The sequence below is a fragment of the Vulpes lagopus genome, chromosome 10, assembly GCF_018345385.1.
Source record: "Vulpes lagopus strain Blue_001 chromosome 10, ASM1834538v1, whole genome shotgun sequence".
Lineage (NCBI taxonomy): Eukaryota > Metazoa > Chordata > Mammalia > Carnivora > Canidae > Vulpes > Vulpes lagopus.
This window is the reverse complement of record NC_054833.1, coordinates 12,787,434-12,931,612: the sequence shown is the minus strand read 5'-3', so window position 1 is coordinate 12,931,612 and position 144,179 is coordinate 12,787,434. Positions and strand designations below refer to the sequence as shown.

Genomic DNA, 144,179 nt, shown 5'->3' with positions numbered 1-144,179 from the left:
GTCTTATTTCAGCTGTGACTACTTCACCAGTCTTTGAAAGAAAATAATTCTTTTTTTTTAAAACCCTCACATACAGGCAGCCCTGGTGGCTCAGCGGTTTAGTGGCGCCTTCAGCCCAGGGTCTGATCCTGGAGTTCCGGGATCAAGACCCACATCAGGCTCTCTGCATGGAGCCTGCTTCTCCCTCTGCCTGTGTCTCTGTCTCTGTCTCTGTCTCTGTCTCTCTCTCTCTCTGTGTCTCCCATGAATAAATAAATAAAATCTTTAAAATAAAATAAAACCCCTCACATAACACTCTTACTGTACATTATTAAATTAGAATGAATTCTTTGGTATCATCAATTATCCAGTTAGCATGTTCTCAATTGCCTCACATTTTTCAAAGTTTGTTGGTTCATGTGAGTGTACCATTAGGGTTCAAACATTGCACTTGACTGATAAATTACTTAGTTTTTCGGTTAATTCTAATTGTCTTCGTTAGTGGTGTTACAGTAGCAACATAGAAGAGATATGAGTTGGGACAACTGGGTGGCTCAGTGGTTGAGCATCTGCCTTTGGTTCAGATTGTGATCCTGGGGTCCTGGGGTGGAGTCTCACATTGGGCTCCCTGCAGGGAGCCTGTGTCTCTGCCTCTCTCTCTCTGTGTCTCTCACGAATAAATTTTTTAAATCTTAAAAAAAGAAAAGATAAGACTCAATTTTTGGCTTAGGAGTTTCACAATACATCTTTAAGTCAGAGACAGTGGTTGAAAGTGTCTTGAGCTTCTGAAGAGTGTCTTTTAAGCACTCAGAGCATAGCACACACGGAGGAATGCTTGCTGCACTATTTTTGCCCCTTGCCCCAGGGGAACACTGCAAATATCTGGAAGCTGGAAGAAGAGTCAAAGTTGGGTGAGCTTGGAGCACGCTCTGGTTGCTCTCTGCCATGCCTCCCAGTGGAGATTGTGTGGAGATAGAAGTCCTGCATATGTTTGGGGATCAGAGATAGGGAAATAAAGACCAGCCACATGAGAAAACGGAAGGTGATTTATTCAGGGCTTGCTATGGCAAAAGAGTTAGCCACCATGGCTTGCATTTTGGCAGACTCAAAGGCAGGTGGAGGCATGAGAAAGGTTGATGGTGGGAGAAAGGGAGTGCTTCTGGTATGGCCTCATTGGAAGTTCTTGGAGTGGGGAGAGCTGGAGGCAGGTGAGCTACGAGTGGGGCTTCCTCTGTGATTGGAAGGGGATGCATATTCAATTTCCTCTGATTGGTCCTGAGTTGGAAGCAGAGACAAGAATTAGGGAAGCTGTCAGTTATTGATCAAGTCCTGGCCTTTTGGGGTTGATTGTTAGGATTCCCGGATTGTTGCTAGAGATTGCTGGCTGACTTCCTGCGTTGTAGCTTTGCTTTCTGGCAGGCTGACTCTCCTGGGCTGATTACTGTAGATAAAGGGTTGGTTTCCTGGGCAGGTTGCTGTAGGTCGTGGGTTAGAGGTCTCATTTTATCACTAGTTAGGTCATTGGCTGTCTATTCAGTCTCTTAGAGGACAGAAAGGACACCTGTGTGTACTCTCCACATGAGACTTGTGGAGATCTACCCCTGCCAATTGGCTGTGGCAGTGATGGAGCAGATGCAGCAGAGGACCAGGGTAGACTTTCTGAGTGAGAGGCATTCCATGTTCCCCAGGTCCCCCTCAGAGTGCCCAGAAATAGTTGAGAAGATGTGGTCTGACAGGAGAAGAGAGAAGAGTGAACCTGTGTGGTTTAAGGATCAGAGACCAGGTAGAAACCCAGGACTTTCTCCCTTAGTGCTCAGGCGTTGGTCTCTGACCATCTTAAAATGTGTTCTTGGGGTGCCTGGGTGGCTCAGTCGGTTAAGTGTCTACCTTTGGCTCAGGTCATGATCTCAGTCAGGGTCCTGGGATTAAGCTTCACATTGGGCTCCCTGTTCAGCAGAGTCTGCTTCTCCCTCTCCCTCTGTGCTCCCCCCTTAAAAAAAAAAAGAAAATGTATTCTTCTTTACCATTACAAACATTGAATCATTTCAATCTGACAGTAGCCCTGTGTTTTGACAATGTGTTCTCGTTTTCTATATTCTTGGTGCTCTGGCATATAGGGACTGCAACCTGGAGAGCCTGCCCCTCCCAGGGCTAGCTAATGGCTAGAGATAGCAAAGAAGCCCCCTGTAAGCTCGCCTTTGATATACAAGCGAACCAATCCCACACTCTGACCATCTCTTTCATCAAATTCTCAAAAACCAAGCCAATATTCCCCTGCCCTAAATCACCCCAGGGCTGGAGATGAGACACCTGGGTACCACTCCTAAAAGCTAGAGCCTGCTGAAATTATTCAAACTATCCAGTCCCAAACGTCCTCAGCATATGTACCCAGTGAAAACCCCAGTAAGGGCCTGAAGCACTGCTCTTCCTTCTCATCCCTCTTTGGTCACCTGTCTGTCCCTATGTGACATGCCTGTTCTTTCTAGGGCTCTATGTGTATAAATTTCTTTCTTCGTCACAATAATTTCTAGGCATGACTTACCATATCTGATTGAAACAAATGAGAGTAGATTTCAATGCACCCTGTCAGGGTTTCACTGTATTTATTTATTTATTTAAATTTATTTATTTATTTATTTATTTATTTATTTATTTATTCATGAGAGACACACAGAGAAAGGCAGAGATATAGGCAGAGGGAGGAGGAGGCTCCCTCTGTGGGGAGCCTGATGTAGGACTTAATCCCAGGACCCCAGGATCATGCCCTGAGCCAAAGGCAGATGCTCAACCACTGAGCCACCCAGGTGCACCCCACTATCCCCATTTAAAGATGAGCGAACTGAGAGGTGGAGCGGTTTACTGTCTGCTAAGCTGGCGCCTTGTGGAACTGGAATCCAAATCCAGATTCTTCTCTCAATTTCCCTGCATGTGTCACAGAGAGGATGGTCACCACCATGCTTTCCACGGAGGTGGGCACTTGCTCTCAACTCTTCTATATCTCACAGCTCTGGTGAAGGTCTTGTCCTCTAGGTATGCAGAGTGCCACTGGCGGGGTGGGTGAATCAGTCATAAATCGTTTGCCTATTCCTATCTCCCCGAGTCCTTGGTTCCTTCCTCTACATTCTATGATGGAATTTCATAGAATGACATGGCAACTTCATTGGGTCAAGTCTGCCCCTGGGTTCAGGTTTTAGTTGGGTCAGGGGGCAGGCAGTGAGACTCCCCCCTAGCTGCAGGAATCTCAGGGAAGGATGGTCATCATAGAGATGATGTCAGCTCTGTCTAATTCTGCTCTTCCCTCCTGAGGCAAGCCTCTTCAGAATCCAAGTCCACACCCACTCTCCGAGGGTTCAGAACCTCCACAAACCAGGCCTTCCTTCTGACGAGAAACTAACTTTTTCCTGGAACTGTCTTTCTAATTGGCTCCCAAGGGGAATAGTGGGCTCTGACTTCATGGAAGTGTAGGGGTGTGATGGAGGAGAGGGGCATGAAGCAGCTCCCAGAAGAGTTTCTCAAAAGAGGCTATGACAAGGTCTTTAGGCAAGGTAGGGCCAGCCTCATTAGGCAGAGGAGGATGGTTGGGTTCTTCTGGAAAGGGAGACTCAGAATTTTTGAAGGTTCAAATATTCAGAATTTGAAACATTCAGAATCCAAATGTTCAACATCCATATTTTAAATTTGTTTTGTTTTTGTTTTAGTAAATCTGATTTTTGGGCGAGGGCCCTTTTTTTTTTTTTGGTCAGATCTGATTATTATTATTTTTTTTTTTTAATTTTTATTTATTTATGATAGTCACACAGAGAGAGAGAGAGGCAGAGACACAGGCAGAGGGAGAAGCAGGCTCCATGCACCGGGAGCCCGATGTGGGATTCGATCCCAAGTCTCCAGGATCACGCCCTGGGCCAAAGACAAACGCCAAACCGCTGCGCCACCCAGGGATCCCTGATTATTATTTTTATCTTGAATTTTAACTAATAAAGAACTCATAAGGGGAAAACAGCAACTCTGTCATTTTCTTGGTCTATGCCCTGAAGTTTATTCACGGACAGGTGTTTTAGTTTGCTAAAGCTTTTCTAACAAAATACTACAGGCTAAGTAGCTTAAGTAACAGAAATTCATTGTCTCACTGTCTGGAGGCTAATATGATCAAGATGTCAGTAGGGTTGATTCCTTCTTTTTTAAAAAATTTTTTTAAAAAGATTTTATTTATTTATTCATGAGAGACACACAGAAAGAGGCAGAGACATAGGCAGAGGGAGAAGCAGGCTCCCCAGGGGGATCCTGGTGTAGGATTCAATCCCAGGACCTCGGGATCAGGAACTGAGCCAAAGGGAGATGCTAAACCACCGAATCACTCAGGTGTTCCTGAAAAATATTGCTTTTGATTAATTTTACATGAAGCCATAATTATATTGGTAATAGCTTTAAGTTGCAATATTTAAAAAAAATATCACTCTATATTCCTTACATTGGACTTTCCACCTGTTTTTTTGGAGTAAACGATATATATGTCATCATTACTATCTTGAGTATGGTTTAGGGAATTATGGACAGTATTAACTATAATATACATTTCTGCACTGCTAGCTTGTCAAAAGAGGATTTACAATTGTTCCTTGTTTATTTAAAAACTACATTTTATGCCCCATTTCAGTGTAGAAGTTGTTGCTTCCTTAATAGGTATTTTAAAATTTATTTCTCATTTAAAAACATGATTATATGATCTATATCTACCTATATCTACCTGTATCTCTAGGGAGCATAAAGTCTATTAAGTATCAGTTACAATTTCTAAAAAAGATTTGTTTATTTATTTGAGAAAGAGACAGAGACAGAGATAGTGAGAGTGAGAAGGAGAAGGAGAAGTAGACTCCCCAATGAGCAGGGAGCCTGTGAGGGGATCCATCCCAGGATCCTGGGATCATGACCTAAGCTGAAGGCAGACACTTAACACTTAACCACCCAGGTCCCATCAGTTACAATTTCTGAGGTAAAATCATTGCTATTGCATTTATGCTTAGTAAGATTTTTCCATTAATACTGTATATAATAAAATAAATTTTTTGAGAATTGGTGTTAATCCAAACTGAGACAACTCCAAATTCAGAGATTTTTTATAATGATTTTAAAGCAATTATAGGTGTAACAGGACCACTGATTTGTTCAGCATTTAATTAATTTATTTTTTTAATATTTTAGGTATTTGAGACAGAGCGAGAGAGACCAAGCATGAGCTGGGAGGGGGGCAGAGGGAAAGGGAGAAGTAGACTCCTCACAGAGTAGAAAGCCACACGACGGGCTTGATCTCAGGACCTCAGGATCAAGACCTGAACCAGAGGCAGACACTTAACTGACTGAGCCACTCAGGTGCCCCCAGCATTTACTTTTTTTTTTTTTTTTTTTTTTTAATTTTTATTTATTTATTTATGATAGTCATACAGAGAGAGAGAGAGAGAGGCAGAGACACAGGCAGAGGGAGAAGCAGGCTCCATGCACTGGGAGCCTGATGTGGGATTCAATCCCGGGTCTCCAGGATCGCGCCCTGGGCCAAAGGCAGGCGCCAAACCGCTGCGCCACCCAGGGATCCCAACATTTACTTTTTTTTAAAAAAGATTTTATTTATTTATTTGAGAGACAGAGGGCAGAAGTGGGGGAGACTCAGAGGGAGAAGCAGAGTCCCTGCTGAGTGGGGAGCCCAATACGGGGCTCAATCCCAGGACCCTGAGTTCATGACCTGAGCTGAAGTTAGATGTTTAACTGGCTGAGTCACCCACAAAACCCTTAATTTTTTAAATATGGGGAAAATCTCAGAATTGCTCAGAATTTGAGGCAAGTCTCAAAATCGACAACGTAGGAAAAATACATATTTTTTGAAAATGCCAAAATAATTAGATACTTCTGATACTTGCCTACTGCCTTGTTAGCAAAGAAATTGAGATTCTAGACCAGCTAGTGCGTGCTGTCATTCTCGTATGTCTGCTTCTATGCCTGAATATACTCCATTTATTTTATTTATTCTACCAGAGTCTTACCTATGACATTTTGAAAGCTTCAGATCGTTAAAGTCAACAGTATCTGAAATTAATGTAATTCCAACAAGTCAAACCATCCTCCATAGCAACAAAACCAAGAATAGTTCCTTACTATCAGTTAATTTTCTTCTTCTTCAAAAAGATGGAACTTTTGCAATTTGGATATATTTACACACTAAACTTAGTTGAACTATTTGGAAATATTTTGAGTTATATAAGCAATACAAGGAAAATATAGAGTTTCTTTAATCGATCTAGTTAGTAATTTTCCTAATTGGCTTTAGGATTTTTTTTTTTGGCTTTAGGATTTAATATCAATTTTGCATCTTAATACTATGTCATTAATCCAAACCTGTTTAATGTGCACTTATATTCCATAAAAAGCCTTGTGTTCAATAAACAATTTTCCTTTTTTAAAAAAAATATTTTTATTTTTTATTATATTTTTTATTGGAGTTCAATTTGCCAACATATAGCATCTCACCCAATAAACAATATTCCACATAAAACTGAAGTCTCAGGGCAACTGGATGGCTCAGTGGTTGAGCATCTTCCTTCTCCCTCTGCTTATGTCTCTACCTCTCTCTCTATGTCTCTCATGAATAAATAAATAAAATCTTTTAAAAAATGACTTTGAAGACTTATTGGTCAAATAAAATTATGGCAACATTAACTTATTTCAACATTGATTATTTCAGTGAGGTAAGCAATATAGAGATTTTTTTTTTTTTTTTTTTTTTAAATATAGAGATTTTTAACTCAGGTTTGAGATTTCCTACTTCACTTCTACCTTTTTGAATTTATGTTCTCTATAGCCAAAAAGAATATATTTATATACTGTAGTAATCGAAACTTTCCAAAAATTATGTGATGCTGGCCTCATTACTTTGTGATGAGGCATTATACTGTGGACGGACCTACAGATTAATATATATTGTTGTAATTCATTATTTTTCATTATGATGTATTTTATTATTCCATTTTTATAGCCAATTTTTGGACAAGTTTAGAATGAGTTTAATGAGTTTTCAGAGATTTTTCTCCAAAAATTGTATCTTACTAATCATGACATATTTCCCTAGTTACATACACATCCCCTTTTATTGGCTTAGAGTAATTTTTAATTTTTCTCTGTGTTATTAGGAAAACATGCCATTTATCCATTCATCCATTTGTCCATTCTTTCAACAACTAATTATTGATCAGTCAGAAGGTGTTTTAGACCTTAATGATTCATCAGTGAACAAAATAGATAACACGCCTGTCTTCAATGATCTTACATTTAATTGAGAGAGAGGCAATAGACAAATAAATATGAGAGGCAATGACTGATTTGTGCAGAAAAAGAACGAAAAACAAAAGGAACAGTCAATACCAGGAGGTGTGGAGGAGGTTTTATATAAAAAAAATCAAAGAAGGCCACATGGATAAGGTAATTTTTTTACAACATTTATTTATTTATTTGAGAGAGAGAGAGAACACACACATGAGTGGGGGGAAGGGCAGAGAGAGAAGGAGAAGCAGATTCCTTGCTGAGCAGGGAGCCCAACACAGAACTGGATCCCAGGACCTTGGGTTCAGGACCTGAGCTGAAAGCAGACATTTAACGGACTGAGTCACCCAGGCACCCCTGGATGAGGTAACTTTTAAGCAGGACTCCTAAGTTAGTGTTGAAAAGAATCTAGCAAATATCTGAAGAGAATTTCAAGTTGCAAGAGTAGCAAGTGCAAAGGCCCTGAAGTAGGAGCGTGCTTGGTTTATGTGAGGAACAGTAAGGAGACCAGTGTGAATGGAATAGAGTGAGGGGGAGAGTTAGCAGAAGATGAGATTTAGAGAAGCTTTTGTGGGATCTTACAAAGATCCTACATCTGAGTGAGAGGGGACATTTCTGGATGGCTTTGAGCAGAATGCCATGATTTGACTCACCTTTATTTATTTATTTTTAAAATATTTTCTTTATTTATTAATGAGAGACACAGAGAGTGAGAGGCAGACACAGGCAGAGGGAGAAGCAGGCTCCATGCAGGGAGCCCAAAGTGGGACTTGATCTCTGAACTCCAGGATCATGCCCTGAGCCAAAGGCAGGCGCTCAACCGCGGAGCCACCCAGGCATCCCATGACTCACCTTTAAAAGTAGCTTCTTGGGACGCCTGGGTGGCTTAGTGGTTGAGCACCTGCCTTTGGCCCAGGGCGTGATCCCGGGATCCAGGATCGAGTCCCACGTCGGGCTCCCTGCATGGAGCCTGCTTCTCGCTCTGCCAGTGTCTCTGCCTCTCTGTCTCTCTGTGTCTCTCATGAATAAATAAATAAAATCTTAAGAAAAAATAAAAGTAGCTTCTTATCTGGTGTGTGGTAGACTGAAGCGAGAAGCAGGGAGACCAGCTTGAGGCTGTGTCTGAAGTTAGACAAACCAGGATGGAGTTACTTTTTATCGAGGCAGGGCTGATGGTGAGAGGAGCAGGTTTGGAGGAGGGTTAGGGGTAGCAGCCTGTTTCTGGATATGCTGGGTTGGTGATGAATTCAGTGGGGATGCTGAGTAACCAGGTGGATGGGATTCTGGTTTTCAAGGGAAAGTCCTGGACTGGCCTCTGTCTATTACAGCTGTGAACTGTAGGGGGAGGGAGTGAATGCAGACAGAGAGTAGAAGAGGTTCAAGGGGCACCTGGGTGACTCAGTGGTTAAGCGTCTGCCTTTGGTTTAGGTCGTGATCCCAGGGTCAAGTCCTGCATCGGGCTCCCCACAGGAAGCCTGCTTCTCCCTCTGCCTGTGTCTCTGCCTCTCTTACTGTGTCTCTCATGAATGAATACATGAAAAATCTTAAAAAAAAAAAAAAAAAAGAAAAAGAAGAAGAAGAAGAAGAATTTTGAGGTCTGAGCTCTGAAACACTCCAGTGAGCAAAGGACACTAAGAAGGAGCAGCCCCTGAGCACACAGAGAGCCCAGCGGGAGTGACGCACACAGTGCCAAGGAGGGAGAGGTTAGCTGGGTCAAATGATTCTGGCCCATCAGCCAGGATGAAGACTGAGCATAATATTGACTTCAGCGGCATGAATGTCACTAGTAGGATTGACAAGGACTCTTCCTGGCAGAGTGGCAGACGAAAGCCAGATTGGCGCAGGTTTCAGCAGAACGGGAGAAGAGAAATTGGAGACAGCAATTATAGTAACACTTTCTGAGTCTTACTCTAAAGAGCATGGAGAAATGAGATGGAAGCTGAAGGGTAAGTGAGATCAAGAGAGGCTTAAAAGAAATTTTTTTTTTTTAATGTGAATAGGGACACCTGGGTGGCTCAGCGGTTGAGCATCTGCCTTTGGCTCAGAGTGTGATCCTGGAGTCCTGGGATCGAGTCTCACATCAGGCTCCTCGCATGGAGCCTACTTCTCTCACTGCCTATGTCTCTGCCTCTCTCTCTCTCTCTCTCTCTCTCTCTCACTCTCTCTGTGTGTCTGTATTTCTCATGAATAAATAAATAAAATCTTAAAAAATAAAAATTAAAATTAAAAAATGTGAATAATCACAGTAGGTTTGAATGTTCTAGCATGTTGTAGGTGCAGGAGTGAGATGGGAGAAATGATGGACCGATGCTCTCAAGGGAGGGCTCAGATCTCACCCTCACTTTCAAATGTGACTATGTTTTGTCCTGATAAAAATGTCATTTTTGGCAGTGGCTCATCAGAGGAGACCTCTGTGAAACAGCCTTTGCGGGCATCAGACAGTCTGTATTGAATGAAGCATCTCTTCTAGTGAACTTGAGGAATTTTGGAGTTTGCAGGAAGAAGAAGGAAGAAAGAGCACCAGCCCTATCCCCAGATGGAGGGTGTGACTTTGGGCAGAATCGCCCGGCTGGCGGTAAGAAAAGGTACCATCTGTCCTGGCAGTTCAGCTCTGGCCTTTCCCCAAGAAAGTGGCATTGGTACCATGGTCCCCTGTGCAGCCAGAAAATATAATTAGACTTTAAAACTCCTTTCTAAAACAAAAACAAAAACAAAAAAAACTCCTTTCTGGGGGTGCCTGGGTGGCTCAGTCGGTGACTCCGGGGTCCTGGGATCAAGCCCACATCGGGCTCCCTGCTTCCCCCTCTCCCTCTGTCTGCCACTCTACCTACTTATGTTCTCTTTTTCTCTCTGTCAAATAAATAAAGTCTAAAAAAACAAAACAAAACAAAACAAAACAAAACAAAACTCCTTTCTGCTTTCTCCAAGGTGATGACTTTGATTCTATACAAAAAAATGAACATTCTAAAAACTGAAATCAGGGTGAAGAAAGATATGATGAGTTTTCACTTGAGCATAAGGGTTAAAAGTCTGAATTCTAGAGCCAGGCTGCCTGAGTTTGAGGCCTGTTTCTATCACTTACTAACCTTAGGTAGGTTGCCCTAATCCTTCTGTGTCTTGGTTTTCCCATCTGCAAACTGGGGAAGACAACAGTTCATATCTCAGGCTGTACAAACCAAATGAAATTGTGTAGGTAAAGCATGTAAAGTGAACAGTAAGCATACAGTAAATGCTATTACTGTCGTTGTTGTTTATAAAACGGGCTCCTTTTTGTAATGTTTGATATGTTTTATTATGGGGAATAAATGAAGGATCGTTGGACTTGGATTCAGAATCAGTGGGTTTTGATCCCAGTTTACCATGATTCCTTCGGGAGGCCCTGCACAAGATGCTGAACCTTTCTGAGACTGAGCTTCTTCACCTATACAATGGGATAAGATGACATCTAAGTGTTTTTATTTTTTTTAGATTTTATTTATTAATTTGAGAGTGCACCAGCAGGGATAGGGGCAGAGGGAGAGGAAGAAGCAGACTTCCTGCCAAATGGGGCTGGATCCCAGGACCCTGGGATCATGACCTGAGTTCTAGGATGACCATTAATGGATTGAACCACTGAGGTGCCCCTTCAGTGCTCTTTCAATACAAATATTATTTGTCTCTTTTTATGACTTTTGCTAAAGTAGCTTAGAGCTACCTTGAAATTGTATAGCCTCTTTTTTCAGATCACAGTGATACTGCCCTGCAGAAAATAACTTGGGCCGCATGGCTTAAAACACAGACAGAACAAACAATTTGGATGCAATTATTGAGGTGTGTGGGTAAGGGAATGAGAAAGACTCAGAGACAGGTGAGGCTCAGGGTCGGTTGACAGATTTTGCTTAAAATTTTACTAAGTAATGAAAATCATGTTTTTGGGAAAAGTTTTGACCCAATTGACAAACGGCCAAACATTTTCCCCTCACTATGTTACAATGGCCTGTTCTGATCCACAGTGTATGCACCTCCCATCTAGCAGGGCGAATAAGAACTGGAATGTAAGTGGATTTGGATAAGGTAAGATTTATGCTAATGGGTATTCTAAAAAGGCAAAGATATGAGGAGGGGCAAATTTGGGTGATGGATGTTCTTGCCCTAGTACTATGAAAGGGTCAATTGATATTTTGATATTCCCATTTTTAAAAAATGTATTTTTTAAATTTTATTTTAAGTAGGCTCCATCCCCAATGTGGGGGTTGCATTCACAACCTTGAGATTAAGAGTTGCATGTTCTACTGACTGAGCCAGCCAGGTGCCTCTTGATAAAACCACTTTGACAATGACAATTTGTGACGTGCTAATATTCCATTATAGGTATATATCACATTTTGCTAATCAATTCTGTTGCTGGACAATTGGTTTTCTTTCATCTTGGTTATAGTGAATAACACTGCTATGAACACGGGCACACAACTGTCTCTTTGAGACCTTGCTTTCAGTTCTTTTGGGTATATACCTAGAAGTAGAATTCCTGGATCATCTTGTAATTCCTTTTTTAAATTTTTTAAAATCTACTTTTATTTTTTATTTATATATATATATTTTTTTTTTTGACCATTTTTTAAATTTTTTGAGGAGCTGCCATATTGTTTTCCATTGTGGTTGTGCCATTTTGCATTCCCACCAACAACGTACGTGAGTTCCACTTTCTCCACATCCTTACCAGCACCGGTTCTTTCCCGTGTTTTTGGAGTAGCCATCCTAATAGGTGTGAAGCATCCCTTCCCTTTTCACTGGCACAAAGATGTGAGGATTCCAATAACCTGGGATCTGTTGCCTGGGAGAGCTTCTGGGTAAAAGAAGCCAGTGGTTCTTGGCAGTGGTTAAAGAAACAGAGCACAAAATAGATGGAGCTTGAAAATGCGTCACCATGCAGAAGTAAACTGGCATCGAGGCCATTTTTGTGCTTTAAGAGACTCAATTAAGATAAAGGGGAAAAAATCCTATTCAGCTATGGTGTTGTGATGGGTGTGAAGAGAAGTTGATACCTTTGTCTGGCTCCAGAAGTTCAGCAAGAAGCAAAAAGTAGTTTTATTTTGGTGAAATGCTTCCTGAAACAAATCCACCTCTAGCTCTCATTAATGCTTATCAGGGAGACTTGGACAATGAAGGAAAAATGTGCAGTGAGCTGGTGTAGTCCAAGGTGAGGTTTTTGGGGCCCAGCCAGCTCCAGCACCTCGGCTTTTGCTTTCATTTTTTCCCCTTCACTTCCCCTGACAATGATACCAGGGACTTTAAGTCTCCTGTCTATACTTGTAGCTCACTCTCTTTGCACCAGAGGAGTTATCCTGATGTCAGAGAAGGGCTTGGCTCCCTCTCCCCAACTCCCACATTTGGTTTTACCGGTGCTGGATCACTGGAAATGAGTTTATGGATCCCATCTGAAGTGGCTGAGAAGGAGCTTCACACTAATATTTGTGAATGAGGGCGCTTAGATATGGGCCACACCGGCAGGCGAGGTGTTTAATGCGACAACAGCCTAAAGGGGTGGACCTTGAGAGAACCCAAGGAGAAGGCAGCCATCTGTGGGCCAAGGAGAGAGGCCTCAAAGGAACCAAACCTGCTGACACCTTGATCTGGGACTTTCAGCCTCCAGAACAGTGGGGACATGCGTTGTTGGCGTGTACATCTCCTGGGTCTGTGCGCTGCGCTGGGAAGCCAGAGCCCGCCTCTAGAGAGACTTTGTCCTAATGGGAAAAAGTCGAGAAAAGGAGGAAAACTGGTTTGTCTTCTTTCTCCTCTGTGTGTGTGTGTGTGTGTGGTGTGTGTGTGTGTGTGTGTGTGTGAGAGAGAGAGAGAGAGAGATAAAGAGACGGGGGCAGCCTGGGTGGTCCAGTGGTTTAGCTCCTGCCTTCAGCCCAGGGCCTGATTCTGGAGATCCAGGATCGAGTCCCACGTCAGGCACTCTGCATGGAGCCTGCTTCTCCCTCTGCCTGTGTCTCTGCCTCTCTCTCTCTCTCTCTGTGTGTGTGTGTGTCTCTCATGAATAAATAAATAAAATATTTAAAAAGAGAGAGAGAGAGAGAGAGAGAGAGAGAGAGAGAGAGAGTGGGCAGCCCGGGTGGCTCAGCGGTTTAAGCAATGCCTTCAGCCCAGGGCCTGATCCTGGAGATCCAGGATCGAGTCCCACATCAGGCTCCCTGCATGGAGCCTGCTTCTCCCTCTACCTGTGTCTCTGCCTCTCTCTGTCTCTCATGAATAAATAAATAAATCTTTAAAAAAAATTAAAAAGAGAGAGAGAGACGGGTGGGGGAGAGAAAAAAGAAGGAAGGGAGGGAGGAGAGAGGGAGAGGTAGGGGAGAGAGCAGGTGCCTTTTCTCTTGGAGACAGAGTTGATTGACGGTGGCGACAATTCCCTCCCCTGCCCTTCCAGTGAAGAGGGGAGCGGTCGCCTGTCTCCCCATCTCCTGCAAGCGTTCCTGATCGCCCCCCTTCGGGCTCCAGGGCCCGAGGGAGGCTGTGCGCTCAGCTGCCGGGCACTGCGGCGGCCGAGGTCCCCGCCCCGTCCTGTGGGGCCCACGGCCCCCCCGGGCACCTGCAGGCCGCCCAGGGCTCCCAGGACCAGGCCAGCAGAGCTCCCCCGGGGGGGGACCTGCAGGGATGGGGACCGTGGGGCCGGGTGAGGACCGGCGCAGGTGCAGCGCAGGTGCAGCGCAGGTGCAGCGGCAGGCGGGGCCGGAGGGACCAAGCAGGCCCCTGAGGCCCAAGTGGCACGTGTTCAGGGCTGGCTGGAAAACGATTTATTGGAATCCCTTGAAGAGTCCGAAACACTGTCAGCGACCTTTCCGTTGTCTTTCCCTCCCGCCCCCAGGGCACCGAGGGGGACAGCCGGTGGGCTCCTCCGAGCAAAGTCATCATCAGTTACCGAGGAGAATAAAACCGCCTCCACCTTGGTGCAGTGAGCTGAGAGCGCTGGATCCCGAGTTCCTCGAAGAGCTGCTTCCAGGCCCGCGGTTGGACAGTGCCTATTGTGTGGCCGTGCGTCCAGAGGCTGGACCCCAGGACTAACACCAGGAGAGCGACTGTAGCTACACGGACACCAGGAAAACTAGACCTTAAGGTAGAAAGAATTACTAGGCGTAATGAAGATCTCTCTGTCATGACACAACATTAAATTTACCAGAAAGAAATAACAATGCTTGTGTGCATCTAGTTTCCTTTAGGACACAAAGGAAGCAACCGTTAGGACAAGTAGACACACTCACCTTCATGATGAGATATGTTCACATACACTTTTCACTTTTTTTTTTTTTTAAGATTTTATTTATTTATGTGAGAGAGAGAGAGAGATAAAGAGACGGGGGCAGCCTGGGTGGTCCAGTGGTTTAGCTCCTGCCTTCAGCCAGGGCCTGATTCTGGAGATCCAGGATCGAGTCCCACGTCAGGCACTCTGCATGGAGCCTGCTTCTCCCTCTGCCTGTGTCTCTGCCTCTCTCTCTCTCTCTGTGTGTGTGTGAGAGTGGGTGTGTGTGCATGGCAGGTGTCTGTGTGCACCTATGGGGTGTTTGTATGAGTTTGTGTGGAGGGTGTGTGTGTGTGTATGTGGTGTGCGTGTGGAGAGAGACTTTGGGATGCCTTATGATGCCTCTCCCTCCTGGCCCCAGACTGTCTCTGCTCTGCCCCCCCTCTGTAGCCAGGGCTGCCAAGTGTCACACAACACTGCTCTGGAGGGTCTGCTTGCTGATCAGAGGCAGGAAGCACTGTGTTTCCCTAACTTTGGGTTGCCCACCTTCCGCCTCCTCCTCCTTCTGTCGTTCCCTTTAGTTTTTGCCTCTTAAGAAAGATGTTCTGTGCCATTGCTACTGGTCTCTTCCTCTCTATTTTGGAGTTTGATATAATCACATCTTTCCAAAAACACATCTAATCCACAGAATAATGTACAAGTAGTCCCCTTAACACAATAGTTATACTTCCATTTTACGGATTATATTTTCATGACTGACATAAATATTTCCCTCTTTTGTGACTTCAAACTTAAGCTAATTAAAACAAGAAGAAGCCTATACTTGGTGATGGAAACACTTTTCTCCCCCAGAACATTTCTTTTTGGCTTTTATAACTCCCCCTTTGGACATTTCATTTTTCCCCCTATCATTATGGAGTAGAGTATGTTCAGCTTTTGGAAATAATACTTACTGATTTTATAATTTTGCTAGCTCTTTTTTCTTCTTAATTGCTCTTTGAATCTTCTCCAAAATGTTAACATTTATCTCCAATTAAATGGTGCCAAAAGCACGGCCGTATTTCTTCTCCTAGCTTGGAGCTCCGCTAACTTGCTTCATCACTGTGTCCTCATCTCGCTCTGAATCCAGCCACTCTGTGCTTTCCTCCTTTCTCTCTGGGGAGGATGCCCCCCTCACCTGGTTTCTCAAATGACTCTTCCTTTGACTTCACCATTGGCTGCCAGTCAATCACAAAGTCTTCTTGATTTCTACTCAGGTATGGCTCAGATTGGGAGGGCTTGCTATGTCCTCACAGCAGTTTCCCTCTGAGAAGCTACCATGCTTTCTCACCTGATTTCCCAAAAGTGCCCAGAGATTGGTTTCACTTCCTCATACCATCCCTAATCGATGCTCATCTGCAGCCCATCTTCCATCAAATCCACTCTATAGCCTGGCAGTTCTCTGCAAAACCAATTTTATTTCATCCTTTCACTTTAGATCTTGCAAATGCCTCCCCATCACTCTGTATAAGGTCAAAACTCCTTGGATGGTCCAGTCACGCTACTCCTCAGCTTCCTCTCTTACCACTGTGTCCCTTCCCACCCTTTTGCATTATACGTCATCAATTCTCACTTCCTGGCCTTTATTCCTGGATTATTCCATCCCCCACTCAGCCTAAAATCTCTTCTTCCAAAGCCCTTTTGACCAGCCAGGTCTAATTAAGCACCCCCCAGCTGCACTTCCATGATCATGTTCATCCTATATCATTGCACCTACCACGTTATTATACTTATCTTTTGGTCTATATCCTTCAAGAGGGCAGGAGCTGGGTGGCATGCTTCTCATTGTATTGCTAGTGTATAGCATTGTGCCTGACAGATACAAGGTGATTAATAGTATTATTATTATTATTACTATTTTCGGTGAACGAATGAAATAAGTTGCTAGTGATATAATTGATCTTAGCCAAAAGGCCGAAAAGTGATAGTTGCTGGTGATATAAAGGAATTATGATGATGGAATTTCAGGCAGAATGATTCTGTTTGATAGAAAGAAGCCTGGCTCTCTGTATTAGTTAGCTCAGGCTGCCATAACAAAATACCATAGACTGGTGTCTCAAACTACAGAATTTTGTTTTTTCACAGTTGTGAAAGCTCAAAGTCCAAGATCAAGGTGTTAGAAGGTTTGGTTTCTTGTGAGGTGCCTCTTCTGGGCTTGCAGATGACTGCCTGCCTTCTCACTGTATCCTCATATGGCCTTTCTCCTGTGTGTATATCTCTGATATCTCTCCCTCTTCTGATAAGGACACCAGTCTTACTGGATTAAGATCCACTCATATGACCTCATTTAACAGTAATTACCTCGTTAAAGCTCCTAGCTCCAATTACAGTCAGAATCTAAGGTACTGAGGGTTAGGACATTAACATGTGGATGTGGGGGGTGGGGAGCACAGGTTAGTCTATAACACTGTCTTGCCTCAATCTGGGCAATCTGAAGGGTAACCCAAACTCCAGAGCTCCTCGAAGGGTGGGCTGAGGCCTCTGTCACAATTGCATTGCATTGCAAAGTAGCTTCTCCCTCCCTTCATTGCCTGTCTTCCCCATCTGTATCCCCTGAGAGCATCTGCAAATGAACCTACTTCATGCCCCTCTGCTTGAGAGTCTGTTTCCGGAGAGCCTTCCTCAGACCCTCAAATTACAGGGCATGTACCTATTTATTTCATCTGCATGTACTGCAAATTCACGCCTCTGCTTTGGCATTGATCAAACTAAGTGTGATGGCAGAGTTCATCCTCCGATGATAAGCACCGCTGATAAAGAAAGAGGTGGTAATATTACCAATCTGAAGAATAATATTTGTATAATTCTTAGTAGTTGAAAAACTGCAGAACAAAGAGTATCAGACGAAGTTTCAACCATGGTCAACCACGGTGACCTATTTTATAAACCCATTTTCTATTTCTTTAGGTTCATTTTGGAGTTATGACATTGCTAACAACATGTGGGAGCCATTTTAGCTTTTGAGCTTCCTTTCCATGTTGACTCTTTGACTACAGACCATTCACCCAATGAAAACACAAATACTTACCATTGTGCATGTATGGTACTGTTGGTATGTTTTTATATCTCAGATTTTGAAATCTCAGGTTATTTGGTAACGCTTTCACGAAAAGAGGGATTATGTCTGACTAGCACTTGCATTATAGATGATAAAATAGCTCAGAGTACCTAGGAAGTGATTTAATGGATTCAAAACCCACATTTTTGCCTCTCTTTGAGGATTTTCCTGAAAAATATTCCTGGAATAATGTAACAATCAGTAAGTTTGAAAACATTAAAATTCTTACTATGTTCCCAGGGGGTCTATGGATCCAGTGTTTGTTTGGATAGTCATGGAAGCCCCTAGCATCTGTAGCACCTGCCCTCCTGCTTTCTTTCCAGGTGGTTATTTGGTTTTTGGAGGGCTGTTAGCTATCTTGTGATGAAGTGTTAGCTATTCACAGCTGGTCCTATATGCATTGTGCCAGGAATTTGTGTAGCCCTGTAGACATTTAAATTATGAATTCAGTTTTGGATTGACAAACCGTGCTAAATAGGACTTTGGCCAAACTATACTTATGGAAGTAAAAACTGCGAAACGTAGGAATTGCTAAAGTAGTCTGAATCATATAATCACCTAGCATCTAAATAATAGAGCTGTCCTTCTCCCAGTGAAAAATAGCCTAGGACCAGCTGGTTTCATTGGTGAATTCTACCAAACATTTAAGGAAAAATTAACCTCAATCCTTCTCAAACTCTTCCAAAATATTGAAGAGGAGGAAATACTCTCAAACTCATTTTATGGGGCCAGCATTATGCTGATAACAAAGCCAGATAAGGATACTATAAGAAACAAAAACTAGAGGCCATATATCCCTGAAGAATATAGATTCCCAACGAAGTCCAACTAGCAAACTAACTCTAGTAGTAAAGGATCATGTACCATTATCAAGTGGGACTCATCCCTGCAATTCAAGGATGGCTTAAAATATGCAAATCAACAGATATGATTCATTAAATTAAGAGTACAAATGATACACAACATATAATTATCTCAATAGCTATAGAAAAAGCCTTTGACAAAATTCAATATTCTTTCACAAATAAAAAACTCAACAAATTGGGTGTAGAAGAAATACACCTCAACATAATAAAGTTCACATATGACAAGCTCATAGCTAACATTATGCTTAATAATGAAAGGTTGAGAACTCTTACTCAAAGAATAGGACAAGGATGCCCACTCTTACCTCCTACTCAACATAGTCCTGGAAAGTCCTAGCCAGGGCAATCAGCAAGAAAGAATAAAAGTTATCCAAATCAGGGGGATCCCTGAGTGGCTCAGCGGTTTCGCGCCTGCCTTTGGCCCAGGGCGCGATCCTGGAGTCCCGGGATCGAGTCCCGCATCGGGCTCCTGGCATGGAGCCTGCTTCTCCCTCTGCCTGTGTCTCTGCCTCTCTCTCTCTTGCTCTCTATGTCTATCATAAATAAATAAAAATAAATCTTAAAAAAAGAATAAAAATAAAAAACCAAATAGTTTTAAAAAAAAAAAAGTTATCCAAATCAGGAAGGAAGAAGTAAAGTTGTCTCTGTTTGAAGATGACATGATTTTATATATAGAATATCCAAAAGATTCCAACAAAAAACTGTGGTCTCTGTTTTTCTGACTGCCACAGTCTGGCTTTTGAGGCCGGCCAAGTGGCAGCATCCAAATGCTGGCTTCGCTTAGGTTATGTGAATTCTTAACTATTTTTTGTTTGTTTTTGAGAGCTTGGGGATCTCTCCACTGAACAATTCTCTGATACTGGAGAGTTAGCTCCAGTTTGATTGACTGAACCCCTGTTTAGCTCCTGCCACTACCTGAACACCCAGGCTTTTGCTGTTGGGGTTCTTTGCTTTAGTGGATCATAATAGAAAATGGAGCACAGATGACTTCCTTGCAGAGAAGGGCATTCCTGTGTTCTTGTGCCAAATGATGGGAGACAGGCTGGCCCTCAGCTGCTCTTTCTGCTTTACCTTCTCACTCTTGTCATTATTATAGTTATTTTAACAATATGCAATTGGAGCTTTATTTAGAATACTCAAGAATTGGAAATGGATCAAATTTCAATGATAAGGAAAAGGTTGAATGAAATGCAATTCAATTTTAGAGTGAAATACTTTACAATCATTAAATACAAGAGTCATGTTTTTAAGGAATAGTTACGTGCATGGGAAAATGTTCAGAATATAATAATAAAAGGAAAAAATAGTTAACAGTTTATAGTAAATCCCAATTTTACTTAATACACACATGTGCCTGCATATACACACACACCAACACTCACACTAAAAAATCCTATAAGAAAATAAATCCTATAGGAAAAATAAGACAATGTTAATAATGGTTTCACCTGGTGGGATTTAAGTGATGTAATATAATTTATTACAGACTCTTATTTGTTTTTCTTTCCTTCAATTTTCTGTAATCAATATATATACTTTTATAAACAAGGGAAAGAATTTTTTTAAAAGATTTTATTTATTTATTTGACAGAGAGAGAGCACAAACAGGGGAGCAGCAGAGGGAGAGGGAGAAGCTGAGCAGGGAGCCCGACACGGTGCTTGATCCCATTACTGATCCGAACTGAAGGAAGGTGCCTAACCAACTGAGCCACCTGGGGGCCCCTAAGCAAGGGAAAAATTTTTAATCCTGTCTGAGTTTTTAGCAATTTTATCATGAGGTGGATAATTTTCTGCCACTTATAATAAGGGCCATGATCTAAGAGACTTTCCCATTGGAGATAGTGAGAAATCAGTGTGCCAATAAAAAGGGATGAGGATGAGCAAAGAATTGTCTTCCTATGCATTTTATCAAATGCTAAAAAGAGGGATCTGTGGTTAAGATCCGGCACTGCTCTGTTATTTATACCTGTGATATATAATAGTGATTAAATTAACTATAGTAAACTGAATACAGTTCTCATTCTACAGTGTACAGTTATTCTCACTGAATAACTGTCTTTAAAAGGTTTGGTGTTAAAAAAAATCTTTCTGTTGTCACTATGGGTTCCAGTTATTATTTTTCTTTAAGATTTTATTTATTTATTTGAGAGAGAGAGTGTGTGTGGGAGCACAAGTGGTGGGGAGAGGCAGGGGGAGAGAGAGAAGCAGCCTTCCCACTGAGCAGGGAGCCTGATGTGGGACTTGATCCCAGGACCCCGGGATCATGACCTGAGCTGAAGGCAGACGCTTAACTGACCTAGCCACCCAAGCACCCCTCCAGTTATTTTTTTAACCAATGAATTTGTTCTCTATGCAGATGTTGGGCTCTCCAATGAGATAGTCTTTCCTACCCTTTCTAGCAGGCACCGTCAATCCCAGTGAAAGAGTATCTTGAGGAACCTCCCACTTTGCTTCAGGGCAATGGCGAAGAAGAAAGTTTTTTTCCCCTGACACTACTTTCGCCAGTACTCTAAAGATTCCTTCTCCCTGTCCTCTTGGGAAGGAGACTGGGGCGTAGTGGAGAGTGGTGGGGGCCAGTTCTGCATCCTTAATAGACTAGAAAGACATCTAGTTGTTGGCAGGTCTCTTAGAAACTGGAGGTCTTCTGGGTGTTATACTATATGTTGGCAAATTGAATTTAAATTTTTTTTAAAAAGTGAAAGCCTTAACTCTTGCTTGTCCTACCTTTGGATCCTGATTGTCAATGTAGGGTCAACAGGGAAAAGACCTGAACACTCTGTTGCACTCTTAGTCACTATCCTTCATAGACTCTTGGCTATTTTCCTCTCCTCACATCATATTTTATCAGAGTCACTATTAAAATATATTGCTTCCCAGAGCAACTTTCTTCTCACTAAGCTTTTGTAGTTCTCTGAGTCAGATGCTCTTCAGTGTTGTGAGGCAAGCCACCAAAAGAAATTGTAGGTAGGTAATGCACATGAAGGGTCTGGCACAGTGCCTGGCTTGTTGACCATCTAAAAACCCTGATCATGAATCTCTTTATATTTTGAAGACAAAAGGATTGCAGTACAGTTCATGCCTATTGAACTCCTTTTATCAGGTTACAGAGATTCAGAATTATTCCTTTTGATAATGACAGCTCCCTTTTAGGGGGCACGTGTTAGGCATAGTTTTGGTCACAAGTAAAATAATACCGATGAATAGTTGCTCAAGCTATGATGCATCTAATTATCTTACTTCACAAGAAGTTTGGAGGGCAAGCATTTCCAAATTTGGTGAAGCAGCTCAATGGTGCCTTTAAGGACACTTTAAGAAGACTTCCTAATAGGGATGCCTGGGTGGCTCAGTGGTTGAGCATCTGCATTCACCTCAGGTCATGATCCAGGGGTCCTCAGATCAAGTCCCACACCGGGCTCCCTGTGAGGAGCCTGCTTCTCCCTCTGCTTATGTCTCTGCTTCTTTCTCTGTGTCGCTCTTGAATAAATAAATAAATAAATCTTTAAAAAAAAAAAAAAAAGACTTCTTACTATCATTCTGCTCTGCCTTCCCTATCATGTTGCTTTTTCTTGCTAAGCTGTGCTGCTTGCCAGGTAATGCAACAGGTCCAGATGTGGTGACTGCATCTGAAGGCAGGAAACAAGTGGAAGAATGGGGAGGGCATTCTTAGGAGTGGTCAGTTATCAGGTTTATAATCCTTGCTCCCGCAGGGAGATCTCTCTTACAAACCTTTGGCCAAAACTGGCTTGTTAAGCCACACTGGCTGCAAGGTAGATTGGCAAAGCAAATTTCTGAGGTTTTCATTCCCTATCGTTTGAAATACGTAAGGGACCAATAAGCAGGGGGTGAGTTTGAACTGGGCAACCAGTAGCATCTGTTACAGTGGGGATTTGGGCCGAAGAAAGAAAAAAGTAATTTGACCTTTCCATTTTTCCAATTACGTGTTGTGATTCAATTACATGGTTGGAGAAACCAGACTTTCTTTTTATCTGTAGTTTAGGTGATACTTTTGGGACTGGAGTGCTTATATTGATTTTATTTTAGGCATATGTCATAAGCAAATCATACATACCTTCCCTGATAACAAAAATTGCTGACAGCAATACGTCATTTGTTTGCTTCCCGGTGTCTAATTATATTCATAAAACTCAACTTCCAGGCAGGGTGCAAACTAGGAAATCAACTCACCTCATGATTATTGTGTCTGACCTCCTGTCCCATTCTCCTAAACTGTTCAAATTTGAACAACAGCTTGAGAAAAGGTTGGGGGGGAGGGGCACTGAGTTTAGGCTTCCTCTAAGAATGTTAAAATCCACTTAGGTGTGGCTACATTCATTGGAGCTGCACATTTTATGAGAAGTGGTTCCCTCTTCACATCGCATTACTATAGGAATTGGAAATAATTGAATAGATCAACAATTCCAAATAGATAAAGAGGCTCAAAGAGATAAGAGAATGCCTATGACATGATGCAAGGACAAGACGGTACATAGGAGAATATTTAAGTCAAGTTATCATATTTTTAATGCTCACTCTGTGCCAGTACTATGCACCCTTATTGCAAGATGGGAAAAAAAGGAAGTCCAGAGTTCTCTGGAAAAGCTCATTATCTTAGAGATCTTATCAATTTCAGGAGGCATTAGAAATGCTGCAGTAGAAATGCCTTGGACTCTGGAGCCTGATAAAACAGGGACCTAGGACAGGCCTCTGCTCCTTCCCCGAACCCAGCCTATCTCTGAAGGTGCCAGAGAAATGAAAACAGTATGTGAATCTGAGAAACAAAGAGCAGGAAACCCCTAGGGAGAGAAAGAGGTTGTGAGAGCTGCTGGGGAAGAAATGGAATAGGGGCAGAGGACAAAAGTTTGGGACAAATTGAGCACACCTTCCCCATGGATCCCCCCAACCCCTATCTGTTGGCCTTGGATAATCACAGCCTGCCTCTTTGTGGATAAACATCAGCTTCTGTCCAGTGCTGCAGACATGGGGCAGAGACAATGTCAGGGAGGCAGTGGAGCCAGCCTACCTGTCCACTACTGAGCGGTCCTTCCTTCCTTTCCCTCCAGACCTTGAATAGTAGGTGAGTACACTCAGGAAAACACCTTGAAGAACAATGCCTGGGGCAGAGAATTAAAAGTATACCTGAGGGACAAGATCATGGTGAGAGAGGGTAGTTGCCTGTGAGTGAGAAACAAAGCTTTGAGATAGCCACCGAACTCTCCAGGAATACTTGTTACTGCAGTATATCCTATCCTGTCTTGACTATTGCATTACTTATAGGAATTGGAAATAATTGAATAGATCAAGAGTTCCAAATAGATAAAGATCCTCAAAGAGATAAGAGAATGCCCGTGACATGATGTAAGGACAAGACAGTACATAGAAGGATATACTGATTATAGATTAAAATATGGTTACAATATCAAACTCAAGAGATAGGGTACAGAGCAGAAAGCATGTAGTTGAACCATTAATTAGTGAACTGAAATATCAGGTCCACAAACACTCCCAGGAGGCAAATTAGTGAAGAGAGGAAATGAAAGGGAAACCTAAAATAAAATGAGAAGGGAAAATACTGATAATTGATGATAATGAACTTGTAAAAATATAGAAAGAGGAAAATGTGAAGTGAATGTATGAGTGGTGTCAAGAGATCTGGGTCGGCCTCCTGCTAACTGGCAGTGTACCTTGGACAAATCATTCATCCCTCTGCAACCTCACTTCTCACCCCTACAAAATCTTAGTGGGATTCACGCACCCTGGACTGAACCCCAGCTTAGTCATGACCTTGGGCAACTCTCTCAGCCCCTTTGTATGTTCGTTTCTTTGTATGTCAAACAAGGTAATAGCTATCTAATAGGCACACAGCCTATTAGCCTATATCTATTCCCTTTATTTTAGGAAAATTCTAAGACTAAAATTTAGATTCTAGCTCAACATAGTAAATTCACAATATCTAAATTGTGATGTCTGAATTGTGATGAACCCAACTCTTCTGATGTTGGCCTATGGATCTCTGTGATAACCCCTGGGTGCTTAGCCATTAGAAAAATAGGGCTCCTTTTGTGGGAACTCCATTTTTCATAAATTGTTTGATTTCTCACTTAGCCTAATGAAATAGTCTAATTTTACAGCTATTGAGTGGAGAATTTGGTGGTGCACTCCAAAGCACTGGGAAAGTTAGGGGCAGACGTAGGATTAGAAATCATTTTTTTAGAAAAAATGAACCCAAAGGTAGAGTGAAAGAAAAATGTGAATAAATTTGTATGGCATGCCAGTAAGAAGAATGTTGCTATTTACAATATCCCATCGATAGGAGTGATTGCATTATTTTCCATTATAAATGTAGTAAGTGGTTACTTAGAAAATTGGAAAACATGGAAAGGTATAAGGAAGGAAAATAATCAAGGGGACCACCATCTAAACAATGTTATTCTTAGCCCTGGAAAAATTTCTTTTTGCTATATTTTCCATTCAGAGATCCTACTGCACGCATTTGAATAGACACTTCTGTGTCTTGCCATTTACTCTTCACATTATGATCATTATCATTACCGTCACCCTTAACGTGGGCATTTCATAGTGTTTCATAGTCTTCTTAATCTTCTTATTAAATGGCTGCATAACAGTTTATTGGGAGTGGCCGTTTATTTAACTATTCCTCTGTCAAGCACTTGGGCGTTTCTAGTTTTCTGCTGTCACAATAGAATTATGAATAAAGGCTCTCTATGTTAACCATCAGTAGACTGAAGAATATAAACAATGCAGTGTTTATAGCACACAGTAACTGTTTGAAAGGAGCATATTCCATTTTCGTGTAAACTTTCATTTGAAATTTTCAATTTATTAGTGCGAAATGTATTTATTACACCTCATATTTAAAAGGAGATAGAAGTCTTTTTCAATGAAGGAAGCAATATGTGATGATTTTGAATAAGGTTGAAAATGAAATTGCCCCCTCATGTTATTTCCTAGAGAATTTACTGTCTTTATTTTGTATACACTTCCAGATTTTTTGATATGTACATACTGACATTTATTACTGTAACTGCCAACATTAGAAACATGCATAGTGTTTTGCATCTTGCTTTTTCTTCCACTTATTTATAGATGTTAAATATCTTGTCACTGGCACATGTAGGCCTCCTTCTTTCTTTTTAATAGCTGCACGGTATGAACACAGCACAATTTCTTTGTGTCATCTCCTTTGACAGACATTTGGGTTGGTTTCAAGTCTTCTCCTCTTACAAATACTGCTGCAGTGAGCGCTCTTGTATATATGGTTTATTTTTAATGAGCATTTACTGCTGTGAAAATGGGACTTTGAAAATAATTGCTGGCAAGATCATTCTCTCAGTGCGCTGAGACATGCAATATTTAAACATCATTTAAATTTTAAGGTTTGGATTGAGTCATTTCCATTAAAACCAGGTTAAAATCACAATGATCTTTTTCTCTTATATAGGAATGAATCCTCTTGCTCCAGATGGGACATAAAGCTCCTTAAATTGAAATTCATTGCACGGGGGCTCTGATGGCCCTTAACAGATGGAAGAACAATCTCATTTGGATGGTTATGTAATTCAGTGATGATCATGGAACCCTTCAGATAGTCTCAGACAGAAGGTGGACAGTAAGGAAGGCAGGTGAAGAAGCTGTGGATTCATTATATTTGCTGCTTTGTGTGTATTTATTTGCTGGTGTCAAGAAGACTGGAATCCGAGATCTGAGCATATGACACGGTCTGGTCTGATGACATACATACCCTGGGATCTCAGAAATCAAGCATTTGGATACCAGTTGGAATTCCAAAAGTTTCTTGTTAAATAACCTTGGGAGGATCATTCCATCTCTCTGAAGGCCTCATTTTCACAACTGTGCCGCATAAAGCCTCTAATGGGAAAGTATAATAATAATGTTCATTCTTAGATATTTATTGAACCCTGTGTCCTGAGAACTGTTCCAAGTGCTAAAGATACAGCTGTAAACAAAATAGATGAGAACTGATTCCACACCCCCCCCCCCCACCACCAAAGGTGAAGTTGTTACCCTTCCTCAGCTGGAAGTAATCACCTGCTGTACTCCAACATAGTTGACATATCCCACCAAAATTTAGCTTTTCTGCATTACATCTTAGTAATGCAGGCTACACCATGGCCAACTTATCAGTCACATTAAGTGACCTATCTGAACTTATTCATTCAGCAAGCTAGTGTTTCTCCTGCCTTATATTATGCCTGCATTGCTGAAGTTAACACTCAGTTTTTAACACACACTAAAATCCATCCATCTTTCTTTCCCTTTACCTATGACGATACCTGGAATAAGTATCTAGAAAATACATTTTTGTTGACTAAATACTCACAAATATTTATTGTTAAAACTTCAGGCACTAGGAATAGCTTCAGAATATACAAGGACAATATACAATATATAATACCACTGCTGCTTTCAAAGACCTCACATCTAGTTAGGAGAGAAGACTATCAACCAGGAATATGATGAATGCTTTAAGAATTGTGTGCACAGTTTGTCTGCCTCAATCTCTCTAAATAAAGTTGCCATTTCCTATTTTCCTGTTCTATTCACCTACCTCGGATTTTTTTTTTTTTAAATTTTTTCTACCTCGGATTTTTTAATTTGCCTAAAATTAGCAGACCAGATAAGTCAAAACAAGTTTTTTTTTTTTTTTTTTGGTGAATCAGAGATAACAGTTTCAATCTTTTTCAAGGATGTGTTTGGAGGCAGAACTGGTAAATGTTTTATACCTAATTGCAAAGCTGGTATAAATATTTCAGGACACAATTGAGTTTTTCTCATTAAAACTGGTTCTCCTGTCTCCGTATGCAGAAGTTTCTAGCTGTGGGGAGAAAGTACTATTTTAAAATAATTGCAAAGATTCTAATTCCATGGTAACCATGACAAATAGACCTCTGTTATAATAGGTTTTGATGGGCTTATTTTTAGTTAGAACAAAGACAATTTTGGTTATTAAAAAATACCCTAACCTAACTTGATCTCTGTTTTTTAACTTGCTCCTACTTAAAGGCTATGGTGGGCCAGACAAATCAGAAATGATTAGTTTTTCAAGCCAATAGCATTATCTGTGAATCACTTGTCTCAGGCAGATTTGAAGGTATTTGTTGTAGGGTTGCTAGAAATCCTAAATCTTTTTTTCTCATATTTCCGCATTTAGGAAAATCAGTGCAAAAGCAAACGACGTTCTTTGGTACTCTCCATAGAGTTACATTTGAACGTGCACTAATGGAGAGGAGAAATTTTCATTTTCCCTTTGGTCACTTTTCATGTCTTACCCATAGATGGCAGCAAGTGATCACTCTGCTAACCCACCTGGCCCAGCCAGTCCGGGTCAGCCTGTGTTGTAAAACCATGGTAAAAGGGAGGAAAGTGGAAGACAGCCTACCACATCCTTGGAGGATGCTTCGTTTAGTTGTCTGAGATATGGCTCTTCTTTTCAGAGCTGGAGAACTTTGCTCTCTTTAGATTCTTCTTCTGAGGCTTGAAAGAACCCTAGCAACATTGAAGGAGCAGTCAAGGCCGGGCAGGGAGGGCAAGTGGCCTGGGGCTTCCTGGATCGCTCAGTGTCTTCTGTGGTCTCATTCAACTCAACTCATGCAACTCAAGTGTTGTAAAATGGAAGTTCTTCTGGAAATTCAGTCTTGTCCCTTTGGTCTCTATAGGTCTGCAGTCTCTGTCTCTCTCTTATTTCCCAACCTCCCAGCAAATTGTATTTTGGGGTGCCCTCCCCCGCTGCATCCTGATGTATACCAGCAACCCCACGAGGCTGGAGAGTCAACGTGCAGGTGATTTTCGACAGAATAATTTAAAATAGGCATAAACTGATTGACGGGTATACATATACTTTTCATTTTATTTTGTATTTATTATGTGTCTAGCACAAATGCTTTATATACATCTCATTTAATACTCACAAGTACTCCATAAATTAGAGATTATGAATCTTATTTGACCAGTGAGGAAATTAAGTTGTTCACATTTATAAATTCAGTTTAAACTGCTTTGGCTTGTGTAAGGAGGCTCCTTCTTGAGAAGTGGTAAGACTTTGACCTTCTTAGTCAATATGTATAGATTACTTCCGTGTGTATTATGAAAGATATAAATGTTCCATACTTTTTAATGGTTGGGCTCACACACAGGAAAAAGATGTCAAGGGAGCAGAATTTATAATTATGGTAATTAGAGCCTTTGGAAGACCCTGAAATAAGAATTTTTCATAGAAATAAAAGAGGCCTGGGTGGCAAAATAGAAGCTAAACAGGAGCCTGGTGAACTTAAGAGGTACTATCCTATTTTTCTAGTTTTCCTTGATTGGTATAACATTAAGAACATGGCCAGTACCCTCATCTTGCAAGGGCCAAGTTGTATGAAGAGGATCTTTTCAAACTCTCATGGGAACCTAGGATCTATATCTGCTCTCAAGGTATCTCTGGTGGTATAAGGTCTCCTGAGGCATCGACACAAGGTATTTTATAAGAATCCATAGCTTACAAATAGGTGCTAAGCACATGCAAATATGTTTAACATCATTAGATATTAGGAAGATACAAATCAAACCCACAATGAGATACTACTTTATACCCATAAGGATGGCTGGAATCAAAACGTCAGAAAACCACAAATATTGGTGAGGATATGTAGAAATTCCCTACAACCTGGTAATGAAAAATATGCAGCTGCTTTGGAAAACAGTTTGGTGGTTCCTTGAATAATTAAACATAGAGTCACCATAGATCCTAGCAGTCCTACTCCTAGATTTATCCTCAAGGGAAATGCCAATGTTTGTTCACACAACAACTTGTATATGGATGTTTATAGCAGCATTGTTCATAATAGCTCTAATGTGGAAACAACCCAAATGTCCATCAACTGATGAACAGATACACCATGGAGTGATATTCAGCAATAATAAGGAGTGAAGTACTGATACGTGTCACAACATAGGTACCTCTTGAAAACACTACGCCAAGTGAGAGAAGCTAGTCACGAATAAACCACTTATTTTATGATTCCATTTATATGAGATGTCTATAACAGACAAATCTATAGACACAGAAAGTAGATTAGGGGTTGCCTAGGGCTGGAGGTGGAATGAGGGAGGTTGGGAGGCTGATAGCTAAAGAATATGGGGTTTCTTTTGGAGGTCATAAGAATGTTCTAAAACTGATTCTAGTGAAGGTTGCACAACTCTGTAAATATATGGAATTATATGTTTGAAATGGGTGAATTATATCTCAACAAAGCTGTTAAAGAAAAGAATCCAAGGGCACCTGGGTGGCTCAGTGGGTTAAGCATCTGCCTTTGGCTCAGGTCATGATCACAGGGTTCTGGGATAGAGCTTCGGAGTTAGGCTCCCTGCTCAGTGGGGAACCTGTTTCTCCCTCTCCATCTGCCCCTCTCCCTTTCTTATGCCTGGCTCATTCTCTCTCTCTCTCTCTCTCTCAAATGAATAAATACAAAATCGTTAAAAAAAAAAAAAAAGGAATCCATAATATGCTACAGTTAGTTTTGTAGAATTTATTTGCCAGGTACTCTTCTAAGCACTTTGCATATGTTAATTCTTGTCATCTTCACCACAATCTCATGAAGTAGGTATTTTAATCTTTTTTATTTTACAGTTAGGGGGATTTAACTGTAGACATACAGGGGATGAAGGATCTTGGCCAAGGTCGCCTAGCTTGTGAGAGGCTGCATTAGAATCTCTTCGGTAGAACTATGAAGGTCCCAAATCTACTCTGAGTCATAGGAATTCTGCTTCTGAGAGAGAAATCTGTGTGTGTGATCACCTAGCTAATCTTTTCCTCATTTTATATAGAAGAAAAAAGGGCACGCTTACAGGGAACTGGCACAGAAGCTCTGTCTACTGCTCCCTATCTGGGACCCTCCATTGCATCATATCAACCAGGTGCAGCAGGGTTAGCAAGGACACAATCCAAGCCATCGCCGTACACGGGAAGACAGTTTTTTCTAACCTTTATTATTTTTGAATCTGGAAGGAGAGGTAGGTCAGAACGCAGAGTTGGTGGAAGAATGTTACAGAGAAGAAAATGAAGGCGCAGGCAATGAAATTGGTTGGGGATTTGGGAATTTGTGAGAAGTAAAGTGAAATAATATGCAACCGTGCCCACGAAATAGGGCCTGTTTCATTTTTCATTATGTATTACAAGAAGATTTCAAGGGGACTAAATTTGCAGAAAGCTTTTGCCTGAAGTTAGAATGATTCTCATATGAGAAACGATTAGGTACTCCATATTCCATTCCTGCTTCGCTGTTACATCTAGAGAGACAGTGGGTGGACGGTGGCAGGCAGTGGGGAATAAGGAGAAACCAGAAGGAAACTGCCATTCTATTAAAGTGACTTAAAGTCATTGAGTATCAAAGAAAGCCTTTGGTAGTAGCGGATGATCAAATTGCCCATCATCGCTCCTCCTCAGAGCCATCTCGCAGGCATCATCCCCTTGTTTACCTAAGTCAGCCTTCTGGAACAGACTTCCGACAGCTTCTGCGCTCCTCCTGTCTCTTTACGATGTTGGCAGCCAGTTTGGCCCACGGTCTTCAGAGTTTTCCTTGAGCCTGGCACTTCAGTCATCCTTTGGAAATTGCTCAATTGCTCTGTTCATTCCCACTGCTGTCTCTTGAATGGCTCCAAGTAGAGCCCTGCTTCAAAGAGCACTCTGATATTTGTAGTCTTGCACTGGATTGGTAATCTTGCAGGTTCCCCTCAGGGGAATTCATATGTCTGTGGGCAAGGGTAGATGGCAATGACATTCACAAGGACATTGACAGCAAACGTGTGAATGCCAGACGCGAGGGGAAGAGCAACCCCTGAAAAAGTAGATAGAGTGAATTTGGGGTGAGAAAGAACAACAATACAAAGGAGGAATGCAAGGGAAGCGTCCTTGTGAAGCAGTGATAAAAGGTGAATGACAGCTGTCCTCTGGCTAGCAGGAAGTGACAAAGGTTGGTGACTCAGTTTGAGTGACAGCTCTGGGTTATGGACAGATTGGTAGGAATTTCCCCAGAAGGCAGGATAAGCCTCTAGGCCCAAGCCACTATACATAAGCCACTATTCACTTTGCGATCCACCCGAAAAGAATGAATAGTGAGAGCCTTTCAGCTTAATGGAAGTAAACGTAAGATAAACACTTTCAGTAACAGTATGTGAAAATATTCAGGACCATAAAACAATAAATCAGGCAGACTGTCTTGCTTTTATTTTATTTTATTTTATTTTTTGACTGTCTAGCTTTTATAGATTCAGCTCTTCTTCATCATCCTTTTCATGATGATGATGATAATGATGATGATGGAAATAATAGCAATAACAGTTATTACCATTATTTGATTGTGTTTGGGTGGATCTTTGTGGAAAGTCCTTCATTCACTCCTATCAGTACTGATTTCCTGCCTATAAAGCACCTTATGCGTATTGAACCAGTCGGAGAGTACGACGCAGCCCTTGGCAGGTGCAGTAGGTTGCTGGCCCAACAACCTGCTCGTTGGTCTCATCTGGCCATGTGCCCGCCTCCAGGGCATGACGTCATTGGCCTACACCAAGCATGGCTTCAGAATTTCTCTCCAGCTGTGATTGGCCCGGGCATGAACCTGTGACCCCGATCAGTCCACTAAGACTCAAGCTGCTGAGGAATTCTGGCAAAGGTGTTCTTCCCTGATCAAAGGGAGCATGAGAAAGCCCTTCTGAGCCATCCCACTTCTTCCTGTTCGGAGGCACTTGAGTGGAGATGTGAAGTTTGCAGCCACGATGACCATTCTGTGACTATAAGAGCTGCCGCTGCCAGCTTCCTAGGAGAGGAGAGCAGAGAGATGACAAGAGCTCATCCTTTGTTGGTGTTATGAGGCTTCTCTTCTTGCGGAATTGTCTTCCTCTAGATGTCTTGTTTTATGAAATAAACACCTGTTATCTGAACTACTTTTACTTGGTTATTTCCTTCCTTGCCATGGAAAGCCTCCTACCATATACAAGGTGCTATGCTCTGAATGTGTCCCCCTAACATTCATATATTGGAGCCTCATCCCCAGGATGATGGTATTAGGAGGCGGGGCCTTTGGGAGGTGCTGAGGTCATGACAGTGGAACCTTCATGAATGGGATTGATGCTCTTATGAAAGAGACCAAGGAGAGATCCCTTCCCCGTCTGCCATCTGAGGCTGTAGCAAAAAGACCACTGTCTGTGCACTAGCAAGTGAGCCCTCACCAAGATGCATTTGCCATCCCCTCCACCTTGGACTTCATAGCCTCTAGAACTGTGAGGAAGGGATGTTTGTTGTTGGAACCACCCAGTATAAGGTCTTTTTGTTATAGCAGCCCAAATGGATGAAGACACAGGTATTTGAATAATTTAACGGTCTGCTGCCACAAATGTGAAAACAGTCAAGACAACCATCTGGGGTATATGCCATTATTTTGTACCCGTGTCCCCTGAGGCTGAGCTATCTTTCTGCTCCCTGGCATTTCAATCACTTTAATCATCCGATTCTGTGCGCACACATCCCAGTTTTACAAATAAAGTCCCTGAAGAGAAAACAAAACCAAATTAAAAGTTTGCTTAAACAAATTGATCCTATAAAGTCCTTTCGGAGTAAAAGCTGATGGAACAAATGTGTTTCTAGCGCTAGGGTGTTCAGGACTGTTAAACAGGGCAAAAGTCCAAGAAAGGAAAAAAAAAACCTCCAACAAAAGAAGCCCATGTGAGTAATTAGGGACACAGGAAAGGAAGCTCAGATTGCAACTCCAAAGCTGTGCTTTTGTGCCAGTAAGAGCGCTGTCAGAGCAACGGGATGAGTTAATTTCCAGGCCACATTTTACAAACTGGCACCTCTTCAGGTTGCCTTCACCCAAAACCCAGAACAATCAAGCACCACCTCCCGTACAGGGCAGAATGACAAAACAAACTCTTCACTGGCATTTGATGGCTAAGCACAATGCCATGGCAATGACCCAAATGCAAGTTCTACCTGGGATGAAATGCTTAACTGATTAATTCAACAAACTCCCAGTGGAGGGCACGATACCATGTCCGGAGGAAAGATGCGTGCTATGGATGGCATGGGATTCAAAGATAAGACACCCAGCTTATGCGGCTTGGGAGTTTTTATTCCTGACACATGCAAATACCACTCTAGCACAAAATGTAAGGTAGTAAGTTTTACAAGAGAGATATTAGGTCATGTGCTATGGGAGGTACCAGGTGGGAGAGATTCTATCCCACCAAGAGGGTGGGAGATTGGGGTGCCTGGGTGGCTCAGTCAGTTAAGCACCCAATTCCAGGTTTTGGTTCAGGTCAGGTCACGATCTCAGGGTCCTGGGATCGATTCCCATGTTGGGCTCTCTGCTCGGAGGGGAGTCTGCTTGAAGATTCTCTCCCTCTGACCCTCCCCTCACTCCTGTGCTCTCCCTCTCTCTCAAATAAATAAATACATAAATCAATCTTAAAAAGAAAAAAAAAAAGAATAGGAGATTGCTTCATGGAGATGGGGGCTGGCATTTCAAGTGAACTTTGAAAGGTGGGTAATATTTGAACCTGAGCAGAGTCAGAGAAAAGGGCAATCCAAGCAGAATAAACTTGCCATTCCAGAAAAGAAGCTCTATTTTAGTTTAGCTGTGGCAATGAAGGCAATGTAGCAGGCATAACCATGGGAAAAATAAGTTAGTGCCAGCTTATGGAGAGCAAAAGACTTGGAAAGGCTGTTATCCTATAGGCAATGGGGAGTTACGGAGTGTTGAAGAAGCTCAAGCCAGCAACAATGGGAGAATGAGTAAAGGTTGGGGAGCCTGGGGTCACATGACCCGTTAAGAAGCTATCATGACATTTCACATACAATATAGTAAAGCCCTTAGTAGGGTTATGGAAATGAAAGTGAGGAGGAGGGGGGGGTTTGAAACTTAAGTAGTTTAAAAATTGAGTTGATAGAATATGGCAAATGGCCAGTACAAACGGCAGAGGAAAAAGTTCACCCAAGCTTTCCCCTATAAAGTGAGTTTCTGAAAGGACCGAGTACCCTGCCAGCGCACAGGTTTTGTTTTTATTAAAGTCAAACTGTTCTCATGAATGTCTTTCCTGTTAGATGAGTTAACCGAAGCCCCCTGTGATTCCACAGTCTCCAGCAGCCTACACAACAGGCCGCCTTGGAGGATTCCTGGCTCCCTGCCTGTCTCAGGCAAGCTGTCATTGATGAGGCTAACAATCGCGCTGGTCTTGGCGACACTAGATATCCATCCATGGGAACCTGGCCTGGGACCAGCCGGCCTCTTAACTTCCAATACACTTCATTATTAATCCTGGTCAGCTGTGAGGTCCTTTGAAGGCAATCTCATAGAGGACATAAGAGAGCATTTAAAGAAGGGTGTGTGTGTGTTTGTGGTCACCTAGGGGATGAAGTCTCAGCTTCTCGGCTGGAAGGACAAGGGATCTCTAGGACTGTTAATAATATTGAGTTAATACTGCAGGGGGGGGGCAGGAAAATCCAGGAGGGGACAGAGTTAGGCTCTGTGAGGTCCTATTCACCAGGAAAGTATTTTTCCAGAGCTTATAGATTTTACTATCCTGGGTTTTAATTTTACTAAAGAGAATGACTTTTCCTTACACAATTCCATCCAATCTGCACTTTGCTACTACTGTCCCAATATCATTTCCTGCCACGAGCCCATAAACACCCTGAATTCTGGCCACACCGAATCAAGGTCTCCGAACTTGATATGCTAGCTCAGCACCTTAGAGCCTCGCATCTGTTGTTACCTCTACCTGGAATGTTGTTGCTTCGAGAGGCAGTGGGAAAATTGCCTCCTTGGTGGCCTGAAGCATGATCAGTGGATTGCCACAGAGTGCTTACCACCTGGGCTGCCACCGACACACTCACCCTTCTCTGCCCGCTTCAGACTGCTCTTCCCGATGGCTAGGCTGCCCCCTGCTTTATCTCTAGGTCTCTAGCCCAGCCCAGAGATTGTACGTGGAAGGGAGGCAGCACAAAAGAATAAAATCTTTGAATCGGCTGATGTTCATCAACAGGTAGTACATTAATATCTTAGTGGGTTCTTTTTCTCTTGACTATCTGTTCTAATTTTTTTAAATCTGTGGCTTTTCTCCTTATTAGAGGTTGACATATCTGGCTCATTCCCCAGCCTTCCTCCAGCCCCTCTGCTGATTTAGATTTCTGCGTGTGTCCTGGTATAGCCCCTTTGTTGGTGAGGAAAAGAAGCCAGTCAAAGAAGATGAAGGAAAAGAAAAGGTTATTATAAGGAGCTGGCTAGGAAACAAAGTATGGCCGGCTCCCTGTCAACCAGAACTTGGAACTAGGAAGCCATCTGCTGAGAAACCCTTTACCAGGTGTTTACTGGGTTCCCACCATCAGGTGGAAGGCAAGTCCTGCGGTCTGGGAGCTTGCATTCTAGAGAGTGGGGTGGTGGCCAGTACATAACGTTAACCGGTAACAGTGTAGAAGATGGCATTTGGAAAACAATAGAAGAGGGCCATGTGATAATGAGAAAGTCGGTGCTGTTTTAGACTGGGTGGTCGTCGGGAAAGTTCTCTTTGAGTGGGTGACATTGAATGAGTAGCTGAAAGACACAAAGGAGATAGATCTGCGGGAAGAGCATTCCAAGTTAGGGAAGAGCAGGGCTGGGGACTCAGATGGGAATGTACTTGTTGGGTTCAAAGAACAGAAAAGAGCTTGTGAGACACCCTCATAGGCCTTTTGGGGGCCACAGAACTCTTGTCTCTGCTTCTCTCTTTGCATTCCTTATCTTCCTTTTGTCCCAGGATGGGCAGCACAGTTGACGCTAGTTGTGCAGCATGACATCTCAGCTGTATCCACTTCCACCTGCTTCTGCTTTTTTTTTTTGCCAGAAGAGATCATCTAATTGCTGGGGACTTCTCCCTCAACACGGAATCCTTCATGGCAGGCCAGATACCTAGGATGTGTTCTTGGCACTGTCCTCTTCCTGATGCCCTAGAGGAGACCCCTTAAAGGAGACCCCCTTCTCTGTTCTTCCTCCAGAATGCTTCTTGAGTTTTTCCTTCTCTCCATTTCGGCTGCCACCACTTGTCTACTCCAACTCACAATCCTCTCTCGCCTCGTCTACCCCTCTAGTGTATTGTGGGCCTCCCTGCTTTCATCTTGGTCATGGCAAATCCATTCTCCCTAAACTAGAATCATCTTCCAAAAACTGCTGATTGCTAATTGCTCATTTGTGAGGCTTTGGGGTGGGTTTTTCAGACTCTCTCCTTGTTGGGCAATTTGATATACCTCTGGGAAATCTGAAGTATGCCCAGTTAGAGGATTTGGTTTTGTGAATGGTCTGGAGGCAGGAGCATTGAGACCCACACCTGTGGCCCAATGATTGGGAGTCAGCACCAGCTTTGCTCTTCGTGTGGTCTTGATCTGTGCCCAGTTCTAATAACTGTGCTCTTTCTCTCCCCAGTCTCCCTACATCTATCCTCATTTCCTTGGCCAAGCACTTAGCTGCACTGCCATTATTAGCCATCACTATGATCGTGTTGACTAGAGCTGTTGTTCTGCCCCCTAGAAGAGGAGCTGCATCTGCCCCTGTTGAAATCTTCCCTGTGCCCTGCCTCAGGTTGCCTGACTTTGCCAATGAAAACGCAGGGTGTCTAGTTAAATTTGGATTTCAGAAATGCACAAAGAACACATTTTAGTATCCGTATGTCCCAAATATTGCTCATCTGTATTTTATCTGGCAACTCTAACCTGCCCTTTGCCTAGAGTCCACCCTGCCCCGCTAAAGAGCTTGTTCAAGATCTCTCTGCCACATCTGGCTACAGTTAACAAGCCTGCGTCTGGTTATTTTCGGTGATCTCTGCCAATTTAGCAAATCAAGGTATGCTCTCAAAGTGATGGTGAGGCGTCCATGGAAATGGCGCCATGCGTCCTTCCTTTGACATGTTGCGTAGCTCAGCCACAAGGAGTCTGTCTGGTCATAACACCCTTGGCTTGCCTTTGATGGGGTCAAATTCCTCATTTATAATGTTCAAAAGATCTAGTCACAAAGAGGGCCTTTAAAATAATTTTACTATTAGAATGATGTGTACGATGCATAGTTTCCCTTTGATACCTCTTCTAGGCTCTCGCTCCAATGGTATTATGGCATTAGAGTCACAGAGAACCTTTGATCAATGAGCTTTACTAAATGATCTAATTCAAACTTATGAAATCCATTACTGGGGACAAGGGCAGGCTTCAATACCCTCATTTTATAGATGAGGAAACTAGAAACAAATCATTTCCATTTTGCTAAGAGCTAATTTGCAGCTGTGTCAGGGATCAATAAGTAAATGAACTATGAATTCAAAACAGATAATATTGGATCTGATTGATATGCCGACACATTTTTCTTTTTTTTTTTTTGGGCACCGAAACAAGATAAGCTGAGTGTGGAGAAGGTCTGATGCCAGAGACTTCTGAAAAGACATGTGAGCCTCTACTTCAGGACTCAAGAAAAGGAAGCAACATCTTTACACCATCTCCATGAATACAGAATTTTTGAACAAAGCTGGGAGTTCACTTATTTCAAACAAAATTTATTTAAACCAGATCAAAAAGGACAGCAAAAGTTTACTTTAATGTGATTTGATCAATATCAAATTATACTTTTGGCAGAGATATTATGTTGGATCTCTCCATAGGGAGCTCTTGGCAAAGAACTGTGATGTATTCGTGTCTCTAATTTTGTTTACCTGCCATTTTCCCCATTGGCAAATAATCTGTATATATTTTTCAATGAACTTGCACAATAAACGCAAGGGGATAATAATTGATGTCTAAGACAGTGCTTCTCAATCCCATCTCCTTTTGGCTGTGTTCTTTGGAATTCTTAGAGGATGTTTCTTTAATTAGCAACAACTTTCTCATGCTGGTATTACGTCTGTGAGCCCAGTGGTTAAATATATCACCACTACCAACATTGACAATATTTTTCACAATACCTGGTTAAGTAGCAATGTAATTTCAAAATTCATCTTATCTCTGTGGAATGAATTGCAGGGAGAAGTTAGTCTCCTTCAGTTCTATAAGCAGTTATGGAAGTGTTTGGCACTGATAAGAAGGCTGGATGTCTTTTTATTTCTTTACTTTCTGAAGCCATTAGGGTAGTCTAAAATCTTTGGCAACCAACACGTACAGGGGCCTCATTTCAAGTTAGGTGAAATGCTTGCGATTTGGCTGCATCTTTTATTTCTCTAAGAGATTCACTATGATGGAGGAATTGACAATGTAAATTGGGCATCTCCTGGAGCCTTTGAAACAAATATGACTTAAAGGCTCCAGTATGGCCACAGGTGTTTTTTTAATTCAAGGCACCAATACACCTTCTTTGAGCAAGGATATTCATACTGCTCAGGAGCAGTGTATAAAGGAGTGCATTTTTCCCTCCTTGCAGGGATATTGCAAATATGTCAATATTTGCCTTTTAGAGCAGATTTGTCTGGTGTCCTGGTGGGGCTATTGGAAGAAAGGAATTTGTGAGTTCTGGATTTTTCAGCTTCTATAGACTTGACAGGGTGTTTGTTTTTCTTTCTTTCTTTCTTTCCTTTTTTTTTTTTTTAACTCTCTGAATGGTTAGAGCCAATCAAATTTTAAAACTATTCAAGAAGACTAATTTTAAGGCATAGACAACAGAAGCATTTTTTTCTACGTGTTTTGAATGCATTCATATCACCTCATTAAACAATGTCAGAACAGGCCCAGAAGGCAGGGGCTGAAGAGTAGTGGCTTAATGAGGTTGTAATGAGGACACATTGAAATTTGCTTTTTCTCTCTGCCTATTCCAAAACCCATGGCTTAATGTAATAAAACATGTTTGAGCTCAAGCTCTCAAATAATTTAAAGATATTTCTTAGTGTGTGGTTAAAGAGTCTAGTCATTCTCCTACTAAACACCTAAATGACCTTGTACCCAGTGTGTAATGAATATTACTCTTATTATGACTTATAACTGAGAAAGAAGGACTTGGGAAGACAGATTCCAAATTATTAGAACAGGAACATTTTTATACAAATGTTTCATGAGCGATATCTTATTTATTTTACAAATCAGGAATTTGATGATCATAAACAGAATATAAACCACTTGAGGATATTTGTTATATTTTGTTAAACCTGGAATTTTTAATATTTATTAAAATGATCATGGAATGCTGATCTGGTCATTGAAACTTCTTACTTATTTTGCTAACTTAAAATAGATTAAAATATCTCTTTGATTTTGATAGTAATTTTATAACCAGTTCTGGGTTGAGGAGAATTAAATTTTGATGGCTCAGCCACAGTTCCAATCAGCTTATTTAAAGGAAGATGAAAGATTCGTTATAAATATAGACTAACCTGAATTGAAGGTTAATAGACTAGGTATAACAGAGCTACAGCATCAGAAAACAGCGTAGAGGCAAAATATAAGGAAAAAAACTAAAATTTACTCAGCATTTATATGATCAGGCATTATAATTAAAGTCTTTCATGCATTTATTTATTGCATTCTTATAACAACTCAGTGAGGTAAGTACCATTATTACCTCCATGTTACAGATATGGAAACTGAAGACTGGATGTATCAAACTGCTTGCTCATGTCATGTAGCTGATAAACAGCAGAGCTAGGATTCAGGCCCAGGTCATCTAGCTTTACTGTCTGCGGTAAAGTTTTTATAAAATATAAACAAATGAGCTAATGTCAGTATATAACTTTTTTTTCTAATAAGTTGACATTATATAACATAAAATGCTATATTACGGCATATCTATGGGTTGGGAAGCACTAGTGAGGTAATTATATTTTGTTTTAACTGAAAATTAAGAAGAACAGTTAACTTTGGCCTCTTTTTTTTTTATTTTTTTTATTTTTTTATTTTTATTTTATTTTTTTAATTTTTTTTTAAAATTTTTTATTTATTTATTTATGATAGTCACAGAGAGAGAGAGAGAGGCAGAGACACAGGCGGAGGGAGAAGCAGGCTCCATGCACCAGGAGCCTGATGTGGGATTCGATCCCGGGTCTCCAGGATCGCGCCCTGGGCCAAAGGCAGGCGCCAAACCGCTGCGCCACCCAGGGATCCCTTTTTTTTTTTTTTTTTTAAGATTTTATCTATTTATTTATGAGAGACACAGAGAGAGAGGCAGAGACATAGGCAGAGGGAGAAGCAGGCTTCCCGCGGGGAGCCTGATACAGGACTCAAACCCAGGGCCCTGGGATCACGACCTGAGCCAAAGGCAGGCACTCAACCACTGAGCCACTCAGGTGCCCCAACTTTGGACTTTTTGATGCTATTTTAGCAGAAACACTCATTCTAAAACAGAACTAGCCAATACACCACATACTTAATCTTTAACCTTCTAGGAACCATGTTATAGTGAAAAGAAACAAATGCAATAATTTGAATAATAGATTTTATTTAAACCAACATATTAAAGCCATTATAATACATACTATAAATACTCTTAATGAGATATTTTGGGGTTATTGTTCCAACTCTGTGAAATCTGGTGTGTATTTTGTGCCTACTGAATATGTCAACTTGGACTCGCCCCATTTTAAGTGCTCAACAGCCTCATGTGGCTTCTAGTGGCCCCTGAATTGGATCATGCAGCTATGGAAAATCTTTTTAGGAAAGTAAGTTTATCATTTAACAGAATTTCAGAAAGGCTGAGAATTAGAAAGGCTAGTCAGGCATCCACAGAAACATTTTTCAGCTTGAGTACCTTCATTTCTAACTTAACTACATTGGATTAATGGCTGCCACATAACCTGTTCTAATGATATATATCCACTGGCAGGTAAGGTGACAAATTTTAGAAGGATGGTTTCCTGACAATTTTGTCATTTTGTCTAAAAGCTAGAATAGAGCAGACCTTAAGATAAAACTAAATCTCCTTGAGGAAAGTGAATGTCTGTCTGTAAGAATAACTCAGAATAAGGCATAACCAGGTCACTAAGGAATTCACACACTGGAGGCCCAATATGGGCTTTTTCAAGCTTTTGGCATCTGAGGGCAGGGCTGGCCAACTTAGTAGGCCTTCACTGTTCTGTATTCTGTTCCCAGCCAAGCAGTAATGTATCCGTCAACAAGCATTCAGTAGGGCTCTTTTTTTAAATTCTTCATTGAAAAATTGCTAATACCTGTTCATCGAGAAAAAAAAGAATAAAAACCAAACAGACCAAATAATTCTGAGCTGTATGTAGTAACAAGTAAGAGTTCCTTCAGTTCTTACCCCAGTTTCAGGGCTAACCACTGTTAATAATTAGGTATGTATTCTTCTAGATCTTTATCTATATGACCAAGTTTATGTGTCTACCTATTTATCTATCTAGAAAATCTCTTGTGCAGAAATGGATCACCCCATATACATTGTTTTGCAGCCCCTCTTTTTAAAATAAGAAACCAATATCTTTCTATGTATCTTATATATATATATATATATAATTTAAAGATTTTGTTTATTTATTCATGAGACACACACACATACACACACAGAGCCAGAGACAGAGGCAGAGGGAGAAGCAGGCTCCCTGCGGGGACCTTGATGCAGGACTCGATCCCAGGACCCTGGGATCACGACCTGAGCCAAAGGCAGTTGCTCAACTACTGAGCCACCCAGGCGCCCCTATATTTTATTATTTGTAATGGCTGTGTAGTATTATACGGTATAAATGTGCCAAAGTTATTTAGCAATGTGACTATTGATGGATATTAATAGCTGTTTCAAATTTCTATTACAAAACTGCTGCATGGCACATCCCTGTCCATCTGTAATTGCACACTTGTGTATTTGTGCACAACAGATTTCTAAGAATTGAGATCGCAGGGTGAAAGGTATGTACATCTCAAAATTTTTTTTCTTAAGGAATTTATTTTTGAGCGAGAGAGAGAGAGAGAGAGAGAGAGAGGGAGAGGAGGGCTGTGGGGTGGGGAGGGACAAGCCGACTCCACATTGAGCTCAGAGCCTGTCTTGGGGCTTGATCTTATGACCCTGAGATCACGACCCTAAGATCACAACCTAAGTGGAAACCAAGAATCCCACGTGCAACCGACTGAGCCACCCTGGCGCCCCTGTGCATTAAATTTTGACAAATACTGCCAAACTGCTTAACAGTCTGTCGGGAAGACCTTGTCTCTTGACTTCATCTGGAAGTACCAATGTTCCTGTTACAGGAAACTGGCCAGCCTTCCTGAGGAGCAAGCTGTTTCTATTCTCCACCATAAAATGGATGTTATATTTTCCTTGATTAATATGTATGGCTTCAGTTGGTAATAACAGTGTTCTGCTTTATGGCTTACAGGTAGCGAACCCAGAAAATGTCAGTTCCTGTGGATTTTTTTTTTTTAAGTTATTGACATTCCTTTGGTGATTCACAAATGCCAGAAAATAAATGCCATGCTCCCCAGGGTCTACACGAAGACACTGTGGGTTCTGGATTCTGTAGCTCATCTTTTAAGAAGACCTAGGATGGGGTGATGACTCACTCACCCCACGGTAGCTGTCCTGTAGCTCTGTTCTTTAGAGGCAGCCTGACGGTGGGTCCGCTAGTATTTTTCCTCCCTCTCCAAGAATTTCCTTAAGAAGGGACGCCTAGCCGTGTGCCAAGGTCAGCTTCACCACTCTCTTCTGGGAAGGGCCGTGCACGGTCTGTAGCGCCTGGCAGGCTGCTGGCACAGAGTAGGCTCACGGGGAGATGCGGAGCCACGGCAGCCGCTGGGATTCACAACGCAGCCTGAAAGTTGAGTTTTACCTTGTAGGGTTACAAGTGCATCCTGGTGTTTATCATAAAAACACAAAGCCCCCCTCCTCCACCCCCCCAAGTCTCTCCTACTGGTGCCCCGCGTGGGACCGTGGGACCGAGGCGTGGTTTGGCCGGAGGGAAAGCAGACCCAGGTGGAGCGATGCTGGGGAGAGGAGGAGGAGGGGAGGAGGAGGAGGAGGAGGGCCAGGAGGAAGAGGAGGAGGAGGGGAGGAGGAGGAGGGCCAGGAGGAAGAGGAGGAGGAGGAGGGGAGGGGAGGAGGAGGAGGGGAGGAGGAGCAGGAGGAGGAGGGCCAGGAGGAAGAGGAGGAGGAGGAGGAGGAGGGGAGGGGAGGAGGAGGAGGGGAGGAGGAGCAGGAGGAGGAGGAGGAGGGGAGGAGGAGCAGGAGGAGGAGGAGGAGGAGGAGGAGGGCTAGGAGGAGGAGGGCCAGGAGGAAGAGGAGGGGAGGAGGGGAGGAGGAGGGGAGGAGGAGGAGGAGGAGGGCCAGGAGGAAGAGGAGGAGGAGGGGAGGAGGAGGAGGGCCAGGAGGAAGAGGAGGAGGAGGAGGGGAGGAGGAGGAGGGGAGGAGGAGCAGGAGGAGGAGGAGGAGGAGGGCCAGGAGGAAGAGGAGGAGGAGGAGGAGGAGGGGAGGGGAGGAGGAGGAGGGGAGGAGGAGCAGGAGGAGGAGGAGGAGGGGAGGAGGAGCAGGAGGAGGAGGAGGAGGAGGGCTAGGAGGAGGAGGGCCAGGAGGAAGAGGAGGAGGAGGAGGAGGGGAGGAGGAGGAGGGGAGGAGGAGGGGAGGAGGAGGGCCAGCAGGAGGAGGAGGTATGGTGTCCCTTGGCAGCTCCGTGCGCGCTGCGGCGGGGGCACGGGGTACCAGTTGCTCAACACTTCACCAGTTTGCACTGCTCTTTCTTCTCTCTCCGGTGAATTTCCATTTTGAGGGAACAGCTCCGTAGAGGAAAGGTGTGGTGGGGTGGGGGGGCGGGGGGTGCTGGAAGGTCCAGGGCGGGAAATCCAGGGCGGGGCGGGGGGTGCCTGCCGGGGTGGAAATAAGAACCGGCCCCGGCTTGCGGCCCGGCCGCTGCCCCCTGCTGGGGCGAGCCCGACGCGCGGGTGCGGAGCCGGCGAGGGGGCGTGTGCGCGGCCGCTCCTGGGGCGGGGGGCTGGTCCCCTCGGAGCCCCGCGCGCCCGGGCCCCTGCGCACCGGGGAGGGGGGTCCCCGCCCCCGCCCCCGCCCCCGCCCCCGCCCGCCGGGCCCGGCCGTTGCCATGGTGACGCAGGGTCGGCGGCTCCGCGCAGTGGAAACAAAGCGGCCCGCCCGCTCCGGGCCGAGCTCCTCCCCCGCGGCGCCTCCCTCCCTCGCTCCCTCCCTCGCTCCCTCCCTCGCTCCCTCCCTCGCTCCCTCCCTCGCCCGGTCCCTCCGGGTCCCGCCGCCGCCGCCGCGGGCCAGGTAAGGCGAGCGCGCCTGCGGCCGGGAGGGCTGGGGCCGCGCCCCCGACGCCCCGGGGCCTCCCCGCGCCTCCCGCGCCCCGACGGCCGCCGAGCATCCCGGGCGCTGCGCGGGGCCCGCGGCTCCCACCCTGGGGACGCGCCTGCCTCCCAGCCGGTCCTGTTTGAGGACGGGGCGGGACGGGGAGGCTCGCAGGGCTAGAAGCCACACGTTTCTTCTTTTTTCTGCAGTTTCTGGAAAGTGAGCCCATACTTCGGTGCCCACGACCCGAAGCCCTCGGGTGCTCCCGAAGTTCGTTCGGATTTCGAGCCCCGCCGCCTTTGTGGAAGGTGCAGTTACACCTGTAAGGGGACGGGGAGGGGAGCCCGCGTTTCCCATCCAGGCAACGACCCGAGCCGGTGCAGCAGCAGGACCGTGGGGGCAGGTGCAGGTGCTCGGCGCGGGCGTCCTTGCTGCCTTCTCTGGGAGGTTTCGTGTTGGTGCTTGAGGGAGCTGCAGCATGCCCGGCGTTGCTCTGTGCGAGGACGTGGTCCAGAGCCCCTCTGGAGGCAGGTAGCCCGGCGGTGTTTGCACCTGTGTTGGGAGGGCAGGGACAGGGTTGAGATGCTGTTGCCAAGGGCGCGTGGGCCCTGGGTGGGGATGTGCCAAGTTAGGGTCCATCGCTCCTTTTCTCAGCGGGCCCCACGCCTTGCTGATCCTTTCGTGGTACTTAGTTTGTTGCAGACACAAAGAATGAATTAAAGAGAACGATTGTCGAGACTGTCTGGTGGCTACTTAGATATACCATCTTGGGTGTGATAACGTGAAAGACGGCAGTATCCCCTTTCAGAAGCAGAGGTTTATCAATCCGGAAGGAAATAGTACATCAGTGTCACTTACTTTAATTGGGGAGAGAGGTCGGCTGGTAACTGGAAAATGATTCCACTAATTGTATTCTCGATTTAGCAAAATAATACACAAGTTGGAATAGGTCAGTCAGACAACATTACATGGAATGCAAGAAATGATGTTTGCCAAAAGGTAGTTCGTGGAAGAGAAAAAAAAAAAAAAACCAATGGCACGGATCATTTTGAATTGGAGTTAAGTTGATTAGAATTATGGCTATTAAAGCTACTTAAGGTGCCAGGCATAAAGTGATTATCTAATATACCTCTTCTCTCTTTTGGGATTGCAACACCTGTTAGCCGGCTGATTACTAGGTTTCTAAGTCAGTTTGTATTTGCCGGCAATTTTAAGTAATGCTACTTCATGAGAAGATTGTACCGAGAACTAAAGGATTAAGTTGCAACAACATTTTGCGGATTATTTCACGATTGGGTTTGTTTCTAAACTGATTTTACCTGTACAGCCATTCACAGATGCTCTGTTAAATACTCTTTGATGGTGATAATGAATGGTACATTGATTAAAATGAAGTAGATCTGCTTTGAGAAGGTAACCAGGAGAGAAAATAAATATTTTCTCATTTAAGCATGAAAGACAGTCAGAATATTGAAGCCTAGGCATATTAAATAGGCACAGAATGTAGTTTCATGTCTTGTAGTAGAAATAATTATTTTTGTGCTCAGAGGTACCAAGAATACAGCTTCATTCAAATATTTGTTAGCAAATCCAGTATTAGGTGCAAGGACTCTGGACCTGCTCTTCAGCCAGATGGAACCCTCCCTATGGGTTCTAGCCCAAACATTTACATTGTGGAATTTGTATTTCTGAAGAGTGGAGTTGTCCAGTGTTAATTCAGCACAATAAGGACTCATGTGTTGCCTTTGCTAAAGGCACAAGGTTCAATAGAGTGTGGCATTTTTAAAGCTGTCTCTTTTTCTGCCAAGAACTAAAGTCAGTAAACATCAGGAATACACAGTCATGGACTGCAGGCATCGGTTTGTAGTGATTTATTTACACAAGCTCTCAAGCATGAAATGGAGCTTTTATCAGTGCAGTAAAGAACAATCATTTGGCATGTTCATATATGTTGCTGGCTTTTGGAGGTATGTGCATACCAAGATAATAAAAGAAAAAAAATAACTCATTTCCTCAGTATCTTAGGAAGTGCAAAGGAAGAGTGTGCTTTATGGCCTTGATTTTGATTAGCCACCTGGTGGAAGTAGAGACCAGCACAGCACATCCTCAGGTGTAAAAAATCCTAAATTGTCACTCTCGATTTTTCCCAGTAGTGTGAGTCTTCTGCAATTCTAGGCTTAAAACTCTTAATTTTATAAGGGAACACTGGTCCTAGTTTTGGGGATAAGTTGTCAAAAATGGTCTGATAATTGTAATCACAGCCATTATTGTCCCTGGAAAATTCTGCAACTTCACTTAATCAAGCCGGTCCACGATTGTGAAACAAGCCACGAAAGGTTCTCGGTTAAGTTAGGATTAACATTTATATTTGTGCCATTGAAAGTCGGTTGTTTTGTAACCATCTGAGCCTGCCTGGCAGCATAAGGCCACTGAAGCCTTTATTGGCGGTTTCTGGGTCAGCGTTCTCTTGCAGTTTCTAGTTGCCCTGTGCTAACATGCTGCCTGGTTGGTAATTTGGCATCGAGTACAATGTGTTGTGGCATTTATAAAAGTACATTTGTGAAGGATGATAGTTTTTTTTTTTTTTTAATGATTTCTCCATTTTCAAAACATGTAGGCTCAAATTTGTGGCTAGGGAGAGAGTAATATGGCCCCTGAGACCTCGAGGAAAAATGGCATAAATAGAAGGTTAAGTGACCTGCTGTGCAGGGTGGGTGGCTGTTGATCATAATGATGGCGCTGACACAAGGCATAGGAGACAGCATGGCACTGATCACAGGAAGTGGTTTTCTTGTGACATGGATTATTAATAGTGACTGATAGAGATTGAGAAATGTTTGGGCATATGTTTCATTTTTTTGTGCTCCCAGTGAATATGAAGATAAGATGTCTTCACCATTTTATAAATCACAAGTGGTTGGGGAAAATATATACATTTATACTGTCTGGCACTTGATGGGAGTGTTATAAATACAATTCAAAGTTAATGATTGATTTCCTTACCTGTCAGTTATTGGTAACGATTTGGTTCTGGATATCAGGCAACAAATGTGTATCAGGTGTTTCCTTCTGTATATTCTGTATTGCTTGATCAAAGTCTCATCTGAGATCTTAGGGTGAGGAATTACTTGTTTCCAACTCTCATGATTATTTCTCTTATCTATAAATCGTTATATGTGAAATCCAAGTATTCTCCATTGGCCTGGTTTTTAGCCTTCTCTTTTCTTATGGGGAAAGTTGATTCCTTAATCTCCTTAAATAATTTTATATCCCCAGGGCTTTAAAAAAAATATGATTTGGTTAATTTGTTATTCAACCAGAAGAATATCTGAAACTTTGTTTATAGTGGTGTGCATTAAAAAAAATAGCGCATGTTATAATCTCACATTTTGGACGTTTACAGAGTTGTAAGGTGATTAGGAAAATTTCGGATCCTGTAGGGTGATGAATTGTACAAGTGTCTTACATTAGATCCCCTGCTTCTCTACCTTGTAATAAGTTGAAGTGAAAACCAAAGAACCATGAGGTGGAGTCTTCAGTGAGTTAAAAGATGTTAAAAAGGGAAGTTTAGTACATGCTGAAAGGCTGTAGGGCTACATGGTCCCAAGGATAGGAAGGAAAAAGACTCTGATGACCTTAATAATGTCTTAATCACTTTATGGTCCAAACTCCGGAAGCGGTCACCAGAGGGCTGTTTCCATGCTTTTCAGAGGGCCGGTCCTGGTCACTTACCCCCACCTTTTCTCCTGACTAACCTAAAAGTGACTCCCTTGAACTGTGGCTTAAGTGCACTCTGAATATTATAAACCACAAATTAAGGTATGAGCGCAAAGGTTTGCTGCCTGGGTGTATTACGTAATCTAATTGGTCAGGGTAGACCAGTTAGATAATCAAGACAGTAATGGAACTAATATATTGGTTGTATTTACATGAAAAACTGTGTTTCTAAGGATCAGTCCTCCTTCCCTTTCTTTTATTTTTCATGAGAGACACACAGAGAGAGGCAGAGACATAGGCAGAGGGAGAAGCAGGCTCCCCACGGGGAGCCCGATGTGGGACTCAACCCCAGGCCCCCGGGATCACGACCTGAGCCAAAGGCAGGTGCTCCACCACTGAGCCACCCAGGTGCACCGAACCTTCTTCCCTTTCTTATAACCATAGTCATTGAATGGAGATGTAGCATTTTACACAGTTTCATCGCCCTGTGACATGTCAGGCATAATTACATTGAAGAACAGATGCTTACTCAAACTCTTGAATTGTAAATCTACAATAAAAGGTTTGTGTGTGTTCTTCTCTGGCATTTCCTCTTGTTACATATGGTTTCTTCAGACCTTGTGTAGTATGATTGCAGTTTTATCTTTTTTTTTTTTGTCAATCAATCAAACCCTCTCTAGTGCTTCGTATGAGCCAGTTTTGTTCTATGCATGGCACAACTAGTAGCTTATTTAAACCTCCCGAGAACCGTATGGGGTGGGTACTTTGGTGAGCTCCAATTGAAGATGGAGAAAACTGATGTGATCGTTCTCTGTTGTATTGACCTAAAGGTCTACAAAACATACCAGGATCCTAGTGCTTTTTATGTGAAGGAATGCAGGAAACTTTGCTTTTTTTCATGTCACTGATGTGTATGTGTGTATGTTTGTTGGAAGTGTGGAAATAATGGCACTCATTGTTAATGGCATGTGGGCTTTTTTTCTCACTTTAATGATAAGAAACAAAGCCCAAAATCATAAAACAAGCATTTCTTCATAGCATATTGTGACATGCACCAGTGTTCTTTTCTGTATATAGAGACTAGGGAGCGCCTGACTGGCTCAGTTGGTAGGGCATGTGATTCTTGATCTCGGAGTTGTGAGTTCTGGCCCCATATTGGGTGGAGAGATGACTTAAAAATAAATCTTTAAAAAAAAAAAAAAAAAAGAACTAGAACAGATTGATTTACAAAAAAAGCTACTTTCTGAAGATATTTGTCCTTTCACTTATTATTTGTATTCAATATTAAAAAGAATACATATTTTTGATGGTGTTAGCTTGCTATATACATGTAAATATGTCTTTTGAATGTTTGTCTATTTTGCATTGCCTTTTGTGGGCTATCCTTAATCTGGGCTCACCTGTCCTTAGCTAACTTCTTGCCCTAAGGGCTAAATGATACTCCTTTTTTTTTTTTTTACTCTCTTCCAAGAGAATTTTGTGTATGCTTAAAAAAAAAAAAACAATTTGGCATGTTGTGTTGAAAAAAACATATCTGTTTTCTTGTGCTAGACTGTAAGTTTCTGAATAACAAGAGTTAAGTCTTTTTTTTTTTTTTACAAGAGTTAAGTCTTAACTCATTTCTAAAAATAAGGTAGGTACAAGTATGCTTTTTTTTTTTTTTAAGATTTTATTTATTCATGAGAGACACGGAGAGAGAGAGAGAAGCAGAGACACAGGCAGAGGAAGAAGCAGGCTCCATGCAAGGAGCCTGATGTGGGATTCGATTCTGGATCTGGAGATCATGCCCTGAGCCAAAGGCAGATGCTCAACCACTGAGCCATCCAGACGTCCCACAAGTATGCTTTTCTTAATTGAATACTTAAAAGATTTTTTATGTGATATAAAATTACTACAGTTTATTCTAATTCCAAAGTCAGTAGTGAGGGCTTTTAAAAAATCAATTTTAGGGCCTTAGGAAACTGATTCAAGTTTAATGTATCATTAGGGCACTATAAAATTAATCTAAGCTTTTAGTTATTTAAAATACAGCATTAAAAATCATATACCACAATTCTGTTTCAACTAATATGGATTTCTGATATTCATGTCTCAAAGGTTATATATAAAAAGCATAAAAAATAGTAGCTAGCTTGTTGTATGAGGACTGGGTGTTGTATGTCAAGTGTTCAATCACTAAATTGTACTCCTGGAACTAATATTATACTGTATGTTAACTCACTAGAATTTAAAAACTTAAAAGATAGTATCTAGCTTAATTTTATACTAGCAATTATGATAAGCTTTTGATTATTCCAGTCAAGGAGCAGAAAAATGGATCTCTGAAAATCATTTACATTTGTTCTTAAAATAATTTCAGTGTTTTCCTCCTTTTCTCCTCCACTACTCCGTGTAAAATGATTAAGAGTGATTAAGCATTTTAACTTGAGTGGTCTTAATTTTTAAAGGTTTTATTTATTTGAGAGTGAGAGGGAGAGAGAGAGAGAGAGAGAGAGAGCACAAGCAGGTGGAGGGGCAGAGTGAGAAGCAGATTCCCCACTGAGCAGGGAGCCTGATGGAGGGCACTTGGTACCAGGACCCTGGGATCATGACCTGAGCTGAAAGCAGACACTTAACTGACTGAACCACCTAGGTGCCCATCAGTGGTCTTTTCTTCTCTCTTTCTCTCTTTTTTTTTTATTTTTAAGATTTTATTTATTTATTAGAGAGAGAGTGCATGTGAGCGATCACGTGAGCATAAGCGGGAGCAGAGGGAAAGGGAGAAGCAGACTCTTCACTGAGTGGGGACCTGATGTGGGACTCGATCCCAGGACCCCAGGATCATGACCTGAGTTTAAGGCAGATGCTTAACTGACTGAGCCACCCAGGCGCCCCCTCAGTGATCTTTTCTTATTTAAGCTACGTGAAAAGATTAAGAGACAAGTGTCCATAAAAGCAAGTAATGAAGCAGAGTTCTGTAGGTTCTTTTAATAAATATTGTAATAGCTACCAGTTATTGAGCACTTACTTGGTGCCGAGTAATCTATAATAATCTATAACGTATACTATACAAGCAATCTCTCTTGATTTTCAGAGTAACTCTTGTTTCCTCACTCTGGTTTCCTAGCAGCCATAAGATGCTAATAAATAGCTTATCTAGGTTGCATAGAGGTGGTAAATTTAAATATATGATTTGTGTGACTAAATCACAAGCTGAAGTTGACCAGGATTGCTTTGCTAATTATGGGCAAAGACTGTTTCCTGCTGCCGTAAAGACGCTTTTTGCTGATGTGTGCTTTGGGAAGAGAGGCCATTGAGGACTGCCAGGTGGGGCAGGTTCAGAATGGTGGGTGTGGTCCATTAGAGGAAGGGGGAGTTCTCAGGAGAAAACCAAGAAAAATATATCCTTGCTTATGCTTACCGCTGCAGACACCAGGTGGGGTTTTGGGGTAGAAGGAGAGGTGAATACTTTCTCTCAATCTAAATTAACTTTTAGAGTTTAAAACAAAATTAAGTGGAGTTATATTCTATTTCCTGAATTTATTTTATTATATGAAATGAAAAAGAACTCTGTACCCATCCCATACCTCAGGGTGGACTCCTCCGAGGGTCAGAGCAACATGTTCTCCATCACATAGGGAGAGGTCCTTGTCTTAGGATGCTGGAGGTCTGGATGAAGTTAGATGCCTTGTTCTTTGAGCATACCAAGCCCCATCTGGTTGCCAAACCTTAGCACAAATGTCCGTTTTGCTGGGACTGCTTGTTCTCCAAATAGTAGTGTGACTAACCCTATTGTTTCTTTCAGGTCTGTATGCTGATGTTATCGGAGTGGCCTTCCCTAAACACTCTATACAAAATTGTGATCTTTCTGTTTCTAGGACTTTCTCCTCCCTTATCTGTTCTTTTCTACATTACTATTACCACCTGGCACATCATGTAAACAAAAAAGTATATATGTTTGTCTTACTCTTCCATTGTGTAAAATTCCATAAAGACAGTGGCTCTTTTTTTTAATTAAAAAATTTTTTTTTTTTACTTTTTAATTTTTTGCTACGGAAGTTTTAACCTTGAGAATATGTCCGGAGCATAGTAAATGCTCAATAAACACTTCTTGAATGAATAAAATAATCTTATTCATTCAAGTTTCTGGTAGAGGGGACCAGTCTTAGGAAAACCCTGGAATATTATAGGAAAGTCAAGCCTCTGTCTGCTTAATGTGGTCAACTGGTTGTCTCTGTAGCTTATTAAGTGATCCCAGAGAAAAGCACAGAAAATGCCATCCTCTATTCTAGTGAACAGATCAGAATTACTGAGTTGGTGAAACTTGAGACCTCTGTAATCACTGAGACATCAACACTTCCATGGCAGAAACTTTTTCAAATGGGTAGAGAGCTGTTAATAATACCTTTCTATTTTAATTGTTTTGTTGAAGTCTTAAAAAAAAAAGTATCATATAGTCCCCTTCTCTTCTCAAAGACTTTGTAAAAATGAATATAAACTATTTGGAAATAATCTTTGAGCCCTTGCTAATGTTAATATGAATTAGGATTTCTTATTGCAATTGTAGGGTGAAGAAATAAAAAGGAAAACATGAGAAGTCCCCTGCTCTATAAGCTTGAATTAACAGTTTGCTTGTAGATATTCAAATACTAATGATAATGATAAGCATCCCAACAGCTGGAGGCTGCAAAATCAAGTCAGTCTAACCGTTTTCTGATTTATGTATTTTTTTTTAAAACTAAGTGTATTTTGGGGGAGAGGGGTTGCCAAGTGGTGCTTTAGCAAAGATTTTCATGGTCTCTTAATCAGCGACAAGTTGACAGGACTATAGAAACTACAAAACACTCCCGCATTCCCTGGGATTTAAACAATTCTGCTGTTTGTTGTATCTGATGCATCTTTGTCACTTATGAACGTTTTCTTTTTGAGCTTGTATCCATGTCTCTGAGAAAGAGGATAGACGTATCGAAGATCATTAAGTCAGCTCTTAGGAGCTAAAAAATGTGCGGTCTGACTTACTAGTTCATGGTGCCTCCATTGCAGGGACATAAAGAACCTGGACTTCTAGTAGTCAGATCTGTGCTGGATCCTGGCTTTGCATTTAGTATCTTACAACTGGTACCAGGCTATTGGTGGGAAGTACTTAGATTTAACTCTACCTCTGAAGAGAGGGCCGAGATGGAATAATTTGGAGAATTTGGAGAACAAATATATTTGTTGGAATAAGGTAGGAAGTTCTTCCTACTGGTCGATGGTGGTGGTATGAAATTAAATTTAAGGAGCCAGATAATCAGCTCTTTCTGTTAAAACTCCTGTATGCCTAGTTCTGAAGCTGTGAATCTTGTACTTAGCCCATGAGCTTTTGGTTTTAGAAGAGAATGTATTCATTTGGAGAAATGGCACCGGTGCCAGGAGCTCTACCAGGAGCTGGGGGGATCTGAACTGGGCAGGGGGTGTGGTGGGTAAGAGGACACGTGATGGATGGATGGATGCACATAAGGTACACCACATGGATGATGGATAAAAAGCACTTAATAAAGGTAGCCTGATGCTCTTTGGCATCTCTTCCCTCCATCACATGACCTCCCATCTTTCTGCCTTTTCCCCTTAAGAGATGAAGACTAATTACTTGAAGATCACTTTAAATCATTTCTTTAAAAAAAAGAATTCTGGCATTTTACCTTTTTCTTTTCTCAAGGTCTCTATAGTTGTGTTCCAATATAAAGTTGTGAATCCAATATGTAATTATAAAACTACATTGTGAGTCTGCTTAAAAAAATTTAATAGTATAACATATTAAGATGTCAGACAAAAATGATAGTGGCAGTAATATCTTAATAAAATAAGGATTTCTTATTAAACTAAATCTACAAGTAAATTTTCATCAGTTGATGTGCATTATAAGACATTTTTATGTAGTAGATTTTTTTTTAAGACAGCAATTTAGTGAAATCAGGTCAGAGAAATAAGAACAGATATGATTAAATTGTGGGATTTAGGTTAACTATGTTATAGTAGCTCCTTTTCTAAAATTATTACTAATTGGATACATTTTTATCTTGTTTTTTATACCTTGTTTGATTTTATTATTATGGAAGAATTCTTTAGTAATTCTTTTTTTAAATTTGGCTTTTGTTTTTGCTCTAACTTGAGGGCATATTAATTTCATTGTGTAATATTTGCCTTTGTATTTTTTATACAGCTAATAGTTCTAACATCTTCCTTATCTTTTGTACTCTGAACTTATCTCATGAGGCTTCTCTCTCTTTTTTTTTTTTAAAGATTTAATTTTTAAGCAATCTCTACACCCAGTGTGGGGCTCAAACTAACAACCCAGAGACCAAGTTGCATGCTCCACTGACTAAGTCAGGTAGGTGCCTCATAGGGCTTCTTTTAATCCTCATTTGTGCAGTGCTTTCTTCTGCCCCTGGGCCTTTGCATTGGCTACTCCTTCTGTGTGGATGTTTTTTCCTTCTGTCTTCACTTAGTAACTCCTGCTCATTTGTCACATCTCAATTCAGTTGTTACTTGCTTAGTGAAAATTTCCATTGCATTCTTGACCAGATCAGACATTTGTACTCATTCAACAAATATTTATTGAGTGGCCACAGTGGGCCAGCAGAGCTCTAAGCTCTGGGAAAATTAACAGACAAGGTTCCCTTCTGTTCATGCACGTGTGCGTGCACGCGCACACACACACACACACACACACACAAACAGAAATCCAAATAAAAAAGAAAACTAGCAGGGACAAATACAACACAGATAAGTAAGGCAAGTGAGTGGATGCTACCTTAGATTCGGAGGCAAGGTAACATTTAAGCTGTGATTTGAGTGACAAGGGGAGCCTTTATCAGGAGCAGAGCAATTTCAGGCAGAAGGAACAAGTGCAAAGGCCCTGAGGCAGAGAGAAGGCAGGAGAATGGTATGAGACGATGTCACAGAGGGAAGGAGTGGCCAGATTGCTCAAGGTTTTATAATTCGTGGCAAGGACTGGGTTTTCTTCTTTGTGCCATGGGAAGCAGCTGTAGAGCTTTTTGTGGAGGTGGCGATTGGGGAAATGGGAATAATTTGGTTTACATTTGGGAAATATTCTTGCACATAGAGTTTGGGTCATGGGTGAGTGAGCAAGAATGGTGGCAGGAAGAATTATTAGGAACCTATTGCAGTAGTCCAGGGTGAAATGTGGTGTACTTATTACAGTTGTAATTTTACATTTATTTATGTGCTCATTTGGTTGATACTGCCCTCCGTGAACTGTAAGCAACATGAGAGAAGAGGCAATTTTTTTTCCCCTCCTTAAAGTTGTATTCTCAGTGTTTATTTGAGAGACTGGCAGCGTATGGGCACTCAGTTGACATGGTACTTGAGTAGCTAGATAAGGTTTATGAGAAACAATGAATAAGACGTAGTCCATATATGTTGGTGTAACTGTCCATTCAGTGTTTTTCTGATATTATGCCTAGAAGATCGAGGAATGCATCATGGCCTAGGAAATTATTACAGTTAACAGGAAAAAGATGTGTGAAGTCGTTAATAGCAAGGGCTTTATTCAGATATTCAGATTAGAATTGCTAGTCCTTCCTCTTACTCGGATAGTGGAAATGTGACAAGCGACATATTAGTGAGTGGAAGGTATTTTCACAAGGAATCTGGGAACGTTTGGTAGTCAAAAATGATGCCATGTTAGTTATAACCATATGTTGTCACTGAAGCCATTGAGATTGTTATGATCTCTAAACCATGGTAATTTATGAGTAGGAAAGTTACTCTGTGTATTTACATCTGAGTATACATAAAAGATGTCTTAGAGCATTTAATTAGAAAAAATCAGACCTATAACTGTGATTTATTTAAGACCGACCTCACTTACTCTAATGGGGCATTCGAAATGAACCATGATACTGATTTATGTAGTGTTGGTATGGAACTAGCAACATAACGGATTAAATGTTTTCTCTCCTCCTGTCTTTATAGACAATGATGGAAGAGTCTGAAACCTTTAAACAATTTTATTCAGACAGTGGGACACATAATTAGGAAGAGCTTAAAGCATTTTAGAGGTCTAATTTATATCTGGCCTGAGATTCAATTATTCTTTGTTCTGCAGTAAATTTAAATGGTTTGATTATTAACCTCTAGGTCATGGTCGATTGGTCTATAGATGATAGGTTTTTCTGCCAGACTAAATCAGCTTAAAAAAGGAGAAAATTTAGACAGCCCATGTAAAACTCTTGTGTTGTAGAAAGGACAAATTTCTTAGGTAAATGCATCAAGGATTCTGTTGACTTTACTACTTAAGTTTTTCTGTAGGCACTTAATGAATATCCAGCATGTATAAGGCACTGTGCCAGGCACTCATGACCCCGAAGCGAACACCTTGCTGATAGGGTAATGACCAGTTGTTCCACTAGACTGTGATGTGAAGGGCGTGTGATGCCCATGGAAGCACATAGGGGAGGCATCCGAACAAGATTTGGGAATAATTATTATCAATGCTGAATGAAGGATGGCCCCAGCAAGGCCAGATTAGGAAGACCTTAATCTCTGTCCAGAGGGGAGTGAATCATCAGATTTGAGTTCTAGAAAATCTCTCTGGGAGCTGCCTGTAAAATTTTATTTTATTTTTTTAAGATTTTTAAATTTATTTATTCATGAGAGAGAGGCAGAGACATAGGCAGAGGGACAAGCAGCCTCCTCACAGGCAGCCCAATGCAGGACTTGATTCCGGAACCCCAGGATCATGCCCTGAGCCAAAGACAGATGCTCAACTGCTGAGCCACCCAGGTGTCCCAACTATATAGACTTTTTCAAAATCACAGCATTCTTTACCTGTATTGTGTAAAGATACAAGGCAGCATCATTTTTACTTATTTATTTATTTGTTTGTTTGTTTATTTGGTTGGTTGGTCGGTCGGTCGGTTGGTTGGTGGGTCAGTCAGTAAGTAGGCAAGTAGGGTTCATGTTGGAAGCCCAGTGTGGGACTTGAACTCACCACCCTGAGAGTGATACCTGAGGTGATATCAGGCATTGGATGCTTAACCTACTGAGCCACCAGGCACCCTAGGATCATTTTTATTTTTATTTTTTTATTTATTATTTAAAAAAAATTTTTTTTAAGATTTTATTTATTTGTTCATGAGAGACAGAGAGAGAGAGGCAGAGACACAAGCAGAAGAAGAAGCAGGCTCCATGCAGGGAGCCGGATCTCCAGGATTACACCCCGGGCTGAAGGTGGTGCTAAACTGCTAGGCCACCAGGGCTGCCCCGTTTTTATTTTTAATTAAACTTTGTCATTGAAGATTAATGTGCATCCAGAAAAGTGCACAAGTTGCAGGATGGTAGCTCTTTCCATTTTCTGAAAGTAATCCACCTTTGTAACCACTGCTCACATTAAAACAGAAAATATTATCATTATCCTAGAATCCATTTGTTTCATGCTTTCAGCTGTTAACTCTCACCCACAAGGTGATCACTAGTCTGAATTCTATCACTATTGATCAGTTTTGCCTATTTTAAAACTTGTGAATCTGTTTCTGGAGACTTTCTGTATTCCGTCCTATTGGGCTACTTGTCTAATAAAGTACCTTAATTTTTTTTTAAGATTTTATTTATTTGAGAGAGAGGCAGAGATAGAGCATAAGCGGGGAGGAGAAGGAGAAGCCGGCTCCCCACTGAGCAGGGAGCCCGACTCCAGACTTGATCTCAGGACCCTGGGATCATGACCTGAGCCAAAGGCAGACTGAGCCACCCAGGTTCCCCTAAAATATCTTAAATTATTATAGTCCTGATACCAGATAATGTAAGTCTTTCGATTTTCTTTCTCAATTTCGTTTTGGCCTTTTCTTGGTGTTTAGCATTTACATATAATTTCTAGAATCAGGGATCCCTGGGTGGCGCAGCGGTTTGGCGCCTGCCTTTGGCCCAGGGCGCGATCCTGGAGACCCGGGATCGAATCCCACGTCGGGCTCCCGGTGCATGGAGCCTGCTTCTCCCTCTGCCTGTGTCTCTGCCTCTCTCTCTATCTCTCTGTGACTATCATAAATAAATAAAAATTAAAAAAAATTAAAACATTTTTAGAATCACCTGATCAATGTTCACAAAAACACTGGCTGAGATTTTGATTGGAATTGCATTTGAATCTGTAGATCAATTTGAGAGAGTTGACATTTTAACAGTGTTGGGCCTTCTAATCCATGAACACAGTAGAGCTCTCTGTATGATTAGGTTATCTTTAATTCCTCAAAGTTTTCAAGTAGTGTTTTCAAGTTCTCTCTGTACCATTCTTGCACATCTTTCATCAGGATTCTTTTTGTTGTTGTTGCAAATGATGTCTTTAAAGTTTTACCTCTTAATTTCATGTTGCTTATGTTTGCAAAATACAGTAGATCTTGGTGTATTGACCCAGGTTCCAAGGATTTTGCTACATTGACTTGTTAGTCTTAATAGTTTCTCTATAGAATTATCCATCCTCACTTAGGAATTTACTCAGCACTTAACTTCCTTCACCATACAGGATTCTAAGAACACTTTAACTCTGAAAAAGCCCCTACTCTACTGTTACTGTCATTTCTTTTAATTTCACACATAAGTACACCACACAATACATTGTTTTGGGCAGTTGATATCTATTTGTGTTTACTATTTCTTTTTTTTTTCACTTACATACAACATGCAGTGCTCATCATAACAAGTGTCCTCCTTAATGCCCATCACCCTATCTAGTCCATCCCCCTACCTATCTCCCTCCATCAACTCAGTTTGTTCTCTGTTAAGAGTTTCTTATGGTTTGTTTCCTGTGTTTTTCTTTTCCCCCTTCCCATATGTTCCTCTGTTTTCCTTCTTAAATTCCACACACAAGTGAGATCATATGATATTTGTCTTTCTGACTGACTTATTTCACTTAGTATTATATACCCTCTAGCTCGATCCACATCATTGTAAATGGCAAAGTTACATTCTTTTTGATGGCTGAGTAATATTCCTATATCTATATATTCATATATATTTATATATATACACACAATATTCCTATATATATTTAAATACACACACACACACACACACCTCACATCTTCTTTATCCATTCATCAATTGGTGGAAATTTGGGCTCTTTCCATAGTTTGGCTATTGTTGATAATGCTGCTACAAATATTAGGGTGCATGTGCCCCTTTGAATTAGTATTTTTGTATCCTTTAGGTAAATACCTGATAGTGCAATTGCTGGATCATAGGGTAGTTCTATTTTTACATTTTGAGGAACTTCCATACTGTTTTCCAGAGTGGTGCACCAGTTTGCATTGCCACCACCCGTGTAAGAGGGTTCTCCTTTCTCCTTATCCTTGCCAACACCTTTTGTTTCTTATGTTGTTAATTTTAGCTATCCAGACAGGTCTAAGATGGTATCTCATCCTGGTTTTGATTTGCATTTCCTAGTGTTGAGTGATGTTGAGCATTGTTTCATGTGTCTGTTAGCCACATCAATATCTTTTTTTGGAAAAAGTGTCTTCATGTCTTCCGCCCATTTCTTAACTAGGTTATTTGTTTTTTGGTGGTTGAGTTTGATAAATTCTTTGTAGATGGTGAATACTAACCCTTTATCTGATATGTCATTTGCGAATATCTTCTTCCATTCTGTAGGCTCCCTTTTAGCTTTGTTGAGTGTTTTCTTTGCTGTGGGGTAACCACTATTCTATAACTGCCTTTTCTATGCATTTAATATAAATTCAATCATACAAATGTAGTCTTTGTGTCTTCTTTCACTTAGCATTTGAAACGTACAAGTCTTGTCTATATTGTAATATGCATTGATTGGTATTTTATTCCTTCTTATTGCTGAGTAGATTTATATTGTATGGATATACTTTGGTCTGTTTATCCATTCATCAGTTAATGAAAACTTGGGTTGTTTCCAGTTATTGGCTACTCTGAATAATGCTATGACAATTCATGTAAGTCTTTGTGAAAACCTATGCTTTAATTTCTCTTGGGTAAGAGAGGTAGTGTGGAATTCCTGGGTCACATGGTGTGTGTATATGTTTACCTTTTTAGGAAATACTTAACTGTTTTCCAAAGAGCCTCTAACATTTTATATTCCCACCAGCAGTATATGATGGCTTCAGTTTCTTCATATCATTGTCCAATAGTTATTGATTATGGTCATTATAGTGGATGTGTTGAGTTTAATTTGTGATTTAATTTGCATCTTCCTAATGATTAATGATGTTGAGCACCTTTTTATGGGCTTATTAGCCACTTGTAAGTTTTGTTTGGTAAAATGTCTATTCAGTTCTCTTGCCCATTTTAAAAATTGGGTTGTCTTCTTATTGATTTGTAAGAGTATTTTGTATATTATAGATACAGGCCTTTTATCAGATCTGTGATTTGCAAATATTTCCCCCAAATCTATGACTGGTGTTGTCATTTTCTTTATGATGCATTCTTTTGAAGTACAAAAGCATTTTAATTTTGACGAAGTTCAGTTTAGTAGCATTGCCTTGTATGGCATGCTTTTGTTTGTACCAATGAAATTTTGCCTAATCTGAGGTTTTCTAGGTTTTTATGAGATATAGTTATTTTCTCTATTTTCTTCCAGAAGATTTGCAATCTTATTACAGTTAGGTTTATGATCCTTTTTTGTTTAAAACCATTTTATTTATTTATTCATGAGAGACACACAGAGAGAGGCAGAGACACAGGCAGAGGGAGAAGCAGGCTCCATGCAGGGAGCCCTATGTGGGACCTGATCCCGGGACTCTGGGATCAAAACCTAGCCAAAGACAAAGGCTCAACCACTGAGCCACCCAGGCTTCCATCCCTATGATCCATTTTGAATTAATTCTTTGCATTTGGTGTGAGGTAAAGGTCTGTTTATCTGTCTTTTTTTGCATGTAGATGTCAAATCTTTTACCAGCACCATTTTCTGAAAAGACTATAATTGCCCCATTGAATTAGCATCCTTGTCAAAGGTCAACTGATAGTAGACAGAAGGGTTTCTTTCTGAACTTTTAATTCTGTCCTATCATCTGTCCTCACCCCGTATCATGCTGTGGAGTTACATCAGATTTTATTTTATTTTATTTTTTATTTTTTATTTTTTTGTATACATCAGATTTTAAAGTAAAATAAGTCATCTTCCAACTTTGTTTTTCTTTTTTAACAAAATTGTTTTGCTTATTTGAAGTCCTCTGCACTCCCACATACATTTTAAGTTTGCCAATTTCAACAACACTATTGTTGTTAGAGATTGTTTTTGAATCTATAGCTCAATTTGGGGTGAAATTCCATTAACAACAATGAGTCTTTCAATTCGTAAATATGGAATGTCTCCATTTACTTAGATCTTTAATTTTCTTTGGTACTGTTGTGTGGTTTTCAGTGTGTATGTCTTGCACTCCTTTTGTTAATATTCTTCCTAAGTGTTTTATTCCTTTTAATGCTCTTATGAATGAAGTTGTTTTGTTTATTTCATTTTTGGATTGTTTGTTGCTAGTATGTAGCATATTAGCTGGTTTATAGCTGATAGGAAGAAATATAATTGACTCTTGTGTTTGTTCTTGTGTGTTGCAGTCTTGCCAAATTCATTTATTAGTTCCAGGAATTGTTTCTACATATAGGACCATATAATCAGCAAATTAAAAAGTTCTGTTTTTTTCCTTTCAAATCAGAATGCCTTTCTTTCCTCTTTTTTTTTACTTTCCCTTCTTTCTTTCTCCTTATTACAGTGCCCAGAACTTCTACTACAATATTGTAGCAAAATGGGACAATCTTGCCTCTTTAGTGGCAAAAACAGACATCCTTGCTTTGTTCTTGAACTTAGGGGTGAAAGCATTCAGTCTTTCAACATGATGTATGGTGTTAACTCTAGTTTTTTTAATAGATGCCCTTTTGTTAGATAGAGGAAGACCTTTTCTGTACTTAGAGTTTTTAAAAAATATAAATGAACATTTGATTTTTATTAAATAATTTTCTGCATGTAGTGAGATAATCATGTTTTCTCCCTTTATTAATATTTATTAATTTCCTTCTTATTAATATTGTGTTTACAAATATAGTTCATTATGTTATTGGATTTTGAATTTTATTATTTACTTATTTATTTAAAGATTTTAGTAATTTGAGAGAGAGCATGTGCACAAGCAGGGAGAGGGAGAAGCAGGCTCCCCACTGAGTAGGAAGCCCAACACGGAACCTCCATCCCAGGACCCTGGGATCATGACTTAAGCCAAAGGTGACTGAGCCACTCAGGCACCCCAGATTTTGAATTTTAAGTGGACTTTGCTTTCAAGATTAAATCTCATTTGTCTTAGCTGTATTTTCCTGTATTGTTGAATTTAGCCCACTAGTACTTTTTAAGAGGATTTTTGTGTCTGTATTAAAAGGTATATTGAACTATAGTTTTCTTGTGATATCCTTATTTGGCCTTGGAATCAAGGCAATACTGGCCTCACAGTTAGAAAGTATTCTCTTCTTTACTTTCTGAATGAGCTTGTGAAGAGTAGACTTTGTTTTGTTTTTAAATTTTTGAGAGTTCACCAGTGAAGGCATTTGGGCTTGGGCTTTTCTTTGTGGGAGGATTTTAATTTACCAATTCAATTTTTTTTTTCCCTTGTATAGGTCTATGAATATGTAGTTGTTTGTAATATTCCTTATAAGCCTTTTAATTTCTGTAGCATCAGTAGTATTTTCCTCTATTTATTTTGATAATTTGGTAATTTATGTCTTCTTGTCTTGCTAGAAATAGTTTGACTATCTTAGTTGGTTTATCAATTTCGTTTATTTCTTCTTTACAACCAACATTATGTCTTATTGTTTTGCTAGAAATAGTTTGACTATCTTAGTTGGTTTATCAATTTCGTTTATTTCTTCTTTACAACCAACATTTAGTTTCAATGGTTTTCACTATTATTTTGTTTTCTGGTTCATTAATTTTCTTTCTAATCTTTATTATTTCCTTCCTTCCATTTGCTTTGGGCATTTATTTTTATCAAGTTTCTTGAAGTGGAAGCTTAGGTTAATAAGACTTTTCTTCTAATGTGATATAGGCATTTGTAGCTATAAGTCTAAGCTTTGCTTTCAGTACATCCCATCCAGTTTGGTATGTTGTGCTTTCATTTTCATTTAGCTCAACATATTTTTATTTATATCTATTTTTAAAAGATTTTATTTATTTATTTATTTGACAGAGCATGAGAGGGGTTAGAGGGAGAGGGAGAAGCAGACTCCCTGCTGAGCAGGGAGCCCAACATGGGGCTCAATCCCAGGACCCTGACATCATGACCTGAGCCAAAGACAGATGCTTAATCGACTGAGCCACACAGATGCCCCTCAAAATATTATTATAGTTCTCTTTTCATTTTTTGATCTAGGTGTATTATTTAATTTCCAAATATTTGGGATTTTTCCTTATTTTTGTCGTGGATCTCAAAGTTCCATTGTGATACATATATTTTGTTGATTATAATTTTTAATTTCTTGAGACTTGCTTTTTCCTAGCATGTGTTTTATCCTGGAGAATGTTCCATGTGTGCTTGAAAAGAATGTGTATTCTGTAGTCATTGAATAGAGTTTTCTACTAATATCAGTTAGCTTAAGTTAGTTGATATTTTTATTTATGTGTTGGCTATCATTGTTGATTTTAGGACTAGATGTTCTATCAATTAGTGATGGTGTGTTTTTGAAATCTCCAATTGTTATTGTTGAATTGTCTGTTTTTCCTGTAATGACGGTCAGATTGCGCTTTCTGAGTTTTGGGGTTCTATTATTAGTTGTATATAAATTATAGTTGTTATGTCTTCCTAATGTATTAATAGGTTTATTCTTATGAAATGTCTCTTTGACTCTAGCAATATTTCTTGCATTAACGTTTGTTTTATTTGATATTATATCCATTTTAGCCTACTTATGTTTGCTGTTAACATGATATATCTTTCTCTACTTTGACTTCCAGTCTATTTGTATGTTAGGTGTGTTTCTTGTAGATAGCACCTAATTCAGTTGTGCTTTTCCATTTAGTCAGTCTCTACTTTTTGATTGAGATATTTAGTCCATTTATATTTAATGTAATTGTTAATTTAAAAAAATATATGTATTCATGAGAGACACAAAGAGAGAGGCAGACACACAGGCAGAGGAAGAAGCAGGCTCCCCATGGGGAGCCCGATGCGAGACTCAGTCCTGGGACTCCAGGATCAGGACCTGAGGCAAATGGAGACACTCAACCACTCAGCCACCCAGGTATCCCTTTAATGTAATTATTAATATGGTTTTATGCCTGCCATTCTGCTGTTGGTGTTTGATGTATCTCCTATTTCATATCTCTTTCTCTTTGACTTCCTTTTGCATTAACTACTTTTTAGTCAGCTGTTTTTTCTGTGGACTATTAAATTATGCTTGCTTTTTTTTTTCTGTTGTTATTTTAGTGAGATTGCAAAATGTGTCTTAATTTATAGCAGTATACTTCAGATTAATAGTAACTTAATTCCAGTAAAATATAGAAACTTGTTCCTATGGTTCTCCTTTTCCTCTCCCTTCCTTACGGTTCTTATTGCCATCAGTGTTATGTCTACATATATTAAGAACTAAACAACTGTACCTCTAAATATTTCAAACCTAGAAATGTTATAATTATTACTTTATCAATTTTGTGTATTTTAAAGAAGATAAGAGAAAAAATGAGAAAAAGATTTTTAAAAGATATATTTCAGAGAGAGAGCAAGAAAGAGTGCATGAGTGTAGGGGGAGGGGCAGAGGGAGAGAGAGCCTTAACCAGACTCTCTGCTGAGCATGGAGCTAGATCAGGGCTCAGTCTCACAATCCTGAGATCATGACCTGAGCTGAAACCAAGAGTCAGATGCTTAACCAACTGTACCACCTGGGTGCCTGAGAAAAATATATTTATGATACATTTGTATTTACCTACATGCTTAGAATTTGGAACACTTTTCATTTTTTCTTGCCATTTCAAGCCCACGTCTGATGTCATTCTCTTCCAGCTTGAAGGATTTCCTTTAGTATTTCTTATAAGACAGGTCTCTGCTAGGAACAAATTCTTTCAATCTTTTTCTGGGAATATGTTCATTTTCATTTAAAAAGATATACAGGTTTTATTTATTTCCTTAAATAATCTTTGCACTCAAAAAAAAAAAATAATAATCTTTGCACTCAAACTCATGACCCCAAGATCAAGAGAAGCATGTTCCTCTGACAGAGTCACCTAAGTGTCCCTTTCATCTTCATTTTTTGTTTTGTTCAGTTGGTTGAGAGTTTTTTTCTTTTCAAGACTTTGAATATGTCATCCACTGACTTCTGGCCTCTATTATCTCTTTTGAGAAGTTAATTGTTAATCTCATTGTTCCTTTGTATATGATGAATGTTTTTTCTCTTGTTGCTTTCAAGATTTTATCATTCTGTTGGTCTTCAACAGTTTGAGATGTGTCCTCGTGTGGATTTCTGTACTTACCTTTGTTAGAATTCACTGAGCTTTTAGATTTGTGGGCTAGTTTTTTTACATCAAATTTGGAAAATATTTGGGCCAGTGTAGCTTCCAATATTTTTTTCTGTTCTATACCATTTGATTCCCCCATTATACATATATTGATATATTTATGTTGTCCCACATGTCTCTCAGGCTCTATTTGTTGTTGAACATTTTTCTCTGTTCTTCAGGTTGGATATTATCTCTTTATCTTAATATTACTGATTTTGTTTTTACCACCTCAAATGTACTATTGAGTCACTCTGCTGAATTTTTCATTTCAGTTACTATAATTTTGAACTCCTAGTTTCTATTTAATTCTTTTGAAATAATCTCTCTCTCTTTTTAAAAAATATTTTATTTATTTATTTGACAGAGAGATTCAGAGAGAGAGAGAGAGAGAGAGCACAAGCAGGGGGAGCAGGAGAGGGAAAAGCAGGCTTCCTGATGAACACGGATCCTGATGTGGGACTTCATCCCAGGATGCTTAACCAACTGAGCCACTCTGGCTCCCCTAAAATAATATCTCTTTTTTGATAACCTCTATTTGTTTACCACTGTTGTCAGATTTTTCTTTAATTCTTTGAGCTTTTAAGAAAAAGTTCTATAAATATAATCATAATAGCAGCATGAGGTCTCTGCTATATGTAACACTTGGGGTCACTCAGAGATAGTTTTTATTGATTGCTTTTTTTTTTCTGACTATAGGTCACACTCTCTTGTTTCCTTGCATATCTTAACTTTTTTTGTTGAATTTCAGATATTTTGAAAAACATATTATAGCAGTTGTGGTGAGGGTGGTGGTGATGGTGGTTGTTTTATTTTGTTTGTGATGAGTAATGTAACTGGCCTAAATTGTGAAATCTGTCTCCCCATAACATGCAGCTGATGTCTCTGTTCAGTTCTTTTTCTCATCTTTTATTATTTATTATTTATTTATGCATTCATTTATTTTTAAAGATTTTATTTGAGAGAAGAGAGTAAGTAAGCAAGAGAGCACAAACGGAGGTTGGGGAAGAGGCAGAGGGAGAGGGAGAAGCAGATTCCCCATTGAGTACAGAGCCTGACTCAGGGCTTGATCCCAGGACCCTGAGATCATGACCTGAGCTGAAGGCAGATGCTCAACTGACTGAGCCACCCAGGTACCCCTCATCTTTTTTTTTTTTTTTTTTTAAACCTGGCTTCCTAGGGGTCTTTCCTGTGTCGGCATAGCTGAAGTTACAGCTAAAGATTAGTCAGAGGTTATGGTCAAATATCTCAAGTCAGCATGGCTTCCACTCTCTACAGATAAATCTGGATGTGGGTTAGGGAGTCCATTCAAAGTTCAGACTGCTTTCGAGTTTGCCTTAGTTTCTATTTTCACTGGGCACTCTGTGCATGTATTCAGGCTCTTTTGTCATTAATATGTTTGTGTGTTAAGCTCTAGTCTCTACTATGGGTGTGCTCAGCCTCTGGTTAACTGAGGCCATGTGGAGAGTTTTTCAAGTCTTCTTTGGCTGTCTTAACTTCTTGAATACCATATCTGCCTCATCTGTCAGTTTATGACTGGCTCCAAACAGAATTGTTATCTTAGGCTATGAAGCTGTTGTCTCTCTGCTACCTTGTGACTAAAATGACCACTTCATTTTTTAAAAAATATTTTATTTTTTTTATTCATGACAGACACACACACACACACACAGAGGCAGAGACACAGGCAGAGAGAGAAGCAGGCTCCATGCAGGGAGCCTGACATGGGACTTGATCCTGGGTCTCCAGGATCATACCCCGGGCTGAAGGCGACGCCAAACCGCTGGGCCATCGGGGCTGCCCCCACTTCATTTTTTAAAAAAAGATTTTATTTATTTATTTATTTGAGAGAAAGAGAGAGAGTGGGTGAGAGAGCAGGAAGTGGGTGGGGGAAGGTAGAGGGAGAAGCAGACTCCCACCTGAGCAGGGAGCCTGATGTGGGGCTCAATCCTGGGACTCCAGGATCATAACCTGAGCAGAAGGCAGATGACCCACCCAGGTGCCCCTGAGATGACCACTTTAAACACTAGTGAACCTCCTTGACAGTAGCAGTGAAGCTGTTTCCCATAGGTGGGTATGCCCTGGTTGAACTACCATGCTGAAGAAGGATATGGGGTGAGGGGAGCAGCCCCAGGCAAGAATACTACAGTATGTATGGGAATTTCACCTAAAGTTACTTGTTTTCATGGATGAATGCTTCTCAGTTTGTTGTATGCTGGAATTTCTGAAGTGTTGAAACTCTCATTTTTGACAGTTTTGAGCAGTTTTGTAGTTGCCTTGTGGGGAGAGGCTTTATCAGCCTCCTCATTCCATCATGCTGAAGTGAGTCTGTTCTAGTTATTGTATCTTTGAGATTTATAATCTTTATTTGATTCTTTCTTTTTCCCGTTTAAAAGAGATTACAATTCTCTAGTGAAATTCTTCACTTGTCATCTGTTTTCTTGAACATATTAATCATAGTTCTGTTAATGTCCATATCTGATACCTTCAGTATTTGAATTATCACTTTCTCTCATTCCCTCTGAGCCCAGGTTTTAGAAAGTGAGACAGTGGATCTGAAAAGATTGTGGAAGCCCTGGATGGTGTTATTTTTCTTCTGGAAGACAGAGTAGGGGTAGCCTATTTTTATTTAGTCAGAGTTTGAAAAAATCTCATTGGGTTTTGTTCCCTTTGAGAGATATCTTCCTCTTGGCTTTCCTTTATTCCTAGCATTTTAGAGATCCCAGTTATAAGCCTGAGGTGTTTACTGGGGCCTTCCTCTTTAGTGACCCTGAGCTCTACTTCTTTTTTCCTGTGCCCTACAAATCTGCCAGTAACTCTGCTGGTATTTTAACTTCATGTGTGCCACTTTCTCTTTGGTTTTCTGGCTTCTCATATTATATGGTTTTGGAAACTTGAAGGGAAATGTTGTATAGAATATTGGTCTTGGTTCTTTGCACTTCCCCTTTTTGGGGGATCTTGGCTCCTCCAGTCCCACCTGCTTTGGTAAACCTGAACTTTTATTTCTGAGCATAACTCAGTAAGCCAGAATTTTTGAGGTGTTGCTTTCTTTCTGGCCTCCTGGCCCCCCGAGTGTGCAAAGAAATTGGCAAATGCCTTAATCAAAAATGGCAGAGAATGTCAGCTCAGTTCATTTCTTTTCCCTCCAGGGTCTCTATCAAGCCCTGGTGGCTTTGGTTGCTGTCGGAAAATTTGAACTTTTTTTGCTTTTGTGAATTTTGCTTAGCTTTTCTTCATGGAGGGTTGGTCTGATATAAATGACTTCCTTCTTTATGGAAGTGGATCTCCAAAAGCATTCTTTACCATCATTACTTTATTTAACCTAAGTTGACAAAAACATGATCATTGCAATTGTTTTTCTCTAGATGAGGGTCTTTTCTTATAGAATCATCCAAGGCTGTCTCTTCAAGATACTAAGACCAGGCAGAAAAATTTTTTAAATTATCTTGCAAAATTTGAGCTAGGGAACCTCTATTCAATATTGTTCAATAGCTAAGAGACTAAACTTTTTTTGCATAAAAGGATAAACTGACTTGCAGTGTTATTATAATATTGGTCTTTGGAATACTTTTCTCTTGAACTGGTTAATTTCTTCATTATTTCTTAGAGTAAAATCAAATATATAAGGCAATTTTATAAAAATTTGATGATGGCTTTTAGTGTTGATCTTTATTTGTAATTTGTGGAATATTAAGACCAACTTTATTTGAATTTATTATTAGAAAAACACAAACATCTAGCTTAACTCATTGTCAAATTATTATTTTTTAGTTTTTTAGTGAAATGACATTGAATGCTTAATTTGTAATGCTGGTTTCTTTGGGATTGAACACTTTACATTATCAAAGTAAAAATCAGTCTTGATAATAGCTTTCAAAAATTATTAGATAAGATTCATTAATTGTGTCAAATATACCACTCTGGTGGGGGATGTTGATAATGTGTGGTCTATGTATATGGGAAATCTCTGTACCCTCCTCTCAATTTCACTCTGAACCTTAAATTGCTCTAAGAACATTAAAGTTTTCAAAAAACTTACCAGATCCACAGAAATTACATTTACGTACTCTGATATACCAGTGTTGCTCTGATATATGCTGGATAAGCTTTAATTATTAACTCTAAATTGATAACCTAAATATGTTAGGTGCTGTTTTTCCTTATACTCCTGTAGTAAATAACCAATATAATGATGGACTATAATGATCTTAAGGATGTGTTTTTGGTAGCCATTGATTTTGAATTAATAGAAGCTCAAAAGTTGAGGTGATAACATTTTAAAATAAATTTCATTGTTTTTGTTCAAGATGTTAAGTTTATGCATGTGTATAGTACACTGGAGACTAAAAAAGAGATAAATCAGTGACTTTCCAGAATATATGAAAATCTTGTTCTCTTTTTTCTGAAATTCTTAGAGTTATTCTAACTTTCCTTCAAAAAACAAGTTCCTGCCTCTTTGATGGAGACACAGAAGCAGAACGTTCTGTAGGAACTAAATTATGAGATAAATGAATATGAAGGTGGCAGTAGAAGTGTGCACTGCTTCTCCCGCTGCCCGGAAACTGCTATATTTGGCATATATTTCTGTCCTAGCTGGTAGGTTGTGAGCTCTCTGAGAAAGGTGACAGCCTTGTGCTCATTGTTGGATATATGGTACCTGGCACATGAGAAGTATTCCATAAACACTGGCTAAGTAAACCCCATCAAAGAAAAATTTTGTACCAGACACCTGTTAAAAATGGCAAGGACAGCTTTTAGTACTGCTGCAGTAGGAGAGAGAGACTTCAGTGTAAACTGAGCTCGACACCACTGAAACAAAAGGGGAGAGGCCTTTTCCATCCTGGGGTGCACAAAAGGAAAGGTACCAAAAAGTCTTTAAGAGAGGTTGTATGGTTAGGCAATCTGGCAGTTATCTGGAGGAGAAACAGATTTCTCCTATCTTTAGGACAGGAAGTAGTTTTGCAAATTTGAGCAAGGCACCCAACCCAGTTAGGCTCTTACCCTCCTGTAGAAACTAGGGGAACAGGAGAGCTACCTCCCTAGATGTTTGCATTTCAAAGAGGTGGCTTCCAAGTCCTTAAGGAGATGTTTCAGATGGTAGAAGATTAACAACTCAGCGGGGCAGTACAGGGATTTACAATTGCAAGCTTTTTAAGGGAAGTGCTCTAAGAGAAGGGAGCCTATCCTTAGTGGCCTGTCATCAGCCTTAGGACTAGAACAAACAGTAAATTCATCAGCAGCAGTGAGCTTTCTTGGATAGATGATTGGGAGACCTGAGTTCCTCCTACTAGGAACATGGCTTTGGGCTGATAGAAACTATGCTCGTGATTGTGGAAGTCTCTTAGGGTGGGGAATGAAATAATTTGTGCTGAAAGTTACAGTTTTCATAGACCAGGGTTGAAGCCTGATTGAGGAGAAGATTCAGAGGAGCCTGGACAAAGCTAGGTGAAAAAGAGAGTCTTTGTCAATAACACAGAGAACGAGGGTATTTTATGTGTGGAAATGTAAAGTGAAACCAAAAAAAGAGGTAGAAATCAGGAATATCTAGAATTTAATGTCCAGGACTAGCTCGGGGAGAAGGAACTAATGTTTGTTTAGCCAGGCACATGACATCTGTTATTTTTACTTTATCCTTCTAATAACCCTGTGAGGTCGATACTATCTTCATATTGAATCATGAGTCACAGACTCAGATGTTTTAAGTAACATGATCAAGGTCATCTAAGTTCATGATCGCTGGAGTTGGTATTCAGACCCAGAGTCATTTGACTTCAAGTTGCCAACACATTGTCATATATGCTTACCAACGTGTATTTTAGTGTTCTTATATAGCAACTTGCTTTTCTTAGGAATAACTTACATTAGTAACAGTTAGCATTGATAAGCTGTTTACTGTCTGTACCAAATCCTAAGAAGAAAATTTAGCAAGTCTTGATAAACATTGAGTGAGAAAGTAAGAGTGTTACTAGTCCTTTGCTTTTGGAGGATATAAATACTCTCAGTTGTCATTGGAATTACTGCTAACACCCCAATACACATGGAAAAGCTGCTCCTGATCACAGATCTCAGTAGTGCCGAAACAGGAAGGTCTGTAGCCCAGAATCTTAATTTCTCCCATGAAAAAGCTATGACCCAGAAAAGTTAGGTGATCTCCCCAAGTGATTGACTCAAGATCCCAGAGCTTGCTCATTAGGGAAAGCTGGGATTGGCTTAACTGAAAATTACTGTGGCCCAATTTGGGGATTTACCCTAAGATGTCATCATCACAGCATGTCTTTATCCAATGTCAAACTGCCACAGTGTCGCTACTGCATTCTCTTAGAAAATAACCAAAAGAGGTGAAATTGCCTGTAGGTGGAGGTGACAGTGACTCAGCAGTGTCTCCGCAGCCCCATCAGGTGATCCAGCAGAGCTCTCTGTGTCAGACACTCCTGCCTGAATCTGCTAAGTCTCTTTCCAGTGACCCGCCCCACCTCCGCTACACTTTCAGCAAAAATAAACAGCGATATGACAACAAAACAGCTAACACAGATCTAAAAAACCAAACTTTTAAACTTTTTTTTTCGCCTAAATATGTCCATTCCAATGTTTTAAAAATTTCAAAGATTGAAGTAATACCACTCCTCTTCCTTGTGTCCAAACATTAATTTATGCTGTTTGGGGTATTAAACAGTAAGTTGGGTTTTTTTTCCTCCCGTGTTGTTTAACCTCTATCATTGCTGTGGGTGAATTTTCATTTTAACAGTTTCCCTCTCCTATTTTTGGGCTAAAATAACCCACTAAAAGATTGTAGTAAGAACACTAAACAGGACTTTTACCTCCCTTACAAATTTTTAAGTGTACAATGCCATTTTGTTGGCTAAAGGTTCAGTGTTGTTCAGCCAATCTCGGAAGCTCACTCGTCTTGCTTTCTAGCATATGCCTGTTGATTAGTAAGTCTTCATTTCCCTCTCCCTGCTATTCCACTCTGATTCCAAGAATTTGTCTACTTTAGACATTCATTTAAGTGGAATCCTGCAGCACTTGCCTTTATGTGATTAGTTTATTTCACTTAATATAATGTGGTTTACTTTACTCAATATAATGTCCCAAAGATTCATCTATGTTGTTGAAAATGGTAGAATTTCCCTTTTTGGGGGTGGCTGAGTAGTATTTCTCTCTCTCTCTCTTTCTCTCTTTCTCTCTCTCTCTCTCTCTACCACTTCTTTATCCATTCATCTGTCAATAGACATTTAGGCTGTTTCCACATCTTGGCTACTGTGTGTGAGTGGTATTGCAGTGAACATAGGGTGCTCATATCTCTTCAAGATCTCGATTTCAATTCTGGATGAATTCCCAGAAATAGGATTGCTGGATAATATGGTAGTTCTGTTTTTTTTTTTTTTAAGATTTATTTATTTATTAGAGAGAGAGAGAGCGAGCGCACAGGAGCAGGAGGGGCAGAGGGAAAGGGAGAGAGAATCCCAAGTAGACTGCAGTGAGTGTGGACCCCAAGCAGGGCTCGATTTCACAACCCTGAGATCATGACCTGAGCTGAAACCAAGAGTCAGACACTTAACTGATGATGCCACCCAGGTAGTTCTAATTTTAATTTTCTGAGGATCCTGCATGTTTTTCATTATGGCCACACCATTTTGCATTCCTACCCACAGTGTGCAGGAATTCCAATTTCTTCACATCCTTATTGCCATTTGCCTTATTGATATTTTCTGATTTTTGATACTAGTTAACATGACAGTTGTGAAGTGGTATCTCATTATGGTTTTGATTTGCCTTTTTCCTTGATGGGCAAAACTGAACACTTTTTCATATACCTGTTGGCTGTTTGTATGTCTTCTTTGGGAATGTGCTTATCTAAATCCTTAGCCTATATTTTAGTCAGCTTATACGTTTTTTGCTATTGAGTAGTAGGAGGAGTTCCTAATACATTTTGTGTATTAACTCCTCATCAGACACATGGTTTACCAACATTGTCTCCCATATTGCAGGTTGTCTTTCACTCTGTTAATTGTTTCCTCTGCTTTGCGGAAGCTTCTCAGTTTGATTTGGTCCCACTTTTCCTCTGCCTTTCTGGTGTCCCTTTTATTCTGGTGAGGGGATCCCTGGACATGGAAACCTTGGGGGACTCTTGATGCCATTGAGTCACACAGTGGGCAGGTGAGTTACTAGTGAAGATGTGAAGAGAGAGGTTAGCACTGCACTGAGTGTGAGTGTGTGTGGTTGTTAATGACCAGTGAGCATGATGGAATTAGGACAGCAGAGAGCAGAGATAGAAGTGTGGGCTTATGAGAGTCCATCCCTACAGATGTAAGGGGTTTATGGGAGACAGGACGGAGGTGGAATCTAGTCTTTCACTTTCATGGAGTAATGGAATAGGCAGTAGGAAACCCTGGGTTATAAGATGGGGTAAGTCAGGACCACTCAGAGAAAGGCAAACTAGTCCTTAGAAGAGGAAAGTAGAAAATCAGGATAGACTACCACCACAAGATAACATTAAGGGGTAGGAATGAGGAATGCAGAAACGTGTAGCTCTACCTCCTTTGCATTGTTCCCTTCCCATACTTTGGGTCCTTCTCTTGAAGCGTTTATCCTCAGTTGTATAATAGCTGAGTTACTCATTGGGCTCCACCTCTACATTGTAGATCATGGGAGGGAAGGTCATTGCCAGCGCCTAGCACAGGGACCATGTGTAGTAAGTATTCGATAAATATTTGGTGTGAACAGATAGACATGGTGGATGGACAGGGGAGGAAACAAAATATCCATGAACACATATGTTGGAAGTAAAGACAGAAAGCTTTCTTAGTTGTATTAATTCTTATCTTTTTATTATGAAAAAGTTTAAACATATTCAAAAGTAGAAAAAAATGGCAGAATTAATCCCTTTTTACTAATTACTCAGCCTTAACAATGATCAACATATGGCCAATCTTGCTTCATTTATCTCTCCCCCTCCCCACTGGATTGTTCTACACAAAGCCCAGATGTCATATTATTTCATCTGTGGATACATTCAGTATGTGCCTTTAAAACAGTAAAGAGACTGGGCTGTTTAAAAAGTCCAATCACAACACTATTAACACACCAGGAAATAGCACAGTAATTCCTTACTGCTATCAAATATTGGATTAGTACTCAGATTTTCCATTGTCTTGTTAAATTTGTTGTCCAGTTGGTTATGATAGAATCAGAATCCAAATAAGGACTATACATGATTTAGTTGATAAATCTCTTAGGACTTTTAAAAAAGTTTTTATTTAAATTCTAGTTGGTTAACATATAATGTAATATTAGTCTCAGGTGTATGATACAGTGATTCAGCAGTTCCATACAACACCATGCCCTCCTTAATCCCCATCACGACCAGTGCCCTCCTTAATCCCCATCACCTATTTCCCCCATCCCCATCCGCCTCCCCTCTGGTGACCATCAGTTTGTTCTCTATAGTTAAGAATCTGTTTCTTGGTTTGCCTCTCTCTTTTCCCCTTCGCTTGTTTGTTTTGCTTCTTAAATTTACATACAAGTGAAATCATATAGTATTTGTCTTTCTCTGATGGACTTATTTTACTTAGCATTATGCTCTCTAGCTCCATCCATGTCATTGCAAATGGCAAGATTTCATTCTTTTTCATGGCTGATTAATATTCCATTGTATTTATACACCACATCTCCTTTATCCATTCATAAGTTGATGGACACTTGGACTGTTTCCAGAGTTTGGCTATTGCAGATAATGCTGCTGTAAACCTCAGGGTGTGTGTTGCCCTTTGAATTAGTATTTTTGTATTCTTTGGTAAATTTCCTAACTAGTACAGTTGCAGGATACTAGGGTCGTTTTATTTTTAACTTTTGGAGGAACTTCCGTACTGTTTTCCAGAATGGCTGCACCAGTTTGCATTCCCACCACCAGTGCAAGAGGGTTCCCCTTTCTCCACAGCCTTACCAACACCTGCTGTTTCTTGCATTGTTGATTTTAGTCATTTGGACAGTCATGAGGTGATGTTTCATTGTGGTTCTTTTTTTTTTTTTTAATATTTTATCTATTTATTCATGAGAGACATAGAGAAAGAGAGGCAGACACACAGGCAGAGGGAGAAGCAGGCTCCATACAGGGAGCCCGATGTGGGACTCAATCCCAGGACCCCAGGATCACACCCTGAGCTGAAGGCAAGTGCTTAACTACTGAGCCACCCAGGTGTCCCTTCATTGTGGTTCTGATTGCATTTCCCCGATGATGAGTGATGTTGAACATCTTTTCATGAGTCTGTTGGTCACATATGTCTCCTTTGGAAAAATATCCATTCATTCTTCTCATTTTTTAGTTGGATTACTCGTTTTTTGGGGTGTTGAATTTTATTAAGTTTTTTATATGCTTTGGATACTAACATATCCATATGTCATTTGGTAATATCTTCTCCCATTCCATAGGTTGCCTTGTCATTTTGTTGATTGTTTCCTTTGCTGTGCAGAGGCTTTTTATCTTGAAGTCCTAGTAGTTAATTTTTGCTTTTGTTTCCCTTCCCTCAGGACACATATGTAGAAATTTGTTACAGCTAATGTCAAAGAGGTTACTGCCTATGTTTTCCTTTAGGATTTTTATGGTTCCATGTCTCACAGTTAGGGTCTTTAATCCATTTTGAATTTATTTTTGGTATGGTGTAAGAAAATGTTCCCGTTTCTTTCTTTTGCATGTTGCTGTCCAGTTTTCCCAACACCGATTTTTGAAGAGACCATCTTTTTTCCATTGGATAGTCTTTCCTGCTTTTTTAGAGATTGATTAACCATATAGTTGTGGGTTCAAATCTCTTAGGGCATGTTTTTTATTACAAAAATTTTTTTAAGATATTATTTATTTGAGAGAGAGAGAGGGAGGGAGGGAGAGAAAACACAAGCAGGGGGTGGGGATAGAGGGGGAAGCAGACCCCCTGTTTAGCAGGACTCAATCCCAGAACCTTGGGGGTCATGACCTGAGCTGAAGGTAGACACTTAACCGACTGAGCCACCCAGGTGTCCTCCCTTAGGACTTTTTAATCTATAGGTTCACCTTTTACTTTTCCTTACAGTTTATTTATTGAAGAAACCAGATCCTTTGCCTGTAGAATTTCTCACAGTGTGAATTTTTACTAATTGTTTCCCCATGGTGTCGTTTAATTTGTTTTTCTATTTGCTATATTTCTTGTAAACTGGTAATTAGAAACAAAGGCTTGATCATATTTTTAATTTTTTGGCAGGACTTCAGAGGTGGGGTATGTGCTTTCTAACGCATGGCATCAGGGGCACATAATACCTTGTCCCCCACCTTTGTGAGGTGAAGTTTGAACAGTGAGCACAGCTGTTGTCAGCCTGATGCCTGCATTATAAACATTGTCATCTGCTTCTTGCCTAATGGTTTTAGCAACTGTTGATAATTATTGTCAAGATCACGGATTAGCAGACTTTCTCTGTAAGGGGCTGGGTAGTGCATGTTTTCAGCTTTTGCAGACCATGTGGTCTCTGTCATCGTGGTGGGCCAGCAGCTTTGGGGAATACGTAAGTGATGGGCATGGTTGTGTTCCTGTAAAACTGTATTTGCCATCGTAGATTTGGCTCGCTAGCCATTGTTTGCCAACTCCTGACCTACACCGGTTGTTTCAAAATTCGGGGTTGCAAAATAATATACTAATTCTATCATTCTTTGTTTATTAATTGAAGTGCTTCTGTAGTGAAGAATTTTACTTCATCCATTATTGATTTACTCTAAGGAACTATTTGTAGAGGAAGGGCAGGATAAATGCTCGAGTCTTTCCCTTTGTTTATTATCTACTTTCAGAATAAGGAGTTGGTTTCTTAGCATCCTCCAAAGGTAATCAGTTTGGTTTAAGAATCATCATGAAATTATGGATATTAAACGTATTTGATATTTCAGCCTTCCTAGACATAGGCCGTGTGGCTGTTAGTGTCACACTGCAGCCACGTGAAACTTCAGAGGCACCATTAGCTCCATAGCAGAATGTCTGTTGTAGTTTTTTTTTTTTTAATTGAGGTATAATTAACATACAGTAAGTAGTATGTTAGTTTCAGGTGTACAACAGTGATCTGACATTTGTGTACATTGCAAAAATGGTTATTATGATGAGTCCTCTTACCACCTGTTACCTTACAAAGTTAATACAGTGTTCTTGACTGTATACCCAGGATGCACATTACATCCCCATGACTTGTTGATTTTATAACTGAAGGTTTGTACTGCTTAATCCCCTTTAGCCATTTCATCCCCATCTTCAACAGCTTTCCCCTCAGGCAGCCACCTATCTCTGTATCTCTGAGTCTGGGTTTTGTTTTATTTATTTTATAGAGTTCAACATAAGTGAAATCATGTGGCATTTGTCTTATTTCACTTAGTGTAGTTGTGTACCTCGAGGTACATCCATGTTGTCACATTTCATTCTTTTTTATGGCTCAGTAGTATTCCTGTGTGTGTGTGTGTGTGTGAGAGACATCTTTATTCATTCATCCACAGATAGGCACAGAGATTGTTTCCATATCTTGGCTATTGTATATAATGCTACAGGGAACATAGGGCTGCATGTATCTTTTTGAACTAGTGTTTTCATTTTTTTCAGATAGATGCAAGTAGATAGATAGTGGAATTGCTGGATCATATGGTAGCTCTGTTTTTAATTTTTTGAAGAGCCTCCATACTGTTTTCCATAGTGGCTGCACCAATTTACATCCCCACCAACAGTGAACAAGGATTACATTTTCTCTACATCCTCACCAACAATTGGTATTTCTTGTCTCTATGATACTTGCCATTTTGTCTGGTGTGAGGTGGTATCTCATTGCATTTCCATGATTGGTGATATTGTGCATCTTTTCATGTGCTTGTTATCCATCTGTGTCTTTTTTTGGAAAAATGTGTATCCAGATCTTCTGCCCATTTTTAAATTGGATTCTTTGGGCTTTTTTGTTTTGTTTTTGTAATTGGGTCATATGTTTTTTTAATGTACTTTGGATATTTACCCCTTATTAGATACAAGATTTGCAAATATCTTCCCTCATTCAGTAGGTGGTCCTTTCTTTCATCTTATTGATGGTTTCCTTCACTATCAGAGCTTTTTAGTTTGATAGTCTTATGTTTGCTTGCCTTTTTTCTTCTTTTGTAAAAGATTTTATTTGTTTGTTTGTTTATTTATTTATTTATTTATTTAACAGAGAGAGCACAAGCAGGGGGGAATGGCAGGCAGTGGGAGAGGGAGAAGCAGGGTCCCCTGCTGAGCAGGGAGCCCGATGTGGGGCTCAATCCCAGGACCCTGTGATCATGACCTGAGCCAAAGGCAGATGTCCAACTGACTGAGCCACCCAGGTGCCCTGCTTGCCTTTGGAGTCAGATCTTCCAAAAAAACATCATAAGGGAACCTCCATCTTCCAGTAATTCGCCAAAATGACCAACACAAAGGGAAAGAGGTGAGGTACCTGCTATATGTTCTCTAGGCCTTTTAGAAAACATGGAGTTGTTCCTTTGGCCACATACATACGAATCTATAAGAAAGGTGATATTGTGGACATCAAGGGAATGGGCACTGTTCAAAAAGGAATGCCCCACAAATGTTACCATGGCAAAACTAGAAGAGTCTACAATGTTACTCAGCATGCTGTTGGCATTGTTGTAAACAAACAAGTTAAGGGCAAGATTCTTGCCCAGAGAATTAATGTCCGCATTGAGCATATTAAACACTCAAAGAGCCGAGATAGCTTACTGAAGCGTGTGAAGGAAAATGATCAGAAAAAGAGGAAGCCAAAGAGAAAGGTACTTGGGTCCAACTGAAGCGCCAGCCTGCCCCACCCAGAGAAGCACACTTTGTGAGAACCAATGGAAAGGAGCCTGAACTGCTGGAACCCATTCCCTATGAATTCATGGCATGATAACTGTAAAGACAATAAAAGACCTCAGGATTGTAAAAGCGTTTCTCTTAAAAAACAAAAATCAAACAAAAAAACATCATAAGACCAATGTCAAGGAGCTTGCTGCCTAGGTTTTATTCTAGGAATTTTATGGTTTCAGGTCTTTCCTTCAAGCCTTTAGTCCATTTTGAGTTGATTTTTTTTTTTTTTTTGTATATATGGTATAACGTAATGGCCCAGTTTCATTATTTTGCATGTAGCTGTCTGGTTTTCCCAACATCATTTATTGGAGACTGTCCTTTATATATTTGTATATTCTTGTCTTTGTCATAAATTAATTGTCCATATAAGCATATTTTATTTATGGGCTCTTAATTCTTTTTGATGTGATTGTAAATGGGATTTTTAAATTTCTTTTTCTGATAGCTTATTATTAGTGCATACAAACAATACAACACATATTTGTATAACAATTTTGTATCTTGGAAGTTTACTGAATTCATTTATCCGAACAGTTTTTTTTTTTATGGAGTCTGTAGAGTTTTCTATATATAGTATGTCATCTACAAATAGTAACAGTTTTACTCCTTTCTTTACAATTTTCATGCCTTTAATTTCTTTTTCTTGCCTAATTGGTGTGGCTAGGATTTCTAACACCATGGTGAATAACAGTGGGGATAGTGGGTGTGTTTGTCTTGTTCATAATCTTAGAGGAAAAGCCTTTAGGTTTTCACTGTTGAATGTGATATTAGCTCTGATTTTGTCATATATGGCCTTAGGTATATTCCTTCTGTGCCTGCTTTGTTGAGAGTTTTTATGGTAAATTGATGTTGAGTTTTTGTCAAGTGCTTTTTCTATCTATTGAGATGATTATGTGATATTTATCTTTAATTTTGTTAATGCGGTATATCACATTAATTGATTTGCAGATGTTGAACTATCCTGGCATTGCTGGAGTAAATCCCACTTGAGTATGGTGTATGCTCCTATTAATGTATTGTTGAGTTCAGTTTGCTAGTATTTTGTTGAGGATTTTTGCACGTATGTTCATTAGGGATATTGGACTATAATTTTGCGTGTGTTGTGTTTGTGTGCATGTGTGGTGTCCTTGTGTGGTTTTGGTATGCTGACTTCATAAAATGAGTTTGGAAAGTTTCTCTCCTCATAATTTTTTTGGGAGCGTTTGAGACAGATCGGTATTAAATCTTTGAGTATTTGGTGGAATTCACTCATGAAGCCATCTGGCCTTGGACTTTTATCTTTGGAGTTTTTGATTACTGATTCAATCTTCTTATGAGTAATCTGTCTATTCAGATTTTCTATTTCTTTATGAGTTAGTCTTGGAAGATTGTAAAGTCTAGGGATTTATCTATTTTTTCTAGATTGTTCAATTTGCTGGTATGTAATTGTTCACAGATCTCTTGTGATCCTTTGTATTTCTGTGGTATCAATTGTAACATCTTTTTCATTTCTCATTTTATTTATTTGAACCCTCTTTTTGGTGAGTGTAGCTAAAGGCTTGTTAATTTTGTTAATCTTTTCAAAGAATCAGCTCCTAGCTTCATTGATCTTTTTTATTTCTTTGTCTTAATTTATTTCTGTTCTGATCTTTATTTCTTTATATATTTTTTCTTCTTTTTACTAACTTTGGGCTTTATTTCTTCTTTTTAAAGGTATTTTTTAAGTGTAAAAGTAAATTGTTTGAGATTTCTGTTATTTCTTGAGGTGGGCCATATTGCTATGAACTATCAAAAGTGATAACCAGGGATCCCTGGGTGGCGCAGCGGTTTGGCGCCTGCCTTTGGCCCAGGGCGTGATCCTGGAGACCCAGGATCGAATCCCACATCGGGCTCCCAGTGCATGGAGCCTGCTTTTCCCTCTGCCTGTGTCTCTGCCTCTCTCTCTCTCTCTCTCTGTCTCTCTCTCTCTCTGTGACTATCATAAATAAATAAAAATTAAAAAAAAAAACAAAAGTGATAACCACTTTTGCTGCATCTCATCTATTTTAGTGTATTGTATTTCTTTTATGTTAGTCGCTAGATATTTTTTTATTTTTTCTTTGATTTCTTCTATGACCTAGTAGTTGTTCTATGACCAGTTGTTTAATCTCCACATATTTATAGTTTTTCCAGTTTTCTTCTTGTAATTGATTTCTAGGTTCATACCATTGTGATCAGAAATGATACTTGATCTGATTTCAGTCTTCTTGAATTTATTGAGACTTGTTATGTGGCCAACCATGTGATCTATCCCAGAGAATATTCCATGTATACTTGAGAAGAATATGTATTCTTCTGCTTTTGGATGAATGTGCTGTATATATCTATTAAGTCCATCTGGCCTAATGTCATTTAAAACCATGGTTTCCTTATTGATTTTATGTCTGGATGATCTATCCACTGATGTGAGTTTGTATGGTGTTTAAATTTCCTAATGTTACTGTATTACCTTTTAATATTTGCTTTATAAAAAATAATATTTGCTTTATATATTTTATATATTTTTGTGCTCCTAAGTTGGGTGCATATATATTTATAAATGTTATGTCTTCTTGCTGGATTGACTCCTTTATCATAATGTAGTACCCTTCTTTATCTTTTATTATAGACTTTGTTTTAAAGTTTATTTTGTCTTTATGAGTGTGTATGTATACCAGGTTTCATTTCATTTCCCTTTGCATGGGGTATTTTTTTTTTTTATGCCATCACTTTCAGTCTGTGTCCTTACTTCTGAAGTGATCTCTTGTAGGCAAAATATAGATGGATCTAGTTTTATTACTCATTTAACCATTCCATGTTTTTTGGTTGGAGAATTTAATCTGTTTTCATTTAAAATAATACTTCCATTTTGTTAACTGTTTTCAGGCTGTTTTGTAGTTTCTCTCCATTCTTCTTCCCTTGTGGTTTGATGACTTCCTTTAGTTTTATGTTTCATTTTCTTTCCCATTTTTTCTTTTGTGTATTTATTATAAGTTTTTGCTTTGTGGTTTATAAGAAAGTTCACTTATAACTTCCTATGTATATAACAGTCTGTTTTGAGTTGATAACAACTGAAATTTGAACACATTCTCAAACTCTATATTTTACTCCCTGCACCATGTTTGGTGCTTTTGATGTCATTTTTTACACCTTAACTAATTATTGTAGTTTTAGTTAATTATACTACTTTTGTCTTTTTAACTTGTATGGTAGCTTTATAAGGGGTTAATATGCTACCTTTATTATATATTTACTTTTTGCGGTGAGACTTTTACCTTTGTGTGTTCCCTTGTTATCAGTGTCATTTCTTTTCAGCATGAAGACATCCCTTTGATATTTCTTGTAAGGCTGAGTTAGTAGTGATGAACTCCTCTAGTTCTTGCTTGTCTGGAAAATTCTTCATCTCTCCTTCAGATTTGAATGAGAGCCTTGCTGTGTAGTGTTTTTTTGGTTGGAAATGTATTCATTTCAGCACTTTAAATATGTCATGCCACCCTCTTCTGGCCTGCATAGTTTCTGTGGAGAAATCTGATAGCATTATGGGGTTTTCCTTGTACATAACAACTTTTTTTTTTCTTTTGAGGCTTTAAAGATACTCTCTTTAACTTCTGACATTTTAATTCTCATGTGTCTTGTTATGGCTGTCTTTGGATTCGACTTATTTGGAACTTTTTGGGCTTCTTGGATCTGGAGGTCTGTTTCCTTCCCTAGGTTAGGGAAATTTTCAGTCATTATTTCTTGAAATAAGTGCTCCTTTTTCAGTTCTTTTTTTCTGGGACCCCAATATGTGACTTATTCCACCTGTTGTTGCAGATATCTCTTAAGTTATCTTAATTTTTTTTAAAAAAAGATTTTATTTATTTATTCATGAGAGACACAGAGAAAGAGGCAGAGACTTAGGCAGAGGGAGAAGCAGGCTCCATGCCTAAAGCCTGATGCAGGACTTGATCCCAGGTGCCCAGGATCATGCCCTGAGCTGAAAGCAGACATTCAACCACTGAGCCACCCAAGTGTCCCAAGTTATCTTCATTTTTAGAAATTCTTTTTTTTTTTTTTTTGATGCTCTATCTGGATGAGTTCCATTGCTTTATTCTCCAGCTTATGGATACATCTTTCTGCTTCATCCAGACTGCTGTTGAACCCCTCTAGTGTATTTCCCCATTCAGTTACCGTATTCTTCATCTCTATGACCTCTGTTTGTTACTTTTTTGTTTTCTATCTTCTTGTTGAGGTTCTTATTGTGTTCATCCATTTTCCTCCCAAGTTCAGTGAGCATCTTTCTAACCATCATTTTGAATTATCAGATAAAATTCTTGTCTTTGTATCATTAAGGGCTTTTTCTGAAGTTTTGTCTTGTTCTTTAGTTTGGAACATGTTTTTCTATTTCTTTATTTTGCTTGACTCTTTGTGTTTGTCTCTGTGTGTTAGGTGGAACATCTACCTCTCTCAGTCTTGAAGGTGTGGCCTTCTGTAGGTGTGATCCTTCTTGTTCAGACCTGCCTTAGCTCCTGGTTGTCTTTCAAGCCTTTGTGACTGTCAAAACTTCCTAATGGGCCTCATTGCTTCAGATAGTGCCAAGACCTGTCAGTGATCCAAGGGGAAGAATCTTGTTTAACACCTAGATACAGGCTGTTTGGAAGCCAGACCCTCAGGCAGCAGCTCTTAAAGTATGCAAGTATATATAGTCTTGTGGGGCTATAATCATGGCTGTAGCAAGGCCAAAGGGTTGTGCAAAGGATGGTGTCTCCCTGCTATGTTCCCTGCTATGTTCCTTAGCTGCTAGATGTGTGGCCTAGCCTGCCCTTCAGGCTGAAGCTATAGGCAAAGTAAATAGGCCTTTTTTTTTTTTTTTTTTTTACCTCAGGAAGATTAGGGTTGTGTTTCCTTCTGTTGTCTGTGTAGTGGTGCCCTAGAGATGGTGTCCTGCCAAGAGCTATTTCTCTGATCATTACATCCCTGTGGAGCTCTGGAACACCAGCCTTCTTGGTCACCAGGGCCAGGTGCCCAGATGTCTCCTGTGTGGATTGCCCATGACTTCTGGCATGAGCAAGACAGCTGGAGAGTGTACTTGGTGGGCCATGCTCGCTTCAGAAAGGCAGTGGGAAAATATCTTGTCTGCGTGTGCCCACAGGCTTTGGCAATGCAGCGAGAGCCTTGTCTGTGCATGTGTGTGCCTCACTTGTAGTGATTATCAAATAAAGCAATGGTCTCTTTCTGCAGCTGTAAAATCCATGATGCTACAGTTTTACAGTTTTATTAGGTAAGGAAAACATTTAATGTTTCTTAAACTCAAAAATTAGATTCTTTCTTGTAGTTTTACGTATTTTTATCTGGGTTAATATACTTGTTTATGTATTTATTTTTTAGCATGGCTGGGTCGCTGTTGAGCCAAATTGACATTTGAAAGTTCAAAATGCAACTTTATTTCATTAGCTTACAATGTGAAATTTGATTTAATACCATATGTTTTTTCATTAGTGCCAAGTAGGGAAAAATGGGCATATTTGAAGAGCTCAAATTCTGGTACATTCCAAAAAGCTCTCTCCTGATTTATCATCTATATTTCACTTAGCTCAACTGGTTCTGATAATTTCCTTCCTCAGTTCTTTTCTTGGTTACTTTAGCTCTTCAAATTCATTGTCTGTATTTTCTCTCTGCTACAGCCAAACTTTTACCCAGGCCCATTGTAGTCTGTCTTCTGGGACATTTATGGTTATGTGTGATCTCCTCTTCTTGTTTGTCCCATCAGTCTGCTGGCTACTTTGACACTTCCCTTTACCCTTTCTTTCCTTGGATTTATGGATAACCTTTGTTTCCTGCTCACCTTTTGATTCTTTTTTTCTCTTCTCTTTTCCCAGCATGTTAACAATGTTCCCAGGTCTTTTTTATGTATCCTAAGCATTTTTCTCTCTCTAAGTTGCTCTAACTTCCCTGGGAAGCTCATGATTTGCCAGTCTTATTTTCAGTATTTCAGTTACTCCTCATATGCAGATGACTTTTATAACTGTCTCATTCTGAGCTCTGATGTTTCTATTTCCATATTTATTGTGGAATATCAGATGTTTCAACTTTGACTTTTTCTAGCAAGTAAAAATAAAATCCAAGGGAAGAGAGGTACCTTTTAAATGTATTCATGTCATCATGGACCCCGCTTGGGTGCTGGCTAATCCGTGAAAGATTTTGAAGATGAGCTTATTATATTTTTATTTAATTTAAATTTTAGTAAGTTTTTTTTTTTTTTTAACATACAGTCCAGTATTGGTTTTTGGAGTAGAATTAAGTAGATTCATCATTTACATACAATACCCAGTGCTTATCACAACAGGTGCCCTCCTTAATGCCTATCACCCACCTAGCCCATCCCTCACTCACCTCCATCCATCAACCCTCCATTTGTTCTCGGTAACTAAGAATCTTTTATGATTTGTTTCCCTCTCTCCTTTTCCCCCTTTCCTATATGTTCCTGTTTTCTTTCTTAAATTCTACATGTGAGTGAGATCATACAGTATTTGTCTTTCTCTGACTGACTTATTTCACTTAGCATTATACACTCTAGCTCCATCTACATTACTGCAAATGGCAAGATTTCTTTCTTTTTGATGGCTGAGTAATATTCCATTGTGTTGGCTGTGTGTGTGTGTGTGTGTGTGTGTGTGTCTCCATCCATTCATGATTTGATGGACATTTGGGCTCTTTCCATAGTTTGGCTATTGTTGATAATGCTGCTACAAATATTAGGGTGCATGTGCCCCTTTGAATTAGTATTTTTGTATCCTTTGGGTAAATACCTAGTAGCACAGTTGCTGGATCATGGGGGGTTCTATTTTCACATTTTGAGGAACGTCCATGCTGTTCTCCAGAGTGACTGTACCAGTTTGCATTTACACCACAGGTGTAAGAGGGTTCCCTTTCTTGGGGGCCTTTCTCCGTATCCTTGCCAACACCTGTTGTTTCTTGTGTTGTTAATTTTGGCCATTCTGATAAGTGTGAAGTGGTATCTCATCATGGTTTTGATTTGTATTTCCCTAATGAGTGATGTTGAGCATCTTTTCATGCGTCTATTAGCTATCCGGATGCCTTTTTTGGAAAAGTGTCTATTCCTGTCTTCCGCGCATTTCTTAACTGGATTATTTGTTTTTTGGGTGTTGAATTTGATAAGCTCTTTGTTATTTATTTTAATTTAATTTAATTTGTGAGCAATCATTTGGTTTATAAAAAGATTAAAAATTTTTATTTTATTTTTAATTTTTATTTTTTTAAGATTTTACTTATTTTTTGATGAGAGACATACAGAGAGAGGCAGAGACACAGGCAGAGGGAGAAGCAGGCTCCCTCTGGGGAGCCTGTTGCAGGACTCGATCCTAGGACCCCGGGATCATGACCTGAGCCGAAGGCAGACACTCAACCACTGAACCACTCAGGCACCCTGAAACAAATTATAAGATGATGTGAAATATCAATTTCAAAACAACATCAGAAAGTGAGTGTATTTAACCATACTCAGCTCATAACAGAGCAGATGAGTAAGTGGAATAATAATTCATTCTATAACTCATATAGCTATATGATCTGGCAGTAGAAAAAGTTGGTAAAGGAATACAGAGAAACTCTTTTTTTTTTTTTGAGAAACTCTATTAAGCATTAGAACAGGGGGCTCCATGATCCTCTGGCATCCACTCAGTGTTGTACCTGTGGTTAGAAATGTTCATGGTGGGAACTCCAGGGATCTTCACATCCTTCATTTAGGGTCCCTGTTAGCTGTGGCTACAGTGTAACACTTGTGCTGAGTTATTCTCTATACTAAGCACTCATCTGCTTTCTTTGTGTGTGCATGGTCATCATTCAAATCTTGGATCCTTGGCAATCCTTAGAGACATTTGATATTTCTGCCCCAATTGCTCAGTTTCAGCCATCACAAACCAGTTATATAGGGGACACACTTGGTATACAGACAGTCCATCTTTGTCCTAAGTTGAGTTTGGCTTTAATGGAAAAGTTGATAAAGTTAGTATCAACCAGGATGTGGAAAGGCGGGTCCAGCTGTGTGTTATATTGGAAAAAGAAGCAGGAAGGATGTTGGGAGACTTCTCTTTCCTTGAGTGCACTGGGATCTTTCTTTTCTTTCTCTTTAGAGGTTTTAATCTATTCTTCTTTTTAAGGCTCTCCTCTCTGAGATTAAGCCTTCACTTCATGATTACGTACATCCTTGCTTTCTTTTGCTTCTGCACTTCACACTGCATTCCTTTTGTTAATAGCTATCTGTTCTAATCTTCCACTACATCCTGTCTGTGTTGGCCCAGTCTCTGCTGGCTGTCCTTTGCTTTAGACACATCTATGACTTCTGTATTTAACATATCTTGTCCCATGGCACGTTTCCCTCCTTTTCATGAAGATTTTCCAGACTAATTCTGACCATCTAAAGAGACCAGCAGCTGAGCTACATTTTTCTCTCAACCATAAAATTAAGAGGAATTTTTTCCCATAACTTAAAAGCTTCTGTAAGCCAGTTATTTTCTGAGCTGATAAGAAAGAAAGCAGTGCTCTTCTGGCTTTGCTTTTTAAGGACATGAGTGTTTAATGGGTCTGTCACACAACACAATCCCTTAACCTTAATATGTAATAAATATAAAACTATCTTCCCTAACAATGTGCTTCTTTTCCTGTACAAATATCACTTTTATCTCATCGGAAAAACATTGTAGCTTTTCACTTTATCCTAATCTTCACCATGGAGTATATGTCAATCAGTAATGCTACATTGTGTAGCTGTTTTGCAGAGTGACACATTCATTAAGATTGAATCTGAAAGGCCTTTTGAGAAAAGCCTTCTAGGGCAAATAAATGCAATAAAGTCTAACTATAGTTCTCTTTCTCCTTGCCAATCTTGGACTAAGACATATAGTAAATGTGGTAGGATTTGGAAAGTGATTCTTTTCCCTTTATAAATCTTTTTGCTCATTATTAGCTGAAGCATTTCATGAATTAGATTGTTCTCATTTTGCTGAGTCAGAGCACAGTTGGACTTTGGTAACTGTAAATATATTCCCTTTCAGGAGGTGTTGTAAATATTTTTCTTAATGCTGGAGAAGAGATGATATATTCTTTAGAATTATGGGAAGTGAGCAAAACACTTTGGGGAGAGATGAAAAGGAAAAATATTTTTGTCACTTTGTTTTTATTTTAGAGTAATAGTACAAAAATAATTTTGTGCTAAAAATAATATTTTTAGCTTTTCTTATGTCTATAATAATTTTGAGAAAGCTGTATTTAGATATAGTAGTGATGACTGTTTTGCTTAGTATATAAGGGTGTGTTTAGAGAAAATTAAAGACAACATATACCTTCTCAGGTTGATGTCTGGACATTTACAGAGAAACAATCCCAGAGGAATTGTGTCCTACAGATTTTATGAATCCATGTCTTTGATGAGCCCACACCTGAAACTGGTAGACAAATATGTATGAAAACTGATTTTTGGTAGTAAAGATAAAGAGATTCATTCATTTGTTCAACATATATTAGGGCTTCCTAGTTGCTATGATTTATGAATATTTTGACATACATATTTTATTTTATAGTTATAGATTTTTGAGAAGTTCAGCTGATCAGATTCTATATTTCTATATGGAAATTATGGGGTATTAGATTTAAAATTTAAAAATCTAGATAAAAAATGTATAGCATTTAAGAATATCAAGACAAAGTGCTGACTGCACCACACTTAGCCAGGTACGGTGCACTATCATAAATGGAGAGAGGAGGAATCTTGGAGACAATTTAATATATTTATCTATTAGGCAGGTAATTACTCTGTGCTGGCTTCTGATAGGTGCTTGTGCTACAGTGGTAAACAATGTGTCAAAGGCTTTTCTATTCTTAGAAATTACATTCTAGTAGTGGAGGTTGAGAGCTGACAAATTAATTAGTCAAATTGGGCTTGTGGAAGACTGTCAAAGATAGAAAATGATATTATAATAGAAAATAAATGGAAAGGAATTTTTAAAATGAGGTAATTAGGAAGGTGCCCCTTGAAGACTATCCTGAAGTTGAGCTCTGTGAAAGAGAATGAGTGTGGCAAGGACATTCCCCATCCTAAGCAGGAAAGAGCTTGGAGTGTTCATAGAACTTAACAAAGGTGCATGTGATAGAAGGCAGTGTGGACTGGGGTTCAAGGAGGGACTGTATTCTAAACTCCATACTGCCTTGCTATATGGCGTTTGGATTTCAATCTGTACTTAAAAGAAAACTATCGAGCAGGCAATAGATATAATCTAATTTATATTTTAAGAAGTTCACTTTTGGCTATTGCAAAGAAAACAGTTGGTAGTAGGGAACACTTGGAAGCAGGATGATTACTTAGGAGGCAGTTTTATAGTGGACAAGGATGAAGGTCAGATGAAGGTAGATTAGAGGCATACTCTGGAAGCAGAATTGACTTGACTTGGTAATGGATTGGGTGTGAAGATAAGACAGTGTGGAATCAAAGATAACTCTCAGCTGAAGTCACTGTTAGCCTGAAAAATTAGGAGAATGGTGGTATTGTTTGTAATGATGGGGAAACTGTTGAGTGAGAATTAGAGGTGAAGACTAAGACTGGTCTTAGACTTACAATAAGTTTGAAGTATTTTTAAAGATTTATTTATTTATTTTAGAAAGAGAGAAAGAGTGTAAAAGCGGGGGGAAGGGTGGGAAAGGCAGAGGAAAAATGATAAAGCCAAGCAGATTCCCTGCTGAGCGTGGAGCCCCATGTGGGGCTCAATCTCACAAGTGAGGTCAGGACCCGACGCTGAAATCAAGAGTTGGATGCTTAACTGACTGAGCCTCCCAGAGTCCCAAATTTGAAATATTTATAAGAATACAAATAGTGCTTTTCAATAGACAGTCTGGAACTCAGAAGAAAGGTATGAGCTGTAAACACAAAACTGGGGGAGGTGTCAGTTGGTATTTAAAGCTGTTGGAGTAGATGAGGCAATCCAAGGGAAAGATTGCAAACAGAGAAGGAACAGTGTAGCTCAAGGCCAAGTACTAGGATGCTCCAGCATTTAGAGATTTGATAGAAGGGGAGCTGGGAGAGAACATTGAGAAAGAGTGATCAGGAAGAGAGCTGGAACAGTGTTACAGCACTGAAACAATGAGAAGAGAGGGTTTCAGGAGAAAGGGGGTGTTGGTCTCTGGGTAGAAAGCTATTGAGAGGTGAAACAAGATGAAGGCAGAAAAGGATCCATTTACCTTTGTAATCAGCTTCTGCTTTCAGGGGATCCCTGGGTGGCTCAGTGGTTTAGCACCTGCCTTCAGCCCAGGGCATGATCCTGGAGTCCCGGGATCGAGTCCCACGTCAGGCTCCTTGCATGGAGCCTGCTTCTCCCTCTGCCTGTGTCTTTGCCTCTCTCTCTCTCTCTCTCTGTGTCTCTCATGAATAAATAAAAATCTTAAAAAAAAAAAGAAATCTTGCCTTATTTGTCTTTGCATCCCTAGCATCTACCATCTAGCCCAACACAAAATAAGCATTAGGAAAATACTTGTTCAAAGATTAAATGAAAGAGATAAGAGTCAAAAGAGAGCTACTTCATGGAGTCTATCCCAAATTAAATCCAACTGTTGCTCTTGTGAGTGAGTTTCCATAGCAATCGATACAACTTTTCTATTAATTACTAATATACTGATGGAAATATATTGGAAGTCTTTGACTTTCAGAATGGTTTCAAGAGTATAACTGCATAATTTTTTATCTGTAGGTATATTCTGTGTTCTAAAAGAAAAGTGGCTATGTTAGTTTGGAAGAAGGGAATATTTGCGTGTATGTGTGTATAATATTAGTTTCATTTGGTGAAATTGGCAGCACAATAATTAAGCTACTTCCACCTAAGTTTGAAATTACAGAAATGATACAAAGCCATCTATTTCAATTTTTTTAGACATTTTATTCTTTCTTGATATGGTTAGAGAATTTTATAAAGCCTTGGTCAAGGGAAATTATGGAGGAAGGCATTAATAGCGAAGAGATTGGTTATAATGGGAAAGGATTCAGTCACTTTTAAGAATGTAATTTTCAGCCTGTATTCCTAATAACTCTTGATCTTAAATCATACCTTTGCTACTTCTAAGTATAGAGGAAGGTACAAAGCAAACAATTTGAACTTATAAGATTTATTCATTATTTGTTAATACCCCGTATAGATAGGATAAATAAGAAAAACATAACGAAATTTCTCTTTCAACTCATCAGGTAGTAGAGGTTACTATGTTATTGCAAAATTGGTAGGTTATACTTGACTTGCAATGCGCTCTGTCTATAGATAGAAAACCTGGGTAGCTTTTGGTACTGTGTTCAATGTGGAATCTTAGATGTACTACCAATTGAGAATGCTGAAGTACTTTAAAAATATCAATGGATATGTTACTTCTACATTCCAAATAGCATCCATATAGTGCTTGTTTATGCAAAATATTTATGCCTGTATGATTTCATTGAATCCTTACGACAACCTTGTGAGAGGCAGTGTTCTTGGTCTCTTAGCTCAAGATCACATAACCCGTCACTTTATAGAGCCAGCCCACAAATCTAGGTCTCCTGATTCCAGATCCCTGTGTTTCCATTTTGGACTGCCTGAAAGTGACGGTCATGCTCCTAGCATGCATAGGGTGAGGAGTACCTATCTTTTCCTCCTGTTGTTGGACATTCATTGTAGCATCGTAAGATTGTTAGCATCAAAGGATGCATCATTAATGTCTCCATGTGTATAAATGGCGGCTTCTCATCCAAAATTAATGGCCTGGAATTCTAGGTCATTAATTTGGTTGTATTCTAATAGATTATGATTCCCTATCAAATTAATTTGCTTGGTCTTGGAGAAGGGGTAAAATAAGAGTTTTAATCTTTGAGTCTTTGAATCTTTCTGGAATTCTCAGTATGCTGCCAAACAACCATTAAAGGTTATTGATGTTGCAGCTTAAATTCATTTAAAGTCAGCTGTCAATCCTTTGAAAATGAGTGCTTGCCATCTGTTGAGCCTATTCTTTTAGGACTTTCTAAGTTATAGCCTTCTATTATAATAAGAAAGATTGTTTTTAAAGAAAAGCCGTAATGGCAAAAACCTGAACTCTGAGACTATTGTGCTATAGAAGAAAGTTCAAATATTGCTAATGTTTCCCAAGGGAGAACTATAACTGGGGCTGAGACCAGCATAATATTGGTGATTAGTAATTATTGATGGTAACGAGACTTTCTCATACTTTAACTGGAAGCCAAATTACAAATATCTAGATGAAAAAACTGGACTTTCTTGAGGGTAAAATGCCACATGTATGGTTTCAGCTTAATTTGAGATTCAAGTACTACAGACGCTAAGATTTGGTTTTTGTGAATGAGAGACTTGTCATTAGAGAGATGGCAAGTGTGTATCATATATCAGTAGCTAAGTTTAAAAACCAGTGTTCTTGGGGTACCTGAGTGACTCAGTCGGTTAAGTATCCAACTCTTGACTCGCAGAGTCCTGGGATCAAGCCACATGTCAGTCGTGTACTCAGCGAGGAGTCTGTTTGTCTCCCTCTCTGCTCTCTCTCAAACAAATAAATAAATCTTAAATAAAGCTCCAAAACCAATGTTCTGTCTTGATCATTCACAAAGAAGAATGATGCTCTAGTGCCCAAATCTCACCTATATGTTGGGGGATAGAATTATTAAACAATATAGGCTGTCATAAAAAGCAGCGCTCATTAAATGACAACGTTTCAGTGTTTGAAGAGTGACAGTCCATTTGCAAAAATTAAAAAAAAAAAGAAAGAAATTAAAGACAGAAGCAAATTGTTAGCACCAGTTCTAAAAACAGAAACCATGGATCATGGAAATAATGGTCCTTTAGTCTATATCTTTTTTTGTTGTTGTTGTTAGAGAGCCCTTTAAAATATCTTGGCTCATCATGTAGAAAGCAATGTTAATAATGTTTATTTTCCACGGTGGGAGGAGGATCCAGGAAATGGGAGTTGAAACTTGGCAGGTGTTGCTGTTTCATAAGGGGAAAAAATATAACCTGTCCTATTGGTGCCAAATTAAAATGGTTGATGGACTCTGGGAGCATGATTCAGGTTAAATGAAACCTGTGTGAGAAACACTTTGGAAGAACCTGAACTCCCCCTGAGATGTAGAAAATTAACTCAGACAGACAGCAGAGTGATATATAGGACAGAGCCTCAGATGGGTAAAAAATAGGATCACAGTGAAGCTTGTTTTTTGAGTTCCCTTTGTCCTGACTTATGGCATCTTGTGTAAATGCCCATAGAAGGTAAGCTTTTTTTTCCATCTATTAAGTCGGGATATATAATTGCCCTTCACTGTTATGAAGGTTATGTAATATTTCTAAAAAATTTTGAGCTTCTTAGATTCTATTAACAGAAGCTATGATAATAAAAATTATGAGTTTATATATAGAAAAAATATGTGAACTGTTTTATGACCAAGAATTTTTTTAACACAAACAAGAATTGCAAGAACTGTAGGGTTAGGCAGCTTCAGAGTAAGTAAGAAAGTCCAAGTCTTCTAGGTAGGAATGATGGCCATAATAAATGAAGAAAATAATTTCTTTGGACAGAGATTAGTTTTGGATTAGGTCAGAAAGGGCTAGTTTGGCATGGTATGTTGGTTACCTATTGTAAAGCGAACTACTTCAAAACATGGTGGCTAATATAACAGCCATTTTACTTGCTCAGGATTCAGTATATTCTACTGGGTTAAGTAGGGATGATTATTTGGCTGATTTGTCTTGGGATCATTCATTCAAATGGCTATAATCACTGAGAGTTCAACAGAGACCGGTTGTTTTTTTTGTTTTTTTTTTTTTTTTAAGATTTTATTTATTTATTCATGAGAAACACACAGAGACAGAGGCAGAGGCAGAGGGAGAAGCAGGCTCCCCGCGGGAAGCCCGATGCAGGACTCAATACCAGGACCCCAGGATGATGACCTGAGCTGAAGGGAGACACTCAATCCCTGAGCTACCCAGGTATCCCCAAGAGACTGGTTATTCTGTGATGGTCTCATTCACATGGGTGATGTTGATATTGGTGCTGCCTTTTGTCTGGGTTTGTCGTCTTCAGGGAGACTAGCCTGGGCTTCTTCACATAGCCATGCCACGGTTCCAAGGGGACAACCTTATTTTGTTAGTCAAAGCAAGTCACAAGGCCAGCCTAGATCTCAGGGGTGGGGAAGCAGATTCTTCTACCTGTTGATGGGATGAAGGAAAGTCCCACTGCAAAGGGCTGTGGAGAATTATTATAGTCCTATTTGTGTCCAAACAATCTACTACACATGATGCAGGAAGGGCAAAGGATAGTTAGGTAAAATGGGTTACTAATAAATTTAAAATTTAAATAGAAGACTTATATCATGAAAAACTGGATAAGAAGACCCAAAATAGCCTAAGACCCAAATAGTGAAGACCACGAACCATCCAAGTTTCTAAAAGTATATATGAATATTTTTGAAATAGAAAAATATAAAAAAAAATATAAAAAAAATAGAAAAATATGAAGAATTCTTATCTAGTGGCTTTTTGGTATAACTGATATGTGCTAACTAGTACAACTCTCTGATATAAAAAGTAGAACTTGACAGGTCTTATTTAGGCAAGATAGCCAAGAAAAAAGGTAAAATGATTCTGGTATTCTTGGGTGTCCAGTTTATGTGTTCCTAGGGGTATAGAAGAAAGAAAACAAAAGAATATGCAGATAGGAGAATTTTTTTAAAAAGTGAATTTCAAAAAGTTATGAACTTAGAGATAAATATCAGTTTGATAGTATCTTTACATAATAGTCACCAAACATGATGAGGACTGCCATCTTCCTCCCCCTAGTTAAGCTTTTGTCACAAATTCCCACATTTCCCATCTGGATAAGTATTTGAAAAAGAAATCCAGGAATTACAGTTGGTGAAGATTCTGGGGAGATAGCAAGGTAAAATGGCTCACTCTCGTGCTATTTTCCATTCTACCCTGCCTCTCCTGACCCAGACCATTCCTAGAGCCAGCCCGAGCACTCAGTGCAGGTGAAGCCCTGAACTGTGTGGAAGTTAAGGGTGAAAGACAACAGGTGAGGGGTTTCTTCTTGGACTGGGCTGGGCTGGTAATAAAGGCAGGCATCGATGGGTCATAGGAGAGGATCAGAATGCATGGGATACTATATAGAGCTTGATCTACAGAGGTTGAGGGACTCCTGGGAGGAAGATTGAAAATGTCCCTCACCCCATTGTATGTGTGTGACTCTGTGTGTGTGTGTGTGTGCGCGCGCGCGCGCGCATTTCCCATAAGAGACCAAGGAGAAAATGAACACTTGAGCTGAGTCTTCCCTGTTTGGGAGGCTGGGAGAGTGTAAGGAGACTGGAGCATAAAGTCCTTCCTCCTGGTGCCTTGGCAGGGCCCTGGATGCCACATGCATCCTCCAACAGTCAGACCTGAGCCGCAGTGATGTGACAAAGAGAAATAATGCCATCACAGCCAAAGAGAGGATAGTCCATGAGAACAGATAGGACACAGGATTAATGCAATACAGCAGTAGCTGGAGACAGATGACAAACTGACAAAAAATAGTTAAGAGCACACAAGGGGATTTAAATGCAAGATAAAATGACTTCCTAGAGATGAAATGTATGATTTTCCAATCACGTGTTTCCAGTAAAATGAATTAAAGGAGGTGATGATCATTCCTGAGACTTGATTAGTAGCCTGGTCAGTCAAGTGGAAGAATCTAAAAGCACAGAGCCAGAAATGTAAAGGGATGGAAATCAAGAGAAAAGGGATCTAGGAAACATAACATGTGAGTAACAGGAAAGCCAAAAAGAGAAAAGGAATTGATGGAGGAAAGGCAATAATTAGATAAATATCAGAAACAAATTTTCTGAGCTTAAAAGTCAGGACTTGAGTCTATAAATTCAAATGGCTCATCAAGCTCCAGCCAAGATTTATGAAAAAAGACATCCCAGTAGATACTGGAAAAGTGCTTTACTCCTAAGAATAAAAAGCAAAATCTTAGAAGCTTCCAGGCAGAGAGAACTGGTTATCTACCATTACGAAGTATCAGACCAGACCCAGATTTTTCATGAATGACCCAGGTAGAGTAACTTCTGTAGACCATGGAGACAAAAAAAATCAGCAGCCTGAAAGCCAGATATATACTCAAGCTGTTATCTCCCTGTCAGGGTATAAGAAATTTGCTGCTCTGTTAGAATCAGAGATGCCATCCCCCATTTTCTAACCTCTTTCTTGATACCCAAGAAAGAGTATCAAACAAAAAGCACCTAAACAAAAACTTCATCATAAACACCACAAGGTGAGGGGAGATGATAGCAGAGGGAATTTTTCTAAATTAATCAGTTAACTCAAGTGGGAAGGAAAGAATAAGTTAAAATGTAACAGTCTTAACATTAAATAAAAATGAACCGATTTTTTCCCCCATGAAACATTTGATACTAGACTGAGTTAATAAGCAAAACCCAGTTATCTGGTGTTTATAAAAAACACTTGAAACAGTGATAAAAGGTGAATGCAAAAAGATGGACAAAGATCCCAGGCAAAGGCAGAGTCAGAAGAATTAGTAATATTGAGGATTAGACAGGTACTATTTAAGATAAAGGCATAAATAGGTTAAGGAAAGGCATTATATAATACTTTTAAAAGGCGTAGTTAATGAGGGAGGTAAACAAACTTGTATATACAGAATAACATAGCCACTAAATCTGTAAAGCAAAGGTATTAGAAATGCAAATATAGTTATGATGAGATACCTTAATAAACATCACTTGCTTGTCTCAACCTGTGTTAATCTTGTATAAACCCTAAGATGTAGAAATTGAATAAATAAAAAAAAAAATTGGATTCAATGGATATGTGACTCCTTACATTCCTTCAATACAGAATGTTTGTTTTCTGGATCACTTACAAAACTTGATCATATATTTGACTACAAAGGAGACCTTAGCAACTTGAAAGGAGAAGGGATTTTTTACAGATCCTGTTCTCTGATCATAACCCAGTAATATTAGAAATAAATAACAGAAGATAGCGAAAAGAACCTTTACTATTTGGAAACTTAAAAACATTCTTTACAACCTTAGCATCAAAGGAAAAAACAAAAGTCTATCTGCAAGATACCTAGAAATCAATCAAAGGAGCACAATTTATTGCAAAAGCCATGGAATACAGTGAAAGCTGTAGCTAGTGGAAATTTTACAGCCTTTAGATGTTTTCATTATTTAAGAATAAAGACAAAGTGTACTCTTATTATGAAATGAGAAAAAGAGAATGACAAAACTAACATAAATTAGAAGGAATAATAAAGATAAAAGCCAAAGTTAATAATAATGTAAAGGACAAATACATACAATAGTTCTTTGAAACAACAAAATAGATACAAAGATTTATGTATTTGATTAAGAAATAGTAAAAAAAAAAAATTATGAGACCAGAAATGAGAGCAAACATGTAATCAGAGAGGCAGGAATGAATCAAAACAGACAACAGAGATAACTGTATTCAACGCTATGGCAACGAACTTGAAAAACTAGAAGAAATGGGTTATTTCCTTGCCAAAGATAAATGTCCAAATTTGGAATAAAATAAAATTAGGATTGTATCTTATACTGTATGTAAAACTGAAAACAAGTTAAAAATAAAGCAAGACAAACTTTATAAGAAAATAACCGCACACATAATATTAGGAACAGTATTAATTCAGATTGGCAATCTAGAAGCTACAAGAGAAAGGATAAGCCTATGACTGTCCAAAGAGTAAGACATTCTGTTTTTCAAAAGATACTAAGCAAAGCCAGTAAATGCTAAAATTTGAGGGAGTGTGTGCAATACGGAGGACAGAGTTTGATATGTCTCGTAACAATGAACGTTTACAAATTGACCAGAAAGCCCAGCAATCCAATAGAAAAATAAGCAAAAAAGAAGAAGGTGGAATTCAGAGAGGAGCAGATGCAGAAGGCCGACACATAAAAGGTAGTCAAACCCAAATCATGGTCTGACATTCCTCAGATGGGCAAAAATTTATAGTCCGCTAACATCTATTGCTGTTGGGGGAAAAAAGTCCTCCTGTTACTCCTGGTCAAAGTCTGTGTTACACTCCTGTTGGAGAGCACTCTGGCAGCACATGTCAGGGGTAGTATCTGACTCAGGAGTTCCACTCCTTGTCTCCTACAGAAATAAAAACACCCATATGTAAGGGTGTGTATCGCAAGGTTGTGTCGTGCTGTAATGTTTGTTTTGGGAGGAATGGGGGTAAATGAGTGTTTGCTAGGAGAGGAATGGTTGGCTGTCTTACAGTATATCCAAATGGTGAAATATGTATTTATTAAATTGAATTTAAAGCTCTTACTAGTTGAATTGAGAGCTTTTCTTGAGCCATTATTGGATGGGAAAAGCAAGGTGCAGAAAGTGGGTATTACATAGGAGTCAGAACACAATGGAAAAATTGTGCTTATATCTGTGTAATTATATGTAAGTGGAGAAATATGGGTACATGGAAATATATAGGGAAGAAACATACCAGGTAGTTAATATGTGTTACTGGGGGGAAGAGGGCAGCACTGAGGCTGGTTATGGGGAGGTGAAGAGGGGAAAGTAACAAAATAAAAAAGAACACACACATGCCAGTAATAAACAATGATATTTATGATGTTTGCATATTTATTAAATTTAAACATATGTGCTGTACATACACATGTAAATGAATTTTATGTTTATTCGATCTTATTATTTACAATTTCTGTATAACTAAGGAGGCACCTAGATCTGAAAACATAAATTCTCAAATCAAATACAGCATGGTAATTGTGTTCAGGGCTCTTTGGGCTGTAAGTAAGATGCAGAAATCCAACGAAAAAATTAGCATAAGTGAAAAAAGGAATTTATTGGCTCATGGGAGCCATCATTCAGGTCAGTGGAGCTGTCATCAGGTGTCTGTCTTTTGCCTCTGTCTGTATCTCTGCTTTCTGCTTTCCTGTGTTTCTCTTTTTATTTTTAGCTTTATTCTCTTGTGTTGTCCCTCTTGAGGGCAAGACAGTTCCTTGAAACATCTTTTTTCTGGTCATTGCTCCCTCCCTTGGCCCCTGCTGTGTTCCTTCTCCCCCTGGCTTCACCTAAAAAAGTCCTAGGGAAGAGCACTGACTCTGGTCTGGGTCCCTTGCCCACCCTGGCTACCCCCTGTGAGCAGGGCAATGGTGGAGTAGTGCCATGGGCCAGACGTGGGTCACCTTTGGAGAGAAGGGAGGTACTATGAGTGACAGTGCAAGCACGATCACAAGGACTTGAGTGAGTGGGGAGCACTTCCCCAGAGAAGTGGTGGCAGAAGGCAGACCAATTCAGTCTAAAGGAGGAAAGAAAGATCCTAGGTGGACAGAAACAACAGATGTCCAATGATGGGCTTTGCTTCAAATATAGGACCAAGTTTGCATCTTTAATATCAAAGGAATTAAGTAGTAGAGCAAGTGGCTTTGAATCAAACAGTAAGTCCCATGCAGGGAAAGTAAACATTTGTCCAATATCATCAAGATCTATAATAGGTGATTATGTATGCACGTAGCCTTCCCCCGGATGATTTACAGAAGGATTGATGTCTATTAAGATTAATAAGGAATATCTACTTCATATATGTGAATATGTATTTTTCTAAGAAAAGAAACCCTTTTGTATTTTTCCTCAGCTTTACTGAAACATTATTGACTCACAACATTGTGTAAGTTGAAGGTGGACAACATTATATGATACCAATATATATTGCAAAATGTTTACCACAGTAACATTAGTAACCACATCCGTCATCTCAGGTAATCACATGCATTTATTTTTGAGGCAATTTGAATGTGCCAGATTCTTTCCCCTGTGCCTGCTGAGACGGTTGCTCTCATCAACGAATGCACCAGATGCACTCATCTTAGAGATTTTATCCATCTTAATATTGACTTACAGTAGTGCTTGGATATTTAGGTGATAAATAATTGACATTTCTATTTTGTGAAAAAAAATAAATGCAATTACAGACCATAGAGGAAAAGATGATAAGCTGATCCAAAATACCTATTGACAGAAAAATCTGTGCTATAAAAAATGCCTAAAATATTTAGCCAGAGATGTCTTTTCCTTTCCCTCCCCTCCCCTTCTCTCCTCAACCCTCGCTTTCCCTTCTCTTTTTGTTTTTAACTGTGATAGATAACACTTTTAAAATGTTTTACTGTGATAGGTAACACAGAAAACCGTATTGCCCAATGGTGTATCACACACCAAACACTCCTGAGTACTATCCAGGTCAGGAAGCAGAGCGCTGTCAGCCCTTCAGCCCATCAGCCCCAGCCCATCAGCATGTGTCTTCCCCAGACTGCTTGCTCCACCCCATCAAAGGCAGCAGCAATCCCAGCTTATATGTGAATAACTCCCTAGCTTTTCATCATAGTTTCACCACCTAAACTTGTATCCACACACCTTAGTTTTGCCTGTTTTTTGAATTTTCCAGAAATGGAATCATAGAGTATGTGCTCTTTTGGGTCTTGCTTCCTTACTCTGCATCAGAATCATTGTCCACCGCTTTTGTCCAGAGCAAGGCAGGATGGGAACGCCTAGCTTTCAGAGGACCAAATAACTCTGACTCATGGCAACCCTATGAAGTTATAGATTTTAGGTTATTAATCAAGTCCTTTGAGGGACCTTTGAGTGACAATGAGACAGATGAAGTATTTATTTTTTAAGAACTCGAGCAGTTGGTACCCCGCCTTCCCAAGAGGAACAATCACCATGCTGCTTTATGACATTTCTAGGAAGAAACACTTGTCCTGGCTGCATTTCCAGGGATGCACCAGAGCTCAAGGCTGTCAGCCAGTCCTGCCCCGAAGTGCCTTTCTCAGTGGCAGGACTTGAAGTATTTCAAGCTAGTGGAGCTGGTTTGTTAGAGTTAGTCTTAGAATTAAAGTAGGTATCTTTTCTTTCTTTTCTTTTCTTTTTTTTTTTTTAAGACTTATTTACTTATTTTAGAGAGAGAGAAAGAGAGCATGGAGGGGGGCATGAAGAGAGCGTGGAGGGGAAAGGGCATGGAGAGGGAGAGAGAATTTCCAGCAGACTGCCTGCTGGGCCTGTAGCCCGACTCAGAGCTCCATCCCATGACCCCGAGATCATAACCTGAGCAGAAATAGACTCAGATGCTTAACTAACTGAGCCACCCAGACACCCCAAAGTAGGTGTCTTTTTGATTGGATATATGAACATCCAGTATTTTCTTTGCGTGTTATGTGAAGTTTTATGAATATGGACCTTATTATAATGTGTTATACATTATCTTAACATATTCAAAAGTCTGAAAGTGTGTTTCTGAGAAAAAGGAAAGCTTTGTTTCAAGTAATAGCTCAATATTGTCAAACAAGTGATTTTTTGTTCGAAGAACTATAAACTAGAAATTGTGGCTGGCCCAGTGTAGAATATTCCCGCTCCTCTTCTGATGGCTGGAAATCGGGTACAGAAAGTACTAATATGATGAGCTGATCATCAAATGTTGAATTTTCACATACACATAAGCCATTTGTTGGTGTTTTTAGATGAATATTCTAGCTTTCTATGCCTTCAGATATAATTTTGCTTCTTTATCTTCACTGGATATTTTACTCTCTCTTTTCCGGGTGTCTTTATGTCTGTCTGTTTACATACCGTCTCTTCCTTTTCCAAACACCTTCATATACACCAGTCCTCTCGATGGCAGTAGAGGGAATCACTGCTGTCAATTCTGCTCTTCCTGTCCGTTTCAGTACACCTGAAGAAATTAAGACTGAGTGGGAGGGTAGCTGCAAAGAGTACAGAACATGTTCCATTTAGATGGGTCTTTTTGGTCTGCGCGTGGCAGCCAGGAGGCCTGATGAGTGGGAGCTGTCCAAGAATTGAACCTGCAACAACCTGCCCAGGGCCAGAGCCCATTGTCTAAGGGTAGCAAGGAATGGGAATGGTGACTCCCCTCCTGGATAGATGTTCATCCACCAGGAGAATAAGAAGCCAGCTTTGTAGAATTGTGGGCAAGATACAGTTACATTTTTTGACCATATGGACACATGTTTCATGAACAGGTTCAGGAGTAAAGAAAACATTAAGGGCACATGGAAGGGAAAGGCATAGAAGAGTTGGTGTCTGTGTATGTGTGTAAGAGTGAATATACAGAAATCGGCTTATGATAGCAGTTCTGAAATACTTACATTCAAATACAATAAACTTTAAAAAAAATCCTATCTATGTGCTTTTGTTGACAAGAGAGATTCTATTTATTGATTGACCTCCTTTTCCCATCAAGAATGTCTTGCAATTGATACCTATTATGCATTCTTATATTACATGAAGTCAATTAAAAAATTAGCTGAAGTGACAAAAAGGAAGGTATTATGTATTCACAGCCAACTACTCATAATTTCAAATATATTCAAGTTGAGCCACCCACCACCTCTTTCCTGTTAAGCAGGATGACCCATAGCAAAGTTAATTCCAGCATAGCTGTTCTCTACCTCTTAGAACTGTTGTGGCAGCCTTCCACTACAGTGTGTGGGGGTGTGCTCAGAAATTCAAATACAGGGACACCTGAGTGGCTCAGTGGTTGAGCATCTACCTTCAGCTCAGGGCATGATCCTGGGGTCCTGGGATCGAGTCCCACAACGGGCTCCCTACAGGAAGCCTGCTTCTCCCTCTGCCTTTGTCTCTGCTTCTCTCTCTGTATCTCTCATGAATAAATAAATACAATCTTAAAAAAAAAAAAAAGAAACTCAAATACATGTTGACATTTCCACAAGCAAAACATCATTTAAGACAAATCTATTACTAAAAAAGTCACCTATGTCAAAGCCATATACAGATGTTATGAAGATATCCCTTACTGCTGCCCCCTTCATTGGTGCTAATAATTGGGGACTGACCATAACACATGGAATCAACCCTGACCTTTTTGTCTAAAGCCAGTGACAAGCACCTGAGGGCCAGCAGGAAGTCCTGTGGGCTGTATTATGCTTTCTGTTCACCACAGAAAGAGTTTACATGACGTGAAGTTGGCGAGTAGGTGATAGCCACCTGCGCACAATTCTTCATGCTTGGGAATGTTACTATGCACGTGTTGTGTGTGTTTACTTCTCTTCATTGAGAGTTAGACTTGCTGTCAGGTGTCATTGGCTTCATTCTTCCTTGAGGGAATTTATCCTTGAGATTTTCCTTCTTTTGTGTATCCCTAGGCAATAGTAAGGGTATTTAGATAACTGGCATTTACACTGTTGATAATCTGAATTAATCAGCCTATATTGAGTAGAATTTGATTACAAATTTATCTACTTCCGATACGTGTCCCGTTCTGTTTTCAAAGAGGCCAGAACTTGCTACAGGTTTCATAGAGAAAAATCTCCTTATTTCTTCATACTCCTTGATGGTGTGTGAGAATGTGTTTACACCAATAGGAGTCTTCATTCCTCCTGTACTATCGTATGTATGGCCTGGGAAAGCTAAGCACTTTCCTGTTTTGGGGCTCTAACCTTGAAACCTATTGCTTCTACCCACTGAAGCTCAGAACATTCCATGAAGCACTCTTCAGTGAACTGTTCACTATATTAGAATCTCTTTTTTCCTTTGCAGACCTCTCATGTGGCCTTTGTAAATGTGTGTTTGCGACAGAGTGAATGTAGAAGCTGAAAATGCCTGGAAGATTCCTGGTTTCTGTCGCTACATGCCCTGCCTTTTTGCATCACCACCTGATTCGGATGAGGTGATGTTCAGAGGGACGCCTTAATTGACACCGTTGTCAGCGAGTGGCCTCTGGCTGGAGGTAGTACGCACGGTTCAAGATGGCCAGTCAGCCTCCAGAAGACACAGCAGAGGCTCAGGTCTCTGACGAGCTCGAGTGTAAGATCTGTTATAATCGGTACAACCTGAAGCAGAGGAAACCCAAAGTGCTGGAGTGTTGTCATCGGGTTTGTGCCAAATGCCTCTACAAGATCATAGACTTTGGGGACTCCCCACAAGGCGTCATCGTCTGTCCTTTCTGCAGGTTCGAGACATGCCTGCCAGATGATGAAGTCAGCAGCCTGCCGGACGACAACAACATCCTGGTAAACTTGACTTGTGGAGGCAGAGGCAAGAAGTGCCTGCCAGAGAACCCTACTGAGCTGCTGCTGACTCCCAAGAGGCTGGCATCTCTTGTAAGTCCTTCACACGCTTCCTCCAACTGCCTGGTCATAACCATCATGGAGGTACAGCGAGAGAGCTCCCCGTCTCTGAGCTCCACTCCTGTGGTAGAATTTTACAGGCCCGCAAGCTTCGACTCTGTTACCACTGTGTCACACAACTGGACTGTGTGGAACTGCACATCCCTGCTCTTTCAGACGTCTATCCGCGTGTTGGTTTGGCTGCTAGGTTTGCTCTACTTCAGCTCCTTACCTTTAGGCATCTACTTACTGGTGTCTAAGAAGGTCACCCTTGGGGTTGTCTTTGTCAGCCTCGTCCCTTCGAGCCTTGTTATTCTCATGGTGTATGGTTTTTGCCAGTGCGTTTGTCATGAATTTCTAGACTGTATGGCACCTTCTTCTTAATTGATATGCAGACTAAGAAATTTGACACACATTGCCATCTTTAAAGTTAGGTAATTTATCGTTTATTTATTTTATATTCTCTCTGATTAGTGTCTGTGATGTTAACAAGCCACTGGCCAAATGTTTGTGGTCTGTTTTCTATAAAAATTTTGACTCAGTTGGTTTTCCTGTGTGCTGGACATCAAAAATGTTCGTTTCTACCTAGGTGTTAGAGACGCAAAATGTTTAAGGTAAGCCTTCATAAAGATCTTCTTGTGAGTCTTCCCACAGAAAGGGTGGGATTTCACTCAGCCCTGCTAGACAGGCACCAGAGGTACAGTGTGTTAGGCAGTAGTTGGGGTCTTTGTGGAACGTCAGGGATGAACTAACTCCTCTCTTAATCCTCGGGAATCTCTGATGGATGGTGGACACGAGAGGAAAGCTGTTCCAAGACACATCCACTTGAAAGGTGTGACTTCCCCCACCCCACGCCCCCTCCTATATCCCCCTCCAACACCCCTCCCGCATCCCCCTCCCACACAATTCTTCTTCACACTCCTCCCATATCCTCCTCCCACCCCTCCCGCATCCCCCTTCCACAACCCCCTCACAGCCCTCCCACACCCCTCCATTGTTGATATTTCCTGGAGTCCTCTTCATGTGTTCTCAAGTTAATGCCACTGTCTGTGGTCTGCTGCTCCAGTGAGGTGCTTCTTCCCTCTGCACATACTCCTTCACCAAGAGGAAACCGCCTCCTGCCCTTGTGTGGTTTCCATTAAATACCCATTTTGCCACATTACTAGACAGTGGAATTTGCATGGAAGCAAACATCATGATAGAATATGGCCACCTGTCTTTGAAGCCATCTCCTCCATATTTATTTTCCTCTCTCCTCCATCTTCTCTGAAATTCTCACAGAGCAGTTACTGTTCACGGAAATAAATCTTGAGTCTTGCCCTGAAACATTTCAACTGAGTTTTGTTAACTACATTGTTCAGCGAGCCCCACGCCTTACCCTGAATGTGGTTCCACTTCAGTTAGTTGTTGGAAGCACACGAGGATTCTTTCCCCCATTGTATTTCAGATTCCATGATGGACTTGTTTAACTTAATCCTATAACAGTTTGGGGTGAATTGTGGCCGTGGAAACCCAGAAACAATTATTGGGATGTTCTGGCTCGCCGTTTGAAGTATTTTTGCTGTACTGTACTGGGTTGGACCAAAACACAATGGTTTAGGCTTATGTGCAAAACGGGGTTGCAGTAAGCCAGAGAGAGAGATGGGCAAGAGACACACAGCGCCGATGCCTGCTGGAGAGGACCCTCCAGGGCAGTAAAATGCAGGTGCAGAGAGCAACGTGATGTGTTGCTGTGCCTCTTGCTTTAAAGTCCATTTTAGAATGGATTCATGTTCTTACATAATTTATTTCAAATAAAAGCATAAGCTATGTGACTTGAGTTAATGAACTTCTTTTCGTGATGTAGGAGAAGTTGAATGTATATATTTATGAGAAGAAATTGTTTAGCAGATTTTAGGTTTGAGGGAATAGAATGTCCACAGAAACTGGGCCAAAAAAAAAAAAAAAGCGTTTCAGTTTCTAAGACCCATTAGTGACGATTAACATTAAAATATTTATTACTCTTAGGAAAGGGCAATACTAAGATGACTTCCACTTGTTTGTGATGAAACATTTGTTGTGTGACATGGTTCCTGTGGACCAGTTGGATTTCCTTATTCAGGAAGAATTGACACTTATTTTTAGATTAGTAGTTTGATTTTAATCGCATAACTCCTGACTTTGAGAATATATACACCCATGGTGAGTATGATGAGAAAGCATATGTGGGGTGTGGTCCAATGAATTTAAGCCCCAAGTTATAGATAAAGACATTTATAATTTCATAAAATCTAGCTTAGATAGCATTGTGAATGCAGTTTCCAAAAATCCATTGTACTTAGAGTAAACAAAATGTTTAGGAGGTGTTTTGTGATTTGGATTTATATATTTATAAGGTTTTTACAAAATGTTCATTTTGTCTGACATGTAACATCAAATAAATTGGTGAGTTATATGATGAGGTTTCTAGAAAGCTCTGGGTGTGGGTACTGTGTATTTTGCTTATTTGTATAATGTCTGCAGTGCTAAATTTGTGTTTATTTGTAAATTGTGATTTTTTTTTTAGTTGCCAGTAAATTAATTTGTTTTTAAAGAGTTTTAAATGTAAGACAGCAAAAAAACTCTTAATGCTGTTGAATGAAAATAGGACAATGCTTCATTCACTATTTTATTCACTGTGATAATATTTTGTCCATTAAATTGTTATTGTTTCGATACCAGAAGTTTGATTTCTCTGACTCATTGGTTGAGATTCAGTTATTTCTTTGGACTTCTGTTAATATTAGCTAATTGCAAACCTGAGCTTTCAGAAACACCAATGAAGTACCTCTTTCACATGGATGAAGATTTCAGAACTTTCTGATCTAACCTGTGCCACCTCTGAAAGGCTTTCCACTTAAAAAAACAAAACAGGGGAGGGAATTTGGGAAGATGAAACAAAACCATTGTCTTTATCTTGATAAATACATTTTTATTTTGGTTTAAATTTGTTTGATTTATTTTCTAGAATCTGCCTAGCCATTCAGCAAAACAGTGTCCATCTTAGTTGGGGAATCACTAACCTTCTGTGATCTGGGCAAATTTTTATAATTCCCTGATCTTTAAATATGACCGTTGTTAGGCAAAGCAGAAATCACTTGGAAGTATGTACTGGTTACATATTGATGATTATTAGTGAATTGGTACCACACATTAATCAAGAGTAATGGTTTTCATTCACATCTGAAATCTTCACATAAATGAGCAAAGAATCTGGTTAAGGAAAGGCATTACCTGCACTAGTCATAACGTAGAGGAGTCATGCTTCCCCGCCGAGAGACCCACAAGTGATGAGCATGTGCCTGGTTGTAAACAGACACCCTGGCTTAGAAGAAATGCTCTAATATGTCATCCAGGTAGACACAGATGCTGAAGGAATCCTGTATTGACAGAGAAACTGATACCACAGTATAAGAGCCACCTCTGTGAGTTCTGGAGTTCAGGTGTGAAAAAGAGTTAACCTGAGTATAATGAGGGCCAACTATAATTCTCTGTGTTTCTACTTTTTTTTGAGGCTTGTTCTATTTTTCACTCTTCTTGGCAAAAAGCAAATACTTGCCTTAATTCCTTAGAAACACCACAGAAAACCACATATTCCAGAGCTTTCCTTAAAACCAATAGAAGGCTTGATGACAGGTAAGATCTCTGAAAAAGTTGCAGCATTGGCTCTTGAAGCTTGAGTCAGATGTATTTTCCACATCTCTGCCCATTAGATGTTTACTTCTTGGCCTCAAATGATTTATGAAGTCTCACTCTTCTGTAGGGAACTAGATGCTTAGTATTGGGTCTACCCTGACAGGTTTACTTTTGTGTGAAAGAGATTTTTTTTTTTTAAAGAAATAAGTGGATAGTCGGATGTTAAATTTGTAAATTCCAAGTGAGTGTGGGGGCAATACAGATTCAACTCAGTTGCTTATGTCATGTAAATTTTTGGTATAATCCAAATCTCAAGTACACTCAGTATACAGATATTTATGGTTTTTGACATGAAGGTGCTTTAAATTTAGGAATAAAAAAAAATCAGAAATTATGCCCTGCACATTGTGTATACGAAGTAGAGCTATGTGGTAATGTATTTTTAGAAGTGGTCAAAACTTGATTTAACAAAAACCTTCAATTACTTGGAACAATCACTCTACAAGCATCTTTTTTCTATAAGCATTTTTAATTGGGCAGGAGTTTATTAGATTTGCACCGCATTAACATTTTCCCTTCAAACTGAGATTGTGGGGATTTTATAAGAGGAGAGAGAACATGCTCTGACTTAGTAGGTCATTTCAGATCTTGGTTTTCCCATGAAATTCAGTGCTTTAGGTAAGAAAGCTTTTTTTTTTTTCTTGTTATTGTTTTTCTTTTTCCCACCAGCATTCAGATCCATTTACCTCAGATCAGCAGTCTAGCCAGAAGACATACATTTGAGAGTCTTTGGTGTTCTAGCAGCAAACAGAAGCCAAAGAAGTAGAGAAATGAAGAGCAGGAGAGAGGAGAGGGTCAAGGTTGAGCTCTGTGAAGTTCAAACTTTCAATGATCAGTAGAGGAGCCAGCAAAGGGACTGCATTGGTATAGCCAGAGCCCCAGGAAAGAGAAAAACAAACATTGGAGGATGTGTGCTCACAAAGGCCAAGAGGAAGCAGGTGGAATTGGGATGATTAGATGAATACAAGTGGAAGCAGAGGAAGATTACTTTATTGAATAAAAGGCTTATCAAGCTTTTCTCGTGAAGAAATAGTTCAGAGAATTGTGTAATTGTCACTGGTACACTCACCACTTAGAGTCAGCACTTAACCTTTTGCCATATTTGTTTTTTCTCTCCCCCCCAAAATAAGAGACTTCCTCTAATTTGACTAAAATATCATTATTATATCTAAGACAATTGAAAAAACTTTCTAATTATTTAATATGCAGTCTCAATAAATTTTTCTATTCCCAAATATCTTTTATAGCTCGAAGCACAAAACACAAGGCAGGTGCTAATCAAGATTCATGTGTTGCATTTGGTTATTATGTATTTTGTTCTCTTTTATTCTGGAACAGTTCCCCTGCTCTGTTTTCCCTGTGACATTGACTGCTTGAAGAAAGGAGGCCTGTTATCTTGAACAATATCTCACATTCTGGATGTTTTTTTTTCCTCATGGTGGTGAGGAAATAGAATTTCTTCTTCTATCATTTGTATTTCCTGTAAACTGGAAGTTAGAGGATTTTTTTTTTTTTTGAAGATTTTATTTACTCATGAGAAACAGTGAGACAGAGACATAGGCAGAGGGAGAAGCAGGCTCCCCACTGGTAGCCTGATATGGGACTTGATCCCAGCACTCCAGGATCATGACCTGAGCTGAAGCAGACTCTCAGCCACTGAGCCACCCAAGTATCCCAAAATTAGACGATTTTGATTGCATTCAGATTTGGGGCAAGGATTTTTCTAAATGGCGCTGTATACTTGGTGTTGCATCACATGGGGGGCATGATTGAAAGTCCGCTCCACAATACGAAGTGCTGTTTCATCACTCAATTAAGGTGGTGACACCCAGGCATCTCATTTCCACAGTCACCTGTGGGGGGATATTTGGGCACCATGCAAATATCATCTTCCTTGATAATTTCTACCTGATGACCCTTAGCATCCAGTGATGATCCTTGCTTGAATTGGTTATTTCATTTCCCAAAGATTTGGAATGTGTTATTCTGTGAGAATAACTTCTCTTTCCCTGGAGGATTTCAAGAGAGGGTGGTCCAGTTACCTGTTGGCAGGAATGCTGAGGACATAGACTCATAGGAGCCTATACCTGTCTAAAGCTTCAGTGAATCTTATGGTTGTAATGCATCATTAGAGTCATTCAGTTATTGAATGAATAAACTGAAATGGATAACAATCTTTTATCAGTCTTGAGATACTTTCATTTAAAAAATTTTTGAAGATTTTGTGTACTTGAGAAAGAGCATGGGCAAGGGGAGGAGTAGAGTGAGAGGGTGAGGGAAGGAGAAAGAGTCTCAAGCAGACTCCTCTCTGAGTGCAGAGCCCAAAGTTGGGGTTGGCTCTCACAACCCTGAGATCATGAACTGAGCCAAGATGAAGATTTGGATGCTTAACCAACTGAGCCACCCAGGTGCCCCTCTCCTGAGATACTTTCTATAATCTCGGAGAAAAAAGAAACCCAAATCTTCTGTGAAGTAACATTTTGTGAAACTTGTAAATAATGTACTTGATGAGCCTCAAACCTTTGAAATACCACTTGGATATTTATCCACCAGAAACACATTATGACTCTCTGGCTTAAGTTACTTAATCAACTCTGGTTATCTCTAGTCATGTTGGGACTATTTATCATTTCCCTCAAGCCTCCAAATTCCTTTGCCTCAGTCTTTGTCAGATCTTCTTGAACACTTCACTTCAGATAGCTCTATTCTCTTGTTTTTCTAGCAATTAGTGCACTCCTCAGTTTATCTTCAGAGTCCTCCGGTTTCACCAGAATAACCACTTGTTTATTATCTGACCATTTTCTCCCTTCTTAAAATCCTTTCCAGGCAGTGGATTCTTCCATAAAGCTCACCGTATTTTCCTAATTGTGATAATAATCTAGAACTTTTCTGTATGCACCCTCCCATTAGATTTTCCAGTCCCTTGAGTAGCAAGTGGGATGTGTGCAGAGCTTTATTATGTCAACTCACATAATAAATTCTGTAGTCTTTAGATATATTTGTAAAGTTTTAATAAGCATTATTCTTAAAATGTATGCTGCATGATTCTAAACTTAACATCTCCCCTGAATCCTTGCCAATACAATTCCAATTTGGTTGAGCCAGTCATAAATTACCCTGGCTAATAAATGTGTACTGGACTATACAGTAAGGTAATTCTGAGAGCTGGCTTCATCTCAAATTCCGTCTCTATAGTTTAGAATAAATTAAGCTTTTTATTGTTTCATATCTATAGATAAGAAAACTTCTCTCCTAACATGGAATTTTAATTGGATTAAGAGGACACTTTAGCTATGAAATGTTATTTTTATGCTAAATTAACATCTCGAGTCAACAAATGAACATCTGTTTTTGTTACGTCCTGAGCCAAAACCTCCTGCACTCTTCCTTCTTTCTTATTTTCTTTGATTTCTTTAATGCCACTTATGGAAGAACCTAGTGCTCCTCATTGTCCCCCTCCTTCACACCTCCTCATGTGCGCATGTGCATGTGGACACACACACTACACATCCCAAGTCTTCACATTTTATGAAACAGATTTGTAAAGGAGTACCACATTAGTCTTTTGCCTGTTGGTAATTATCCATTTAGGAACCATTTCAAAATATTTTTGTGACCTCTAACAAACTACGTATCTGACTACTCCTAGAATAATGGATTCAGCTGCTTGTCTTGGGGGTAATTGTCTCCTCCTTTATAGCGTTCACCATTACTAAGCAACTGAGAACATCCCAAGCTACACAATGGACAGGTTGTTGACACGGCTTCCATTTGGTGTGGTTTTTTTCAAGATGTTCCAGCTAGAATGATGTATTTCTATGGTTAAATTTGTTGTTATTACAAGTTTTATCTTTGGTTAGAGCTTTTAATATTATAGAACTATTTCCAGCCTATAATTTGAGAAACTCTAATCACCAGTTGAAAAGGAGCAAAATGTACTGTAATTTTGTGGGTTTTTCTGGTGTTGGAGTGGAGGGTAGAATGAAATGGCACCAGAAGGCCAAAAATACTAACTTCTGTTCTTGGAGCCAAGGAGGAGGACCACACTGCCATTACTTAGTCCTTTTCCTTACCTATACCTTTCTGTTCCAAGTGGGAACTTGAACTTTGTCAGGTTTTTTGATCAAACACTTAGATTCATTATTTAACCCATAGCACTGACTACCTATTATGCATAGAATACAAATATTCCTTGACTCTTTGACAGAGTCCATGCATGTCATGCTTCAGTGAAAAAAATATAAAGACAATCACGGTATCTGGAAAGAGTATCATATTAAAGCAGGTCATTCCAAAATACATGACATGGAACATGTCCAAGTAGATGGCTTCAGAAGAGAGGGCTTCATGGCTGAGTATGTTTCAGTAACTGTGCAAACTCTGGCTTCCTCTCAAAGATCCTCACTGAAGGCCTGTAAGATAGTTAAAGAAACCTATTTAGTGGTTTAGTCCAATGTTTTCTCTAACTTAAGAAACCATCAAACTTTTTCTCAAACATCTATTAATATTTCATGGAATTAGTGTTCTGCGGGGGCACATTTTATGAAATTTTCACTAGAGAATTGATAAAACAGTCATATGGAATCTGACTGCAGATGTAAATCACTGAACCAGTGTGTGAATTAAAAAGACAGTCGAGAAGAAAGTCACAATTTGGCAGTACATCCAAGTAGAATGCCAAAATGCAAAGGAGGAAAGGAACAGGCTTCCAGTAGCAGAGACAGTAAAATGTTGATAATACCACTTGTTTCCAAATTAAGCAATTTATATTCTTATCAGAGTTTTATGGGATGACACATTGAAACTATGGCTCTATGCCCTGTGTCAGCATCGGTCTTTACATTACACTGGGAAAATATCTAAATATGTGCAGAAGGAGGTCTCCAGCAGAATTATGAACCACTGGCTATTTTTTGAGTCTATGAAACTTCCACAGTTAATTCTCAAATAATGGAACCCAATGTTCCAAATTTTGAAAGACATGTACCAGATTTAAATTTTTGATCTTTGAATGTTAGGGCTGGGAAGATTTTAGACATCATAGTCCAAATGCCTTATTTTACAGACAGTAAAGCCTACACCCTGAGAAGCGATTGAAGGAGTCACGTGACAAGTGCTGGAGCCAAGTTCCAAGCAAGATGTTTGAGATCTGAGTTTGCTTTTTTTTATATATATGTAGATTTTTTTTTAAGATTTATTTATTTATTCATGATAGAGAGAAGCAGAGACACAGACAGAGGGAGAAGCAGGCTCCATGCCGGGAGCCCAACATGGGACTCGATCCCGAGACTCCAGGATTGCACCCTGGGCCAAAGGCAGGCACCAAACCACTGAGCCACCCAGGGATTCCCCTGAATTTGCTTTTTACCCTCCACTTTCCAATAGTCAATACCGGTCAACTTATTTTTTCCATATGGACAACAAAATATGTAGCTGGACAGAGATTATTTTGTTCCTAGAAGTTATATCTCGCTGCAAAAATTTGTAATGAAGATATGAGATGATCATCAGAATCATTCAACATCCTTCTTTGTTCTGGAGAAGAAAGATCAAACCAGTGGAGTGAGTATGGCCAACTTATCCATAAAACAAATACTGAGAGCTTTATCACACAGAAGCAGGTAGCTGTAATTCTTAGGAAAAGGAAGAGGGTATTAAGGTAAGAGGTCCATACCTCTTTATGTGTGATAAATTATCAGGATCTGCAAGCTCTCACATTGATCTTTTCTTTCCTTATTCTTTAGGAAAAAATATTTTTTCTGTTAAGGAAAAAAAATGACATGTATTCAAGCATGGTAAAGCAAGGGAAGCAACGAGGTGGGTGAAGGACCCACTGAATGGGGTCTTGCACTGGGGGGGAAGACATTGGACTCAACCCTGGCTACACGAGGGCAAGAGGGGATTTATATCCAAGGAGTAGGATGGTGGTCAGACGATAGAAAATTACTAAGAGGAGACTTCAGGGGTAAGGGGGATTCTTGTTGGGCCCACTCAAAATAATTCTTGCTGAAGGTAGACCAGAGTAATAAGATATTAAGGCTGGTCAGACACCAAGGGTAGGTGATTTCTCTTGCTCAAAATGGATTCTACAAAGACTCCATTCCTCTCATTGGGATGAGAGGAAATCCCAAGTGAGGCAGAGTTGAGCAGATGGCTCAGAGGAGCCTGATTAAAGATAGGCCATGGAGGGGTGCCTGGGTGGCTCAGTCGGTTAGGAGTCTGCCTTCATTCAGCTCAGGTCATGATCCCAGGGTTCTGGGATTGAGCCCCGCATCAGGCTCTCTGCTCAGTGGGAAGCCTGCTTCTCCCTCTTCCTCTGCCCCTTTCCCTGCTTATGCACTCTCTCTCTCAAATAAAATCTGAAAAAAAAAAAAAAAAAGAAGAAGAAGATAGGCCATGGAGACAGTCTTTGTAAATATGCACTACCCTCATTTCCACCATTACCTGGAAGTTCCAATAGTTTTTGAGGCATGGTGTAGAGGGATGCTCTACAGTCTGACATCCTCAGTATCTGGACTCATTCTCACATCCAGGGAGATGCTCTTCTGGTGCCCCGGTTCTGCAGTGCCTGGGCCTCAACTCCCATAATTGGTTCTCTTCCCCCTGCCCTATCCCCAACGTCCTCACCACCCATCATCCTGTAGCTCACATCAAATTGTGCACAATTGGCTTTTACCACTATAACTGTAATGAAACTGTTTTCTCGAAGGGACTGATAACTTTTTTAAAAAGTAACATTTTTATTGAAGGTAAACATGTTCATGCTATCAAAAGCTAAATGTATAAGGTCATATAATGAGAAACAGGTGCCCCTGACCTATCTGTCCTGGTCCTCAATGTGCAATCTCTAAAATCTTTCTTAAATCTTTACTTACATATTTCTGAAAATTGTGCTTACATAATAATCCCTTATTTTTTTCAATTTTACTCATTATTTTTTGTTGTGGAAAGTGAGGATTTCCATTTTTATTGTCTGCCTTCCACCACACACTAAACACACACACACACACACACACACACACACACACACACACACTTTACATCTCAGTGTAGTTCTATCACAAGTCTTGGTAAAATAAATATTCAGTGCTTAGATTGTGAATGACTGTAGTATTATAGCTGAAGTTCTAGTATTGTGAATACATTTTTTAAACAGCTTTTCTTGCAGTATAAATGATAGACAAAAAAAAAAAGCTGGGACATATTTAATGTATGCAATTTGATGAGGTTGGAGATGTGGCTATACCTGTGAAAACCATCCCCACACTCCAGGTAATCAGCATGTCAGTCACCTCCATACTTGAATGGAGGTGAATCTATTCATAACGATACTGAACTGTAAGCTATGGGCCCCATGTCTAGCACTTATTCATCCTGTATAACTGGAACTTTATGCCCATTGAACACCAACTCCCTGTTTCCTCCACCCCTCAGACCCTGTCAACCACCACCATTTTCTTTCTTATTTTAATTTTCTTATTTCAATATTCCTTGAGTTAGTTGCTTCATTTAAAAATTTACGTCAATTTCTCTGAACTGAAAACTGAATCATCCGGAGAATCTCTGACTCAGGAAAGACCTTTCCTTCCCATCAAACATGGCGGGTAATCTGCCAATTTGCCCTCCTGGAGCCCTTCATTGTTTCCATGCAATCTGGATGGGTTGTTTTCTGCCCAGCTGGCCTACAGGGACTTTTTTCATCCAGGGAATTCTCTTTCTGAATTGCATGCCATCTTTTCCTTGGTTTATTTATTTTGGGGGGTGGGGGAGCACATTCTCCAGCAGCTTGCAGGAGGAAAAAAAGAGGCTTAAGAGGTAAAAATCTCAAGACCTTGTGTGTTTGAAAATATCTTTATTCTAGCCACAGGCTTAATTCACAACTTGTTTGGAAATCATTTTTCTCTCAAAATAAAGTAAGATAAAAACAGAAAGAGAGAGGCAAACCACAAGAGACTCTATAGTTAAGAGAACAAACTCTATAGTTAAGAGGGTTGCTGGAGGGGAGGTGAATGGAAGATGGACTAGCTGGGGATGGGCATAAAGGACAACACCTGTTGGGATGAGTGCTGGGTGTTGTATGTAAGTGATGAATCATTGAATTCTACTCCTGAAACCAATACTACACTATATGTTAACTAACTTGAATTTAAATTAAAAAAAAAAAAAAAAGAAAAAAAGAAAGAAACAACTCATTCTCCCTCATTGCTTCTGCTCCTTGCAATCCCCAGTTTGCTGAGGAGAAGTTCTATAGCATTCTAATCTTTGAGTCTTTGTGATCTTTATTTCTGTTGTGGAAATTGTTAGGATCTTCTTTTAGTCCACATTGTTCTGAAATTTCACAGTGAACGACTATTACACAGCTTCTTTCCATATATTATGCTGGGTGTTCAGTAGGCCCTTTCCATATGGAAATTCATTTCTTTGGTTCTAGAAATGCTCTTGAATGGTTTTTAATATAATATCCTCCCCTGCATTTTATGTTTTCTGGTTTCTAGAACTCCTGTGGAATCTTGGCAGATCTTCTGATTTTCTTATTCTTTCTCTCCTGTTTCTCATCTCTTTCCCTTTTTGATCCGGTTTCTGAGAATTGTCCTCAATTTTATCTATAAACTTTTCTGCTTAATTTTATAGTATTTGCCATAATTTTAAATTTCATAGAGTGCTTTCTTGTTCTCTGAATGTTTTTTTTTTTAAATAATATTCTCACTTCATGAGCACAGGATCTTCTCTTAGTGAGAATCTTAATTCTAGAGTTTTTATGTATTCCTTTACTCCCTGCATTGTCTGTTTCTTTCAAGTTGATTTCATCAGTTTATTCTGGGCTCTGTCTTTCATGGAGAACCACCTCTCAACTATCTGATCCTTGTCTGTCTTTTCGGTTTAGTGGAGGAGCTCCATAAGGCAGTTGGAAATCTGTCTGCATGGCTGGGCTTTTGTCAACTGACAGGCCTCTGGGGAAGGTCCTCTTGTTTTACTGGCTGACATTCAGTTGTTACTCCCTGAGGGTCTTTTACGTTAATGAGTTTTCTCCTCAGAGAACCATCCTGGCTGCCGGTGATTTGGAAGCTAAGCTAGGGGAGGAGGGTGTCAGACTCCCTTTTCAATATAGAACCTGTCATTTAATACTTCTGTTTTCAGTAGGACTCCCCACTGCTGCCCTCAGTGGGGAGGCCTCAGGACAGGCCCTCTCTGATGCAATCCTTCGAAAAAGTGAGCTTCTTCTGGCTTTTAGTGGGCCACAGGAAGAGACAAGATGATCCAGGAGGGTAATTTCCTCTCTGCCAATGCTCAACCATGCTGTACCCCCATCCTAGAGGTAGCTGGTACCTCTAATTCTTGAGCCATTCCAAGCTTCTGTTAAACTTGCTTCTTTCTGACATTCATTCTTCTCCCTGTTGCCTCTGCCACTTGGTCCTATTGCAGGATTAAGGGCAACTTCCGGTAAAATGTATGCTTATTGTGATGAAGTTTTGGAATATAGGTGAGGTCCAGAGACTACGACCAAGAAAGAATTCTTGAGATGTCTTTGGTGCAAAATGGTGGTTTTATTAAAGCCCAGGGACAGGACCCATGGGCAGGAAGAGCCGCTGCCCCGGGGCTGTGATGGGTGGCTGATTATATCCCTGCTAGTTGGGAGGGATTTGATGATAGCGCACTCTATAAGGAATTTTGGAAGCAAGGTTTCAGGAACCTTGAGGCGGGTGGCTATTGTTGGGAAAAGGTCACCATCTAATAAAACCTGAGTCATGAGACCCTTCAAATGTATATTGGTGGGCCATGTGCTTGGAGGATGATTGTCAGCATGTATCTTGGGGGTTTAGAGATAAAGGAAATTTCTAAAGGAATTTTTATATGCTAAAGTAGACTTACAGGATCCTGGGGGTTGAGCTAAGATTGCCTTCTGCCCTTAGCAGAGTATGAACATTGAGGCAGTTGAATCCAGAGAGGAATGTCCCTCTGCCTGTTTCAAGGACTTGTCAATGTGCTGCCCCAAGCTAGTGCTTTGTCCTCAGCTAGCCCTGTGGTCCCCCACCAACTGTATTTATTAGCTGGGGTGATTCCAAATGAGCTCCCATGGGTTCTAGAAACTTTAAAACTTTCTCTTACAATGTGGTCGAAGTGTATACGCAACACCATGAGGGTTAAAACAGTTCAAAAACACACACAGTGCCATGGAGTGATTCCACCTGAAGCTTGTGTGGGTTCACTTGGAGTTCAGAATCACAAAAGACACACACATCTTCGCTAGCAATCTCACCAAAGAGAAAGATTCTTTATCAGTGGGTGTTGCTGTCTCTATATTAGAACACGGAAAATGTGCAGGACAGCCTGGCAGGGTTTTTTTTAAGCCTACTCTTTCTTGTATTTAATAAAGAGAAGGAAAAATGATTGCTGGTTTAGAAATTATTTTTAATAAAATTTGAATAGCTCTGAGCAGAAATCATTTTCTTTTTTAACTTCAGTCTAATAAACATGCTACAGCCCTAAGCCCTAAGGGTATAAAATAACTCTCTGGCAGAAATGAGACATAACACTTGCCATGATTAATGACCTCATAATCTGAAAATCTCAGATCATCAAAGCCAGTATTTTTCTTTTAAAAGGTTCACCGTGGCCAAGTTATTCGTCAAAATCTATTTTGCATGATGCTGACATTGTTCTAATATAAAATCCAGACATAATTAAGCATTTGTCAGGCATCATTTGTTTTCAATCATGCAGGTAAATGTGAGACTGGAGTCTGTTGTCTGTAAAAGTATCTGACATTGATGCTGACCCCAGCCAATTCTTGCTTCACATTGGGTTGTAGAATTATAACGTGCTCTATGTTATAGAGTACTAAAAGTGAAGTGATGTACTCTGTTGAGCCATAAAGTTGTTTCCTGCACTTTTTAAGTTACTTTGTGCTTGTGAATTAAGGCCCCTATGGAATCTGGGGCCCCGTTACCTCCTCCTGTAGCATACATTTCTGGAAACCCTACAATGACAATCATGTCTGGGATTTACTGAGCACGCACCACATGCCACACTCTGGGTGAACTGCCTTCAGCACATTATTTCAGCCAGTTGTCACAGCAACTCCATTATCCCCATCTAGCAGCTAACTGCAGGCAGCTACTATGTGAAAAATAAAAGTTCTCTTTTTCCAAACTCAGGTCTACTCTCTAGAAGTATTCCCTTTTAAGTATAAGGTAAGCACTACCTTACATAGTGCTTGATTGCCTTCTCTGAGAGGGCAAGTAGTTAACTCACATTATGTTTCATTTAATCTCTCTCCAGTTTTCTTGGTTATGCTTTTTGTGATATTTCTGTTGATTATGTTAATACTTTAAATTGTGCACTTCAACTCCCAACCTTATTTCTCTATGACTGGCTGACTTCCAGTTCTTAGACCCTAGCTTTTTGTTGATTTGGGATGGAGACTCTGAGAGAGGCCTATTGCTGTGCTTCCAAACAGCATTAAGTGAAGAAAATCAGGAGTCGCACACTCTACTGCCTAAGCCATGCAAGCTTCCCTCCTCCTTACCGTTTTCTTAACATTTTTTTCCTCCAGCTTACTTTATTGTAAGAATACAGTGTAAAAATATGTGTTGCAGCGCCTGGGTAGGTCAGTCAGTTAAGGGTATGACTTTTGGATGTCAGCTCAGGTCATGATTTCAGGGTGGTGAGTTCAAGCCCCAAGTCAGTCTCTGCACTCAGCAGGGAATCTGCTTGAGATTCTCTTTCCCTCTCCCTCTCCCTCTGCCCCTCCACCAGCTCATGCTCTCTCTCTCTCTTAAATAAAGTAAATAAAATCTTCAAAATATGTGTTAATTGGCTGTTTATATTATTGGTAGGACTTCTGGACCCTAGTAGGCTGTTAGTAGTTAACTTTGGGGGGAGTCAAAAGCTATATGCAGATTTTAGTTGGTGGAGGGGATTGGTGTGTGTGGGTCATTTGTAGTGTTAAGGAGACCTTGAGAGTTCTAAGAGTTTTAGCTATTTTGTACAATGTCCTTCAACTGGGATTTGTCTGACCTTTTCCTCATGATTACACTTGGGGTTACGGGCATTTGTGTGGAAGACCATGAAGAGACATGTATATCAGTATCAGAATTGTTAATCCGTATCCCCATGGGATATGACTTTATCAATTAACCATGTACCTTGCTTTTACACAGTACCTTTTGCTTTATTCTTTCCTTTTCTAAAACATTTATTTATTTATTTATTTATTTATTTATTTATTTATTTAAGAGAGAGAGAGAGAGAGAGAGAGTGAGAATGAGTGAGCAAAGCAGGGAGAGGGGCAGAGAGAGAGGGGGGAAATCCTCAAGCAGAGGGAGTCTGACGTGGGGCTCTAAGAATTTAGACTCTAAGATCATGACCTGAACGGAAATCAAGAGTCGGCATCTTAACCAACTAAACCACCCAGGTGCCTCCTTTTGCTTTATTCTTACTGATTCTGTTTCCTAAGTGTCTTATGTGACCACCTTTCTCTCCACCACCTCCTTCAGGGAGGCTGTTTCAGGTATTTATAATACAATAATATCACAGTTGCCCTTGAATAATACAGGCTTGAACTGCACAGGTTTGAACTGCTTTGTATATTTTGTATACATGCCCTTTATCAGACATGTGTTTTGCAAATATTTTCTCCCAGATCATGGGTTGTCTCTTTATTTTCTTAACAGTGTCTTTTTATAGAGGAGTTTTAAATTTTAACAAAGTATAGTTTATCAGTGATTTCTTTCATGGATTGTGGTGTCATATCTAAAAATTCACCACCAAATCCAAGATCACCCATATTTTTCTTCTTTGTTTTCTTCAAGAAATGTTATAATTTAGTGTTTTACATTAAGGCCTGTGATCCATTTTGAGTTAACTTTTGTGAACAGTTTAAGGTCTCTAGGTAGGATCTTTTTTTTTTTTTTTTGTAGATGGTCATCTAATTATTCCAGAACTATTTTTTGAGACTTTCTCTATTGAATTGCCTTTGTTCCTTTGTCAAAGATGAGTTGACTATATTTATGGTTCTCCAATTCTGGGAGAAGGCATTCAGTCTTTCAACATTAAGTATGGAGAGTTTTGTAGATGTTCCCCATCAACTTGAGGTAATTCTTCTTTTTCCTACTTTGCTGAGTTTTTGTCATGAATGGGTATTGGATTTTGTCAAATGCATTTTCAAAATCAATTGATATGATCATATGTTTTTTCTTCTTTAGCTTATTGATGTGGTGGATTACATTGATTGATTTTTCAAGGTTGTTGAACCAACCTTGTATACTTGCAATAAATGCCACTTGGTTGTGGTATATAATTTTTATGCATCATTGGATTTGGTTTACTAATATTTTGTTGAGGATTTTTGTATCTATGTTGATGAGAGATATTGGTCTATAGTTTTTCTTTCTTATAATGCCTTTCATCTGGATTGGGTATTAGAACAATGCCAACCTCATAGAAATAAGGGAATAAAAATGCCTTCTGCTTATATTTTCTGGAAGGGGTTATAGATATTTGGTATAATTTCTTTTTAAAATGTTTGGTAAAATATCCAGAAAACCATATAAGCCTGGTGCTTTCTGTTGTTTGGAAGGTTATTCATTATTGATTAAATTTATTTAATAGATAGTTATTCAAATATCTCTTTCTCTGCATGTGAATTTTGGCAGTTCTGTTGAAAGCTGGACATCTTGTATTGCATATTGGGAACTGAGGTAAATAGGCCATCAGTGTGGAAACATATTTATCTGGCTAAAATTAATACTTAAAATAAACATATACTTTTATGTATTTATGTATAACATCTGCAAAATGCAAACCTTCCAGAACTCCCTATTATTAGTAAAGGGTTTCCTTTAGTCAAAGCCCTTCATATTTTGGCTTCAATCTAACTTTTCGATTTTTTTTTCTAATAATAATGATGTTATCATTTATAGAGTACCTGCTATTTATGTATTTAACACAGTAACACTTACTACAGGGTATACTTAAGTATGTCCATTTTACAGATGCAAAGTGGGAGAACTTGGTATGGTCACATAGATCTTAAATGACCAAACCAGGATTGGATCGCAGATCTATCTGGTTCTAAATTTCATGCTTTTTCTCACTCGATTTCAGTGTTTATTGCTTTTATCAAGTCCTCTAGTTTACCTAGTTAAATTCATCCATTCATCATCCCCAAACATGCTAATAACTCTTGCTGTTCTTCTTGGAATTCCTAAGCCACCTGTATCAGTAATGGAATAGCCAACTAAAGTATTTTAAATAATAAAGGCATAGTTATTTCACATAACAGAAAATTTGGAGGTGAGCGGTCCCAGGGTTGACAGAATAGCTCTACAACATCACCAGTGACCCAGACTTGATCATCCTTGTATTCTACTACCTTCATTGTCTTGGTGATGCCCTCTATAATGTTCACTAGAAGGCTGATTCAGCTTTCAGACTCATATCTTTGTAGGACAGGGATACAAGCAAATAAGAAAATGGGGCAAACAGCAAAACAGTATTTCCAAGAATTTGAGTGAAACTGTACCCTAAACCCATCCCTAGATCCATCAACTGCAAAGACAGCAGGATTACCATAAGACATGACTTATTTTTCAGAATGGGCACATTTCTGTACAAACACAATCAGAGATCTAAAAGCAATGAGGAACAGGTGAATGACATTGGAGCCAACCTGTGGGTTGCCAGACCATCCATCCTTTAATGTCCAGATGGAGCACTGTTCCCTGCCCTGATGATCTCCTTACTACACCACACAGCTTGAACTCTCTTTCACATGGAATTCTTTTCTCTCTCTCTTTTTTTTAAAAGATATTATATATTTGTGAGAGAGAGAGAGAGAGAGAGAGAGAGAGGCAGAGACACAGGCAGAGGGAGAACCAGGCTCCATGCAGGGAGCTGGATGTGGGCCTCAATCCCAGGTCTCCAGGACCACGCCCTAGGCTGAAGGAGGCGCTAAAACCGCTGAGCCATCGGGGCTGCCCTCACCTGGAATTCTTATAGGTATTATCTCCCCAGCTGATTAAATTGTTTACCATCTTGTATTATAAATTATCTTTTTAAAAATAGATTTATTTATTTGAGATAGAGAGCACAAACAGGAAGTACAGAGAAAAAGGGAAAGAGAATTTCAATTTCAGCAACCCCCACCCCACCGCTGTGGGGCTCAATCCCATGACACTCAGATCACAACCTGAGCTGAAACCAAGAGTTGGAGGTTCAACTGACTGTGCCACCCAGATGCCCCATGAATTATCTTTTTATGTCTTTATTCTTCAAAAATATTTTACAAGTGTCTTGTGAATAGAGAGTACGTCTTATCCACTGCTTTATCTTCAGCACGTCTAGTATTTGGTAGGCACACTAAACATTTACTTGAGGCACAGAATGTGGTCTGTTCAGCAAAACCACCTGATAGCCTACATGAATGTAGTTCCTTCTTGCTTGTATATGTAGACTCTGCATTTCTCTCTCCTGACATACATAAAAGAAAGGATTTGAGAAAATAAGTAGTTTTGAAAATGGTGATCATATAATGTTGTTTTTGTAATCCATGATATGCAGAACAAGTAACAGTAGACTTTGAGAATAGAGTCCTATCTTCTGAAGTCAAGAGAAGATTCATCCATGAGCAAGGTAGTTTAAAAGATTGTGGGTTTATAATATGGCATCTTTCCCTCTATTTTAGAATACCTTTTTTTTTAAAGATTTTATTTATTTATTCATGAGAGACATGGAAAGAGAGGCAGAGACACAGGCAGAGGGAGAAGCAGGCTCCATGCAGGGAGCCTGATGTGGGACTCAATCCTGGGTCTCCAGAATCATGCCCTGAGCTGAAGGCAGACGCTCAACCACTAAGCCACCCAGATGTCCCTGCAAAATACTTTAAAAAGAGAAGAAAGAAAAAAAGCATTTCCATTCATCACTTTGATGATGTTATCTGACACATTGAGATAATGATATCAGTTAAAAAGAAATATTGAGAGTCCAGCATACCAAGTTGTTGGCTGAAGGGCTATATTTTGGGTATAAACATGCAATTGTGGCTTTTCAAAATTCCAAGCATGCTTGGGAGAAAGTAGCAGGATTTTACGCTGTTTCACAGGGTAGTCAGTGGGATGGAGGAGGAGGAGAGACGGAAGACTAGGGCACAGGGCGGAGGATGGTGTTAAGACACTCAGCCCACTCCCGGGATCTGAGCAATCTGCTTGGTGTTCATTTGTAAGACCATCCAGGACAGTAACTAATTTTCACTGCCATAATATGCATCACAATTTTATTTGTTAATCTTAAGGAGAAAAACTACTTATTACTGCCATAAATCGGATACTGTGCTTGGTAATTTATTCGCATCATTCATTTTTAATTCTTCTAACAATCCCCCCAAATAAGTATTATTATCCACATTGTTGTGATGGAGAAGTTGATAGTGAAATTACCCAGGATTACAGAGCAGTAATCCCCACCTTCAGCAACCACACCCTGACCAGTCAGCAGCCAGCAACATAGAGGCAAGACCCTCCACCAGCAGAAAGGTTGCACCTCACTGAAAGCTCAGATGATGGTTAGCATTTTTTAGTGTTGTGCCCAAGACTGTGAATCCGAGAAACCACCAAGGAGGCGACACCGATGCAAGCACACGAGGGTTTATTAGCAAGCTCGAGCTTGGGTCCAAGTATACCCGACACAACGGAGCAGGGACTTGGACCCTGAAGTGGGTTACAGCTGGGTTTTTTATGGGCTGGTCTAGGGGATTTTCAGAAGGGGTGGAGGAATTTCTCAAGTTCTGTTTACATTCTGATATGGGGTTTTCAAGGGCATTGAGCTCTGTTCTCATTCTAATATGGGAATTTCTGCCACGGGTGTGGGCTCTGTTGTCTTCCTGATGTGGGATTCTCTGCTAAGGGCAATTCTGAGCTCTGTTGTCTTTCTGATATGGGATTCCCTGCTGAGGACATTCTGCAATTTTTCCTGTAAAGTTCAGCTCTTATTCACAGGGACCTAAGATGTAGGTACTTGTGCTAATGCTAAACTTGAGGTGGAATGGCCTTAATTTTTCTCGGCCTCCACATTTAGCATACTGTTATTGAACACTTAATAGTCTACAGTGGAGTGTAAACAACTTTAATATGCACTGGGAAAGCAAATGAGTCATTTGAATCACTTTATTGTGAAATTCGTTTTATTGGTGGTGGGGGTGGTGATCTGGAACCAAATCTGCAATATCTCCAAGGTATGCCTGTGATCAAAACCTCTGGGGTGGGGACCCAGGGACACCAGAGATTCCCATGTGTAGTATGTGTAGAGCCTAGCTTATTCAAGAGGTACAGAAATGTTAGAATTAGGGTTTATTAATTTTAAGTATATAAACATGAGTGTGGGGTGGTGAATAAAACAGTGCTCTGAGGTTTATCTTGTCATTTGCTCATAGGAGTTCTTGGGAAGCATGAAAAATAAATATTCCGTAGGGGGAGAAATAGAGAACAGCATGATGATCATCTGTGACTCCCTTCCAGCTCAGTCCAATCTCAACCCAGTCTAAAGTTGTGCTATATTAATTTCAATTTTTCCTAATAATTAAAGTGATACATATGCATTAGAAACCAACGTTCCTGACCCCACTACCCTCTCTCTCTGTTTTTCGTTCTTACGCACACTTACACACTCTTACCACGTGCTGCTTGTGTATGTATTTATTAAAGTGTACATATTTTCACACTTTGTATAAATGGCACACATACCACACAACATTTTGCAACTGTTTTTGTTGTTTTAAGTTGTGCTTTGGAGATTTATCCACTTAGAAGCAAGTGACTGTACATTTCACTCTATGTATCACAAATTACTCATCTATTCTGCTGGTGGTAGATATTTGAATGTTTATAATTTCTTGCCATTAAAAACAAGCTTGCAAAGCATGTTTCCTTGTGCAAAAGTGCCAGGATTCCTAGGAAATGCACTGAGGAGAATGATTATTCTTTTTTTTTTTTTTTTTTGAGAATGATTATTCTTGCATTGAAAGTTATGCATGTTCCCAACTTCAGGAGATTTGTCCAAATTGCTCTTCAGTGCAGTTTTTCCTTACATCCTTGACAATCCTAGGTATTAGCAAAATTTTAATTTTTGCTAAACCTAGTGTGTGAAATGGTTTAAATTGCGTCACTGTGCATTTCTTCAATGAGTAAATGATTTCAGCAGTTTTCTTGTGTTTCTAGTCTTTTCATATTTGCCAATTTTTTCTGTTGACTTGTTTGTCTTTTCTTTATTGATATTCAGGGTGTTTTTATGTATGTTCCACACTTACCTTTCAGCAGTTATACACACTGCAAGTATCCTTTTCAGTCTGCGGCTCATCTGTTTAATGTGGTGTTTATTGGCGAACAGAGGACTTTAAATTGGATGCAGTCAAATATATTGATCTTTTCCTTTATGGTTTATAATTTTAAAAAACTTTTACAAAGTCCTCCTGTATTCTGAGGTCATTCATACAGATATTTGCCTCTATCCTTTTCTAAAAATTTTTAAATTTCCACATCCGGGTTTTTAATCACTATTAGGTTTTTTTTTTTTTTTAAGACATTTATTTATTTATTTGAGAGAGAGACTGTGACTAGAAGGGGAAGACCAGAGGGGGAGAGAGAGAGGGAGAGAATCTCAAGCAGACTCCCTGCTGGATGTGGAGCCTGATGTAGGACTCAAACCCACGACCCTGAGATTATGACCTGAGTCATAATCAAGAGTCAATCAGTTAACTGGCTGAGCCTCTCAGGTGCCCCTAATCACTAGGAGTTTAAGGTTTATTTTTGTATTAGGAGAGGCTAGGTTATGCTAAAGAAACAACCCCAAATTCCAGAGGTTTAATCTCAAATTTATGCCTCATTTACATTCTTGTCTACTATGAGTTGCCAGGGTCTCTGCTCATCGTAACCCCTCAGGGACCCAGACTGATGGAGGCTTATCTAGACAGGGGCCTCCAAGATCTCTGCAGCCATAAATGTGGCCAGTCTCACACTGGTGCTGAGGGCCATGCTTGAAGGTGACACATGTGTTTTCTGACCACATTTCTGTAGCCAAAGCATGTCACATGACCATGTCTAACCTCAAAGGAGGCAGGAAAGTGCAACCTCCCCCCTGAGTCCAGAAGGAGAAAAAAACTGCAGTACTGGAGAGATGAAATTAATTTTTTCCTGGACCAGGCAATTATCTCAACACCATTTTTCAAAGAGTCCATGATTTCCAATTGATTGGTAATGCCACGTTGGTCACGTCACAAGCTCACACTGCTGTGTGTTTCTTGCTGGTTTTCTCTTGGGCATCACTGTTCTACTCATTCAGTTCTGCTCTGATACTCCCCTGACCACACTGTTTTAATCACGACAGCTCTACACAGCTATGAATCTGATATCTTTGCAGTGAAAGACCCCTAAACCTTGGTTGTCACCTTTCCAGTTGTCTCAGCCAGTCCCGATCCTCTGCTTTTCTTATGAATTTCCAAACCAGTTTGTCCAATTTGGCAAAATCCCTCCCAAGATTTTGCCTCGTGTTCCACAGGAAGCAAACACAGGTGCCAGAATATGGACTTGGGTCTCTCTGATCCCCTTATGAAAAACAAACAGAAATGCCAGCCTATGAAATGACGTCAGCAAGTGAAGACAGGGTAATTGTCTTGCTTCCTCCCCCAGCTCCTTCAGGGCATTGGGTCTTATTTTTGTAGCTTCCCGGCTCCTAGCAGGGGACTTGCCCAGAGTTTGCTGAATTACACTGAATGTGAGTGTGTGAGACAAGAGGTCCAGTGGGCAGGGGCTTGGAACATCCTTAATAGGCCTGAAGGGTGAAAATACAGACTCTGCTTCCCACTAGGAGATGGCTTGATCTCATCACTGGGTATTGGCGGGAGGCCACGTTACAGAGTAGGGACAGGATTTCTCATCAGCACCCAGAGCCAGGCATTCTGGAAATTAAATCTGCTTGCCAGGTCTTCTTAAAGCATTGATCTCTGATTGTGAGTCATTTAGCCTCCAGGCACCGACTCTTAGCTCCTAAGAGTTAATCAGCCCTAGGGCTCCAGTTGTTTCTCCCCAGAGGCTGATGGTCCATGTGTATTCAACAAATGCTGTTGTTGAATGGTCTGAAGGGGAGATGGCAGGAAGTTAGCTCTCAGTCCTTTCGGGAAATGCGGCTGGTTGGAAATAAAGAATGTCAGGGAAGGCATCAAGGATGATTCTCACGTCCCCTCCACTACTCCAGTGGGATTTTCGCATTGCCAGTGTTACTCGATGACTCACAGCTCTGTTTTCTTCCCTGTTCTTTTGTAGCCGGAAAGGAAGATGCTGTGCTCTGGCTCATGCATTGTGCCTCTTATGACTCAGTTGGCCAGTCTGTTAGCATTGATTTGTTCTTTGCGGGCACTGTGTAGGGCAGCAGGCTCTGTGAGCCACAGCAGAGTGTCAAGTGTGCTTTTTCCTCTTCGGTCTGCATCCAAGCACCTAGTACTTTCATGGCCTCTGAGCAAACGACAGTGCCTGGCCCTAGGCTAAGCTGGAGATGCATGCATACTTTTCTATGTATCATCACCCTTTTATCGAATGTTAAATAGAACTTTGTGTGAGAAAGAGAAATGGCAACATTTAATGTCAGTTGGTTTTGCTAATAATTACATTGCAAAGACATGGTACCCCACACAATGAAATAATTGGAACTACTCAAGAATTCAGTGAGTTGCCCCAGGAACAGTGGCCTCTGCGTCCCTCCTGGTGTCCCGTGGAGGCAGGCTGATGGGTGCATCTACCAGTGTGGGGAGGGAGATCTGCATTAAATACGATGCTGGCTGGAGTCACTTCCAGGATTCTTTCTGGATTCTGTATTTTTAAAGATTTTATTTGTTTATTTGAGAGAGAGAGAGACAGACAGACTGATCACAAGCAGGGGAGAAGGACAGAGGCAGAGGCAGACTCCCCACCAAGCAGGAAGCCTGATGTGGGGCTCCATTCCAGACCCCGAGATCTCGACCTGAGCTCAAGGCAGACACAACCATCTGAGCCACGCAGGCACCCCCATATCCTGTATTCCTGGGGCTGCCATGACAAAGCGCCGCAGACTGAGTGGCTTTGACGACAGTGCTGGAAGCCAGAGGTCTGCAGTCAAGGTGTCAGTAGGGCCACACTCCCTCTGGGGTGCCAGGGGAGCGAGCGTCCCAGGCTCTCTCCCAGCTTCTAATGTGTCTCGGCTTGTGGCCATGCAACTCCGATCTGCACATGGTGGCCCCCTGTGTGTCCATCTCTGGGCCCAAATTTTGCCTTTTCATCAAGACACCAGTCACACTGGTCAGGATTCTCTACTCCAGTATAACGTTGGGTTACCTAATTACAACTGCAACAACCCTCTTTCCAAGAACAGTCGCATCCTGAGGTATGGGAGCTAGGACATCACCACAAATTTGGGGGGAGTGCGATTCAACCCACAACAACTTCCAACTCTGTGATTCAATCAGATTTCAAGAAATATAAGTCTCTTTAAACTTCATAGCCATTTGCACTATTAGCTATTGCTCATCTAACCCTGCTATTCCCCATGTCTGGGCTTAGAGGGAGCACATGTTTGTGTTATCCCTGAATTTCAGAAATCCTTCAACTTTCCTGTGTTTCTTTTTCTTTTTCTAAATATTTTATTTATTTATTCATGAGAGACACAGAGAGAGGCAGAGACACAGGCAGAGGGAGAGGCAGGCTCCTTGCAGGGAGCCTGATGTGGGACTCGATCCCAGGACCCTGGGATCACGCCCTGGGCCAAAGGCAGAAGCTGAGCCACCCAGGTGCCCCTTTCCTGCGTTTCTTTAGCTCCACAGAGGAATAACCACCTACCGACTGTGCTTACCTCTAACTAGAGATTCTTGGACTTGATTGTACTTAATAGAAATATAATCTGGCCTTTAGATCAGCAGTAAATTTGATTTTCTCAATAATCCCTCCACTGTCTCTTTGGCTCTGCATTTGCCAGCCTGACAACGTTCTGGCACATTTTCCAATCTGAAGGGAGGATTGTTCCCCATCCACGTCAGCTGCTTGCCCTTTGAACCTTCCCTGTGTGTGTGTGTGTGTGTGTGTGTGTGTAGATGGTCCTCTGCCATCCACCTTATTCTCAGGATTTTAAAACAAACTCGCATGAAACTCAGCAACCCCAGAGCATCACTTTACTTAATCAGAACCTAATGAAACTTTGAAGCAAAAGCATTTAAAATGTGATGAATGAATCCATCACAGGAGGATGAAGGCAAAATGACTAACTAGGAAGATGTCGCACCCACAGGGTTTTTCTGGCAATAGAGGGAATAGTCTTCTTATAATGTTAAAAGGAAATAAGCAAGAAATAAATTTATGTGTTCAGTACAGTTTCCACTGTGGAGGGAAAAATCAGAAAAAGAGCTGGAGTGGATTAAGGCAACATGTTCACTGTAGTTATTGACAGATCATCGAGTGAGGCAATTTTAATTTTTTTCTTTAAACCTGTCAGTGTTTCCCAAATGTCTTTCAGATAGCCTGTGTTTCTTTCATCCTGTATCTTTCTTTTGTTAGTTGAGGCACAAGGATACGAGCTCCTGTTCCTCCAAGGCTGTGCTGGGGTCATGTAACCAATTGGACTGGGTTCTCTGCCAGTTGAAGATGCTCACTCGGTATTAGTTGGATTAACTATGAAGACAGATGCTTTGGGGTGTGGGGTTTTGTATGAGAAATAGCGTAGAGGGGCCGTTTTCCGCTCATTTCTTATCCCAGACACTTCCAATGCAGATCCATAGTCATCATGAAGTTGTGCTTAGGGATCCAATGAAAATGCGAGTTCAGGTTGGAGACTGGGAATGATCCTGTAAGCTGCTAGTGACGGAGGCCAGTTATGCAGATTGTTGTCTTCTAGGTCATCCTGATAAAAGAAACTTGTGGATTTTGTTGCTGGAAATCAAACCAGGTCTCTTAATTTATGTAGAGCCGTGTGACATCCAAAGCCTAGATCAGAATACATATTCTCATTTCAAATTCCAGGGTGAAAGCACAAGCCAGTGCACTTCCTCAACCCACCGCAAATCTCCATAGCAACGGGAAATGCCAAGCCTCCCCAGTATGAATGGTGAGGAGCCATTGACAGCTGTAAGAAACACTACCCAGCTGCTGAGACTTTTCTCAGAAAAACCTGCTGTTCTTGTCCCAGTGACTAACTCCATGGTAAAGTGCTCTGAGCATGAGTAAAATGGAAAAAATCCTCTTCTTAAGATTCGAACAGAGGGCTCCAGGCTACTTTCAAGGTGAGGGTGGGTGACCAGCCAGCCCAGAGCTCTCCAGCAGGTAAGGCGTCAGCGCAGCACTAAGAGCATCACTCGGGTGTTTCCATCAATGGTCATGGGCACACAGCCATGGTTCCTGCTCTACCTGACGCTCCCTTCTACGCAGCACAAAAATAAGGACCAGGGCAGCCCGGGCGGCTCAGCGGTTTAGCGCCGCCTTCTGCCCAGGGCGTGATCCTGGAGACCTGGGATCGAGTCCCATGTCGGGCTCCCTGCATGGAGCCTGCTTCTCCCTCTGCCTCTCTCTCTCATTCTCTCTCTCTCTCTGTGTCTTTCATGAATAAATAAATAAAAATTAAAAAAAAAAACAAAAATAAGGACCACAGACATGGACTTCCCTAAATTTGAGAGTGCACTTGGAGTAGAAAGTTGGTGTCTTCTTTTTGCTCCAATCAGGGTTCATCTGTAGAATTTCAAGGCTCTTTTAACTCATCACAGGAATGGCTTTCGGTCCCAGGAAAGAGGTGTATCCCACTGTGACTCCACGGGAGACAAGTGAACGCCCAGAGCAGAGGAAGTAATTTGCACCTTAGAATGGGGACTCCTTATAAAGCAGGTTCTGGATTTCGGTGAGATTTTACACCACAATACCTATTTTCTTCTTCAGACAGAAAAAGATCTGTTTCTATCTTCAAACTGACCTGAAAATTGAAGATGAGTAGAAATCTACTACCTGCGCGTGGCTTTTAGATGAGGCACCTCCTGTGCCATCTTCCCCTTTGGGAGGCATCCTCCCTGGTAGGCAGCCCCACTGGTCACCCCATTGGACTTCTCCCGCCACCAAGTGGCCATCAGCTTCACACCCAGATCGGCCTTTTGTGCTCTTGAAGGTGAAGATGTCACGCTCTCTGCAACAACTGAGCTAAAGACACACCCTGATAACAGTTTGTCAACACTTGTCTTGTTCGTCTGTTGGTTTTATTTCGATACAAAAAGATTAACTGATTTAGTCTCTGGGATTCTAGTATCTCATTTTCTGTGTGCATGAGCCAGGCCTGGTGAGAAAAATAGGGGATGCAGGTACCTTGGGAGGGAGACTCATTCCCATCTTGTCTTACACCCTCATTTGCATGTTCCCAAATGTTCCCATTATACAAATTTCGTTTTCAGGACTCTCCCTCCCTGCATTCCCGATGAACAGTTTTCCAGAAGTTTTCCAAAATTTCTACCTTTGGAAATTTTTTTTCACCAAATGCTCTGCTTATGGCTGGGCAGGCAGCAGAGGCCTTTCCAGAGTGGCTGTCTGATGTCACTGACATCATAGTTCCTGCTGTTACATGTGAACCTCACTAAGTGGTTTTTTCTTTTTTTCTTTTCTTTTTTTTAAATTTTTTTTTTTTACCTTATTTCTTTCTGCCTTCTCTTTTAAAAACTGACAATGTTCTCCAACTCGCCTGAGATTTAATTTGAACTTCATGATCCTTTACATGTTTTGACATTTGAGAAATCAAAACGTCAGTGAGATTATCTCCTAGCAGAGTCTGAGCCGATATTACACAGACTTTACCAAAACAGCGATTAGCTCTGCCTGTCTGTGTTCTGCCGAAGGGGGGTTGAGAGGACAGATTCAGCGCTGAGTCCCTCAACCTGGGGGTAGGATGGAGGAGGAATCAGAACTGTGGTCCTGTCTGGCCCTGCCACATGCTACTGCTGTGCCCAGAGGAGGCCATTTGCCTTCTGCCTCTCTCTCTCCATCTGTAAAGTAATCACAAAGTGCATTTATTTTTTAAGCCCATGTTTGGTCCATGCCCATTTTTTTATGTAACAGCAAGTCCTCTTTTTTGTTGTTGTTCATTTCATTTCATTTCATTTCATTTCATTTCATTTCATTTCATTTCATTTCATTTCATTTCATTTCATTCATTTTATTAACAAATGCCCTCCTTAATCCCCATCATCTATTCCCCCCCCCACATACTCCCTTCCCTCTGGTGACCATCAGTTTGTTCTCCAGAGTTAAGAATCTGTTTCTTGGTTTGCCTCTCTCTTTTTTCTCCTTTACTCATTTGTTTTGTTTCCTAAATCCCACATATGAGTGAAACCATATGGTATGTGTCTTTCTCTGATTTATTTCACTTAGCATAATATTCTTTAGCTCCACCTATGTTGTTGCAAATGGCAAGATTTCTTTCTTTTTATGGCTGAGTAATATATATATTATATAAATATATGTATAAATATACATATAAATATATATACATATATATATATATACACCACAGCTTCTTTATCCGTTATCTATTCATCTATCAGTGGACACTTAGGCTGCTTCCATATATATATTTTTTTAAAGATTTTATTTATCTATTCATGAGAGAAACAGAGAGAGGCAGAGACACAGGCAAAGGGAGAAGCAGGCTCCATGCAGGGAGCCGGACATGGGACTCGATCCCAGGTCTCCAGGACCACGCCCTGGGCCGAAGGAGGCGCCAAACCACTGAGCCACCTGGGCTGCCCTGCTTCCATATCTTAGCAACTGTAGATGCTGCTGCTATAAATATTGGGGTGCACTTATCCCTTTGAATTAGTATTTTTGGGGTAAATATCCAGTAGTGTGATTAATGGATTGTAGAGGAGTGCTATCTTTAACTTTTTGAGGAAACTCCATACTGTTATCCACAATGACACCATCAATTTGCATTCCCACCAACAGTGCATGAGGGTTCCTTTTTCTCCACATCCTTACCAACACTTGTTGTTGCTCAACTTGTTGTTGATTTTAGCCATTCTGACAGGTGTATGGTAATATCTCACTATCGTTTTGATTTGAATTTCCCTGATGATGAGTGATGTGGAGCATCTTTTCATGTGTCTTTGGCCATCTGGAATTCTTTGTAGAAATGTCTTCGTTTGTTTTTTGGGTGTTGAGCTGTATCAGTTCTTTATATGTTTTGGATACTAACACTTTATGTCGTTTGCAAATATCTTCTCCCATTCAGTAAATTGCCTTTTGGTTTCGTGTTTCCTTCTCTGCACAGAAGCTTTTTATTTTGGTGTAGTCCCAATAGTTTATCTTTGCTTTAACTTCTCTTGCCTCAGGAGATATATCTAGAAAAATGTTGTTATGGCTGATGTCCAAGACATTACTGCCTGGGCTCTCTTCTAGGATTTCTATGGTTTCACGTCTTGAATTTACCATTTAGGCCTTTAATACATTTTGAGCTTATTTTTGGGTGTGGTGTAAGAAAGTGGTCCAGTTTCATTCATCTGCATGTTGCTATCCACTTTTCCCAGTACCATTTGTGGAAGAAACTGTATTTATCCCATTGTATGGCCAGTCTTCCTTTGTTGAAGATTAATTGACCATATAATTGTGGGTTTATTTGTGGGTTTTCTCTTCTATTCCATTGATCTTTGTGTCTGCTTTTATGCCAGTACCACACTGTTTTAATTACCACCACTTCATAATATAACTTGAACTCTGGGATTGTGATACCTCCAGTTTTGTTTTTCTTTTTCAAGATTGCTTTGGGTATTGTGGGTCTTTTGTGGTTCTGAACAAATTTTAGGATTTTTCTATTTCTGTGAAAATGTCTCGTTTTTTTTTTATAGAGATTGCATTAAATCTGTACATTGTTTTGAGTAGTATGGATATTTTTTTTTTTTAAATTTTTATTTATTTATGATAGTCAGAGAGAGAGAGAGAGAGAGAGAGAGAGAGAGGGGGGCAGAGACACAGGCAGAGGGAGAAGGCAGGCTCCATGCACCGGGAGCCTGATGTGGGATTCGATCCGGGGTCTCCAGGATCGCGCCCTGGGCCAAAGGCCGGCGCCAAACCGCTGCGCCACCCAGGGATCCCTAGTATGGATATTTTAACAATATTTGCTCTTCTGACCTATGAGCATGGAATGTTTTCCCCTTTCTTTGCATTGTCTTGAATTTCTTTCATCAGTGTTTTAAAGTTTTCAGAGAACAAGACTTTCATCTCTTTGGTTAAGTTTATTCCTAGATATTTTATTGTTTTTGGTATAATTATAAATGGGATCGTTTTCCTAATTTCACCTTCTGCTGCTTCATTATTAGTACATGGGAATGCAACCGATTTCTGCACATTGATTTTGTATCCTGCAACTTTATTGAATTAATTCATCAGTTCTAGTAGTCTTTTGGAGTACTCTTTACGTTTTCCACATAGAGTATCATATCACCTGCAGATAGGGAGTGTTTTACTTCTTCCTTACCAATTTAGATGCCCTTTATTTCTTTTTCTTGTTCTATTGCTATGGTTAGGACTTCCAGTACTATGTTGAATAATAGTGGTGAGAGTGGAGATCCTTGTCTTGTTTCTGACCTTAGGAGAAAAGCTCTCAGGTTTTCACTATTGCGTATAATGTTGGCTGTGGGTTTTTCATATAAGGTCTTTATTATGTTGAGATATGTTCCCTCTAGACCTGCTTTGTTGAGGGTTTTTACCATGAATAGATGTTGTACTTTGTCAAATGCTTTTCTGCATCTATTGAAATGATCATATGGTTTTTATCCTTTCTCTTATTGATGTGACATATCATATTGATTGTTTTGTAAATATTGAACCACCCTTGCATCCAAGGGATAAATCCCACTTGATTGTGGTGTATGGTTTTTAAAAATATACTGTTGGATTCAGTTTGCTAATTTTTTTTTAGTTTGCTAATATTTTGTTGAGGATTTTTCATCTACATTCATGAGAAGTATTAGCCTATGGCTCTCTTTTTTTGTGGTGTCTTTATCTGTTATTGGTATCAGGGTGATACTGGCCGCATAGAATGAATTTGGAAGTTTTCCTTCCTCTTGTATTTTTTGAAACAGTTTAAGAAGAATGGGTATTAACTCTTTAAATATTTGATAGCATTCACCTGTGAAGCCATGTGGTCCTGTTCTTGTTTTTTTTTTTTTTTAAAGATTTTATTTATTTATTCATGATAGACAGAGAGAAGCAGAGATATAGGCAGAGGGAGAAACAGGCTCCTTGCTGGGAGCCCGATGTGGGACTCAATCCCAGAACCCTGGGATCATGCCCTGAGCCAAAGGTAGATGCTCCATCACTGAGCTACCCAAGTGTCCCTGTTTTTTGTTTTGTTTTTTTGTTTTTTGTTTGTTTGTTTTGGATTACTGATTCAATTTCATCACTGATCAGCAAGTCCTTTCTTGTACTCTGAAGCATCTTTCTGAGATAAAGTCAATGTCTAGAGAGTCAATAAAGAACTTTAGGGGCATTGACAACTTTCTCAGCCTTGATTCAGAGGCCCTTGATTTCCAATCATCATCAGAAAACATTTTGAGGTGCTTGTCTGCAGCAGGCTCTGGGCTACCTGTCACCTCATTTCTCCTACACAGCGTGCCATTAGGCTTTGGGAAAGTCTTTTCTGGGTTTCTCTTTCTCCATTTGTAAAATGGGCACATTGATTTCTACCTGCCTTATCACATAAAGCTGTTAGTAGGTTACTTGGAATGTGTTAAAATGCTCTGAGCCTCTTTGAAAAATTTTTGTTTTCTCTTTTCCTCTTTTACAAACTCTTGTGGGCTTCATAAAAAAACACACTTCCTCAGACATTTTTATTCAATACTATTGAGCTCTTTGAAGCAGACTTTAGCCTCAGCATGCAAAGATGCTTCTGGTTGCATGGAATATACCACATTGCAAATTTGAGAAATAAATGCTGGAGTCAAGTTTAGTGTTGCTTTTAAAGATTTATTTATTTATTTGAGAGAGAGAGAGAGAACAAGCAGGGGGAGATGGAGAGAGAGAGGGGAAGCAGACTCCCTGCTGAGTATGAAACCCCACTCTGGGCTCAATCCCAGAAACCTAAGATCATGACCTGAGCTGAAATCAAGAGCTGGAGGCTTAACCAACTGAGCCACACAGGAGCCCCTGTTGTTGCTTTTAAGGAGAGAAAAGTCTCTCACTAGCCTGCTACAAATGACACATACGTCTACATCACTGAGAGTGATTAAGGGCCTCTGAATCAAGGCTGAGAAAGTCATCAATGTCCCTAACATTCTTTATTGACTCTCTAGACATTGACTTTATCTTAGAGAGATGCTTCAGAGTGCAAGAAAGGACTTGCTGACCAGCAATGAAATTGAATCAGTAATCAAAAAAAAAAAAAAAAAAAAGTTTCTTCAGTGAAGTCCCTGTTAAGACCATTACCTTTCCATAACATGGCACCTTTCTCTAAGTCATGCAGGAGACAGCAGTGACCAATGTGGAGCATGACAGCCTCAGGTCCTTTTCCTGCTCCTGAGGGGTTCTCCTCATTCCCATAGGTGGCCTCTGGGAGACACAGCCCCAAGCTCTCAGTATACCCAGTGTCCCCCACCTCCCGCCCAAAGGCCATAGCCCCAGGTGGCTCCCACTTCTTCCTTTCTGTCACCCCCACCCCTACCCCTGTGCTGCCTCTGTTGCTCAGGTGTCATTTGCTATATTTCCAAAGTTCTTACTACACCTGTCTCTGTTAAGCCTGTGAGCATATTGGAGGCATGTGGGAAACTCAGAGACATGAGTCTGCTCAAATGTAAGCACTGCTGCTGCCCTCTGACCAATGAAGTCTGTGAATGCCCTCTAGAAAATGAGGCTCTCTGGAATGAGATTTAGAGGTGTCCCCTGATGGAAGACAGAAAAAGCATGTTATGAGCATATGTGCTACTCTGGTACACTCTTCCCTCTTCCCTCGAAGCCCTTTGCTGCATTTTTGTATCCTGCTGCTCATCATGGTTAACATTCCCCCCTCCTTCTGAGGGTTCCCTCCTTTGCATCATGGAACAGCTACAGCTGATGGCAGGAATCAGCACTTCCTGTACTGCAGATCGAGCCACAGTAAGGTAACAGTTATCACAAGAGGATCACTTAGTTATGATAACTTGTGCAAGGCATCAGTATCCACATGCTTAAGGCTGCTGCACAGCATTTAGAAGCCCAGAGAAGTCAGCGTCTACAGATGTGGAAGTGAATAGATAGAATGTGCTAGGTGTGTGTGTGTGTGTGTGTGTGTGTGTGTGTGTGTGTGTGATGTTTTCTTCAGTTTTCCCAAAGAATAGTGAATTCACTAATAAATCTATTATACAAGCAATTTGTATTAATACATACCTGTTGTTACAAATTAGCAATAGCAATAGTTTACCTGTGTCTAGACCTTTACAGGTTACAAAATATCCCAGCACTCCTGCAAACAATTAAGTGCGCAGGAATTGGTTCAGGATTTGGTTAGGTAATGATTTTTACCAATGATCTGGTGTTATTCACTCAGACTCATACTCACAAAGTGCTCGAGGTCTTTATCTCTGTGGATTCTGTTGCTCCAGCTCTCCCAGAAGAAAATTGGACTAGCTTTCAACGTTATGAAATCACTGAACCTGCATTTCTGATAATGCTGGAGTCAGTTCTGAATTAAACTCAGTTGGTGTCTCTCTCTTCTGCTCCTGTGCTGTCCAGCTACAGGCAGGACCTTACTGTCTGACCTTTCACTTGCTCATTTGTTTGGGCCCCGAGTGTGCTACCTGGTTTCCAGGTAGAGATGAGGCACCCCTCCCTGCAGGTGTTCAAAGACAGGTATGCATCTACTCCTAGGTGATTATGGGGACAGGGGAAAGCATCCTAGGGAACTATTATATAGCTTGGCTGGTTGCTCATCAACCTGTTTTCTTTTCTTCCTACATATCAACCAAACTACCTTTCCCTTCCTCCCTTGTGGATTTATTTTTATTTTGTTAAGTTATTGAGATTTCTAAAAAAAAAAAAAAGTTATTGAGATTTCTGGGGTTATTTGTTTTAGCAGCTCACAGTTATCTTACCTGATACAGTAGCTTTTAAGGCTCCATCCAGTCCTGAGATTCTTGGATTCTAAATCTTGAGACACACATAACACTTGGTTATGATTACTTGTCACTTTCTCACCACTTATAACTGATCCTTCTCATGCCTTCTCTTCTTCTGGTTTTCCACAGGATTTCCATTACTTTTTATTTTTCTAGGGCTTTGGATGCACTCGTGGACAAGGAAATGGCTAATGTCAGTTTAGCCAATCCAGCTACCCGACTCCAAAGGAAGCTCGCTTCCTGGGCACGTGTTCGTTCAGCCTCCTGTTGTTTGCCACACGGGTCAGGGGTAGGCTAAGTATATGAGGGAAAAGCTTGGCATGGAAGCAAGGGTGAGATGGCCCCAGGATGTGGTGATAACAGATGGTGTTTGCCCTGAAGTGGAGATGGGGCAGGGATGATGGAATCAATGGGATCATGGTGCCTGTTGAGGGAGTTACCTGCAGGAGATGGCCAGGCTCTGATTGCCCCAGCAATACCCCCCAAGCTGAGTCCTAGTTCCCTACATATTGACTCACTGCAGAAGCCAAGTAAGCAAGTGTTAAATGACTCTAACATTGCCTCTGGCGTTTCCAAGTGGGTCCCTAGTACATTGTACAATCGTTAACTAATTAATAGAAGCGGAGGGTTCAGAATTTGGAGAAGGACTTAATGAAATTTGTTTTTAATGGTAGCTAATTATTGATAAGCCAAGGGAATCAGATCTAATTAGCATGACCCTCTGCCTGAGAAATTGGGTGTCGGGTTTGAGAACAAGTTGGACTAGGGCTATCTTTCAAAAGAAAAATCATTTTAAAGTGCAGTTCTTAAATTCTTAAAAAAAAGCTTTATTTATTTATTTGAGAGAAAGAGAGCGTGTGCATGTGAGCGAGCAGGGACTGGGGCAGAGGGAGACAGAGAGGGAGACTCCTCCAGCAGACTCCCCTGCCAAGGCAGAGCTGACTTAGGGCTCTATCCAGGGACCCTGAGCTGAAATTAAGAGTTGGACACTTAACCTACTGAGCCACCCAGGTGCCCCTTAAAGGGCATTTTAATGACAATTTCTGATTTTGTTTTGAAACCTTTAAAGAATTATCAGCAACGGCAGCAGATTTAGAATCTGAATGAAGGTTAGAATTCTGGCTTAAGAGATTGAAACTTTTGACCAATACCCTGATTCTTCTATTTAATGTATGGGATAGAATTCGATGAATGAGTCTGTTCAGGCCTCATCTGGGGTAGTATGTGTGTGTGTGTGTGTGTGTGTGTGTGTGTGTGAGAGAGAGAGAGAGAGAGAGAGAAGAGTCCATCAAAGACTTAGATATAATCATTTTTAATCACATAATATTTGTCAGTTATGCTTGACCCAGTCAATGTGTGATCATATTCTAATACACACATGTGCATAGAGGAGTGCTTTACTTAAAAGTCTGCATTGTTTGGATATATTTATTCACCTGAAGCTTTTTAATAAAGTGCTTCTAATGTAGAATTCAATTATTTTAGTAAGCACAGAAGGTGAGGCAGTTACTCACTGTGCCATAAAGTATTTGAGGCTTCCTCCCCTCTTCTTACTCTTTGATGTTGCATAAGCTATTCACAAATATCAGTTGCTGTTGACATCCAAACCAACAAATATATTTAGCACAACACACCAGAGGCTGGAGAGTAAAGCTTTTAATTAACCTGCAGGGAATTTTCTAAGATCATAGGTTTAAAAAAAAAAAAAACCTTAGAAGTGAGAAGTCCCCCGAGAAAGGTAATACATGCATTTTCTACTGACTTTTGGATGTCACCGCAGAGCAGGGGACTTCTGACCCACTGATGTAAGGCAGCAGATTGCCATAAAAAAAAAAAAATTACTCACATCCTTTGACTAACTCCATACAATGACCCTGCCCTGCTAAAAAGAGCAGTATAACATCCAAAAAATGTTAGTATGATTAGTTTGAAATTTCAAAAACCCTCAAGCCCCAACATTGTGAGAAGTGGTGTTCGGTCCAATCCTCCTTTTTTGACACTTTCTCTTTGCTCAGGGAAGCCTCCTCCCCTGCCCCAGGACTGGGTGTCCTCCTGCCGCTCCCTCTCTTCCCAGGGTGTGACCAGGGAGCCCTGTCCTTGCTGGTGGCTCATCCCCCTTCCTCTCCTTACCGGGGGCAAGCTTACCTGTTGGGTCCCCATCCTTTCTCTCTGCTTTCCAACATAATGAGCATTTGTCAGTTCCTGACGGGCTGCTGGGTGTGTTGCATTTCCTCCCTAAGACCACACTCAGTGCAGTGGGCATTAGTATTCCTACTGTATAGGAGAGGAACTGAGTGAGCGAGGCCAGTGACTGGCCAGAGCAGAGCATGCATGGGAGAGGCCAGTCCTTCCCTTCCTCTTTCTTAAGGAAGGTTTCCTGGAAATAATGTGGACACCCTCCTCCCAATCCTTAGTGGCTTTGACCTTGTCTGCCACCAGCCCCTTCTTCCTTTGGATTGTCTGTTCCCACAGGCAGTCAGCTCAGCTCTGCACCAATCCTCTGTGCCCTTCACCACTGCTCCAGTGCATTCTCCAAGCTCTTGGGAGACTCAGAGGTCCCCCACACCTCACAGTGCTGATGCCCAGGCTCCATCTACAGGGCCCAGTGTGTATCTGGGTGTCCCCAGAGGCTGGCAGGTGGGTGGGCTGCTGGGGAGCCTGATGGAGATCCCAGAGACTGTGCTTCTTATGCTCCCGTCCACCTTCCCCTTCTCTCCCCTCCACTTGTGCTCTGTCTCCTTCACTTTCTGAGATGTTCAGATAGACAGGAATGAAGCAGCGCTGGTATCTGCAGCTCCCCCGCACCTGCTCTCAGGCCCCCTCCCCTGGCATGCCATCTAGACTCCTCTGCCTGCCTGTGTTAGATGGGAAACAAACTACACAGTAGGTTGAATGTGGGAAGTTTAAATATAGAGATGTATTAACTGCAATAGGGAAGTAAGTTACACAGATGTAAAGAAAACCCTACAGAACACCCTAAGGCTAATGGAGAACTCCTGTGGAAAGACAAGCCCGGAAGGGGCCCCTCTCCTAGGCTACTGGGTTTCTAATAGTGTTGGAGAGAGTGTGATCACAGCCTGATGGGTGGGAGGCTGCTCTTTGCTTGTCCACCGTTGCCCAGGTGGGCCAAAGTTGGCAGGAGAGGTCACAGAGGGCAGTGGGATGTCAGAAGCCTGGTCTCCAAGAGGCTAGTGCAAGGACCAGGGTGTTCAGACTCTATCTACATCAGGAGGGCGGTGGCCAGGTGGTCACCGTGGGCAAACAAAGGGCTGGGTCTGGGTGCTAAGCTCTGGGTGTAGGGCTGGGGCCAGACACTGGGAGCCAGGCAGCCCCGGCAGGGTGAGGAGGAGACAGCAATACCCCACAGCGGAACCAGGAAGAGAAGCTCCTTCCTCCTGCTGGACCCAGAGCTGTGTGCTGACAAAGCTTGATACTGCATTTGCTGCAAAGGAGAAGCCACTTACAGCTCCTTGATCACAGAGCAGGTGCAGAAGCACGGATCTGAGGCTCAGAGCAACAGATCGACGGCCGACCCTGACCTTGGCTGCTCTCCCTGTCTGGCTCACCCAGCTTTAGGAATCGTATTCCCCAGCAAACACCCTCTGGCTCTTCAGTTTGGCTGCTCCATCATCTTTCTCCAGGTGTTGATCTTTCTGGCCTAAGGAGAGTGTCCTCCCATCTCTCTTCTTGATCAGATTCGACCCATTCCGTAGGCCTGGCACGAGGCCCGTGAACCGCCTCCTAACTCTTCCTCTGCTCTGGTTCCACCACATCTGGTTCTTGTCACTTCGCCTCCCTAATAAAACTGCACATTCCTTGAGACAAGGACAGTATCTCTCTGACCCCATTTTCCATGGTGCCTTGGATAATGCCTGGTCCTCAGAGACCCCTGATTGATATTCTGATGTGATTGAATAAGGACCTGGAAGTTTCAGCGCTGGGGAGCCAGTTGGGGAATGTTTGGAAGCTTCTGGAAAAGGAATTCAGTGGCTGCTCCTTTCTTTACTCATACCCAAGACCCAGTCTGAGTGCTTATAAGAGACTGGGAGCCTCCTTCACAGGCAGCACTACTTATTTCCTTTCCGTTGTTAGGAAGTAGAGTCATTGCAACCCACCCATTAACAGCATGTAACCTCCTGCCATAATTCTGTGTACCAAGCGAAGGAGGAGGAATAATATCAGGTATAATGAAAATGATTTTGCCTACTTTGACCTGAGTCTGGTCGGCAAGGCTATATTACTCTCTTTATCCTTTTTATAAAATGGAGTTGCTTTCATAATAGAGACCGATTTCTCAAGATGAAATACTAGAGATCATAAGGAAGTGGAGAAAGAGAATGACCTGAGTGCTTTATATGGGACATTTTATTGGATCAATGCTATTTT

General features: G+C 40.4%; 1 protein-coding gene and 2 pseudogenes across 3 annotated transcripts; 2 read left to right on the top strand and 1 right to left on the bottom strand.

Annotated features, from left to right (window-relative positions):
* The first annotated feature begins 44,033 nt into the window (after positions 1 to 44,033).
* RNF182 (ring finger protein 182) lies at positions 44,034 to 107,793 on the top strand. 3 transcript variants are annotated; one of them, XM_041769795.1, is made up of 3 exons: positions 44,034 to 44,207; positions 44,925 to 45,023; positions 104,388 to 107,793. In XM_041769795.1, exon 3 carries the CDS (start codon positions 104,597 to 104,599, stop codon positions 105,338 to 105,340), a length of 744 nt encoding a protein of 247 aa, XP_041625729.1. In that variant the 5' UTR covers positions 44,034 to 44,207; positions 44,925 to 45,023; positions 104,388 to 104,596; the 3' UTR covers positions 105,341 to 107,793. The 3 variants fall into 3 exon arrangements, with proteins under 3 accessions (XP_041625729.1, XP_041625730.1, XP_041625728.1); XM_041769796.1 differs by lacking the exon at positions 44,925 to 45,023; XM_041769794.1 differs by lacking the exons at positions 44,034 to 44,207; positions 44,925 to 45,023 and adding an exon at positions 45,140 to 45,246.
* Positions 79,317 to 79,839, top strand: LOC121499286 (annotated as a pseudogene).
* LOC121499925 lies at positions 87,393 to 87,980 on the bottom strand (annotated as a pseudogene).
* Positions 107,794 to 144,179: the final 36,386 nt, after the last annotated feature.

What these genes read in the sequence shown, in the direction of transcription:
- RNF182 (XM_041769796.1), top strand. Translation starts at nt 104,597, where the DNA reads ATGGCCAGTCAGCCTCCAGAAGACACAGCAGAGGCTCAGGTCTCTGAC.